The 144,179-nt window shown below is 37.0% G+C and overlaps 1 protein-coding gene across 1 annotated transcript; it reads left to right on the top strand.

Annotated features, from left to right (window-relative positions):
- The first annotated feature begins 46,096 nt into the window (after window positions 1-46,096).
- MTX2 (metaxin 2) lies at window positions 46,097-139,023 on the top strand. The gene is made up of 10 exons (XM_043997223.1): window positions 46,097-46,376; window positions 82,242-82,289; window positions 83,301-83,347; window positions 118,060-118,132; window positions 121,789-121,865; window positions 123,019-123,111; window positions 124,242-124,280; window positions 124,697-124,822; window positions 126,153-126,229; window positions 136,641-139,023. Exons 1-10 carry the CDS (start codon window positions 46,337-46,339, stop codon window positions 136,822-136,824), a joined length of 804 nt encoding a protein of 267 aa, XP_043853158.1. The 5' UTR covers window positions 46,097-46,336; the 3' UTR covers window positions 136,825-139,023.
- The last annotated feature ends 5,156 nt before the right edge of the window (window positions 139,024-144,179 follow it).

Genomic DNA, 144,179 nt, shown 5'->3' with positions numbered 1-144,179 from the left:
GTGGAGAATAGGGGCAACTAGGTAGTGGAGTGGGTAAAAGCACCAGCCCTGGATTCAGGAGGACCTGAGTTCAAATCTGACCCCAGACACTTGACACTAGCTGTGTGACTCTGGGCAAGTCACTTAACCCTCATTGCCCTGCCCAAAAAAGAAAAAAAAAAGAAAGAAAGGGAGTGGAAGACTACTTGACCCAAAGGATGGAAGGATGGGCTTGAAAACACTGTACCATTATAATCATGTACTTCCTTATTTCTCTAAAGAAATAGTAAACAAACCATTCCATTTCCCTTTCTGTATCACTTCAAGCAGTGATTGTCATTGACCTGAAAATGAAACTAGAAACTAACACTCTTAAACAATTCCAAACCTGGGAATCATAGCACATCTTTCACATGGCATAATGTAATTGCTAGCCTTAATGCTTTATAAGACATGAGTTGAACTGTCAGGCCTCCACTAGTCCCTTGGTCTGGCTTTGCATTCTTGGCACAGATCCTGAACTAAATATAGCAAGTCTTGCTCCTTGAACCAGGGTAATTTCTAATCCCTGGGTTGAATGAACAAGCCATTCCAGACAAGATTTAATTCACAAATGCATTTAGGTAGACATTAGGTATATCTAACAGTGCACTATCAAGTGAAAACATGCCATCAGCATTAGCTCAGCTAGCTGAGAAGAAGTCTGCATTAGGCCAACAATCTTACCACTGGATAGAGACTGCTGGGGATTGAGTAAACATAATTGTTAATCGAAAATTTTAAAAATAGAGTATTAAAGATATATTCTCCTACTGATACTTGCGTATAATTCCCCTAAGTGTTAATGGAAGCTCAGTGAGTGCTTCAGAAGGAGAACATGCATTCATTTTAGCTTTTTCAAATGTCTGTCTTCCATTTCATAGAAAAGGGAACAGAAAAAAAACAGAAAAGAAAAAAAAACCTCAAATATTTCAATACTTTTTACTTCTGGGGAGACAGACTACATACCTTACACATCCCAATTCACTAGGCCATAGCCACAGCTTTGAGATGGAGGAATTCTCTGGAATCACAGGGCTAACTCCTCTCTTTTTCTTTCTAAAGTAGATTAATGGCGCTTCATGCAGTTTACTACCCGAAGGACAAGCTTTAAAAATTAGGAGCCTCTACTTTCCATGAATGTTAAAAGAGTTTGCTGTACATTTGTTGTGGCTAAAGTGTCTTGGGATCCTTAGCTAGGTGGAAAATTGAGAACTGACTTTATTCTCATGAAGGTATTTACACATTAGACACCTGGAAAATGTCAGTGTCTTGATTTTAATTATTTTTTTTTATTCATCTAAATTTCAACAATGAAGTTTGCATTTCCAATTTCTTTATTCAGCATGTCAGTTTGTAGGGTAGCTGAAAGTTACTATCAGCACAATATGGAAACCAATGGGAAATTTAACATAACTATTTCTGCAACCACTTCTAATACTTATAATGGTTGGATGAGGCCACTTTGGCAGGAGACCTATAAGCCAGATCTAGAAATTCGTACATTTTTGTCAACTCCCTGACTCTACAATAACCATTTAATGTAGCCAAGACTAAATAAACGACAGTTTAACAATTTGTTTGGTATGTGACTGAATAAGACCTTCTCATGTTTCCATTATTAAAAAGAAAGAAAGTAAGTAAGAAAGAAGGAAAGAAAGAAAGAAAGAAAGAAAGAAAGAAAGAAAGAAAGAAAGAAAGAAAGAAAGAAAGAAAGAAAACCGAGGCAGACAAATGGCTCTTTTTCAAGAGTTCTGGTTAAAAAAAATCTCAGTCAGAGGGGGGATGTGTCCTTTGGCTTCGAGGGTTAGAGCAGGCTTTTTGAACTGCAGAATGCTAAAAGAGCCAGCTGCAAAATCAGCCACATTGAGACAGAGTTAGACTTCCCAGAGATGGGGCAATTACACAAACCATCTGGACAGAGCTCTGAGGCTCCAGGGGCACACTCATCTTACAACATTTAAACCACCTCATGTTTCAAGCAGTAAGTAGGACTTAGTAGTAGGGAATGCCTCACTAACAGGTGGGGGTAGAGGCAGTTCAAATAAGTAGCTCTCTTCAAACACATTACATGTGCGTGCACGCGCATATACACACACACAGAAAACTACTTGACCTGAAATGAAATGAATGGAGCTAAGTGGGTCACTTACTTTCTCCAGGGATAAATTTCAGTTTTCTGAGCTAGATGTGGAGACACTAAATGTTTCTAGATTCTGTGTAAGAAATTTATTGCAATGGGTGACCCAAATGGTACCTGAGGCAGTTATTCATAGGATCAAAGGATATAATATAGGGCTTGTCCTAAGAGATCATTTAGTCAGTTCTTCCCTTCCCCCACCTCCCATTTTATAGATGAGGACCTGAGAAGTGAAGAGACTTGGCCAAGGTCACCTAGGTAGGAGGCAGCAGTGTAGTGGGTGACAAATTGCTAGTCCTTCCTAATCATCTTTTTAATTTTGTTTCTCCTCTCTCTTCTTTTTTTCTCCTCCAGTTATAATTTCTCACTCTCCTATTCCCTTTCTTTTCCACTCTTCCTCCCTCCCTCCCCTGCCCCCTTCCCATGCATGCCTTAGGACTTTCAAAAATATCCAGTCCATTTGGCACTGTCAAATGGTTCGACATCAGCAACTGATACAATTTTATCAGTGGAAATGACATTAAAGAAACATTACCATCTGCTTTGCTGCTGCACCCCAATGGCCATGGGACCTTGCCATCTGACTGAAGTTGAAACTTTAAAAATATGTTGTCTCCCCCATTAGAATACTAGAATGAGGACTGTCTTTTCTGTTTTTAAGCCCAGTGCTTAGCACTCTTCATTCATTCATTCATTCATCATTCATTCATTCATTCATTCATTCTTTTTTTAGTCAGTCCGGTTCACAAAGATATTACACCTAGAAGGTGAAAAGTCACACTGAGACAAAATTGGACTTCCCAGAGCTGGAGCGATTGCAGTTTTTACCGCAAAATCATATGTATAGGTTACAAGAACTAACTGAATAGTTACAGAGTGTTCCTTTCTTTCCCCTTCTTCTTTGCTGCTCTTTATCTCCCTTCCCTTGGCAATTGCCCACCCTCAGCCCTACCTACCCCATTTGTTATAAAGGGTTTTCCACAGCCCAAAGATTCAAAAACATTTTGATCAGTAGCTAAAGTCACAATAGTATATTTGATTATTCATGCAAAGCAAGGGCCTATTTTGGGGGTGGAAAATTCCTTAATTCCTGTGTCCTTGTATTACTATCAGAAAAAAGGGTCCAGAGGAAACAAGAGACCCAAACTACCCTATTTCTGCCAGGAGGAGGTAAAGAAGACTTTAGAGAGCCACAGCTATCCCTAACAGAGAGTGCAGGAGCCCTGTGGGCAGCTGCCATGCTTGCTATCAGAAATATTTCCGGAGAACCCAAGTACTGATTCATCTGGATTATCCTTGCCTTAGCACATAGCTTAGCCCTTCTATTGATACCTGATACTAGAACATTGCTGATTCCTATGGAGAAGAAATAATTCTATGATCTGACCTCTTGTTGGAGGTCAGCTGAAGATCAACAACTTGCTGGAGGAAAAAAAAGATCTTTTACATTGTGTGTCTTCCAAACCTTTTAAATGAAAGTATCACAGTGGACCATTTCATAACCAACACTAACAGAGATTTAGTGGTTGTCCCTCATACAGTTTTGTCTACAGAAATTTCAGTTTGCCTATAATGAGATGTTGGGCTAACAGAAACACGTGGTTTGGAGTTTAGTGATGTAGCATAGCAGTCCATAGCCAGTCCATTAGACAGACTTGGGAAACCTTGAATTTAGGGGAAATATACCTGAATTTTCTACTGCAAGAATCATTAGCAATATGACAGCGACTTTTCAGTGTATGCAAGGGGAGACATGAACAAGTGTTGCATGGGTAGGCATGAAAAGGTTTTGATTAGCTTTGTTTTTTTTTTTTTTTTTTTTAGTGAGGCAATTGGGGTTAAGTGACTTGCCCAGGGTCACACAGCTAGTAAGTGTTATGTGTCTGAGGCCAGATTTGAACTCAGGTACTACTGACTCCAGGGCCGGTGCTCTATCCACTGCACCACCTAGCTGCCCCTTGATTAGCTTTGTTGAAGGAGGTACCCACATGAATATGATCACAGATCCATTACCTGGGGATTTTGCTGCCTGCTAAGTTTGACACCTCTGGAGTCCTAGAGCTTACATTAAAACTAGAGGGAAATTAACCACTGTATCTCACTTACAGCTATGAATTAAAATATAAAGGACTTGAAATTGTAAAGCATGTATAAACAAAAGTTGAGAACTATCTTTACATGTAACGGAAAAAATAAAATATCTCATAAAAAAAATATAAAGGACTGCTATAATGATAACAATACAGGCAGAATAGCTTTCTGTGATTTCTCTCCTCCCCTAGGTAGTGTTCTTTCTGTGTCTTTTTCCCTGTGTCTGTGTCTGTCTCTGTGATGTCTGTGTCTCTCCTCTTTTTATTTACCATTGATGCACAAGTTGTTATTCTCCATCCCCTCTCTCATCCAGTGGAATTAAAGCTTGGATATGACTGAACAACAACAGCAAAGGGAAGATTTGAACCCAGATTTTCCAACCTTTAAATCTAATCTTCTGTCCCCTATCTTACACTGCTTCCTAACTAAATTGGCATTTAACCAAGGTGCAGATGTAAAATAATGCTTGCTGAATTTTCCAACAGAGCATCTGCATCCTGCTTCTTGGAAGGAAGGGATTCATTTCTACATGAGTGGAGGTTGGTCAGAGTTGAACAGGATTTGGCAAACCTCACACATATCCCACTCCAAGAGGGTTAGCTTGGCTGCTTGCCCAGAAAGTATTTATGATTTTTGATGATCATTGGTGAGATGTGTTTCATTCAAATCCTTTTTTTTTTAATTACTTAAGTATCTCTAGGTATACATGTTTTTACAAAGCTGGCCCAGCTTGTTCCAATGAGCCAGAATCAATTAGTACAAATGGGAGCCCTCAACCTATCAAGAGATTCACAAGGAGAATCAAACCACTTTAGGCATTCTTTATTTTTGAATTAAAGTACTTTTGAAAACAGTATTCTCCAGTTAATTTATCTCATGATCAGGCTTTAAAAAACTCAAGGAGTGTTTAAAGGGAGCAGTCTTATCTTGTGCTTCGATTTCCTTGGTTTTTATGATAAATTATGTTTATAAGTAAATCTTGAGTTTGGTTGAAGGTTGTGTTCTCTTACCTTGCTATGGTCAAGGATATATACAACTAAGGAGGTCAGCATTAGTAAGTGGACACAATGATAGTAGATTTAGGGAATATTATGTGCAAGGTTTTCTTTCTCTTTATTTTCTGCCTGTGTGGTGGGTTTTTTTTTTTTTTGCTTTGTTTTTGCAGGGCAGTGAGGCTTAGGTGACTTGCCTAGGGTCACATAGCTAGTAAGTGTCAAGTATCTGAGGTTGGATTTGAACTCAGGTCCTCCTGAATCCAGGGCTGGAGCTTTTATCCACTGTGCCACCTAGTGGCCCCCTCTGCCTATGTTTTTGAAACAGGCATTTTCCCTTGCCTGTCCCCCATGTCTAGAATGCTCCCTTTCCTCATCTCTCCCTCCTGACTTCCTTCAAGTTCCAGTTAAAATTCTATCTTCTACAGGAAGCCTTTCCCTCTTAATTCTAGTGCCTTTCCTCAGTTGATTATTTTTCTGTTCATCCAGTCTTTAGCTTGTTGGTACATGGGATTGTTTTTTTTCTTCAAGTTATCTTCCCCATTAGATTGGGAGCTCCTTGAGGTCAGGGATTATATTTTCTTTCTTTGTATTCCCAGAGTTTAGCACAGTGCCTGGCACATAGTAGGTACTTAATAAATGTTTATTGATTGACTGAGGAAAAAACCCTTCTCTCTGCCTTGGTTTCCTCATCTTTTAAGTGGAGATAATAATAGGATATACCTCCCAGTATCGTTGGGAGGATAAAATGTGATAATATTTATAAAGTGCTTTGTAAACCTAAAGCAACATATAAATGGAAGCTATTATTATCTTTACAATAATAGTAATCATTTGATCAATCTGTACCTTTATAATTTCAATATATTTTCTACTTACCATTTCAGCTAGCATGGGGCAAACAATCCTTTGCCCCAAGGAGAAAACACTGGTTGGGTTGGAGGCTTCATATTTCTACACTTCCTCTCTCAAAGGGAATATCTTGTTCCAGGAACCATAAGGAGGTGATTTGCCCTCAGTCAAACAGCTAGTAAGTGTCTGAGGCTGGATTTGAACTCAGGTCTTCCTGATTCCAGGCTCAGCGGTCTATACACTGCACCACCTAATTGCCTTCTCTTATGAGAATTATAGTTGAACCTCAATTTATGTTGCTGAAATGTCCTATGTAACTTTAAACTGTCTCATTGGAAGTATAAAATTTGAGTATTTTCTTGGTCATAAGTGCCCAGATGTACACAAAGTTTACAGAAATACTTCTGGTCTGTGGAGACAAAGGGAGAAGCAGCATGAGGAAGTGGATGAGGGGGTGAGCAAAAGGTGTGGAGAAGGAAACGAGAGTTACCCTTGTCCATTCCTTCCCCTTTGGGAGTCTATATAAGAAGCTGTTCCTTTCTAAAAGTGATACTCAAGAGGGAAAGGAGAGAGACCCAAGCTTTTTACCACCCCCATCATTCTACCCTGGAAAGCCTGAAACAACAAAATGAAGTGACTGAATCCTAAAGTAGGAAAGAAGCATCTGTATCTATTAAAATATTTCCCCCTCGTTTTCTACCAATTAGTGATTGATTTGTATTAATAAGCTTCTTATACAAAATACAAATACCCTCCAGAAGTGCCAAATTTCTTGGGTATATTGGTAGCCACTAAGTTTATTGAGTAGGTGAAGGAGAGAAGTCATGACATGATAAGACCTTCACTTTAGGAAAATCCGTTTGGAAGCTGAACAAAGGATGGTCTGGAGTGCGCCAAGACTTGAGGTAGGAAGACCAACTAGAGACTATTGTATTGGACCAGGCATGAGGTGATGAAGGTCTACACCAGGGTGATGGCAGTGTCAGAAGTGGGAGGGTGACATATATGAAAGATGCTGTGAGGGTAGAATTGACAGGACTTGGCAACAGATTGGATATATGGGGTGAGTAAGAGTGAAGAGTGGAGGATGATACCAGTGTTATGAACCATGACTGAGTGACTGGAAGGATGGCAGTACCCTCAACAGTTGTAAGGAAGTTGAGGAGATGGGAGGTTATGAGGGCAAAGATATGAGTTCAGTTTTAGACATGATGACTTTAAGATGTCTAAGGAACATCCAGTTTGATATGACCAATATGTAATTGGAGAATGGAGGTCAAGGGAGGTTAGGACTGGATGAAAGATCTGAGACGATCTTCATTGGATCCATGGAAACTAATGAGATACTCATGATCACTAATGAGATGATATAGAGAGAAAAGAGCAGAGGCCCAAGACAGAATTTTGGGGGGACATTCAACAATTATGGGGCAAGGCTTGGATGAAGATCCAGCCAAAGAGACTGAGGAGTGGTTAGATAGGTAGGAAGAGAATCAGGATAAAGTAGTGTCACCAAAATCTAGAGAAAAGAAAGTATCAAGGAGAAGGTGATGGACAATGTCCACCTTAGAAAGGCCATTAGATTTTGCAATTAAGAGATTGTTGATGACTTTGGAAAGAACAGTTTCAGTTATACAGTATGTCTGGAAGTCAGGCTACAGAGAGTTTAAAGGAGAGTGAAAGGAGAGGAAGAAAACAGCTATTATAGACAGTCTTCTTGACTGTCAAGAAACCTTTTTCTCTCTTCCTGACTCCTCTACAACTTTCCCTGAGGAGATGATCTCCTAATGAAAAAACTGAAATTGTCTGCTATAAGTTCCCTCATATCCACCCCTACGTACCTCCAAGACTCTCCACATCTTCATCAAAGCCTTAACTAGGAATTCTGGCATATAGGTAAGGTATGAGCACTTTAATGTATAGTTGAGGTAGGCGCCAGCCTACAGATATCATGAGAATTGAGGAGATTAAGAAGTTAGGAGGACAAGATATTCAAGGGGAGCAGAGTTGGTGGGAAAAGAAGATTGGGAATCTATCTGGACATCTGTAGCCACTTAGGTGGGAGCATAGCAGTGGCTAACAACCACGATTTGATGAGAAGAAAAAAGGCTCCAAAGGTCCATGGATAGATATGAGGATATGGACAGGATGGAGTGAACTTTAAAATTCCTTAGTGATGACAGAAAGAGGGAGTGAAAGTTGCAATGGGGAAAAGGGGGGAATGTGTTAATTCCTCCTCGTTGTCCCATTTGTCAAGGAATGAGAGAGGGAACATCCAGGTTTGGAGAGAATGCCAAAAGATGTGGTGTCTCTAGGAGGAGTTTGATAAATGTTAAATGAAGAAATCTAGGCTGAAGGGGAGTGAGCAACAAAATGTTGGGTTGTAATGAGGGGAGGGAGGAATGGATTAAGAATGCTGGTGCTTGGTTCAGAACTGTCTGTTATTCCATGATAGTTCCAGTGCTTATCTTAACCCATTTCTTCCTCCTTTGGGCTGTGATCAGAGGGTGAGGTGACCATCCATTCCAGTATCCTCACCCTTTCTCCCTCCCCCCTCCCTCTTTGTCTTTTCTCCTTCTCTCTCCTTCCCTCCCTCCCCCACCTCCCCATATGTATTTTTAATCTCTATCTACTGGACTGGCTCCTTTCCTGCTACATGCTCAGCTCTATAGCATTAAAACCTTTCCCCTTCAGTCTGCCAACCTCTTAAGCTCTCACACTATATTCTTCCTCCTTTTTCATTGCTCAGCTCCTAGAAAGAGTAGTCTACACTCACTGCATCTACTTTTTCTATTTATTCATATCTCAACCCTTTGCAATTTGATTTGTATGCCCACCAACTGTATTGAAATGGCTCTCTCAAAGATCACCAGAGATCTATTGTCAAATCTGATGACCTTTTCCCAGTTCTCATCCTCCTCTACTTCTCTGTAGTATTTGACACTATTAATTAGCCCTTCTCTCATGATACATTTTCCACCTTTGACTTTCATGATGCAAATATTCTTCCTAGTCATTCTCTCACCCATTTGGCCTTTTTTTCTATCTCTACTGATTTCTCTCTATTTCCCCGCTAAGTGAGACTATCCCCCAAATTTGCTTATCCTTCTCTCAATGCATTTTCTAATCTTGACAAGACCCACTCCCAATGCTTCCCTAATCATTTCTGTGCAGATGAATGAATGAATCTACAAGCAATTATTCCACAACTACTTAAATGTGGCAGAAAGTATACTAGGTATTGGGCATACAAAGACAAAAATGAAACAGTTTCTGTTCTATAAGAAGAGCTTACACTCCTAAATCTATATATCTAATCTCATCTTTCTTTTAACCTCCAGGTCTATATTCCAACTTCTTGTCAAACATCTACATCTGATTGTCCTGTAGGGATCATAAATTCAATATATCCTCAACTGAGCTCATCGTTTTCCTCCTATCTTCCCTATTTCTATTGACAACACTACTATCCTTGAATCTTCTCTCTCTCAGTTAATTCTGCCTGTACAGTATCTCTAGCATGTGTCCTTTCCTCTCCATTCACATTGCAACCATCTTATTTCTTACCTTTGTCACCTCTTTCCCAGAGTATTGTCACTGCTTCCTAACTAGGCTCCCTGTTCCCAGCTTCTTTCCTCTCTAATTCATCATTCTCACAGTTGCCAAATTAATCTACTTGATACACACGTCTGACCACATCACTTTCCTGCTCATAGACTGTCAGTGATTTTTCCTTTCCTGGTTTTTTAGTTAGACAGCTAGGTACCACAGTGGATAAAAGACTAGACCTGGGGTCAGGATGAACCTGAGTTCAAATCCTGCTTTAGGCAGTTATTAGCAGTAGCATGATCCTAGGAAAATCACTTAACCTCTGTTTGTCTCATCTGTGAAATGAAGATAATAATAGTACTTGCCTCTCAGGGTAGTTTAAAGGATAAAATGTGATGATATTTGTAAAGTGATTTGCACACCTTAAAGGTCTATATAAATGTCTTGAAAGTCTGTGTTAGGAAATAATGGTACAGATCAGCTATAGGGAGGAAAGCTGTTTGATGATCTGGACTGCAAGTACTAGAATTTGCTAAGCTTTTTCTGGATCTCTCAAGGGGCCTAGCGCAATAGAAACAGTTGTAAGCATTGCCTTCATGATGCCTGATCATCCCAGAAGTTTCTGGTGCAGCTTTCTTTTATTCTTCAGTTATGCTTGTCTTAGATCTGTGGTAAATTGTGAGCATGACCTTATCATCCAGCTCCTTTAAAAACATTATAGTGCTACTTAGAAGTTGAATTGTGGGAACTGGCAGGAGAGCTAGAAATGAAAGCCAAACTAGCATAGCACTTAGTGGGAGATGCTTTAGATAAATCAAAGGCTTAGCAGAGTTAAAACACACATTGGCCAAAAAAAAGAAAAAAAAGAAAAGAATGAAAAGGAAAGAAAAAGGAGAAACATTAATATCTGCAGCTGTTATGATGTTTAAATCCTATTATTACAAGGGAGGAATTAGCTGGAACAGTATACTTTTATTCCTTAAGGGAATCTATTACACCAGGGCTAGCTATTATGGAAAGGATAGAGGAAAGAGATTATTATATCAAAAAATCAGTTAGATTTTTGTTTTGTGAACATTCTTCTGTCCCTCTTTTAAAAGGTTTCTTAGTAGACCAGAGAGTTGCATGTCATGAACTACTATATTATTAAAAATTATACTTGCCCTTAAAAAAAGAATTATGGGGCATAATAAATAATTACTAAATAAGTTACTCATTTCTCTTGCCCTATCCACCCTTCCTTCCACCACCTTTGGTAATCATCTAGATTAGAACTGTTTTAGAAATTCAGAGGCCTAGGAACTATTCACTGAGAAGGAACCCCATTTATCTATGTATGTGTATACATATAGATGTATTTTTGATTTATAGATATACATATATGTTTATATATAAGCATATACAAGTATATATCTAAATATAAGTATATGCAAATGTATGTCTCTGCATATATGTATATATATGTTTATATATCATGATATTCATATTATATATATTATAGACATATTATACAGTTATCTCTTTTATATTGTGGGGGTTAGGGGCATGGTACCCTAACCCCCTTCCCTTGTGATTTGGAAAATATTCATAAAATTTTTTGGCACTCCTGTTAAACCAGAGAAATCTGAATTTTTTTCTTTTTATTTTAAAGGGCATTTACAGTATTTTATTGTAAAATATGTGTTAACTATTTGGTCATAGGCTCTGTGTTGTCTTCTGGCCTCTGAGTGTCATCTGCTGCTTCTGCAAAACTTTTGCCAAATTTCCATTTAATTTCTTATCCTGACTGGGGATACATCAAAACTTTGATAGGGAAGTCTTGATGTGGAAGGGATAACTGTATAGATATAATATATATTCCCTCAGAAGGAACAAAATGGTTAGTCTTCGTGTGCCTTTTTATATTCTCAATTCTTCAAGTGATTCAATTAGTATAGGACACAATTGAATTTTTCAAGGAATTGTCATTTTGGTGGAGGCTGCTGTGTGGGGTTGGGCTTCAAGTTAGTAAGCTGTAGACTTAAATCCTACCTTTGACATTTACTGTAAGTTGACTAAGCTCTTTCTGATTCAGACAATTCACTTTGATCAAAGAAGGGGGCTCAAAGGTTATCTAATGCAGCCCTTTTTATTTTACATATGGAGAAACTCCCACTCATTGGTTAAGGTCCTACTCCGGACCTTAGTAATCTAAATGAGAGGAGTCTTGCTTCTCCACCTGTGGTTAGAGGGCATTTCCTACACTGTTGTAAACTCCCAACTCTTTCAAAAGTTTTCCACGAAGTAATTAGCTTCAATGTACTTCACTTGCTTCTAGAGGTAAAGGGTAAACTGTGTGGCATAGTCATAAGGTGACTGAAGCACTAAATAAAAATGCATACAAAAAATTAGGCTGGCCAATAGCAGGACCAAAATAAAGCAAATCACATTTATCATTTTAATTTATTGTACTTTACATTTTCAGTCTTTAGAATAGGAGTTCTTAACCTTTTTGTGTGTCATGGTCACCTCTGGCAGTCTGGTGAAGCCTATGGAATTCTTATCAGAATAATATTTTTAAAAGGCATAAACTAAAATAGATAGGACTCCAAAGGAAACCAAAGGTTAGAGAAAATAAAGATGTCTTTTCCGCCCAATTCAAGTTCACAGCCTCCCTGAACTCTAAACACAGACTCTGAGTTAAGAGCCCTTTCTCTGGGGAAAAATCCACTGCCCTGTTGGTTGGGATATCTCTCTGTGGAAGATAGTCCTGAGATTCCAAATGGATTGCCATGGTTACTGCATGTTTCTAGGCAACTGTGATGGATCTGTACATGAATTAAGCAATTAAAAGATGATGCTCCTAAAGCAGGCACATGGTTAGCAGGTGCTGGTGATGACTTTACATGCAAAACTGATAGTACAGGAAATTCTTAGTCAAAAATAATAGCACTAAATGAAGTTGAGAGTCCCCCACCCCCATAAAACATACACATTCACAGAGAAATTGACTACCCTGTCCACTTACCATGGCACTTACTACTACTTAGGCAATGGTTTTTTGAAACACTTCATGTGTGGGGCTGCCTGGCACCATATGTATAGTTGTGGCTTGGAAGGACTAGTATAGAGCCTGTTAAGGATGGTTTTGGAGAAAAGTTTTGTTATGATGAATTCTATGAAAATAGCAAGGTAAACTATATCCACCAACATGGGAGTCATAAGGTGATTATTATTCCAATAATAAAGTTTTATTTCATAGTACATGTCATGGGGGAAATGGGTGGTCATGGGGGTTCTTAGGTATTCCTCTTTAAAGAATTACACCCTCTTGCACAAAAATCCAATTATAATAAAATGATCTTTTATTAAGGTGCTAGAGAAAGTAGGGGAGATATTTTCAGAGACATGGTTCTCTGAGATAACTATCTCCTCGAATAGGAGAAAGGCCATAGCTTTTATACATGGTAGATGGGGTGATCACCTGAGCCCTTATTGGGTGTGGGTTGGGAGAATTCAGGTGAGGGGCAGTTGTTCTGATTTCTGTAGCTATCTCTGCCCCCTTGCTGCCACTCAGGCAGTAGCCACACCTAATAGGTTTATCTCTCTTGCTTCCCCAAGGTATGTTTGTCCTTCAGCTTCTCAAGGAGAGTTACCTGGACCCCTTTCCTTTAGTTTAGCTAGTCAATTTAAACTTTAATAGTCCCAAATTCCCAACTTCATAATAGTATATGTGTACAAGTACTAAGTGTGGGAGTCTTTTGATGGAGGGATACATTCAATTAAATGTCAAATGATGTTATGGTAAAAATGAAAATTTTAAGTTACTTTTACTTCTGCTTACTTTTTACTTCTTATTGTTCAGTTGTTTCAGTTGTGTCTTATTCTTAGTGACCCCTATTTATTTTCTTGGCAAAGCTACTGGAGTGGTTTGCCATTGCCTTCTTCAGCTCTTTTTACAGATGAGGAAACTGAGGCAAACAGGGCGCAGGGTTGCACAACTAGTTAGTGTTTGAGGTCAGATTTTACTTCAGAAGCTGAATTTTCCTGACTCCAGGGCTGGCACTCTATTCAGTTTGTGGTGTGATAGAAAGAGGAGTGGATTTGGAGCCAGGGGTCATGAATTCAAATGCTGATTCTCCTGCTTACTAGCTGTGTGGCATTGGGCAAGTCATTTCATTAGGCACCAATTTCTTCATCTATAACATGAAATGGTTGGATTAGATGGTCTATTAGTACCCTTTTAAAGCTAAATCCTGTGATCTTAAAGTAATAGTGACTCAATAGCTCTTCAGGAAAAAAGCGCCTAAAGAATTTCTAGATTTAACCCCCCAAAGGATATTTAAATATAGGTAAATTAAAACCTATACTTTTTAGTCACCCAATCAATCAACAAGTATTTTAATGCCTACTATAATCCAAGCACTGTGCTAATGCTTGGGGAAAAATGAAAGAAAATAATCAATCGATCAATAGTGTGAGATTAAAATTGGATATTAGATCATAAATCTACCCTACTTAACCTTTCTCTTAATTTATCTCCCAGACTAGTAAATGGAAGAAGCTTCTGGTTTTCTAGATAGAGCTTTTATTGTATGGTAGTCACAAGGTGATGTTGATTAGAAGGATAGGAAAGTAGAAATACAATACAAATCATCTTAAGTCTAGGCTTAGTCTATATTCTGTATAAAACTCACCAAAACTGAAGGCCACCTTTTGGGGAGAGAGACCGAGTCAAGCGCGTGCTGTTAACCGAGAGCCAGGCCGAGTCAAACTCCAGTCCGCGTCTGTCTGTGCAGCGCAGCCAGGAGACCAGCGGAACAGGAAAAAGCCCCACTTCCATTCTCTCCTTACCTTTTAAGCTCGCACCCTGGAAGTTGAGTGCTCAGCAGGCAATCTGGCATGTATCGCAGGCGGACTGGCGTGCATAGCTCATGCTGTTGGTCTCCTCCCCAAAAGGGTGGTCCTAAAAAAAACTGGCATCTCTCCATTATCTAACCAACTGTTAAAACTTTTTACCACATTCCCCCCTTTTGTTCCTCAAGAATAGGCATTGATTATGTGCCCACTATATACAAGTCAGTAAGCAATAGTTTAGGTGCTTTTTGTAATAGAACCGTAGGCACTGTTTTAAAGAGCTTGGCATTACAAATAAGTCACCCCTTATTGTCTTTTTAATTTAAGGATTGCATCATAGAGTTGTAGATTTAGAGCTGGGGGGCACTTTAGAGACTATCTAGTCCTACCTCATCATTTCATAGCTAAGGAAACTCGGGCACTGAAAAGTTAAATGATTTTCCCAAGGTCACAGCTAGTCAGTAGCAAAAAAAAAAAAAAAAAAAAAAAAGATTCAAACTGATGTTCTCTGACTCCAAATCTAACATTCTTTCCATTGTACCATTCTGCCTTCTCATGAACAAGAATGAATGAATGTTGAAAGACCTCAGGAAGTTCTCTCTCTCTCCCGTCTCTCTCTCCTCCTCCTCCTCTCTCTCTGTATATAATGTATTCATATAAATATATATGTAAAACACTTGCATGGTTAAAACAATCGCTTGATTCTTTGTCAATGGAGTTATTATGAGAAGCAGAAATAGGACCTTGAATTTGAGTCAACTGCTACTAAATAATATTTCTACACTTGGCTACTCGGATCAGAAGAATTGAAATTCCAACTCAAAAAGACATTATATTTTTGCCAAGAGAGCCTTTCTTGCCGTTGTTGCAAATCTGAACCAGTTCTTCCCCCAGTGCTTTTCACTCCCTGCAGTAACAATACATTTACTAAAATCGTGCTCTCCTATTCTAAGAGTTATATGCCTAACAATGTGCTTAAGTTGTTTCCCGGTGGTGACTTAGGTACCTGGGGAAAATAGTTCCCCAAGTGCAGAAAAACTAGAGGAACTTCTATGAATTGCTATCACTTTTAGGCTCCATTGGTTTTCCTCCAGAGCATCAAGGTGGTTATTATCAGTAGCAGCTAAAGGCAAGCATATGATAATGATTCATAACACAGCAGGTGTTAGTACTTAGTCCCCTGCACATCTGCAATAGCTCTAGGCCAAGAGAAATGTTCAGCCAAATCCAGAACTGGGAATCCCCAAGCATTTGTAAAGAAGCGATCAAGGACAACACATTCACGAGACAACTGTTCCTCTGTTTGAATAACCAGCAGCTGTAAATGCTAATGAAACAAAGAAAATCTAATCTAGACAGTCCTACATAGCTTGTAGACCTGGGGGTATGTTATTATTCCTTTTGCTTCTTTTGTTTGCCAACTTTGTCCATGGCTAAAGTAAAAATTCCTTTTCTTTAGTCCAACTTCAGCTGCTAGGGTGAACTAATGACCAGAATGAAAGATGGATCCCGTCTGCAGGAGGGTTTACTTTGTAGATAATGAACTTGTAACTTGAGTTATGATCATCTCGTATGCTTGTCTCATATTTAGAAATAATATTGCTAATTGAAGGAAATCAAATAAAATGGATATTTATGTCATAGACAATTTCCGTTGTAAAAATGTGGTGTTTAACGAACAAGATGAAGAGGAGTCTTGAAACTATGGCTAGTAGAAAGAGTAAATGGAAGAAAATAATAGGATCATAGTATTTATAGCTAAAAAGCTTCTTAGAGTTAATCTAGCCCAAACTCCTGATTTTACAGATGGGGAAACTGAAGTCCTAAGAAAAGTGAGTAATCTTCCAATCGAATCCAATATAATTCAATTCGATGGAAAAAAAACACACATTCAAATCTAGCCTCAGACACTTACTGGCTGTGTGACCCTGGGCAAGTAACTTGACCCTGATAGCCTCCAAACAAAAAGCACAATATTTGGAATCAGACTTAAGTATGAACCTGCTTCTGCTACTTATAACTTATGTGACCTTAAGCAAGTCACCTCAGTCCTTAGGGATCTGGTTTTCTTTAGTACAGTGGATAGACTATTGGCTCTAAAATCAAAGGACGAATCTAACTTTAGAAGTTACAAGTCAGGGGCAGCTAGGTGGCACAGTGTATAGAGCATTGGCCCTGGAGTCAGGAGGACCTGAGTTCAAATCCAACCTCAGACACTTACTAGCTGTGTGACCCTGGGCAACTCACTTAACCACAATTGCCTAAAAACAAAACAAAACAAAAAAAGAAGTTACAAGTCAATCTCTCTGGGTCTCAACTGGAAGCTACATGTTGCAAAGAAAAGAGTGCTAAATTAGGAATCAGAGAACCTGGGTTGGAATCCCAGCTCTGTTACTTAATAACTGTGTGATCTCGGACAAGTTATTTTATCTTGGGGAGAGCCTCAGTTTCTTTCTCTGTAAAATGAGGAAGTTGAGCTATATCTGTGATTCTGCAAAATCTACAATCCCTTGAATTCAAATATTTATTTTCTGATGAACTGTGGGAAGGATATAAAGGCAAATGAAAAGCATACATAGAGACCGGGAATCATAGTTGTCAGAACTAAAAGGGACCCTGGAGACTATCTCGTCTAATCTAACCTAACCCATGGAGATCTTCTCAATAACACCTACATCAATGGTCATCCATTATTTACTTAAAAACCTTGAATGTGGGGGAACCCTACTACCTTTTGGGGCAGTCCACTGCTGATTTGAATGCGTTACTGTTTTCAACTGGGAAACAAAAGGCACCTGTCCACACTGGAGGATCTTCAGTGAAAGAGGGACTGCTGAACGTGGACTTCTCCAGAACCAGAGTTAATAAGGGAGTGTAAGTAAGTACTTTTCTGAATGGAAAATTATCTAAAAACCAGGCCTTGACCTTAAGGAGTTGGAAAGCAAGGGGAAGAGAAGACAATGCATAAATTATGAGTGCAAGGTAGGATGTGGTAAGGGACACCAATAATACAAAGTGCCATGGGAGTTCCGAGGAAGGAGAACTCACATTTGGTTGGTGGGATCAGGATAAGATCTATGGAAGAGGCAACATTGTACTGGGCTTTGTATCATCATCTAGTCAATGGATAAGTGAAAACTTATTAAAATGTATTTTAGAGATAATAGACTTCACTTTAAATTGCTGAAAACTCTACGGTTTTCACCAAGGCAGAAATATTTGTTTATTTGTTTATTTTATTTTATTTTTTTTGCTGGGCAATGGGGGTTAAGTAACTTGCCCAGGGTCACACAGCTAGTAAGTCAAGTGTCTGAGGCCGGATTTGAACTCAGGTACTCCTGAATCCAAGGCCGGTGCTTTATCCACTGCGCCACCTAGCCGCCCCTACCAAGGCAGAAATAGATGATAGAGAAAAAAAAATAATTAACCCACGCTTTTTTTTTTTTTGTGGGGCAATGGGGGTTAAGTGACTTGCCCAGGGTCACACAGGTAGTAAGTGTCTGAGGCCGGATTTGAACTCAGGTACTCCTGAATCCAGGGCCGGTGCTTTATCCACTGTGCCACCTAGTTTAATCCGTTGGGGGAAATTCTTGCACATTTCTCTGTGTCATATAGCCCTTTTAACTGTAATTCAGGCATATGATAGAAAAATAGATTATCATACTAATCTTGTTTTTTCTTTCATTACACTAAAACTTTGCATTATTCTGTTGATAATAGTGCCCTAAGGAAAATCTGTCTAAACAATGTCCATTTGAAGGGGCTAAAGAAACAATGATAAATAGGCCATCAATTCATTTTCATTTTAATGTATCTTCTTTATTAGGGCATGGAATCTAGTCACACTTTCAAAGGATCAATAAAAAATATATAAATAACTATTTTATTAGTTATATGCGAAGTTGTATATGACAAAAAAGCTGTGATTAAATACAACACAATGAATATGATTATTGTTTCAAAATAGAACAACATTAGCTACATTCACTAATACTTTAACCATTATAATATGCCAAGATAGACCGCCTCATTTTCCAATAATAGTTCCTTCCAAAGTAATTGCAAAGAGCACACCTGCATATTTTTGTTTACCATGAAATATACAACACCCTCCCACTGCAGTGTCCTCCCCCTCCTCACCCCATCCCACCAGAGTAAATTGCTTAAGCTATCTGAATTTCAGTTTACTAATCTGTAAAATGCAGTATTTAGTATTTATACTACCAACCATCCAGACTTCCTCTGTAAAGTTCATTGTAAATTGTAAAGCACATTAGAAAAGTGAGCTATGGACCTAGGGGCCAACAGTGTATATATGTATCTCTTTTCTCTCACCCTTTGGAAAGCATTCTTTCATTTTTTGAGCTGACCCAGACTACTCCCTGAGGAATCTTTGGGCTGACAATGGTGTTGATGGTCTCCAGAGGAAAAATCTCTCCTCAAAGGAAGGAATTATTACAAGGCAAGACAGAACTTGCAGGTGTCCAAGATCTATCTAAAATAGTATATTTTCACATTTTGATATTATCTATCTCTTTGAGATCATGAATACCAAGTCTATTTAATAAATCACTTTTAAAATTCGACATTCAATTATCTTCCAAGATAAACAAACACTCACTAGAGACCCAGTCTATGATAGAAGAGATCTGGTTTTCCTGGAGATCTGACCCGTCATTCTTATTCTTTCTTTTCAGGTTAGGCTCATCACCCCCATTTTCCAACACCTACATACTTTTACTGATGTTATGATGTGATTAAAAGATCTCAGCATGATCTATCTCAGCAGGAGTTCGAGTCATATCAGAATTCTTTATTTTCTTTAATTTGTCCTCATTGACTATTTTCTTCTTATATTATCTTTTTTCCCTTCATCTTGCTCTCGACGGCTCAGCAGATTTATAGCTCTTTCTCTTTTTTCCCCCAATGGCTCATAGCATATTATGACAAGTCAGAACTAGGATATTCTTTGGGGAATTTTTGAAAACTTCAGCTACAATTGGTGATTGCTATTTTTCATGACATTTACTCATAGATGTACTGCTCAAAAGATTAAGCAAGATATCTTACTTGCCCAGTGGGTTTATAATGGAAGAAAAATTGACAGATGACACACCAAAACATAGGAAGAGGACGAACAATTCAGGGTGTAGAGCCACAAACAGTCAAAATCATATTCTTTACATATATAAAGATGTGTTGCCCAAATCTTATGTATCCAGGCTCTTTATATTTTAATGTTTTTCTAGCTCCTTTGCAGTAAACCTAAAGAGTGCTCAATGTTTTGTTTTGTTTTGTTTTTTTTCTGATCCTAAATTATATTTGAAAGTAAAATAACAATGCCCTCCATTTTTAAGTCTATATTTTTCAAATACATTTGCTTTACTCGAGCTTCACAACAATCCTGTGAGACAAGTATGTCATATTTTTTTAAACCCCATTTAACAGAAGAAAAAACTGAGGCACATGGAAGCAACTGTAAAGATCATACAATTTATTAGTGGCAGAGCAAGAACAATCCTGTGCTCAGCGATTGGGATCATTCACTTCTGTTAACATTACAAAGCTGAAAGCTCTCTTTGAATTCTGTTAGATATTCCACTGTATGGTGCTATGTCACCTTCCTTGGTGTGTGGGAAGGGAGGGCAGATTATCAATGTTACATCAATATTACATAAAATTCTAAAACAAACTGAAAATTATTAAACTGTAGTGTTTCCAACTTTTAATACCATTTAAGACCTGGACCCACATCAAGCAACATACATTGCATGTTGAACATCAATATCACCAAGTTCAAATGAATATCAGTCAATCATTGAAATGAATATTTATTTATTGAAGGTCTATTACATGCTCAGCACTGTGCTAGAATCCACTTGGAAAGCACAAGCTGTATTAGATATGGTCCCTGCCTTTTATGCCATTAAAATTGAGTTAGTAAAATAAAACTGAGATATATATGGAACAATAGAAGACCATAAGTAATTAAGTGCTAAATTGTGTGATGCAAATATAAGAAGGAGTTTAGAGGATCAAGTACGGCTGCAAGTTAGGGAAACTGGTCACTGGACTAAGGTCACGCATTTAAAATATCAATAATTAATTTTTGTAGATAGTCGAAGAACGATGGTGTTCTTATTATTCCCCCCCCACACACTTTTTTTTAATCCTCTAGCACTGTAACTACAAAGCTTGAAGTGAGACACACAGAAATGATGGTCATTTTAAAACTTGTTCATTTTGTATATTTTGTTTATGGCCATGATTTTTTAAAAAAAATCTGTTCACCAATCCTCTGGTTATGAGACGTGTGCAAAGCTGGGAAAGTCTTTGGGCAGCAAATACCTTTCCAGCTTAGTAGAACCTGCCAGAATTTTCATTCTGTTAGCATAATCTCGGAGAACCTTGGATAGAAATACAAAAAAACCCCTGGCTTAAATACATAAGAATAACAGCCATTCCTTGACAGATAAATGCTCAAGGGACATAAATAAGAAGTTCTCAAAAGAAAAAATTCAAATGATGAATAGCCATGCAAAAAAGTTCTAAACAACTAATAATTAGAGAAATGCAAATTAACACAATTTGAAGCTTTACTTCACAATTATCAGGGTCTCAAAGATAAAAAGGAATAATGACAATTGTTGGAGAGGCTGGAGGAAGACAAACATTGGTACACTGTTGATAGAGCTGTGAAATGGTCCAACCATTCTGGAAAAACTTTGGAACTATGCCCACAAGGTCACTAAACTGTACATGCCCAGCAAAACCAACACCAAGTCTAAGCCTATTTACCCCAAGGATAAAAGAGGGAAAAGAAACACATGTACAAATGTATTCATTACAGGTTTTGGTTTGTTTTTAGCAAAGAATTGGAAACTAAGGAGTGCCCATCAATTGGTTGATGGTCAAACAAATGATAGTTTATGAATGTAATGGAATACTATTGTGCCGTAAGAAATGCTGAAAAGTACAATTTCAGAAGAACCTTGGGAAGGAAAGAAAGTAAAATAGAGGGAAGAGGAGAAGATGCAGGTCCATTGTCAGAAAGAAAGGGCAGAGATGGATAGCTCCAATGCCATTGCAGTTGGGTCAACAGGAGTCCCCTTGTTCTAAGTGGACAAAGACAGCTGAGAATCAAGTGCAGAAATTAATCTTGAGGTGGCTGAGCTACTGTCTGAACTGTATCCACAACCTCAAAAAGTACACAAGGCAGAGCAACCTCTGCAGGAAATCTGGAGCCAAATTCAGATCCTTCTCCATTTCCTATCTCCTAAGAGAACTAAGAGAAGAGGAGAGAAGGTTTTGAGATCTGACTTGATGAGAGAGGACTCATCACCTTCAAAGGCAACCCATTCCACTTTGAAATACCTAATAGCTGAGATATGTATTTTTATGGCAAGTCTAAATTTCCTCTATTCAATTTCAACTCATTGCCCCTGTATCTTTTGTGGACAAGCAGAACCAATCTTAGTTCTTTTCCATATGACAGTCCTTGAAATACTTGAAAAGAATTACTACATTTCCTCAAAATCTTCACTTCTTGCTAAACATTCCAAGTTCCTACAGCTGATCTTTGTACATGGTTCTAAGATAGTCTCATCATCTTATTGTCCTCTTATCAACATGCTCTAGGAAGTCAATGTACTTTTTAATTCATTAAGCATTTATTAAATGCCTACTATGTGCCAGGCAGTGATAAATTGGGCATACATTGAAAGCCCCCCCCCACCCAAATCCAGTCCTTGCACTTGTATGATATGGAAGCCTTTATTAAGCACCTATTTCATTCCAAAGCACTGAATGAGGCACTCTGTCACAAAGACAAAGACAAAAGGGAATAAAAAAACAAAAATGAGGCAGTACTTGCCCTTAAGGAGATTATATTCTATTAGGGGAGATTAATATGCACACATAATTACATACAAAATTTTGACAACACAAATCAAGCAATTTTTATTGTTGTTGTTGTGGGGAGGCACTAGCAATTGGAAAGAGTAGGAAAAGGTATGGAAGGTGGCATTTGAGCTGAATTTTGAAAGAAACAAAGGATTCTAAGAGGCAGAGGTAAAGATGGAACATATTCCAGAGCAGACGATGCACTGGATTCATGGACTAATACCATACCTATTCCAAGATAGCATATCACTAATAGATCTTAGCCATCAGAGCAGTCTTATCTTGTTCCTGTGCAATTAATGTTTTGCACCCAAGTTTGGAACTTTACATTTAGACCTATTAAATTTCATCTGAGTCTGCAGTGATTTTCTCTTCAGTCTTTGGGCATTTATTGGATGTAATATATTTTTCTTTCTTTCTTTCATTTTTTGTGTGAGGCAATTGGGGTTAAGTGACTTGCCCAGGGTCACACAGCTAGTAAGTGTTAAGTATCTGAGGCAGGATTTGAACTCAGGTACTCCTGAATCCAGAGCCGGTGCTCTATCTACTGCACTACCTAGCTACCCCTGTAATGTATTTTTCAATGAACCTTATTAGGGGAATAAGGTCAATTGGTTTTAGGACATAGGAAAATAATACTTATAGTTATGTTCTGAGAGGGAAATAGCAAGTTCAACATCTTGGAGACTGAGTAGTGGCTTGTGCCAAGATAACACTACTGTTTGGCTAGTGTGGAGTTCAAATAGAAAACAGAAGAGTTGAGACCATTGAGAAACAATAAGGTCAAGGGGTTCAGTGAATTTAGATCTGAAAATAATGGTTAGAGATGGTGAAGAGTAGGACAAAATAATCTCTGAAGGAGGAACTGAGTTCCAGTAGGTGGTAGGCAATGGGGAGAAATTGTGGTACTGACAGATGGCATGGACATCAAATGGAGTGAATAGGGATTCAATAGTCCAAAGTATCCCTGGGTGGGGGAAGCTAGGTGGTGCAGTGGATAGAGCACCAGCCCTGGAGTCAGGAGGACCTGAGTTCAAATTTGGCCTCAGACACTTGATACTTACTAGTTGGGTGATCTTGGGCAAGTCACTTAACCCTCATTGCCCATCTAAAAACAAAAGAAAACAAAAGTATCCCTGGGAAATGAAGAGAAGGCAAACACCTCTTTCTTTATCATTGAGCATGGAGGAGTGGAAAAAAGTAATGTCTATATGGGAGAGAACATCAAGGTACAAAACTACTCTTTTAGCATTGAGGAAAATGTTCTTAACAAAGTACTTAGCTTTTTCCTGTGGTTTAAGCTAAAATATAAATGGGATATGAATTTTATTTTTCAGATAATTGATTCATTTCTGCAATTTTTATATCTACAGAGGATACAATTGTACTTTCTAAAAAAATAATGTTATTGTGTGCAAACACATGGAAAGTCATGATCTGATTAATAAACATTTATTATGCATGTATAATGTGTCAGACACCATTATTGACATTGGGGAAATGAAGACAACAATGAGGTATTCCTTCCTCTCAAGGAGCTGACATTCTATTCAAGAAAGAACCTTATAATAAGGATAATATATATATATCCATATTATATATACACTATCCATATTATAATGATATCATATATACATACATATATACACATATCTATCATCTATCTATCATCCAGCTATCTATCTAGTGTAAAGTGTGTTCAGGCAAGACTAGTACCTCTGGTGTGAGGGCTGCTTTCCACCTTTCCACCTGATTCACCTAACTCACTAATGTTTCCAAGAAACTGTAGCATGATCAATGGTCACACCCCAGTAAACCATTTAGGCAGATGGGTTAAACCAGGCTAAGGATAACCAAGGGATCTCAAGCCTGATGGTGAATTAGTGGGGTGCCTAATCCAAGCAGGTGAAGACTTCTCCTGGTGGAATGGGACAATGAGAACAATTTGTTCTAATGGCCATGAAGGCAGCTGAATTGGGTATTCTCAAGTGCTTAGAATTTGGTTAGACATTGAGGACTCCAAGTGCAGGCATGGCCAGAAGAGTAGGTATAGCAGAATAGTATCATAAAAGTCACTGCTCACAGAAACAATATGTAGTACAATAGGAATTAGGTACAGACTCTCAGTGACGATTTATAAAATGCCAAGGATCAGCTTGAACTCATCCTTGTTCTAACCAAAACATGTTTTGGAAACTGGATATATGCCTCCTATTGTAAAGAAAACTTCAAAAGAGTAAACTGGACCACTGCAGAAACCTCAGAGTAATGTCTTGAGAATACTTCAAATATTTCCAAAACACATCAGTATAAAACATCTGCACTAGAAATTAACGATGCCAATTGTATTGCCAGAAAAGGCAAAGTTTAATATTCCCAGATGTTATTGTATAAGATCTCTGATACATCATCTAAATAGTATATGCACACTTTAACATTATGGTATTTTTCAAAATGTGAATTTATTCCCTGTAGATATAAAAACAACAGAACTGAATCAATAATCTAAAAAGTAAAATTTATTTCCCATTACATTTTAGCTTAAACAATGGGAGAAAAAAAGCTAATTCCTTTGTTAAAGACATTTTCCCCTATTGCATAATCTTTTTTTTTTTTTTCAAAAAATACCTAATGTTCTTATAACAAACTTTGGACTTGGTGTTGATGACTCCTAGGTCAGCTACCATAACTAAACCTATGTTAGTGTGTACACTAATTTAAATATCCTTAAGCACTATATGTTTTGAAGTATTCTGTTGTTGCACAACAGCATCATACTTGTTTTTGTCACTGATCTAATTCCATATACTAAATATACATTTTATCCAGAATGTTCAAACAAGGGATGGGAGTCATCACTGATTTCCCAGCATCAGAGAAGCGATGTTTACATGATAGAAATTCTTTGGATAGCACAGGAACTCTTCAGAGAATTTAACTGCATTTTAAAGGCCTAATTGGAGTATCCTTTTGCTTTTGAAACAGTTCAAAGCAAGTCATGGAAGTCAGTTTCAGTCTTAATGATTTCTCTCACTTTGCTGCATTTAGAGGTAGGGTACTTCAGAGAGAATAACAAAGGGTGCTGCTATACAAAACAATTGTAGCAAGCCCTAAAGAATAGGTGTAATTGGTTTTGTTATGGAATAATTCTGAACTTTAGGATTAGAAACATAAATGGAGAAGTATCAAGTAAGGATTTCATAGGATCATAGATCAAGGAAGGGACTTCAGAGACCAAACAAGCATCTATTAAGCATTTACTCTATGCCAGACATAGTGCTAAGCTCTAGGAATGAAAAGAAAGGCAAAAGGGAATTCCTATCTCGGAGGATGTAACAATCTAATGGGAGAGACAACAAGCAAACAAATATGTACAAACAAGCTACTGACAGGGAAAATGGGGGAAAAAAAACAGAAGGAAAGCACTAGAAGTAAGAGGGATTGAGAAAGGCTCCCTATTAGGAGGTAGGATTGTAGGTGGGACTTGAAGGAAGCTGACTAGTCTAACTTCATATTACCTATGTATGGTGGAACTGAGGCCCAGGGAGGTTACTGGACTTGACTAAGATCACACAGGTAGTGTCAGAGGTGGGATTTAAAACCAGGTTCTCTTCAGAACCACGGATCTTCCATTATTGTATTTCCCATTTGTTCAGTCATTTCACTCATGTCCAACTCTTTGTGACCCCGTTTGGGGTTTTCTTGGCAAAGATACAAGTTGGAGAGACAAGGTATCTCTCTCTCTCATCTATCTATCTCCATTTCCATATCTATCTATCTACCTATCTATCTATCTATCTATCTATCTATCTATCTATCTATCTATCTATCTATCTATCTATCTATCTCTATGTGTATATATTGTCCATTGATTGCTGATTGATTGAATCATTACTTGAAGGTTACAATACAAAACTACCCTGCTTTATTCATTTAGTGGACAAATATTTGGGAACAATGAGGCAGCTAGGTGGTGCAGTAGATAGAGCACTGGTCCTGGAGTCAAGAGGACCTGACACTTATTAGCTGTGTGACCCTGGGCAAGTTACATAATCCTGATTGCTTGAAATATCCATGACCATATATCTAGTCGCCCTGATGTATATCTTCCCACTGGACCCAGAAAGCTCTGGAGGAGAGTGAGGCTGGTGACTTTGCCATCTATCCCTCCCTCATTTAAATCCAATCCCCTGCAAGTCATAACATCACCTCCTGATGTCATGATCCTATTTAAGAATGAAGGACAAAGAACAACATGTATGTGTGTATGTGTGTATGTTTGTATGTGTATAGTGTGTATGTATGTATGTATGTGTATATTTACATACACACACATTGTAAAACAAGGTAGAATATAGTAATTGCCAACTGAGTGTTGTTAAAGGAACATGCAATTGCTATAGGAGTTCAGAGGTTTGTTGAAGGTTAGGGTACATGGAGAAGACTTGTTAGAAGAAGTAAGGCTTAAGATAGTTATTTTTTTAAATGTGAGGAAGGTATTTCTGACTTAGTAAGTGATAGAAATGGCATGATCAAAGGTGAGAAGGCAACAATAATCAAGATGTGTTTGAGGTAGAGTCATTTTTGTTGGAACAAATCAATAGAAAGGTATTAATTAGCATTAAACATGGATTGTTGCCAAAACATGTTTAGCAGAGTTATTGTTCTGTAATGGGAGTCTGTCTGGTCCATGTCCAGACCACCTGAGACGACATCTGTCCACATGGAGGAAGGTAGGGTGCTGCTTCTGGAAGAATTTTGATGACATGCCAAGGAAGTCTCTTAGAGAGACTGGAACATGCATAATGACTGGTTCTGGCTGTCTGACCCACAAGGTGGAAGGGAAGCTCTTTGATCAGCATTGGAGGCATTGATAAAGGCCTTTAAGCTTTGGTGATTTCCTTTCTGTCTCTTTTTTACCTCAATGTATTCAGCTTCATTCTAATTTTGTGATGGCTTGAAGGAAAGGGTCATGGGAATATCCTCTGAGACCACGTAGCCTACTAAAAAATGAAGGGCTTTCTTGGCCTTTTCATTATTTTTTCCCCTTTCTAAGTGTGGGGAGTAGAGTCTATGACCTTCAGAGTTTCAAAGACTAGGAGAGTAAGCCTCAGGAATCCAGGCTGAGTGTTCAGCAAGTGCAGCATGAATACCTCAAGGAGCAAGGAATGATCTTTGGAAGTGATCTTTGACTTTCCAGCCCACCAGAAAGATTTTCCCAAAGATTTGTTACTGTATCTTTGAAGTAAATATTCCTTTGTTAAAGTCAGTAGGTGTTAAGTGGTTAAGCGGAACTGGGGTGCTACTTACTGTTCCCCCAAAAATGATGAGAATAAAGCTTGTGGGGGAATCAAGTTGATGAGAATAATGAAAGATACCTACAAACCCCTCAGACTACCTAGAACTCTGAGGAATGATGAAGTGGTTAGACCCCTGAGAGCAATCATGTTACATTAGCTAATACACTGTATAGTTTTATTTCTTTGCCTATCTGTAGTACATCATGCTAGTCAACTGCTTACAATTTTTGTATTCATTCTAGGCACAAGCTTAATAGCTAGTATATTTCATAATCCAACCATGAGAATGTTATAAATCTGTCATTTAATATTCGTAGTGTCTACCATGTGCAAGGTGTTAGGCTAGATACTGTAGGGGATATAAAGAAGTATAAGACATGTTTTGTACTCTCAGGAAAGGTATTTTAATGCGGTGGGAGGCATTGTACTTGGAGTTGGAAGACCTGAGTTGGAGTACTGTCTCTGCCATTTCCTGAATGGTCTTAGTTAAACCATTTAGTCTCTGGGAATTACAGTTTTCTCATACATACAAGAAGGGACTGCTACTATAGTATATTATCATATGGCCACACCATTTTTGTGGGCTAATTTAGGAATCTAAGTACTGTTTACAAAATTGTTTCTATGGAAAAATTTGTTCTGAGTTTCAAACAAAAATCTTACAAATAATCTTTAGTACAGGATGACTTGAAGCCTGGGAGGCTCATAACCAGTCACATATACATAATAGAGGCAGGAACTGGGGGAGAAAACAGTGGCAATGACTTATCCTGGATACAACTGACATTTTTCATTCTTGTCTTCCTCCTTCTCTTTCATTAATTTGTGGTGTTAAGGAAAACTGACCTCAGACCCAAATAGTCCTTGGCAAGTGATTTTTAAGGATTGCCAGTAGTCAACTAGGAAATAACAGAAGCTTAAGGGAAATTCCTTACCCTGAGTAATAAAGTGGCTTGGGACAGAGAGATGATACTTGTGGTGAAGAGCAGGAAATACCTTCAGAGATAGAATGTAGAGATATTCATATTATCTGGAAAAAAGTAAAATAATTAAATATATTAACTTATACAATAAACCTTATACCTTTTTACATGCTTAACATGTTCACATGTTATGTTATAATGTCCTTTTCCTACAACCACTTTTCACATGATTTAGCATTGAGCTTATAAGATTTTAACACATATACTTTAATTTTCTTCCTAAAACCATCTTTATCATATTGTAAGAATACATTTAATGAACAGTTTATTTTTCCAAGTATAGCCTTGATTCCGGTCCACAGATATTCAATGGAGCTTAAGTCAAGTGAGTTTGCAGAGCATAGAAGTAGGCTTATTTTCATTTCTTAGATAAATTTGTTAACCTTTCATAATGTGTAGTATGATGCATAGTTTTGCTGTAGTAGTCCACCTCCATTTGGGAATTTCTTTTCTTCCCAAACAATTCTGCTTCTCAGTATGTCAATATTTATCAAAGTTCATTATTCCCTTGATGGGGATAAGACTTCCAGGTCTACTAGAAATAAATATATTTGAGGGATGGGGTGGGGTGGAGTGGATGTTTAACAGTCTGGTGAAAATGCCAAGATTTTCCAGCTTTACTTGTTCTCTTTCTGACAATGATTTTGGTATAGCCTGGAATGAAAATGTCAATTTCATAAGTAAAATTGACCTTTTACCAATATTGTTAATCAGATATTTGCATTTTCTTGTCCATTTCAATTGTTTTTTCTTCATAGCAATCATTAGAAGCTGTTTTTCTACTGGTCTCTCTATTCTCTCAACTTCAAGAAGCAAAGTGTCAATTGAAGCCTATATGTGGCTATTGCTTTCATTCAATGAAACTTTATCAAAATTGTTGCTTGCCTAAGTAATTCACATTCTGCTTTAATATGCCTATGGGCTCTACATAGACAGCCACCTCTGTGTCTAAAAACTATCCCCATGGATGGTATGCACAGGTCTATGAGAGAAATGTTCTAGTGCTAATTTTCTTACTATGCTATTTCACTAAATACCTTTGCTCTGAATTAATTATATTTTCTGAGTGACTAGCAAAATGAAACACATTGATGAGAGTTCCTAAAATATGGTGTAGAGTGGACACAGACCCATAGAATACCTTGAATATAGGGTAAATTTTGGGAGGAGGGTTCACTAGTCTGTCAAAGTATCTCAAGGTACTGCATTAGGAATATAATTTGTTTGTAAATTAGGTCTTAACAACACATAGTATACATATAGTAAATGTCAAATGAATGTAATGCTAATACAATAAGAATTATGGGAGTTCAGAGGAGAGAGATAATTTCTTGCTAAAGTTATGAGGGAATGTTGTAGGAGATAGAATTTGAACTGGGCTTTGACTGATTTGTATGAGTAGAATAGATAAAAGACAGTATGGTTAGAAGGAGTACATTTCACATGGTGGGGATGGTATGAGCAATGATCGGACTAGGTGCATTTGGAGGATAATTTCATAGGATTTGTGCTGAGAAATGTTCAAAATATTGGGGAGGGGGTATCTGGGGAATCCTGGGAAATGAGCATGCTCTTATATGATGGAAATAGTGTTTTAGAAAGATTAATCTGTTGCTAACCCACCGATATGAAATATATTAAGGACTTAATTAGTGCTGTTGACTGACTAATGTTCTACTATGATGTCTCATAAAAGTACAGAAGTGACCCTGGTATCTTATTATTATCTTAAAGGCTCTGCTAAGGGAGGGTAGGTTCTTGGCAGGCTTACCAAATTGAAGACGTTTTGAGTATGGGCCTTACAACACTCTGTATGTCTCCTGTATGACCCTAAGTCCAGAGAGATCCATTACCAGATGGTTGGCTGCCAAATGATGACTTTTTGTCCACAGCAATTCATGAAGACTGTCTAATAAAGCATAGAGAGGGGTCGTGGACTGTGTTAGTGCAAGGAGTACCAATCTTCTTCTTTTCTTTTCCTTTCTCTGGTTGAAGCTATTGTAGATAGAGTGGGGGACATAGCAGGGTAGAAGGCAAGATAATTGGAGTGGATGGATTAAAAAAAAATAAAATAATAGGGGGCAACTAGGTGGCGCAGAGGATAGAGCACTGACCCTGGATTCAGGAGGACCTGAGTTCAAATTCGGCTTCAGACCCTTGACACTTACTAGCTGTGAGACCCTGGGCAAGTCACTTAACCCCAATTGCCTCACCAAAAAAAATAATAATAAAGGAAGCACCTTTCAAGTAGTGATTTTTTTTCTCTTTAAGTACTTGTCTTTTTAAATTTTAAGATGTTGACTTTTCTGATTGTAAGAATTTTTTAATCTAAGTCAAAATAAATATATTATGGAACAAGGAATGCTTTATATCTACCAGCATCAGTTCATCCCATCACTTGTGAGATCCCAGTTTAATACACAGATTTAATTTATAATTGGAATAGAAGCAGGATGCTTAGGAAATGTTATTGGCTGTTATTTCCTTGTGTAAAGAGCTGAAGCCTTAGTGAATCAACTTAGTATAATCACTACTGTCATTTCCTCACTATCCAGATACTTGGGCATAACTTTCTACAATCTGGATTCCATCTCTATCACCCTGTTGGACGTGTCCTCTTGAATGATTTCCTCCTAAATTACCCAGTCCAAAAGCCTTTTCTTAGTTCTCCTCCTCTGCAACATTTGACAATGTTAACTAAATGCTTTTGGAAAATTTCTCTGACCTGTCACATTCTAATGTCATGGTTACCCTACTTTTCTGACTATTCCTCTGTCTCTTAAATGTGAATGTTCTTTGAAGACTGTACCCTTGGCCCTCTCTTTTTCTTTCTCTACACTTTCTTTTTGAAATCTTATCCCCTTTCATGGCTTTAATATTTTTCTCTGTGTGAAAGATTCCCAAATCTAGAGGTCTATTTGTGACAGCTTTATTGAGTTCAAATCCTAAATTTCCCAATTCCAACTAAGTATTTACTCTTGTCTATATCCCTCTATTCCATGAAATTCAATGTGTCTAAAGTCAACCTTTTCAACTCTTGACCACTTCCCAAACCATAACTACCTTCTAACTCTTCATTTTCTATGGGTAGTTCCTCACCATCCCAGACTTGAAATGAAGTCATCCTTGACTCTTGTCTGTTATATCCAATCAATTACTAAATCCTATGATTCTTCTTCCATAATGTCTCATTTCTATCCTTTCCATTTCCATGGCTATCACTTTAGAGTTTAGATTCCTCACATCTGCCCTATTACTCCTGAGACTGGTTAATACAATAAGCATTCATTAAATGTCTACTAGGTGGAAGGCATTGTGTTAGGTGCTAGAAAGAGAAAAGCAAAAAAAAAAAAAAAAGATATAGTTCCTGCCCTCAAAAAGATTACATTCCACTAAGGGCGGATATCTAACATATCAACAGATAAGTAAATCAAGGTATTTTGAAGGGAAAACACTACTTGTGCACTAATCACAAGAGAGATCAGAATTATATGGCCTATATGGAAATAATTTAGAACACAAATATGATGCAAATGTAATGACAGTAATTCTTTACTATGCATTAACATCCCTCTAAAATGGTACTTTTATGCTTATTAACAAAGACCCTTTGTAGCATTGGCAGAATTTTGAAATTTTGAGCTTTACTATCACAGGCACAGGTGGACACTCAGAAGAAAAAGACCTACTGGCCCAGGTTTATATAATATATTTCAGCTGCTCATTAAAGCAGGGGCACTAAGAAGGAAATAACAAAAATAGTAGTGTCTATTTTTACTGTACAGGATCTCAACTATTAGCATTTATTTTCAAAATATAGGGCATTGCACATAATATAGCTCACAGACAACAAGTGAAGAGAAGATACTGGACAGGGGTACTACTTCACCTTTGAATTTTGCATTTTTAGATCTGTTGCTCTGCATTTTAATGCAGCCTGTGATTTCCTTGAACAATACACACTCTTTTTTTTTTTTTAATTTTTATTTTCTTTAGTGAGGCAATTGGGGTTAAGTGGCTTTCCCAGGGTCACACAGCTTAGTGTTAAGTGTCTGAGGCCGGATTTGAACTCAGGTCCTCCTGACTCCAGGGCCAGTGCTCTATCCACTGTACCACCTAGCTTCCTCAATACACACTCTTTTAAAAAAATTAATAAACATTTTTATTTAAAGTTTTGAGTTCCAAATTACATCCCTCCTTTCCTCTCTCCTCTCCCCACTCCTGGAAGTGGTAAGCATTTATATATAGGTTATACATGTGCAATTATGTAAAGCATTACCATATTAGTCATTTTGTATAAGAAAACTTGAATAACAAAAAAATGAAAGTAAGTAAAAAATAGCATGCTTCAGTCTATGTTCAATCAACACCAGTTCTTTTTCTGGAGGTGGATAGTATGCTTCCTTTGGAATTGTCTTGGATCCTTGCATTGCTGAGAATAATTGTCATTCACAGTTTTTCATTGAACAATGTGCTGTCAGGGGCAGCTAGGTGGCACAGTGGATAGAGCACCAGCCCTGGAGTCAGGAGTACCTGAGTTCAAATCCAGCCTCAGACACTTAACACTTACTAGTTGTGTGACCCTGGGCAAGTCACTTAACCCCAATTGCCTCACTAAAAAAACAACAATGTGCTGTCACTGTGCTCATTGTTCTCCTGGTTCTACTCACTTCACTATACATTAGTTCATATAAGTCCTTCCAAGCCTTTCTGACATAGTCCTTCTTGTCATTTCTTGTAGCACAATACTATTACAATTATATACCACCACTTGTTTAGCCATTCCTCAATTGATGGATATTCCTTTGTATTCCAATTCCCAGCCACCACAAAAAGGAGCTGCTATAAATATTTTTGTTCAAATAGGTTTTTTCCTTTTTTTCAGGATGTCTTTGTGATATAAAACTAGAATATACTCTCTCTTTTACTACAAGACCTGGCAGTGTTGCTAAGCTTAAAATGTTTTCCATTATGTCATTCTTTTTCTGAATGCTTTATAAATTTGATGATGAAAAACAACATGAGGGGTATTAAAGAAAGTTTAAAGAATATATTTGTAATTTATCATAGGAATAATTAAAAAGCTGTCATATTATTTTTGGTATGTTATTATATATGAATACATTTTTAAAAGTTCCATTTTATAGATAGTAGCTAGTATTATGAGGGTCAGGGTTGTATAGTGAACAGAGCCTCTTAATCAGGAAGACCAGAATGGGTTCAAATATCACTCCTGACACATAAGGACTGTGTGATGGTAGGTAAGTCACTTAACCTCTCATGACCCCTGGCAATTCTCTAAGATACTAAGATGCTAAAGAATTGTTGATCTGCTTTGGTAAAGGATATTTTCACAGTGAGTTCCCTATACCAATTAAATCTTAGGTCTAGACCAAAAAAAAAAAATTAGTAAATCCCTATTATTATAATTTTAAAATTTCAAGAAACTTACACAGGATTTTGTTCTAACTTATTTATATTTTTAAAAATCCTCTGAAAACAAAAAAAACAGGAAATTTTTGTTACTCAATTTCTGTTTCCATGGTCTCGTCTATAAAATGAGAACAATGATACCTATCCTGTTTTTACTTTACTGAGTTGTTGTGAGGATGAAATGTAATAATGTATAGAAAAGTACTCTGAAAGTCACAAAATTCCATAGAATTGTAAGACTTCATTATATGCCTCCCTTATTTCCCCCTCCCTCCCCACCTTCACTCCAGCTCAGGAGATTTTATGTGCAAGAGTCAAATTCCCTCATCACTGATAAATCTATTGAGAGCCTCTTTTATGCTTTTTCAACTTTGATAAATGGGAATAGAAAACTAGATTTGTTTTTTAATTGAATTTTATTATTATGAATTTAACAGTTTGCACATCAATAATTAACTGATGGCAAAGTATACCAGCAGTATCACAAATACAACTTTAAAGAGAAATTAATGCTCTTCTTTAAAATTTTATATTCTGGATTAGGTCCTTTTACTGAAAACACAGCTAAATAAGAGTTCCTGGTCATATCTGTTAGCTGAATCACTAGAATGGAGAAAATTTGGTCTTTCCAAAATGATCTAAGAGGGAAAAAGTAGGAACCTGTTGTAATTCAAATTTTTTTTGTTTTTATTTTTGTTTTTGTTTTTTTTAGAAGAGTATGGTATGCTCTGTTGGTGTTACCTTTTATTCCCACCCTTCTTCACTGGATTCAGGGAAGTAGAATCACCAGAGCCATATGGATTCACTTTGTTTTCCTGGCTGACAGTTCTTTTGCTTCCCACAGAGGCAAATTTAGGCTGGAAAGAATATATAATGTGGGAGGTCTTTATTACTAAAAATTAAATAAAATAAAATGCAGATGTCCAGAGAATGCCTACAAACAAGCCGTCTCTGTAATAAATAGCCAACCAGAGTAAATATATTTGTGTATCTGTATGAGACTGGCTGGAAGATTTAAAACTGAAGATCTGTTTAAGATCACCATAATTAAGAAAAACACAAAAAAACAAACCACTGGAATTTTTAAGAGTAAAGTTCTAAAACAGAAGTGCTGGAGAATCTATAAGGTATAAATGTGATAGACAAGAAAGACAATCACAAAATTGCATTTCAAGTACAGTACTAATGTTACAAATATACGACAATTCATCTGGCATTAATAACTTTATGGTTGTGGTAACAGAATCCACTGCCAACTTATGCTACTCATTTTCTGTGCAAAATTGTTCTTACACACAAGCATTTTCATGCCTTCAATTTAGATTTTGTATTATTATATTCATTGACTGGAAAATCACAACTATCATGATAAATATTTACAACCTTCTTAAATAAAATATAGGATAAGATCATATGATCATAGGGTTTAAAATATTAAAAGTGTTTTAGATAGCCTCTATTGTAGCTGCATTACATTTTCTGTAAGCCTGAAGATCATTTTGATAAATTGTGTTTTATTTTTTCTAGTGCCTATAAGAGATAATCTTGAAAGAAGATACTAAAGGTTTGTTAACATGACCAAATTAATTATAATATGGTCAATTAAGGCTTTTTTGGTCAGTATAAATCATAGGTTTGGAACTGTAAGGGACCTTAGAGATCATTTAGTCCAGTGTTGTCAAACTCAAATAAAAATGATCCCTGAGAGCTGCATATTGACTTGGAAAACCACAAGTTAACATTATCTATGTTGTTAAACTTTTATTTATTTTGTTAAATATTTCCTGATTACATTATAATCTGTTTCTGACTGCACTCAGGAGTTTTGCAGGCTGAATGGGGCCTCTGATTAGTCTGGCCTCTTCATTTAACACATGAAAATATTGGAGTTTGAGGTTAAGTAACCTTGCCCAAGGTCACATAAATAACAAGCAACAATACCCAGATAGTAACCTTTGTCCCCACACTTCAAACCCAGTGCTTTTTTTCTCCTCTTTCTTACTACCTTCCAATGGATCTAATATCTCATTGATGTGGGCATTTCCTTTATGCAGATCAAAACAGATCCCTGGCTTCTCATCCTGTTTGGCCCAGCTGGCACATTCTATGGTGCTTACCATATGCACCAAAATGTAAAGGTTCATCTTCACCAAACCTGTTCTTCTTCCAAATATCTCCATTTCTGTTTTACCAGCATCCTGACATTGCCTTGTTCAAGAATATAAGCTATCCATTGCTTGCAGGATAAAGCACAGACTCCTCTAATAGGTATTTAAAACCCCTTACCATCTGCCTCCAGGTTTTTTTTCAGATGGTTCACAGAACTCCCCTTCACAAATTCAAAATTCCATTTGTTGGTCTCTGAAGTGGATCTTCCAAATAGGGTCTCTTAGCTAAGCTCAGGTGTCACCTGCTATAGGAAGTCTGTGATTTCCCCACGTTATTATCAGTTCATTCTGTTTACAAGTTGAATCTCCTAAGAGAAAGAAGGACGCATGCAAGGAAGGAAGGAAAGAGGGAAGGAAGGAAGGAAAGAAGGAAGGAAGGAAGGAAAAAAGAAGGAAAGGAGGAAGGGAGGTAAGGGGGAAGGAAGGGAGAGAAAAAAGGAAAGAAGGAAGGAATAAGCATTTATTAAGTGTTTACTGTGTGCTGGTATTGGGGACACAAATACAAACAAAAATAAAAATAGTTCCTGCCCTCAAGGAGCTTACATTTTAATGGATAAAAGGAAAAAGTGAATGTACCTGGCAGCAGAGGGCATGATTTTGAAGCCCAAAGGGGCAGAAACAGGGCTAGGAGGGGTATGAAGGCTGGCTGGCCTGGACTCCTTCACAAAATAGAGTATCCTGGAGAAACTCACCAATGTGAGAAGGAGAAGGATATTCCCTGGTGAGGAGGCCTAAGGGATAGTAGGATGATCTAAGGTGAGGAGTCTCTAGGTGCTAAGAGAAGTTCTAGTATAAGACATCAGTACAGGCATGAGTTTGAGGTTCAGAATGTCAAGAACATGACCAGGAGGAAAATATAATAGAATGTTCATCCTTGAGATTAAGGACTGTTATTTACTTTTTGGACTTTGTATCCCTAGCACCTGCAAGTAGAAGGCATTAAAATGCTTGTTGACTTGGCTTGAATTTTGCTACCCCTTTTAACGGAGAAATTTTTACTTGATCCTGGCTATATAGGTATATAAAATATGTATACAAAGCTTTTTACTTTTGCCAAGTTTTTCGCAACCCCCACATTCAGTTACAAGACCCTATATAGGGTCATGACTCACAGTTTAAGAAGTTTTGGACTACAAAGCCACAAATACTCTAAGGTTTGATGCCTATTTAAAATAGTTTTTAAAAATGTGAAGTTTTATAAATAGCAATTTTTTCATTTACCTTATATTATTAATATCCTCCCTTCTCAGAGGTGGTCTCAGAGAGCGGCACATTTTATTGTGCATAATTAACACTCAATATATCATTGTTGAATTGAATTCCCGGATTCCAATGACTGGGGAAAGAGCCTTTCAACTACATTTGAGATACCACTAATAGTAGATGTTGTTGTTCAGCATTTCAGTCATGTGCAAATCCTTATGACCCCATTTTGGGTTTTCTTGGCAAAGATATTGGAATGGCTTGCCATTTCCTTATCCAGATTATTTTACAAATGAGGAAAATGAAGTAAATAAGGTTGTGACTTGCCAGGGTCATATAGCTAGTAAGTATCTGAAGCTAGGTTTGAACTTAGGTCAGTCCCAGAACTCTATCCATTGTGCCACCTACCTGTCCCATCATTAGGTAACTATTGTATTTATGACTAATACAGAAACCTCGACTGAATTCTCCTTTTAATATTTCATTATGATATGGAGGTAATTCTGGATTTTCCAAGGCTATGCCAGTGGAGTGTAATCTCTAGCTTCTCAGACCAAGTTGGAAAGGCTTCACATATAAGCCTGGTAATAACCTATGTAGCTGCTGCATGAAGAGATTAGTTTTAGGGGCTCATCATCTGAAATTTAGCCAAAGAATGACAGATTTTTCTTTTGGGGGGAAATGGCAGCTGCTGAAACTTTCTTCTAAGTAAAGCATAGAAAGGCCATGATCTGAATCAGTGGAAGGAGGAACCATATTTATTAAATAATTGATGAAATAATATATCCTTCAAGGATTAAGCAAGTATAGAAATCATATTATTTACAGGAATTGTAATTTCATCTGAATCTAGTATGGCTGGCTGTATTATTTCATTCATCTACTGCTTCCTATTTCCAAAAATGGAATTAACCCAAGAATGGGTGAACCTTACCTTATACATTCTTATCTTGCACCAGTGTTGCTAGAAATGGCAATCATGAAGTATAATAAAAATATAAATGGTATATTTCTATTTAATAACTATATGATCAATCCTCTATTTGTGGACTCTCCCTTTTCTTATTAAAAGGATGGATCTATTTTGTAATGGAAGAAAAATATACAAAGCCTAGAAACCAAAAATTAACTGTTCTGTATGTCCTTTCAGTTGCATTTTAGTTATTATGGACAACATCTGGTATACTTTTTGAATGTTTCTTTAGTTCTTAAAAAAGGGAAGACATAACAAGATAAGATAACCTCTTACAAGTTTATTTTCTGGACAATGGTGTCCAGAACTAATAAATACCTTATATTAAAAGCACATAATCTAGGGGCAGCTAGGTGGCGCAATGGATAGAACACCGGCCCTGGAGTCAGGAGTACCTGAGTTCAAATCCGGCCTCAGACACTTAACACTTACTAGCTGTGTGACCCTAGGCAAGTCACTTAACCCCAATTGCCTCACTAAAAAAAAAAAAAAAAGCACATAATCTGTTATTAAATGGCAAAAAAGAAATCCAGTAATAAAGCTGGAAATTTGTTAATTGGTCAATAACTATTTAAGTGCCTACTATGTGCCAAGCACTGTGATAAATAGTGAAAAAAAGGTACCCCCCCCCAATCTCTGCTCTCAAGGAGTTTATAATCTAATAGTGGAGACAACCTGCAAACAACTATATGCAATCAGAATATATACAGGAAAAATTGGAGATAGTCAACAGAGGGAAGGCACTAAGGTTAAGGAGATGAGGAAAGGTTATTTTTTTTTAATATAATGTTGGGTTTTAGCTGGAACTTGAAGGAAGCCAAGAGTCAGAAATGAGGAGGGAGATAATTCCAGGCACAGAGGATAGCCAGTGAAAATGCCCAGAGTCAGGAGATGCAGTTCCTAGTGTGAGGGACAACAAAGAGGTCAGTGTCACTAGATCAAAGAGTACACTAGGGAGTTAAGTGCAAGAAGATTGGAAAGATAAGTGGAAGCCAGGTTACAAAGGACTTCAAATGCCAGAGGGTTTTATCTCTGACCCTGAAGGTGAGAAGGAGCATCTGGAGTTTCTTGAATGGGCAGATGTTAGTATGACTCTTCATTTTCATAAAAGTAATATAATTCCTAATTGTGCAGAAAACTAATAAAGAGTGTAAGCATTTATATAACTGAAGTATTCTTCTATTCCTAGTTAGTAGTGGTGTTAGGAGGATGAATCTAGATTCTTTCTGATATTCCTATGTCATACTGGAAGGGATCTAATAAGCTATCTAGTCTAATTCCTTCATTTCATAGGTAAGGAAAATGACAGCCAGAGAGATTATTTGATCAGGTTCATAGAGTTAGTCAAAAATAGTAACATGATTTGAACCAAGTTTTCAAACCACAAAGTCAATATCCTTTTCACTGCACTACACTGTGGCCATATTGTAGTCTATAAAAAAAAAAAGTGTTACCTTTGTGACCTTGGGTAAGTTACTTAACCTTTCATTATTTCAACATCTTTATCTGTTAAATGAAGGGATAGACAATATGCAACTTCCTTTTCAACTTTAAATCTTATGTATTCATATGAACCTACTTCCTTTATTGAGTTCTTATTAGGTCAAAATCACTTGGCTACTTTGAAATATAATAAGCTTTTAAGATAAGCTACATGCCAAAACAGCAAAATTTATTTGCCCAGAAAAGTTTTGTGCAAATTTTATGTCATGTGTTCTGCCTAACTGTAAGTTATATGAAGGCAAGAGACAAATATGCCTTGTCTAGACATGCTTAACTGTTTCTGTTCTTCCTTCATTTTTGAAGAGGAACAAGGACATCACGATATGAAGGATGATGTCTTGACTTGCTCATAAATTAGATTTAAGTGAAGCAGAAAGTTAGCCTCACTCTCTATTCCAGAGTCATTTAAGTCCAGTGGTAAGACAAAAGTCAAGACAACCAGTGAAGGTCCAAGATACAGAAAATGAACTTGGTGTCTTCCATGTCTGACCAAATTCTAAGCGCTCAGCAATGCCTGCTTTGGTAGCCTTCGTGTCTTTTTGGAACCAATTTTTCTCATCTACCCATTTCGACAGGTGAAGTCTTCACATATTTTGGGTAGACATCACCCTAACTCACTGATGGGTTTGAGGTCTGTGGTTTACCCTCAACCTAGTTTGACCAGTCTGCTGAGACAGTTTTACTCAAGTGTTGCCTCTCTGCATGCTGTTTGCCCTTTTTTCCCTGAAGAAGACCAATGACATTGTCAGGTGATATCTTGACTTTCTTGTCAATCAGATTTAAGTAGAGATTTGCAAAATCAATAGCCTTACTATCTCCTCCAGTGGCAAGACATAGCTGGATATGGTATGCTAAGGGACTCATCTACTATTCCTATTCTTGCATTAGATTTATTAAGAAGAAAATTTTATGACACTTTCATTTAACTGTTAATAATTTCTTTCAATAGAATCAAACCCCTAAGTTATAAAAAAAAAAAAGAAAAAAAAGGTGAAAGTTGGGTGACAGGTGGACACAGAAGGTGGATGAGCAAGCTTGGCAAGCCCACTTCAAGGGGAAGGCTCTAGCATTAGTATGCCAGAGGTGCTAGTCCTGCCTGAGTGCCCCATACACCCATTGCTGAGTAAATTAATCTCCTTGAAAGACTTCAGCTCTCCTGGCTCTGAAATTGACGTTAAGTAATTCAAGAAGCATCAAGTAGATATCTGATCAATAGGGGCAAGACAAATAGTTTGTTGTTTTGTTCTGAAGTTAACATAATTGGGTAAGAAGGTCTACCAGGGAGAACCAATGGAGATCTAGTCCTACCTGTGAGAAGTGTGAACTTGTCAGAATAAGTAGCTGTCCCATTTCCTCACATTTACCTAATGGGAAAAGTGAGATGGAGCTTTTGCTGCATTTGATTAGAAGTACCAAAACAAATCTCCCCCCTCTTTGAGGGAGGGAAAAAAAGACAGTGGGGAGAAGAGGCAGTATATATTCCTGGTCTGTAAGTGGTCTATCTAGGTCGGAAAAATATATTTTTCAAAGTCATCACAGCGTTATTGGCTCTGACTTTTCCAATTCCATTAGATTCATCAAGCATCTCCCACCTCCACGTCCCAAAAATGTTACTTTTTTAAAAAATTATAAAAGTATTTTATTATTTTCCAGTTACATGTAGAGATAGTTTTCAACATTTGTTTTTATAAGATTTCTAATATCAAATTTTACTCACTCCCTCCCCTCCCTCCCCTTCCTCACCCCCTCCCCCAAGACAGCAGGTAATCTGACATAGGTTATATATATATATATATATACAATAACATTAAACATATTTCTGCATTAGTCATGTTATAAGAGAAGAATCAGAGCAAAAAGGAAAAACCTTAAAAAAGAAAAACAACAGCACCAAAAACAAAAGAAATGGTATGGTCCAATCTGCATCCATATTCCACAGTTCTTTTTTTCCCCTGGATTTGGAGAGCCTTTTCCATCATGAGTCCTTTGGAACTTTCTTGTACTGTTGTATTGGTGAGAAGAATCAAGTCTCTCACTGTTGATCAACACATAATGTTGATGATACTGTGTACAGTGTTTTTCTGGTTCTGCTCATCTCACTCATCATCAGTTCATACAAGTCCTTCCAGGTTTCTCTGAACACCTCCTGCTCATCGTTTCTTACAGCACAATAGAATTCCATTACATTCATATACCACAACTTGTTCAGCCATTCCCCAATTGATGGGCATCCCCTCAATTTCCAATTCCTTGGGGCAGCTAGATGGCGCAGTGGATCAAGCACCGGCCCTGGAGTCAGGAGGACCTGAGTTCAAATCCAGCCTCAGACACTTAATACTTACTAGCTGTGTGACCCTGGGCAAGTCACTTAACCCCAATTGCCTCACTAAAAAAAAAAAAAAAAAAAAAAAAACTTCCAATTCCTTGCCACCACAAAAAGAGCAGCTATAAATATTTTTGTACATGTGGGTCCTTTTCCCTTTTTTATGATCTCTTTGGGAAAAAGACCCAAAAGTGGTATTGCTGGGTCAAAGGGTATGCACAGCTTTATAGCCCTTTGGGCATAGTTCCAAACTGCTCTCCAGAATGGTTGGATCAGTTCACAACTCCACCAACAATGCATTAGTGTTCCAATTTTTCCACAGCTTCTCCAACATTTATTATTTTCCTTTTTTGTCATATTATCCAATCTGATAGGTGTCAGGTGGTACCTCAGAGTTGTTTTAATTTGCATTTCTCTAATCAATAGTGATTTAGAGCACAAAATGTTACTTTTCATTCAATCCCTTGAGCACATTACCCCTCTATCAGGGTAAGCTTCCTTTATTATGGTCCTTTGGGGTCATGGTGCATTAATGAATTGATCAAAAATCTCAAGTCTTTTAAAGCTGTTTTTCTTTACAGTGTTGTTCAGCAAGCATTTATTCCACATCCACTTTGTGCCAAGCATTATGCTAGGTGCTAAGAACAAAAAGACAAAATGGAAATGGTTCCTGAACTCGAGGAACTGACATTCTATTGGGGATGTGGGGGAAAAACAAGGAATGCCTAGATAAGAATATTTAAAATATAGCACACAAAGTGATTAAGGAGGGGGAGCACCAACAACAGGAGAAATTACCAAAGGATTCTTGTTGGAGGTGGAACTTCAGCCAATCTTTGAGGGGAATGAGAGATTTTAATAGGTAGAGGTAAGGAGATACTAAAGGAAGATCAATTAACCCCCAGGTACTTACTAAATAGCGACTATGTGCCAGAATTGTCCTAGGGTTACAAAGTAAAAAATAAAACAATCCCTGTCTTCAAGGCCAAATTAAGTCAAGAAGCATTTATTAAGCACTTATGTGCCAGGCATTGTGCTAAGGTCTGGGGATAGAAAATCCTAACTCCCAAGGAGCTCATTATCTAATGGGAGAGACAACATAAAAAACCAACCATGTACAAGTAACATATACATGGAATGAATTGGAAATAATCTCAGAGTGAAGGCATTAGAATTAAGGGGGATTGGGAAAGGCCTTTTACAGAAATCAACAAGTGAAGGAAGCCAGGAAATTCAGGAGGCAGAAATGAAGGGGCAGAGTATTCTAGGCAAGGTGGGGAGGAGGGAGGAACAACCAGTGAAAATGCATGGAATCCAGAGACTATTTTATCCAAGGAATGGGAAGGAGACCAGGGCCACTGAATAAGAATATGCAAAAGAATAAAATGCAAGAAGATTGGAAAGATAGGAAGGGGCCAGGTTATTAAGAGCTTTAAAAGCCACAGGATTTTGCATTTGAACCTGAAAGTAACAGGGAGCCACTGGAGTGAGTTTATTTATTTATTTAAAATAGCATTTTATTTTTTCCAATTATATGTAAAGACAATTTTAAACATGCATTTTTTTTTTTTTAGTGAGGCAATTGGGGTTAAGTGACTTGCCCAGGGTCACACAGCTAGTAAGTGTTAAGTGTCTGAGGCCGAATTTGAACTCAGGTACTCCTGACTCCAGGGCCCGTGCTCTATCCACTGCACAACCTAGCTGCCCCTTAAACATGCATTTTTACAAAATTTTGAATTCCAAATTTTCTTCCTTCCCTCTTTTCTTCCTAAAATGGTAAACAATTTGATATAGGTTATATATGTGCAATCATGGAAAACATATTCTCATATTAGTCATGTTGTGAAAGAAACAGACCAAAAGAAAAAAAAACACGAAAAAATAAAGTGAAAATAGTATGCTTTAGTCTGCAACAATAGCATTTTCCATCATGAGTCCTTTGTAATTGTCTTGGATCATTGTGCTGAGAAGAGCTAAGTCATTCATAGTTGATCATCACACAATGTTGCTGTTACTAGTACTCTTGGTTCTGCTCATTTCACTTTCCATTAATTCATGAAAGTCTTTTCAGGTTTTTCTGAAATCTTCCTGCTCATCATTTATTATTGCACAATAGTGTTCCATTATATTTATATACTACAAATTGTTTAGCTGTTCTCCAATTGATGGGTAGCCCCTCAATTTCCATTATTTTGCTACTACAAAAAGAGCTGCTATAAGTATTTTCATGCATAGAGGTCCTTTCCCCTTTTTTATGATCTCTTTGGGGTACAGACCTAGTAGTGGTATTGCTGTATCAAAGGGTATGCAGTTTGGTTGCCCTTCTAGGTTAGTTCCAGATTGCTTTCCAGCATGGTTGGATCAGTTTATAACTCTACCAACAGTGCATCAGTGTCCCAATTTTCTCACATCATCTCCAACATTCATCATTTTCCTTTTGTCATATTAGCCCATTCGATAGGTGTGCAGTGGTACCTCAGAGTTGTTTTAATGTGCACTTCTCTAATCAAAAGTGATTTTAGAGCATTTCTTCATATTAAAGTATAGATAGCTTTAATTTCTTCATCTGAAAACTGCTTGTTCATATCCTTCCACCATTTAGTAATTGGGAAATGACTTGTATTCTTATAAAACTGACTGCGTTCTCAATGTATTTGAGAAATGAGGCCTTTATCAAAACCACTTGCTGTAAAGATTGTTTCCTGGTTTTCTGCTTTCCTTTTAATTTTGGTTATGTTGGTTTTGTTTGTACAAAACCTTTTATATTTAATATAATCAACATTATCTATTGTACATTTTGTAAAGCTCTCTATCTTTTGTTTGGTCATACATTCTTCCCTTCTCCATAGATCTGCTCTCTTTATTTGCTTAGGGTATGACCCTTTATGTATAAATCATGTACCCATTTTGGCTTTATCTTGGTATACAGTGTAAGATGTTGGTCTATAACTAGTTTTTCTGCCATACTGTTTTCCAGGTGTCCCAGTAGTTTTTGTGAAGTAGTGAGTATGGTCAGCTACTGGAGCTTAGTGAGTGGGTGCATATGACACGGTCAGTCCTGTGCATTAGGAGAGGGGAGGGACTGGAAGTTAGGAGAGCAACTAGAATGGGAACGGAAGAGAACACACATTTAAGTAGTGCCAGTTCTGTGCCAGGCCCCGTGTTAAACGTTTTACAAATATCATCTCATTCGATCCTCACAACGACTCTCCCATGTAAGGGGTTATTATCATTCCCCATTTTACAGATAAGGAGACTGAGGCAGACACAGGTGAAGTGACTTGCCCAGAGTAATACAACTAATAAACGACGGAGGGTTGGATTTGAACTCGGATCTTCCTGACTTTAGACCCAGCGCTGTAGCCACCGTGCCATTGCTATTGCAATAGTCTGGGCCTGAGGTGAGGAGGACCAGAACCAGGGTGGTTGCAGTGTCAGAGGAAAGAAAAGGGCCCGCAGGAGAATGTTCCGATGCCAATTGTCGAAGCCAGTTTGACAGGAACCTCCACCAACATTTATTAAGCGCCTACTATTTGCCAGGCCCTGTGCTAAGCACAGGCAAACAATAACAAAACCCGTCTTGGGAAGCTCAAGTCTAGGGGAAAGGCTGGAAAGGAAGCCTAGAGCCGGGCTGTGGGAGAGGCACCGTCCCCCACGCCCCCGAGCTCGCCTTTCACAGAATGGGGGGGCAGAAAAGGCCCTCGGCGGTCATGTGGGCCAGGCCGCTCCTTTTACAGAAGGGGAAACTGAGGAGAAGAAGGGATTGGCGGTGGCCCGGGAGGGGGAGGGGCCGGCTCGGTGCGGCGCGGCGGGGCGGGAAGTCGTGCCCGGCTGCCCGGCAGCGCGGCTGTCACTTCGCAGGAAGTTCCTGTCGGCCTCGGCCTGTAACCTTGGGCCACTTCCCCGGCAGGGGCTGAGCGGAGGGAGGGGGCGGAGAGCGTTCCGGAAGCGCCGTGCTCCGTTCCTGCCGCGCCGCCGTCCCAGTCCCGGGAGCAGGCGCAGGTCGCGGCCCAGAAGCGCAGGCTGCAGCAGCGGCGGGAGGCGAGGCCTACGCGGGCCGCACCGCCAGCATGTCCCTGGTGGCCGAAGCGTTGGTCTCCCAGGTCGCAGGTAGCGCGCGCCCTTCCGACCCGGGGCCGCGGGAGGGGGCGGGGCCACGCTTGGGGCGAGGGACCGGGGCCTGCTCCGGCCCCCCGCGGGGTCCAGGGGGTCGAATGGAGGAGCCGCTACCTGGCTTGGGCTGGGGAGGGAGGGAGACCTGGAAGGCCAGGCCTCTGCGGGGGGCCAAGAGGCGGGGGAGTTTCTATGGGACTGTGGGCATCGCTCTACCCCAGCCACGTTACACGTGACTGGGGACTTGGGGGGTTGGTCTGCGAGCGGTGGGCATCCAGGGTCACAGGTGGTGCTCATCCTCCGCCCCCACGGCACAGTGACCGCTGCCCTTTGACCCCGACTTGGAACGTTCGCCCGCCGGTGGCGTTCTCCCCTTGGCTCGGTTTGAGGCTGTGCTATTAGTATAGTTACTGGTCTGGGGGCTGTGGAGGGGGAGGGAGGAGTTTGTATGGCGAACTGTTCTTATCGCGATATTGACCTTGAATCAAGTAGAGGAACTAAAGCATGGATCCTAGGAGCCTTAGAGGTCATCAGACGTCATCCAGCTCAACTTACTCCGATGTGGAAACAGATGAGGAAACGCCGTCCTGGAGAGGTTGGGTGATTTGTCCAGGATAATTTAGGCAGGATTTGAATTCGGGTTCCCAAACTCCAAAACTGCCTCCAATTAGGTCTTTTCGACGAACCCTCAGCATTGGATTTTTCTACAAATTAAGTAGCCTCTTGTAGATATTGATTATTGCCCGGCAAAGAAAATTGACATTTAAACGAAAAAAAAAAACCCCAAAACTATGAAAGTATCAAATGCCTAACAATGGAATAGGGAGTGAAGAAAATCTAAATGATTTTCTTGAAGGCAGAAGCCTTTTCTATAATTTTTTTTAGTCTTTTCTATAAGTTCGCGTCCCACACAATGCTTTTGCACATAGTTCAAGCCATATAAATGTTAGTGGAATTGATTTGAATACGCACTTAGAGTTAAGGAGAGCTTCGGAGAGATTGTTAGCAAGTATGCAAAAAAGAAAATGAAGTGCTTTGACTCTTTAAGTAGGTATTCATTTAAAATTTTTTAAATGTTCTTTTTTTGAATTCCAAACCCTCCCTCCCTCCAGCCTCTCTCCCATCCATTAATGAGGCAAGCAATATGATACCCATCATACTTATGAAGTCGTGCAAAATCTATTTCCATATGTTGCATGTTGCAGAAAAAAGCAAGAAAAATAAAGTGAAAAAAATATGCTTTAATGACTCAAAGTGAAATCCATTTTCTCTGGAGTCCTTCGGAATTGTGGTGGATCACTGTATTGATAAGAGTAGCTAAGTCTTTCACAGTTGATCACTGTTACAATATTGCTGTTACTGGGTACAATATTTGCCTGGTTCTGCACACTTCACTTTACATCAGTTTGTATAAGTCTTTAAATGGGTATTCATTTTAAAATCAGAAAGTTAAGTTTAAACACCAGTGTTTATTCTCCAAAGTGTTTTTCAGTTTGTTCTATGCATGTGACCAGTGTTATTTTTACTTTGTCTTTATGGCTTTTTGCTTTTTTGTTTTGCTGTGATAGAGATTTTTCTTTTTGTAGTATTTACAGGAAACAAAACAATTATGTAATTTTTCAATAAAGCAGGGATCCATAAACTTTTCCTTCTTTACATAAACATCAAATTAAAATTTTTCCATTCTGGAAGTCACTTTTTAAGATTATCAGAGTCCACTTGCTGTATTCCAAGAGACAAGAAAAATTGCTACTATTAACCTATTAACTCCCACTATTGCTTATATTTTGTATACCAACCAGCAAAGAGTGGCAGTCAGGTCTAATAGGTGGAAAAATCTCTGTTCAAAGATTGCTTTCGACACATACCAGCACTAAGACCATAAACAACTTACTTAAGTGATACCCCAAGCAACTCTTTAGTTTACAATAATGACCAACCATAAAAAAGGCACCCCCCCAAAAAAAAACCCAACCCCCCAAAACCCAAAAAAACAGTCCACTATAGTATACGTTCCAAAATATGATTTAAAAAAATTTGTGATCTACTCATTTGAGAGTTTTCTTTCACTAATTTGCATACTTTGGACCCTTTTAACCTTTGATTATTTATTTCCCTATTTATATTGTCTTATTCATTGTACTTGAAGAAATGAAATTATTTTAAAAAAATAGTGGTGAAAATAGTAAGAATTGATCTCCAACTCAGGGCTTCTGGTGGACCTATCTATGTGCTATTGCTGAAGACCAGAGTCCAAATAGTAACATTCATAGCCATAACAAAAAGATATTTTGTGGGAGGTGTGGTTAAATCACTCCATGATGTCACTTTCTAAAGCTTATGGTTACATTCCCAAATGTTTCCACCATTCTTTAATCATGAGTCTTTTCTTTTTCCAGATCAGAGAGTTAAAAATTTTGAAGTGTGTTCAGTGCTTTGCTAACTTTTTTTTTTTCTGGCAATTAGTTTGCTTCATTTTTCTCTATTTCTTTAGTTTACACTGATTTAATCAATTCATTTTTCTCTATTTCTTTAGTTTACACTGATTTAATCAGTCAGCAGGTATTTTTTAGGTGTCCATTATGTGCCAAATTTTGTATTAGCCTTTGGGGATCTGATGACAGAAATGAAACTGTACCCACCCTCAACAAGCTTACATTCTATCATCTGGGAAGACAGCACTTACACACAAAATATCATATGTACAGAAACATATATACACACACAGATAATACACAAAACGAACATGTTCATACAAGCAAGATAGCATTAGTAGAGGGGGATTAGAGAAGCCCTCATGTAGGAGGTGGCATTTCAACTGAGCTTTGAAAGAAGCAAGAAATTCTAAAAAGTAGAGGTGAAGGAAGAGTGAATTCTAGGCATTGGGGACAGCCTGTGGAAAGGCACAGAGAGAGGTAAAAGGTGGCTCATCCTTTGTGGAACAAGAACAGTTTGTCTGGATTGTAGACTGAAGAGGAGTAATATATATAGCAAGACAGGAAAGGTAATTTGGAGCTGGATTGTGAAGGGCTTTAAATGCCAAAACATATTGCAGATCTGAATGCTTTTGGAAAGTCATTTTGGTGATTTTGAGAAAGTAAGATCATTTAGGAGGCTGTTTGTTACTACATGCAAGAGGTAGTGAAGGCCTTTGAGGGGGGTGCCCATGTGACCCAGAGAAAAGGGCAATTCACTCACAAGTCATGGTATCACTCCATAATGTCATTGGTCCTTTTTGAAATGAAGGACAAACAACAACAGTCTGCTTGAGGATTCCTGGGAGAACATTGACGTAAATTGTTGATAATGAGACCATATGAATGAGTTGTCCTCTAAACATGAGGAGGAAAGATACATCTCTGACATCACAGATCCAATGAAATATCCAGTACTAAGAATGATAGGATTTTAGAGTTGGCAGACCCTAGATAGAGATTGTGGACCTTCAGCATCTAGTTCTACTCTCTCATTTTACAATGAGAAAATTCAAGCTTAGGGTAGCTAAGTCCAAATTTGCTGCTTTTCATTTTAGGAGATCAGTGCATTTTTTGTAACAGTCTGAACTGATGATGTACAAGTCATCAAACACAGCTTGCTATAGTCAAAGTATTGTGATAGACACTGGGTATTAAAAGATGAGTAGAACAGATCTTGCTGATTTTTGTCTTTATATGAAAGCTTACTTTATACTTGTTCAAGGCAGGTTCCCAAGTAAGGGATCAGAATTATTTTTTATGGTCATCTGACTTAGTGGCAACAGTCAGTAAACATTTATTAAGTTTCTGTGATGTGCCAAGCACTGTGCTAAGCATTGGGGATATAAAGAAAGGCAAAAGACAGTCGCTGCTCTCAGGAGCTCATTCTTTTGACTTTATTGTTTTTTGGTATCTCAGGAGTCACTTCCACTTGCCTAGTTCTAATTTTTAAAGAATTATTTTCTTCAATGAACTTTTGTGCCTCTTTTCCCATTTGGCCAATTCTGCTTTTTAAGGAGTTCTTTTAATCAGTGACATTTTGTACCCCCCTTTTTTAGGTGTTATTTTCTTGAGTATTTTTTGTGCAACTTTTACTATTTTCTTTTCATAAATTTCTTTACCTGAATTTTCCTCTTCTACTCTTGTTTGATTTTGAAAATCATTTTTGAGCTCTTCTAGAAATTCCTGTTGGGTTTGTGTCCAATTCACATTTTTCTTATGGTCTTTACTTCAGTGGTTTTGACTTAAATTTTTGTTTTTGAGTTTATGTCTTGATTTTATATAGCACTTACCATGTGCTCAGTGTTTTATAATTATCTCATTTGATCCTTACAACAACTCTGGGAGAAGTAGATATTATTATCTCTATAGATGAGGAAACTGAGGCAAACCAGGGGTTAAGTGACAGTGTCCAGGGTCACACAGCTAGGAAGAATCTGAGGGTTTATTTGAACCCATTTCTTTCTGACTCCAAGCTGGGTACGCTGTACTTTCTAGGTTATCCATCTAGGCTATCATTCTCTTGCCCCGTTTTGTGTACTACATTCTCCTGGCAGTTTATTACTTTCATCTGGTTCTTCCCCTAGTAGTGAATTTGACAAGACTCAACTGTTCTGTGCTAATTTGAGTGTTTTTTCTATGCACAGTAACTGAAATTATGTAAATAAAGTTTACAATGTGAAATTCCAGGTTACATATATATGTATACTTTGATAAATCCTAGATATATTGTTCTTTATTATAAAAAATGCTTTGTTTTCTGTAAAAGAGAATAAGTTGGGTTCAAATCGTAGATACTCAGATGTGTCCGATGAAATGGATGCCAGGCAGGAAGAAATCTGGCTGTTGAAGCCTTTCCCCAACCCTATCTGGGTTTCTGCCTTTTGTCTATTGACCCACTGGCCACTGTGTGGCTCCTTCAATGTTGTTACACCTTTGCCACTACTTCTTGGCAAGAGAGTTGATTTCTTTCCTTTGTAGTTTGTTTCTTTGTACTTTGCATGTAAGTCCTGTCAAACATTGCCAGTCTTGACAACTACCCTGTTAAGTAGGTACATGCCAGAATTTAGGCTACCATTAAGCCTCAGGATCAGTTTTTGTTCATTTTGGCAAGTAAGGGCTGGAGGATGTGATTAATTAAGCCTTTTTTTTTGTTTTTTGTTTTTTTTTTGCGGGGCAATGGAGGTTAAGTGATTTGCCCAGGGTCACACAGCTAGTAAGTGTTAAGTGTCTGAGGCTGGATTTGAACTCAGGTACTCCTGAATCCAAGGCCGGTGCTTTATCCACTGCGCCACCTAGCCGCCCCTTAAGCCTTTTTGATTCTTAGGTTAGTTTGAGTTTTAGTCTTTTTCTTTCTTTTTTTTTTTCCTTTTTAGTGAGGCAATTGGGGTTAAGTGACTTGCCCAGGGTCACACAGCCAGTAAGTGTTAAGTGTCTGAGGCCGGATTTGAACTCAGGTACTCCTGACTCCAGGGCTGGTGCTCTATCCACTGCGCCACCTAGCTGCCCCTAGTCTTTTTCTTTAAAAAAAATGTTTAAACTTAATCATCACAAGCAAAATATTCAAATCTCACAGAACTAAAAGCCATTGTACATAAAGCTGTAAATTCTAAATACCGTTTGTTTTGAGTATATATGAACTTTAACAAAGAACATCACATTTGCTTCCCTAACCTCTTTTAATCTCTTCACCTTTTTTTTGTGGGGGAAGTGGGGTTGGGCATAATGTGTAGATAATGATGCTGTATTTTACATAGACAGCTAGGTGGTACAGTGGATAGAGCACTGGGCTTGGAACCAGGAATACCTGAGTTCAAATTCTGCCTTAGACACTAGCAGTATGACCCTGAACAAGTCACTTAAACTCTATTTGTCTTAATCCAAATGGAAAATTACTCCAGTGTCTTTGCCAAGAAAACCTCATGGATGGTATGGTCCCAGGGCTTACAGAGAGTTTGATAGGACTGAACTACAAAACATTTCACACAAATGTAGTCAGTTTCATTGTCTTTACAAATTTTTTATATTGTCATTCCCTATAGTATAATACTTTTTTATTATGTTAGTATATCAAAATTTCTTCAGTCATTCCCCAATCGTTCGACCTACTGATTATAATTTTTTTCTATTAAGAATAAAGCTGCTATGGTTATTTTTGTTTAACTAGGTTGCTTTCCCCCTTCATCAAGTCAAAGTGCTTTCTCCAAAGTTATCAGTGTACTCTTAGTTGTCAAGTCTAACATCCTTTTCTCTGACCTCATCCTTCTTGACCCTATATATTACCTTGATACTCAGTTCTTTCTAGGTTTTTTATGACACTCTTCTCCTGGTTCTCTTTCTGTTTGATCACTCCTTTTCGGTCTCCTTTGCTGGATCTTCATCCAGGTCCTTCATCAGCTTCTATGCCTTCAGTCCCTATGCTAATGACTCTCAGATCTACTTATGGAACCCTAATCTCACTGTTAGCTTCCAGTGTCACATCTCCAGCTGCTAATATTAGGCATCTTGACCTGGATGTCTAGTAGATAGCTTAAACTCCGCATGACCAAAACTAAACTCATTATCTTTCAACCCACAAGAATGGTAGGAAAGTTTGGAAGTGAGTATTCTCCCATTTCCCCCCAGGCTCACAACCTAGGTATCATTATCGATTCCCCCTTATTTCTTATCCCCTCCGTTATCTAATCTGTTGCCAAGGCTTGTCTCTTTCACCTTTGTAACAATTCCCAAATTCCCCCGCCCCCCCCAATCCCTTTTCCCCCTGAGGCCCTTATCTCATTCCTGGACTGTGCAAGCCTCCTGGTGGGTCTGCCTGCCACAAATCTCTCCCAACTCCTGTCAATCCTCCACTCGATTTGTTCAAAGTGATTTTCTTAACCTGCAAGTCTGACCATGTCACCCCTTTACTCAATAAATGCCAGTACCTTCCTATCAGCTTCAGGATCAACTACAAAATCCTATGGTCTTCAAAGCCCCCTCCTACTTTTCCACTGTTCTAATACCTTACCGCCCACCACATACTGTTCTATCCAGTGACACTGGCCTCCTGACTGTTCTACAAACAAAATACTACATCTCTGCACTCCAGGCATTTTTTTTCTGGTGGTTTGCTCACCCATGCCTGGATTAATTTCTTTGCTCATCTCTGCCACCTGGTTTCTCTGGCTTTCCTCAAATAAATCCCAGCTAAAATCCTCCCTTATACAGAAGCCTTTCCTCCCAATCCTTTGTAATTCTGTTGCCTTCTCTTTGCTGATTATTTTCTATTTATCAAACACAAAGCTTGTTTGTACATATTTCTTTGCATGTTTTGTCTCCATTTGATTGTGAGCTCTTTGAGGGCTGGGATTGTATTGTCTTTCTTTGGATCCCTATTGTTTAGCAATTGTTTCTGTTTTGACCAGAAACCCTGAAGCTCTCCTCTCCCCCCCCTCCCCGATTCATTCATTCATTCATTCATTCATTCATTCATTCATTCATTCATTCATTCATTCATTTTCTTTTTTTTTTTTTAAGTGAGGTAATTGGGGTTGTGACTTGCCCAGGGTCACACAGCTAGTAAGTGTTAAGTGTCTGAGGCTGGATTTGAACTCAGGTACTCCTGACTCCAGGGCTGGTGCTCTATCCACTGTGCCACCTAGCTGCTCCCATTCATTCATTTTCTTTTTGGCTAGGTAAAATAAGCCTTTCTTTGTCTCATTTCTTACCTAGCCTTAATCACTGAATGGGTATTGCCTCTGGCAAACTGAGACCTGTGAAAGATCTTAGCTTAAAAGACCAAGACCAAGATCTCCCATTTCATCTGGGGCCATCTCCAGTTGTCCTGATCCCTATCTTGCCACTAGACCCAAAGGAGAGTGTGAGGCTGGTGACTTTGCACAGTCCTCCCTCACTTAATCCAATTCAGAGCAAGTCATGACATCACCTCCCTATGCCATGGTCTTCTTCAAGAATGAAGGACAGGGGGCAGCTAGGTGGCACAGTGGATAGAGCACCAGCCCTGGAGTCAGGAGTACCTGAGTTCAAATCAGGCCTCAGATACTTAACACTTACTAGTTGTGTGACCCTGGGCAAGTCACTTAACCCCAATTGCCTCACTAAAAAAACAAAAAACAAAAAACAAAAACAACAACAACAAAAAAGAATGAAGGACAAACAAGAAGTGTGCCTGGCACATAATAAACACTTTAATAAATGCTTATTAGCTGACTGGCCTTTAACTATTATGTTATATCATATTAATATTATATTCCTAGCAATGGGGTCACCTGGGTCAAAAGGTATGAATATCTTTATAACTCTTACACTATATTTCCATTTGCTTTCCAAATTTTTGTACCAGTTTACTGTTAGCTGATGTAACAGTTCCATCATAGAACTGTGCCTTCATCACCATTTACTTTTCTTTTCTTTTTTTTTTTTTGAGGCAGTTGGGGGTTAAGTGACTTGCCCAGTGTCACACAGCCAGTAAGTGTTAAGTGTCTGAGGCCGGATTTGAACTCAGGTACTCCTGACTCCAGGGCCCCGTGCTCTATCCACTGCTCCATCTAGCTGCCCCACACCATTTACTTTTATAATTTAAAACTATATTTGTCAATTTGATGGAAATAAGGTGACACCTAGCTTGTTTTTATGTGAATTTCTCTTATTATTAGAGAATTTGAATAATATTCAAGCATATATTGATAATTTACATTTCTTTGAGAAATGTCGGCTCATAAATTTTGACCATTTATCCATGGCCCCATTCTCTTCTTCCTTTACTGCCACCTCTGGATTATATTTCTTGTTATTTCACAATGACTTGCTGCATTTTGATCATAATGTTTAATCTTTTTATGCCACAGTTTCTTCATTTTAATAATGTTGGTAATAGTTTCAGACATACAAAATAAAATTATCTATCATGTTAGAGCTTGAGGAGACCTTGGAGAGCATTTAGTGCAGCCTTGTTTTAAGATACAAATACAGGCTGAGAGAAATTAGGTAGCCTACAAGGCATACTTATCAGGTTAATGTCAGAGCCAGGATTAAAATTTCCAGCATTTCTCCTCCTGTGTGCACTGTTGTTTGCCTTAACAGATTGAAAATAGAAGGTATGGGAGTTTTCCTGTATTCTTTATCATATCTTGAACATGTAGTTGATTAACACTCCGTTTCTAGCTGTGGGCACTAGCTTTTGTAGTACAATCTCAGAAAGTGGTTTTGAAATTGTATTTTGTAGAGCCATATAATCTCTTGAAAGAAAATGTAATCAAAGGAAGCGTGGTGTTTTTGTTGATTTCTGCCATAGAGTTAGGCCACACCTTTACTAATTTCATTAGTAATTGAAGGATTGGATGTGGAAAAGAGTTTAGAAGGTCTGTTAAGCTAAAAATCATGGAAAAGTATTGATCTAAGATGAAAATTTGGTGAGGGTAGTAGTAGGACCTAAACTCACAGGTGTTTTTTTGAAGAGTAATAATATGATTGTAAAGGACATTGCAACAATATAACACTACCTGAATACTTAAATCACAGTAATATTTTTGTCAAGTTATTGGAAAGAATACTTAAAAACTTGTAAGATTCAGTTTACTCTTGAAAACAAACCCTTCCCCCCAATTCTTCTGAGAGTTCTTTAGAATTACGGAAAATATTCTTTTCAGAGTTAGGGAGCCAGCAGCTAGAAATTGGAGAACTTTTATTTAGTACATTCATCTATAGTATTCATTGTCATACTTAGTTATGAGCCTTACCTGGTGGGGTGTATGTGGGGGATAGGGGGGAGGTTTGCATATAGTGATAAAGAGAAATGAGCAAGTCATGACAAATTAAAAATATGTGTCAGTGCTATTTTAGGCCCTTTACAGACTAACAGCAGTGACGATCAGCCTGGTTGCTTTTAATACTTAAAAGAACTTTTTCCACCTTTGGATTTTGAAAGACAAAATTTGCTACATTTTACAAAAAGTTGATGAGTTGCTCGTTGATAAGTCACTTGTAAAAAGACTTGTTAACGTGTAAAGTTCTCTGGTCTTGAAATAGTCAATAGTTAAGCCAGTGTTAATTTTTGATTTTGTAACTCTGATATTTCTTACTGTAGCAATAGCTTTTTTTTTTTTAAAGTATTTCTTTAGCTTAGAGTAAGCCTATCTGTTAATTAGCGCACCATAACATTTCTTTTTTCCTTCTTTTTGAGGACTTGCTTTCCTGAGGCTTAGCTGTCTGCTAAAACACTTAAATCAATACATTTTATATATTATAATGAAAGCTGAAAAAAGGAACACCACTATATTCTTATACATTTAAACCATTTTGGAAACATTTATATCTTTATAAGCAGTTGTCAGATGGACTAACCATTTTGAAGAGACACTGAAAATTCAGACTCATGCATCATTAAAAGACAAGGAATTATATAATAGGCAACCAAATCCAAACATTTATGTGTAGTGGAGAAGCATTTGCTCTGCCAGTAAAAGAAATGCATGCTTTAATTTTTTATCGCTTTTCAAATGAACCTCTACTCTAGTTTTGAACACTTTTCTTACTTTTGTATGCTCTAGGAATGAATCGTGGTTTTGAACTTTTTAACATCAGTAATAAAAATGAAATGTGATTGGTTAGTAATAAAGCAGGCTCTTTTCATAAAAACAATCATTTTGTCATGGCAATTTCCATTAACTGTAACTGCGTTAGCAAAATAGAAACCATAAAATGCATTTCATTGGGCTTGTATACTTAGCTATGTTTTTGTGCTGATGATATATTTTTATTTTGAAGCATTTTTTTGTAAGCCAAAGAAATTTTGTCATGAAGTCATGACTCCAAACCTCTGTGTGGATTTTCATTTGCTTTTTAAGAAACAGACATCTTGTTTATATATTTATCCAGATCTGTGAATTCTCCTTAGACTTTACAATTGGATTTTCCCACAGATGCCATATTTCAAGATTTGGTTGAGCTTAGAGCACTGGCTTTAAGTACTTTATGTGAGTTGTTGTATAAGTGAATTATGTTAGTAATTAAACATTGAATGGACGACAGAACTTCAATGGGTTTCATCTCTCTAAAATGATATTGGCAGATGAGTCTTTAAAAATTTGACCCATAGCTGATTTTTTTTCTTTTGAATATGCAGTAGAAAGAGAATATTTTTGGGCTTAGTAATTTTGCATGTGGTTTTCATCGTCTTATGCGTTACAAATGTTATGAAGTATATTACATAAATAAAACTTAATCTTAAAATAAAACTGATGTTTATTTTTCTATTAGATTCTTAGAATAGTATTATTATTACAGTTTTTCCTATTGCAGTGCTTCAGAAGTGGAATTTCTGATTTTAGTTATTGAGAGAGAACTGGAAACAAGCATTTGACATTAGCCCCAGTGTAAGCTGGTATTTGATCTTCAGCTATGATGAATCCATGCTATAGATTGTCCCTGACAGATTGTCCCGAGCTGGCTTCTCCTTGATCTGGGCCATGTGTCTGAGCTTGCTTCCTATACCATCAATATAGGTTCAAGGAATAAAAGTAATTAAAAAATTTAGCCTAAACAAAGAATATTTACAAGAGGGATCTGATAGCCAAAGAAACCTGCATTCCTTAGTTAGATAAATAGAAATTCCCCCCCCCCCCCAATCTTATTTGTGGTTTTAGAATATCTCAATTCAGTTCAAGAAACATTTATTTATACTTCTTCATGCTGGGCACTGTACTAGGTGCTGGAGTTACAAAGATAAATAGTCTCTGCCCTGGAGGAACTTACCTTGTGGGGAGAACAATTGGGGGAGGGATACAGCTATTATACAAGCATAGGCAAAGTAGTGAGTGAATTAGGACAGCAAGTGGTTAATTGTGATTTCCATGTTCCTTTGGTTGTTCACTGACACTTGGGGGAGTAGGTCACCTCTTTTTCCAATTTTAGAGAATTGCACCCAATTTGAAAAGTCCCTAATCTTTTATCCAATTAGAGATCAGGTTACCTAATGTGGCATCCTGGTTAAATGCTTTCTTTTAATTATTTGGCATTACTTGATCATTTTTAACGTATAAAAGTCAGTCTTGCCCTGTTTGGGGGGTCTAATGCTAAAGCTGAGGAAGACTACTGGTCCTGATTTGTTGGGCAGTTGGCATGCATTGCTTAATAAATCCATATGATTGGAAACTCTGATCTTTTTCTCCTTGGTCTTTTCACCCACCACAGTAGCCTGAAGGGTGAAAATGCTAATGACTGGAGGTGCAGCTAGATGAGGGAGGGCTCTTGTTGGAGGTGATTGATACCTGTGCTTTGAAGGAAGCTGGGGATTCTAAGCAATGTACATAGTGTTGTGAAGTGGAAAAGAACACGGAATTGGAATTGGAAGACCAAGGTTCAAGTCCCAGCTGTGACTTTTAATCTTGGGTGATCTTAGGCAAGTCCTTTCCTCAAGTTCCCTTACTTAGAAAATGAGAGGGTTGGACTAGAAGGCTGCTGGTCCCTTACAGCCATAAATCTATGATGCTGTGACAAAAGAACAGAATTTCTAACATGCCGGATCATCTGTGCAAAGAGACAGATAAGAGGTGCGATCTACAGGAAACAGCTCAACAGATCGGTTTGACTGGAGTGGAGAACGTGAAAATGGAAAGTAGTAAGAACCAAGGCTAGGCGGGTGTTAGATTGTGGAGGGCTTTGAATGCCGGGTCAAGGAATTTGTGCTCTGTGTTCTGTTTGTTTTGTTTTGTTTTGTGGGGCAGTGGAGGTTGAGTAACTTGCCCAAAGTTGTACTCTGTATTCTGAGGTGAAGAGGGAGACATGGGAGTTTTTTGAGTAAAAGATGATATGCTGAGATTCATGTCTTAGTAGTATCAGTCTGGCACTAGTGAAGATGGATAGGAGAGATGGGAATCCTAGAGTCTGGAAGGCCAAGTAAAGTGCTACCAAGCGGTCCAGGCCAGAGGTAACGAGGTAATAACTAGGGTAGAAAGTCTGCTAGTAGAGAGGAGGAGGGTTTGAGCTGTGTTGTGGAGGTCAAATTGACAAGACTTAATGATTGAATATAGGGTTTGAGTCAAGAGTGATGTAAAGTTATGAGCCTGGGCATTGGAGAGATTGTGGCGCCATCAGTGGAAATGAGGAGGCATGGAGGAAGGGTTCAGCTAGTTCTGTTCTGGATATGTTGTATTTGAAAAGCCTATGGGACCTTCAGGTGAAGATATACAGCAGGCAGCTGTTAGTCATTTGGAATTGAGGGGATTAGGGCTGGTTAGGCAGCAAGGTGCCTGTGTGAATAGAGCACTGGGCCTAGAGTTATGAAGACCTGAGATCAAATCCAACTTCAGACATTAGTTGCGTGACCTTGGGCAAGTCAGTTGTAAAATGGGGATAATAACAGCATTTACTTTGAAGGTGTAAGGAATTAGTTGTGATTTGGGGTTTTCATAACCCTATCTTTGCTTTATTATGGTCAGACTCTTTCCAGCATTTTATGAGAAAATGCCATGTCACAATAATGATAACAGAGAGAATAAATTTACAGTCACTAGAGCTATGATTATACTACCATAGTAAGGCTCAAATTTAGTTACAATGCTTCCAGCAATACTAGACATGTGCTCAGTGAGGAAAACAGGTTCTTCCATCCCATTATTCCAAAAATTTCTTAATGTGTGGATGAGGAGAAATCCTGTAAAACTATGATGAAACACTGAATAGGTCACTCACTTGAGCCAAGACATTATGTGGTCCCAAAATATTCTTTTTTTTTTTTTTTGGTGAGGCAATCAGGGTTAAGTGACTTGTCTAGGGTCACACAGCTAGTAAGTGCTAAGTGTCTGAGGCCAGATTTGAACTCAGGTCCTCCTGAATCCAGGGCTGGTGCTCTATCCACCGCGCCACCTAGCTGTCCCCCAAAATATTCTAACGAGAAAAAACAAGGGGAAAGCAAAATATTCAGTCATGGTGCAGTTTAAAATGGACTGGCTCTTCTCTGACCAGCAAGAGGCTTTCAGAAACTTTAAAAGTTAAGGGAGGGGGTGGCTAGGTGGCACAGTGGATAAAGCACCGGCCCTGGATTCAGGAGGACCTGAGTTCAAATCCGGCCTCAGACACTTGACACTAGCTGTGTGAACCTGGGCAAGTCACTTAACCCCTATTGCCCTGCAAAAAAAAAAAAGTTAAGGGAGGCACTGGGGGGGGGGTAGTTAAAGAGATTCACCAGGTTAGTTAACTCCTAGCTACTAGGTTAGTTAACTCTTAGCTGGCTCGCCAAGCTGTAAGGGCCAAATTTAGTATGGGAAGAGTTAATTGGGCAGCTTGCCTTAATATTGGGGTAAGAAAAGAAACAGCCTCTTTCAAAAACACAAAACACAGGTTTATTAATGGTAACAAGTTTAAAACACAAGTGAGATTAATAGAACTAGAAACAATGTATAAATCTCTGGGGTAAAAAGGCCCCAGGCACCTGAACCTGCCTCCAGCCCAGCCAGCTCTAAAGAGCTAGCTCTGCTTAAAAAAACCCTACAAACTCACCAATATCTGAAATCTGTAGCTATTAGCTGCAGTCTCTTCTGTTTTGGTCTGAAGATCAAAAACCCCAGCAGCTTCTCAAACTGTCCCTTCCTTCCCTGTTTTCCTCAGAACCCTCTCTAACCGCTTCTTTACCTGTAACCAACTGAATCTAACTGACTCCCCCAAAGGAAGGGGAGGGGCAGTTCTTAGCCATGCTGAGTCTCCAATTGGCTCAGCATACCCACATGGGCTGTCCCCATTATAATCTGGCCAGACCCTCGGGGGTGTGGGAGAGCTATTAGTTACTTAGTTTCTTTCTTTTTTTTTTTTTTTTTTTGGTTTTTGGTTTTTGGTTTTTTGCGGGGCAATGGGGGTTAAGTGACTTGCCCAGGGTCACACAGCTAGTGTTAAGTGTTTGAGGCTGGATTTGAACTCAGGTACTCCTGAATCCAGGGCCGGTGCTTTATCCACTGAGCTATCTAGCTGCCCCAGTTACTTAGTTTCAATAAATGTTCCCTGTGGTCAGAGTTCCTCTTGTTTGTTCTATTATCTCCCAAAGTACACACCCATCCTCTCAGGCTTTTAAACTTACATTTTTTCAGTCTAATCATAATAAAGCAAAGATAGGGTTATGAAAACCCCAAATCACAAGTGATTCTTTACATTGGGTTGTTATGATCAAATGAGATAATATTTGTAAAGCACTTAGCACAGTGCCTGGCACATAGTAGCTGCTAAATAAACACTTATTTCCTTCCCCTCTCTGGATGTAATAGATTTGGGAGCCATATGCATAGAAATGATAATAGAATTCTTGGGACCTGGTTAGATTACTAAGTGAGGATTGGAGAAGAGAAGAGGACACGGGATAGATCCTTGGCCGTATAGTTACACTTGGTTGGTGGGAAGGGGGTGATGATTCAGTAAGGGAGACTTGAGGAGCAGACAGGAGGAAAACTAAGAGGAAGCCATGTCCCTTGAAGCTAGGACAGGGGAAACTGCTTAGGATGAGGAGAAGGTGATGACTCAAGCTTCAAAGAGGTGAAATATAAAACTGAGACTGAAAAAAGGACATTGAATTAGGTAGTTAAGAGATTATTGGTAACCTTGGTGGAGAGCACTTTAATTTGAATGGTGTGATCAGAAACCAAATTACAAGGGATTGAGAAGTGAATGGTAAGAAAGGAAATGGAGCTAGTAGAGGCAGGCAACCTTTTCTAGAGTCTTCACTAATTTTTTTTTTATGATTCTTTGTTATTATATCTTCCCTAGTCAGTAGCTTAGCTGCATATCTTGAAAAATTAAAAAAAAATGTATTTGTTTCCATAGCAACCATCAGATCATCTGATATAGACTTCCATTTTTTTTCTGATAGAAGTATTTTATTTTTTTCCAGTTACATGTAAAAGTAGTTCTCAATATTTGTTTATACAAGCTTTCCAATTTCAGATTTTTCTCCCTCCTTCCCCTCCCTCCCCCTCCCCTAGACAGCAGGTAATCTGATATAGGTTATATATATACATGATAACATTAAACATATTTCTGCATTAGTCATGTTATAAGAGAAGAATCAGAGCAATGAGGAAAAACCTCAAAATATAAAAACAACAGCACCAAAAGCAAAAGAAATAGTATGGTTCAATCAGCATATCTACTCCACAGTTCTTTTTTTTTTTTTTCCCTGGATTTGGAAGCATCATGGGTCCCCTGGAACTCTTCTGTACCATTGCATTTGTGAGAAGAATCTAGTCCATCACAGTAGATCAACTCACAATGTTGATGATACTGTGTACAATGTTCTTCTGGTTCTGCTCATCTCACTCATCATCAGTTCATGCAAGTCCTTCTAGGTTTTTCTGAACTCCTCCTGCTCATTGTTTCTTACAGTACAATAGAATTCTAGACTTCCATTTTTTAAAGAGATCCCACTCCTTTTCCAACTACTGCTGCTTAAAAATACTCTCTGGGCAATTTAAGGGATTTTCAAGGATAAATTTTGAATATAACTGATTTTTTTTACCTTAACTGCTGTTTTAGAACCTCATCCCGTGAAATGAGACTATTGTTAATTTCTGGAAACAACCAGTTAAGGAGTATTTATGAAATGTCCACTATTATGTGTCAGGCACTTGGCTGGAATTCTGTATGCAAAGAGAAAAAAAAGTCTTTTGGAGGGGGGGGGGGGATTTCCCATATATCTCTTGGGGAAAATCCTGTATATGTGCTCAGGTGTACAAGGGTAAAAATATTTTAATCAAAGTAAAGCACAAGATTGAGAAGACTTTATGCTAGAAGAAAAATAACCTGGTAGTTCTAATCCCACCTCTCCCCTCAGTGTTCTCTATGATAGAACCATAAGCCCTGAAGTGTTTTTAAATGATGGCCTGGGAGCACTACCATTATATGTTTAGCTTTGTTCCTTTTAATTTGACATTTATTTTGATTGTTCCATATAAGTTGTGAATGATTTTTACCTTTGGATGCATTCGTCATTTTGCCAATATTAAAACCGTCATTCCAGGAGTTTTTTCTTTTCCTTATTTTTCCCTTCATGTTCATTAATTTTCGCAGCTTGTTCCTTGGTGCTTAATTTACCAGAATGCTGTTTCTCTGACAAGTAGGATTCTACTTTCCTAATATTATTGAACACTGCTTCTGAAAAGAAAAGTTGAAAAATCTTGCTTAATGATGCTGAGCAAATTATTAATTCATTTTCCCCCACCTCGATATAAGAAAATGGGAATGATGTGAATGACAGGAGTGACCTGTTTGACCACATCTTAAAATTCATTCCACTCTGTCCCTTTAGAACCCTTGGTTCAAAGAATGCTGCTCTGGGGGATCTGTGGCGATTTTGCCGGGGTACTGTGGGCCTCTGTGCCCTGGGATGCTTTCGGCTCTAGGCAGTGTTTAGTTGTAATGAAAAGTCTTCTGTAATGCTTTCATGTGCAGCTTTGTCTGACCCTGCTGGAAGTATAGAAGGTGGAGTCAGGATTACATGTTCCTTCATAATGGATCATGATATTTCCTTCATGTACCCTAGCAGAGCTAAGTGGTTTACCCAGGTGGGGAGGAATAATCATAGGTTTCCTCAGGCATCAAGATGTGCTTTGGAGTATTTGGGGTCTGGGAGAGAAAATGGTCCTGCATCATATCCTTGATCTAAGAGGCAATACAGGCTCCTCCCATGTCAGACAGTCAGTAAACATTTATTAAGTGCCTGTATGTGCCAAATGCAGTGCTAGGCTGCAGATATGAAAAAGACAGTCCCTGCCCTCAAAGGAACTTACAATGTAATGAGCACAGCTGAGAGAGAAGGCGAAGGAGTGCAGCCCAAAGGCTGCTGCAGGCGGGAAAGGAGGAGGTGACTCTCTTGGTGTAGCCCTTTTTAAATGGTTGCTCTGGGAGAAGTTCCTTTCTCTGCTCTGCCCTCCATCCCCCTAATCAGAGGGGCCGAGGATATTGAGGGTTTTGATGTATGAGTGCTAAGGCTTGTGTAACCTTGCACAGTGCGTTTTCTTGATGATGAGGTTCTTGTCTTCCATCCCTTTTCTCCTAGGATACAGGGATATGGAATTATTTGGGTAGCATACTTATAGAATCATCTCAGTTGCTAAGAGGATCTAGTTGTGGTTGTGGTTATTTTGGGTATGTGACTCAGTAAGATAGAGTATTGTGCTAAGGAGACCATTGTTGGAATCTGTTACCTGTGGAGCCTCCCTAGCTAGCTTCTCTCTATTCAGGTTTTTGTGAGAGGTTGTTATTCGAACTTAAGTCAGCTGTGGGTTTTTTTTGTTTGTTTGTTCGTTTGTTTTGTGGGGCAATGAGGCTTAAGTGACTTGCCCAGGGTCACACAGCTAGTAAGTGTCAAGTGTCTGAGGCTGGGTTTGAACTCAGGTCCTCCTGAATCCAGGGCTGGTGCTTTATCCACTGCGCCACCTACCTGCCCCAAGTCAGCTGTTTTTACAAATGCTTGCTTTTGACTTTAAGGAAAATCAGCCCAGACTAGGGCAAATTTGTGCCCAATGCTGGTAAAACAACTCAAAACATGGAGAGGCATCCCGGAATAGTGGAAAGAACACCAGACTTGGAGCCAGAAGCCCTGTTTGTGCACAATGCTTTTGGTGCTTGCTAGCTATGTGATGATGGGCAAATCACTTACCCTCTCTGAGCTTGTTTTCTCACCTGTAAAATGGACACAGCACAAGGTTGTGAAAAGGAAGATGCTTTGTCAATCATAGCATTATTTTATTCTATTCTTTGCATATGAAAGATTGCACTTTTTCTTTAAGGTCTTTGATTTTGTCAGTAGGTATGCCTCCTGCCATAACAATGCCTACCCACCTTAGTAGTGGGTCTTAATATGAGTTGCTCTGCCCCCACCACAATTAATCATTTAGTGAGTGGTAGGCTGATAGGTGATGAACCTTTTTGCATTTATTAGGTTGGTTCTCTTCGAACACACTCATGATTTGTTTTGTGACCTTTACCTGAAGCCTTTTCTGGTTTGTAAGATATAGCATAACAATGAAAATTCAGTTACCTCTGTGCTACAATGAGCTATCAGCATAGGGCTTTAGTGGAAATAGAATAGTAAATACACCCTTTAAAAAATTGGGAGTTGTAGCCATAATGGGGCCTATCTTGTATCTACTAATTCTAAGTAATCTTCTACTACTGTCTTGTGTTTTTCTGGGGAAATAGATTTTAAAAAATGATAAATTGCTTTCATAATAATGTAGTACACAGCTAAATAAAGACATTTTGAGGAAATGACAATCATACTACCAGTAAACTGAAAGCTCTTTCTTTAATTGGTTCTTATTCTAGTCTGAATCATTGTTGTTGACACTAAGAATTTGTTTTCTTGACCCTTGTTAACCTAAAGAACCTGGTCAGTTTTATGTAATTGATTTCTGAGTACCATTTTAAAATTGATCTCTGTTTTCACATAGGTATGTTGAATTGGCTGGTGTTCAGGCCTCATAATTACCAACTTAATTATACTTTCCTTATTGATTACTTCTAACGGAAAAACTATCTTTTAACTACTTTGGTTCCAAAATAAATGCAGTTTCAGTTCATTAATCAAGAATTATTTTTGAATAACATAAAATTGCAACACAATATTAATCTCTAAGGAACATTTTAAAACATGGTTTTAGGCCACATTCATAACCACCAAGTAGAGCAAAAGTAGAACAATTTTCCTGACAGATTAACTTGTAGCCAACCTCTTCTCTTCTAACTTGTCCACATTTTCAGATTCTTCAGAGGTAAGTGGATGACAGACAAGTGAAAAAGCTTAGGCATTTCTCATTGTGAATGGCATTTGTGTCTCTTTTCTGTTATCAGTTGTTGGCTTTAACTTACATAACATCCCCCAAAAATGTTTTGTGCTGTTTTGAAGAAGATAGTAACCCTTCTTTTCGACCCTGCTGTCCCCTCAAGCTATTATCTTATTTCTCTCTTCCCTTTTTCATTGCCAGATTCCTAGAAAAGAACATCTGCAGTCACTACTTCTACTTCCTCACCACCTATTGCCTTTTTAAAAAAACAAATATTTCATGACCCTCATCTCTTTTTAAACATGAGTACCACTATCCATTGACACTCCCTCAGTAGAACTCTCCATTAACAAATAAATAGTTAAACCAAAGAAGTCAACACTTTTACCATGTTTGAAAATATGTACCTTATTGAATATCTATAGTTCATTACTTTTTTCTTTTTTTTTTCTTTTTTCCTGTTTTTGTGGGGCAATGAGGGTTAAGTGACTTGCCCCGGGTCACACAGCTAGTAAGTGTCAAGTATCTGAGGCCAGATTTGAACTCAAATCCTCCTGAATCCAAGGCCAGTGCTTTATCCACTACACCACCTAGCTGCCCTAGTTCATTACTTCTCTGCCAGAAAGCAGGAGGTCCATCCTGTCAGTCCTTTGAAATCTTGATTAATTGCTACATTCATCAGTGTTTTGAAGGCCTCTGCTGTTGCTTTTCTTTATATGGGGGAAATCATACAAATTATTCTCCTGATTCTGCTTACTTTGCTTTTTATCAGTTCACACAAGTCTTGTATCTTTGTGTTCTTCATATTTTTCAGGCCCAGTACATTTAATCATATTTGTATACCACAGTTTCTTTAACCATTTCCTAGTTAAAGGGCACCCACTTTCCTTCTAGTTTGCTACTAAGAAAGTGCTGTTCTAAGTATTTTTGTATAATTGTATCTTGAACTTCATTAAGGGTATATGACTAGTAGTGGTATTGTTAGGTCACACAGAATTTGAGAGTTGGAAGGCACCACAGTGGTTATGTAGCTCAATCCATACACAAAAGGAGCCCTCCACTATAATATGCCCTACAAATGATCATCAAGCTTCTGCTTTAAAATCCCCAAGAAGCAACACTACTACTGGGGAATACCCCACGTAGATAAAGGAAAGAGGAGAAGAACTCATATTACAAAAAATATTCTTTTTGTGGCAGCAAAGAATTTGAACCTGAGGGGATGCCCATCAATTGGGAAATGGCTGAATTAAGTTGTGGGATATGGATGATGGAATACTATTGTGCTATATAAGAACTGATCAATGGCTTAATTTCACAAAAACCTGAGAAGACCTGTATGCATTGACACAAAGCAAAGTGAACAGAACCTGGAGAACAATCTACAGAGAAACAGCAATATTTTAAAGATCATCACCTTTGAAAGACTTAGTAAATGAGCAAAACAATGACAACTACAATTCCAAAGGATTCATGATGCTGTCCACTTCCAGGTAGAGAATTAGAGAATTAGAATGCAGACTGAAGCACGTTTATTCCTTTTTTCTTGCCAGATACCAAGCTAGGGATACAAAGATAAAGGATGAAATTATCAATACTCTTAAGGAACTTACATTCTAAGGGGGAAGATAAGTACACATATATAAGCATATACAGAATAAGTACAATGTAATTATACGTAACATAGTTAGGGAGAGCATTAGCCATTGGGATCAGGAAGAGTTGGTGCTTGCTCTACATTTTGAAGAAAGAGAGAGTGAGGCATAGTTGAAAAAGGAATTCATTTCAGTGTTTCACACATGACATGGAGATGAATTGCAGTATGTGAAGAACAGAGAGAAGGCCGGTTTAGCAGAATCAAAGAGTTCAGGAATGGGGAGTGGTGTACAATGAACCATGTGTTGGCACTTGGTTGTGAAGGACTTTAAAAACTGTGCTGGAGGGGCAGCTAGGTGGCGCAGTGGATAGAGCACTGGCCCTGGATTCAGGAGGACCTGAGTTCTAATCCAGCCTCAGACACTTGATACTTACTAGCTGTGTGACCCTAGGCAAGTCACTTGACCCCAGTTGCCTCACCAAAAAATAAAATAAAGTTGATAGGTATTTATTTTAAAAAAACACCCTATGCTGGAGGCAATAAGAGCCACTGTGAGGAAACTCCTTGAGTCTGACAGAAGTCTTAGTTAAGGGTCTCTAAGCAGCAGGTAGAGGTGATACACTTTCCCAGCCATTCAGGGTTAGGTTCAAACAATATAATAATGTTTTCTCCCAATTTCCACAATTAAATAAAGTTTTCTCATAGGATAGAATTTGAACTAGACCCAGAATTGAATAGAAAGGGAACTCAGCTAGCTCCAGAATTGAGTCACAAGATGGAGTCACTGTGGTTCACTTAAGTCCCACAATTAACCACTTGCTATTCTCATCCCCTTCATTCCCTCAGCTGACAACTAGAAACTGGTCAAAGATGGTCCTCCACACTTCAGATACTGTCTAGCATTTCTAGGTATCTCTTTGGTTGAAGGGTTGCAACCATTGACAAAATAACCTCTGCTTCCTGAAGAGCAGGAAATTGAAGCCACTGTGACTACATAGTCCACTTATCCTTTCACCTGGGTCAGGTTCCTACTGCCCAGGAAGCTGGAGTGCGGGTGGAGGAGGGGGTCTTCATTCTTTTTCCTCATTTACTTGTTATTTTGTCAGAAATAGCTGGCTGGAGATGTTGGTGAATTGTAACTAGAAAAACACTGAGCTGTTTGCCATGGGTCCAAGAGGTTGGCATTTATTGGCATCCTGGAAGAGAGTGCATTCTATTTGTAACCTTTACTGGCCTTTCTTTAGTTGAAGAAACACCAGTGATGATTCTGTGTGTATCTGAAGTATGATTGCCAGATAGTGATAATATAAGACTTTAAAAATACACAGAAGTTATTTTTAAGGGAAAAATTCATCTTTTAATCAAGAATATTCACTTTGAATTTTAGAACTTTGTTTAGCATTGTCATATGTAGTTTGTGTCTTTGCAGCATACTAAATTTGGTATTTTTATATTGAATGCTTAAGCACTCAAAAATGCTAGCTATGATTGATTAAGTCTCTATCTAACCTCAGTTTTAAAAGTCTGGAAATTTTAGAACTTGTACTAAATCTTAATTTCATGCCCTGTTTTAGAGCTTCATAGCTTGTGTCCACTTTCTTTTCCTGCTTTTACTTAAAACTCCCACTTAATGTCAAATTATTTCCTTTCTGAAGTCTGGTAATAACATGTTCTTTGTATAAAGAATTGCCAGACATTCTTTTAATACTGTGGGCCTTTTTATTACTTTATGTTAATATTATTTGAGTTTATTGGCAAAAAGTCCTGCAAATTTAGCAGCTACACAGATTTCTTATCCTTTTTAGTTTGAACTCTCTAAGTAGGCTTGGTAAGCTGATGGAGATGACATCTCTGGGCCTTTGGAATCTAGTTGCCTAAGGATAAACTGGATTTGACTTCATTAGTGCACAAATGATAGGTTTGTGTAGAGTTATTATAACATTAATCAATTTGATGGATTAGAACTATGACAGAACTGAAGCAGCGTGTAATATTAGTGCCTATTATTCTACAAATTATGTCTTCACCTACATTCGTATGCCAGAAGAGTCATGTTATATATTAAAAATGTTGTGCTTTTTAAAAAAAAATCTTTTCATGAAGGGCATCTTTACATTGGCCTTTCCCTTGCCCTGTTAGATTAGATAGTCAGAATATGGGCCTTTGGAATCATGACTTGTTTATGAGGTCATAGACTTTCAGAGCTGTTTGTTTCAGAATTGAATGGGATAAAGCATCTGTCATAGGAATGACTTATTACTGAACTTGATTTCCAAATGTCTTCTCTAGGCATGTAGAAATATTTAAGGGACCCTAAGTGATATCAATGTATACCTATGTCAAACTAGCAGATTGTTACTTGCCCAAATCTTTGGAGGTAGAAATAATTTATAGTAGATTAGTAGTAAGGACAATTCATTTGAAAAGGGGGGAAAATGGGAAATAATTTTGCATTGTTCTTCAGGGCTTGGGGGGATGTGTATTCATATTATATCTATTGATCTTCTTTTATACAAGTGTATCTACCAACTCACTGTTTTAACTTGAAAAAGTCACTTTTCCAATGAGTCTCAGTTTTGCCATCTGTAAAATTGGGGAGGGAGATGGATTAGAGGATTCTGAAGGTCCCTATTAGCTCAAGAATTATGGCCAAAGTCTACAATTGGCCAGTGTCAAAATTAGCACAATTGCATTCTGAGAAAGGATTGTTGTGGACTGGAAATATTTTACTTTTCTTACTGTAATAGGAGTCTTCTCTTAACACAGATTAAGTAGCTGAGTGAGGGCACAGATGCAACTTTGGGTATTAAAAGAGATAAATTCTGTGCTAATGGAGCAGTGTGTGTGTGTGTGTGTGTGTGTGTGTGTGTGTGTGTGAGAGAGAGAGAGAGAGAGAGAGAGAGACTTGGATGTGAATTATCAGTTATCTACTGTTTCAGTATTTACAGCTATGCTTCCCTTATTATGTAGATAATAGTATATTTTCATCTTTGCAAGATGTAAAACATCTTTGTATAAATCCACTTTCCACCATCGTAATAAATCCACCAAAATAAATCACTTTATAAAATGGGTCATCCATTAGTGTATGGTTTTTCACACCTGTCCTTCACAAATCCATGTTTGATTTTTCACTTTCTTCTTCCACTACAGCTCACTCCAAGCAGCTGTATTCATGGCACTTTTTATAATTTTGGAGAGAGGTTCTTTGAAAAGCATTAGAACATTCATTTATGTCAAATTTGACTCATATTTTAAATCATCTAAACACCTTCCTAGTGTTAAATTCATAAATGTTAAATTGTATTAAATTCTTAACTTTACAAGGCATTCCAAGTTTAATCTCAAGGATAAAATCACCTCATTAATGAAGGCTGCAAGTAAAGAAAACCAAGCAGCCCATAAGAAAGCCAGGGCCAAACCTGGCAAATTTGGAAGTAGGTGAAGTTTCTTTTAGGTAATTTATTGGTTTTTTGTTTTTTGTTTTTGGCGGGGCAATAAGGGTTAAGTGACTTGCTCAGGGTCACACAGCTAATGTCAAGTGTCTGAGGCCGAATTTGAACTCAGGTCCTCCTGAATCCAGGGCTGGTGCTTTTATCCACTGCGCCACTTAGCTGCCCATTTTAGGTAATTTATAACATGTTTTGCTCCATGCACACACTCAGTGCAGGGTTGCTGCCTATCTTCTCTTGTCCCATTTAATAGATAGGGTAAGTGGTAGCTTCATTCTGTGGCAGTGATAGCCTATCATTATCATAATCATAGAAAGCATATATATGCCAAATTTTAGAGGTGGAAGAGACCTCAGAGGTCATCCAGTCCTACCAAAAAAGGAATTTCTACCATAATATCCTTGATAAATGGTCATTAGCACAGTGACAATGGGGCTAGTACTGATTTCCACAACCTCCCCTTCCCCCAGTTGTCCCTAAATATTTGTGAATTACCTTTAAATAGACTTTGTGTGTATACTTACGTACAAATATATGTATGACTATAATTTAGAAAACTAATAATTTGTTAAGAGTGTTCAGTGACTACAACCTTGATGTTTTCTGACACTCCTCATTTACTCTGCAGGCTTAATTTCCTTATATCTGTAATATAGAGATTTACTTGCTTTTAAAGGTGACAGGAATTTGATGTGCCTCTTAGTAATACATAGGAAGCTAATTTTTTACCTTTTAAAGGTAATTTATCTCAAGCTACATGAGCATAAAATAATTTCTTTGGCATGCAAATAATATTTTGTTAGTGTAATATGCTCCCTCGCAGGCTTGTTGCCAAGGTATCTTGTTGCCCAGAGTTGTAGGAGAAAGTTTTCAAAGCAGTTTATTTCTGACTCAGAATTTTGAGACAGTTGTTTCTGAGTTTTGAATGTGATAAGCTATAGTATATTGGGGAGATCTGGAATTCATAACTGTTGTATGATTATAAGATAAATAAAGTATCTGATCACAGAAAAAAGATGAAAATGTAACTACTAAATCATAAACCAGGGTGATTTAAAGAGATGATCTAGACCCTGAACCTAAAAAGAGATTGAAAGAAGTGAAAACACAGATTTCAGAACTACATCTCAATCAATAACTTATCAGTCTCAATCATTTATTAAGCATTTATAGTTTTTAATTATTTAATAAACATTAAGCACTTACTAAGTTTGAAGCTATAAGTGATAGAACAGATTTGAAGAAGAAAATTAGAAAAGTCACTCAGCAGATCAAATAGCTTTCACTTTCATAGTTAGAGCTATGCTTCCCTTATTTTGTAAATAATAGTTTAAATTTATTTTCATTATTGGCTGAGATATATTGCCTAGGGAGGTGTTAGTTAAGTATAGCATCCATCAACTACTTTGAAGTGGAAGCATCTATTAACAAGGAAGTTAGATTTGCAAAGGAACTTTTTATGGACAGTTTCTAAGACAAAGGGCACTGAAGTTTAGAGTTCCAAGTCTTATTCCAGCATTTGCTTTAATATGAGTACATATGATATTATTTTGTTTGTCTAATTGTTAAGTAAATGGTTATGTTTAAGATCATAAGGTGTCAGCATTGTGAATACTTGTTTTTATAATTAGAAATGCATTGGTGGGGTCTTAAGAGCCAGAGTATTGAGAGGGCTGAAGGAACTGGCAATGTTTAACCTGGAGAAAAGTGGGATAAGGGAAGGCTGTGATAGCTGACTATAAATATTTAAAGGACTGTCTTGTGGCAGAGGATTAGAATTGTTTTCTTTGGTCCCAGAATGTGATTTCTAAAAGCTGAAGAGAGGCAAATTTAGTCCTGCCATATGGAAAAACTTAGAGCTGTTTGAAAGCGGAATGTGAGTTCTCATATCATATGAGTTCTTCAGGCAGAGGCTGGATGCATGGCTTACTTGTCCAATAATGTTCAGTTGTGTTGTTGGAGGTAATTCTTGCTAAGGTATAGCTTGGCGTAACTTCCAAATTTATATTTCTGTATTTGGATTTCTGACTGCTAATGATACTAATCAAAAATTACTTGTTAGTCTATCTTTTTTATGCAATTTAGATGGTTTCTTGGTTTTCAGTTTTTGAATATCTCTTTATCTGGTGGTCTTTAACCACTGATCTAGAATACCAAGACAGCATTTACATGTACGTTGTTGTTTCTGTGTTTGAATCTTTGTAGCAGAGATACTTTGTTGTAATTGGTGCAGAGCTGGGCAACCTGAATTCAAAACCAATCTCTGATATAAACTGGTTGTGTGACCCTGGACAAATCACTTAACTTATTAGTGCCCCAGTAAACTTTTAAGACTAGAAGAGAACAGTTGCTGATCTGCATTGATAGAAGAAATTTCCTCAGTAGGAATTCTCCATACTAATGAAATTACAGGTCTGGTTCCTTTTCCTCCCCCTTCACCCTTCCAAAATAAAAAAACTCAAAACTACTCCCAATACCTACCATTATGCCTTGCATATAGTAGGTGGTTAAAAAGTGTTTGTTGAGTTGCATTGAATCTGGGATAGTTTCCCAGGCAGTACAGGAAGAAAAGAAAGAAGGTGGGCTTGGGAACTCAAATCCTTTTTGAGGCCAAACAGAACAAGTCTAATCCTTCTAACCCCAAAGCCCTGAAAATCCTTACAGAAAACAGTTGTGTTCACTCTGAGTCTTCTCTTCATGGGGCTAAACAGCTGTTCGTTATAGACTTAAAGGCTCTTCACCTTCTTGCCTTTTCAATGCTTTCCAATTTATCAGTGTTCCTCTTATAATAAATAATAGTACTAAACAGTACTACACACATAGTCTAAGGACTGTTATCCTCATATTCCTTAATGCAGCCCAAAATAGTAGCCTTTTCGGTTGCCATGTCACCTTGTTTGTTTTTTTGTTTTTGTTTTTGTTTTTGTTTTTTTGTGAGGCAGTTGGGGTTAAGTGACTTGCCCAGGGTCACACAGCTAGTAAGTGTCAAGTGTCTGAAGTCAGATTTGAACTCAGGTCCTCCTGACTCCAGGGGCAGTACTCTATCCACTGTGCCACCTAGCTGCCCCTTGCCATGTCACCTTGTTGATTCATATTAACCTTTTTAAAATCCCCCAGTCTTGTTCAGACAAACTGTTGCCTTTCATTTCCTACCCTTCCTTAACCTTGTGGAGTTGATTCATTGAAACTAAGTATAAAACTTTTCATTTATCTTTGTTGAATTTCATCTTAATGGTTTCAGCTCAATGGTCTAGCCTGTCAAGATCTTTTTTCCCCAATCTCTACTGATAGTTTTTGTTTTTATATTACTTACATTTCTCAGCCTATTCCATACAGACAGCCATCTCTTAAAACAAACAGTAAAAAAGAGAAAATAAAAAGTTTGGTAAAATTAACCAACATATCAGTCATGTCTCTCATTATATAGTGTTTTATACCTGTTGCCTATCACCTCCACAAAGAAAGAAAATACATACAGTCTCATTTCTTCTTTGGGGCTCAGCTTGGTCCTCATAATTTCATAACATTCAGCTTCAGTTCCTTTGTTGTTGTTATTTGTATAGTTGTAGTCATTGTGTACAGTTTCTCCATTTCTTCTTACTTTAGTTTCCATGTTTTTCTATCCATCATTTTCATAATTTTTTACAGGGCAGTAACATTCCACTACATGCATGTAGCATAGTTTGTTTATCCATCCCTTGCTTGATGGATATTTACTTTGTTTTTAGTTCGTTGCCTGTAAAGATTTTTTAAAAAAATCCTGTTGCATACTAACTATATTAGTTATTCCTCTCAGCTTTGTGTTCCCTGCAGATTTGGTGAGAATGCTTTCAATGCCATTATCCACGTCATTGATAAATGTGGTGAACAGCACAGGACTAAGCGCAAATCTTAGGATGTAAGCTCTTTGACATCAGGGACTGTTTCGTTTGATCCTTGCTACCTTTCATAGTATAAATGCTGGCTGATTAATAGATTATAATTGAGAATTGGAATAGAGTACAGAATTGAATGTACTTTGATTGGTTTCTCACTCTGAAGAATGAAATTGCTAGTAAGAAAATTCAAGAATTTATTAGCTCTTCTGCTTTTGGATAGTACTCTAACAGATGCCTGGATAACTGTAGGCCCCTATCAATGGAGAATCCAGTGGCAGTCTCTTAAAGTTGACATTGAACAATTAAGAATTCTGATTTGTCTGATCATTCGGTTGGTTTCAAATTCATCCGGTTTTATTGTCATCTTGCCCACGTTTCTTCTTCTTTTCCATGAGAGTCACATGACATACTTTCTCAAATATTTTGCTGAAATCTGGGTAAAAGTCTTATCTTCAGAATTCCCTTGGGTCTGCTAGTTAAGGAATCCTGTCAGAAAAGGAAATAGAGTTAGTATGGCAGGAACTGTTCATGAGGAAACCAAGCTGGCTCTTTGTAATGATCATTTCTTTTCCGGATGTTCACTGTCTCTATAATGAACAGTTGCAGGATATTCTTATAACTTTCAAACTTTTCACTGGCTTATAGTTTGGGTCTGTTGGTTCCTCACTGGCTAGAAGTTTTGGTAGACTGCTACTGGAATCAGCCACTTTTAGTGCTTTTTGGGAGACTGCAGATTCAGTGACTAAACTATGCAAGACTCTTGGTTTGGGATTGTTGCCCTTGGTATTCCACTGTAGGCTTCATTTTGGGCTTGGGTCTAAAACTTAGGCCCTACTCTGCACCTGGAATCAGAGCCACATGCCTACTGCTTGCTTCTGAACATGTTCCTTGCTCTGTATAGAATAAGAGTCCATGATTTCTATCACTCCTCTCTGCCACCCCTAGGTAAAGGTTCCCTCCTCAATCTCCCCTGCATCAGTTACCTGGAACTGGGCAGTGGACAGCAGAGCTGCTGGATGGCACTCTTTCCTGTACTCTGTGCTAATTCAGGGATTCCCCTGGGGTGCTTCTTTCCCTGACGTCCAGTCTCACCTCTTTTTGTATTTCATGCTTCTGACCAGACCTTGTCTTTAGCATCTGCTGCAGACTTCTCTGTTTCCCTAAGCCAATCTGGGCCAGAGAAATGACTCACTGTGTGACTTTTTCTCAGATTTCCCAATCAAGATTTGGTGTGGTGGGCTTTCTGGATCTCTGCGGAGAAGATTTGGTAGGGGATCTTGGCCATGGTTCTTCTTGCTCCTCTGTCCTCTTAATTCTGCCTCTGCTTTCTCTGCATTGTCAGTTATCATCTGTCACCCCAGTCAGTGCTCCTGTGCCTTGGTCTATGCTTACCTTTCTCCTACTATAATCCTAAAATCCCTGTTTGCTGTTAGCCTCAGCTCATTCTGAGATTTAGCACATCTGATACTACTTTTTATAGCCCTTATATCCATCTGTCTGATATTACTTTTACTGAACTGCATCATTCCTTTATAGTCATCATCCATTACTTACCCTTGATCTTCTCTTCATAACCTTTATAAAATCCAAGTTGCCTAGTGAGTTCCTTGTGCATCCATATCATTCTCATCAGAAAACTCCAGGTTTTCTTTTTCATTGTGTAAAGAATTAATTGCTATTTCAGATTTTTATGCCTTGGCCTGCACTGGCCTGGGGCTCCGCAAACCGCCAGGTGCTCCACCCACTGGTTGTAGCTGTAGCCATGGCACTGGCACCTCATGTCATTACCACTCGCAGACGCCTACATGGGCCTGGCAAAATTATGATCGGAAGCCTAGTGAGGGCCGTCATGTGACTGTCAGAGCGGTCAGACAATTGGTTGGGGGCTGTGTGGGGTTTCGGGGAACAGGGAGAAGTTGCCATTCTAGCTGGAAGCTGGAAGGCGACAGGAGCAGGGCTGTGTATTCTCAGCTGATTCCTGGTCGGTGGTATTTTTTTCAGGTTGTATAATTTCCCTTTCCCCATTTTATTTCCTTTCCCTTGATCCTACTGATCCTGTTTGTGTTTGTTTGTGTTTTTTTTAAGTTCGTTCTTGTTAAAATAAATCTTGTTCTGTTTTGAGGGAGGCTGCCGGTCTCCTTCCTTGCCCCAATATTGCAGCGAGCCGCTTAGCTAACACTCCCCAATTAAAAATTGGTCCCACACGGGGCAGCTAGGTGGCTCAGTGGATAGAGCACCGGCTCTGGAATCAGGAGTACCTCAGTTCAAAGCCAGCCTCAGACACTTACTGGCCTCAGACACACTGGGCAAGACACACTGGGCAAGACACAAAGCCGGCCTCAGACACACTGGGCAAGTCACTTAACCCCAATTGCCTCACTAAATTAAAAGACAAAACAAAACAAAACAAAAAAAAAAGTAAAAAAAAAAAAATTGGTCCCCACAATTGGCATTGCTTCCCTTCGTGTCTTCAGAATTTCATTCCTGGGAAATTTTCCATTCTTCCTGGGTTGCCTTTCTATATCAAACTTTTTTGTTGTTATTGTTTGTCCTTTGTTCTCAAATAGGACCATGACATCAGGAGGTGATCTCACGACTTGCACTAAATTGGATTTAAGTGAGGAAGGGCTGTGCAGAGTCATGAGCCTCACTCTTTCCTCCAGAGCCATCTGGGTCCAACAGCAAGATAAACATCAGGATGACTGAAGATGGCCCTGGATGTTTGAGGCAGTCTGGGTTAAGTGATTTGCCCAGGGTCATACAACTAGTACATGTCATACAACTAGTAAGTGTCAAGTGCCTGAGACTGTATTTGAACTCGGGTTCTTCTGACTCCAGGGCTAGTGCTCTATCCACTGGGCACCTAGCTTTAGTCTATGAAATCCTACCTAGCTTCCTCTGAATTCTTTACAGTTTGCTTTCACAAAATCTAGAATACTCACCAAACTGTGCTCAATTTTTCTCTTTTGTCTGATGTAAACCTTTGGAAGTAGTGGTTCCTTCATTTCTGACCCAGCAATGAATTCCTTTTGTAAGTAAGAATCAGTTCTGGAATAGAATTTTAAAAAAATTTTAAAAATCTCACAAGCCTCAGTATTTAAATATATGAAAAAACAAAGGATTACGTACAAAACTGAACTATTAGAGATTCCTTTTTCAGAAGTTTTATAACAAAATTGCTTTGTTACTATATTCTCCTAAACTTTGTTTTCTGATTAGTATTAAAAAATTATTGACTTTCTTAATAAATATCTCCCTTTTTATTTTTTCTATCTTTTGGAGGATTTGAAGACAATGAAATAATACTAATGAAAGATGAGGACATTTGTTTTCATGAATGTTTTTGAGATGCATTTTTCAAGTGAAAGATTTTCTAATGAAATATCCATGCAGATAATATGATGGTTATTGTCATTGGACTAACCTTGTCACTTTTCTGTTCACAGACTTTCAGTGGCTTTTCTGTCTTTTATGGAACAAAAATCAGACTCTTTAGCCTGGAATTTAAGGCCCTTCATCATTTTCTTTTCAGCCTCATCCCCCATGACTATTATCTTACAGAGATCAGCTTGCTGGGATGCATAGGATAGCCCTGGAATCATAACTGTCCAGGCTCAAGTTCTGCCTTGGACTCATGGTAGATATGTGACCCTGGGCCAATCACCACCTAATCTCGGTGTCCCAGGCAACTGTCTAAGACTTGAGCTTGTACAACAGGTACTGAGCTATATTGATAAGAATTTCCTCACTGATAGTTCCATGTGCCAGTGAAATTGAAGGTCTAGATTAAAAAAAAAAAAAAGAGGCAAAAATACAACCCCATGAAGTAACCAGGACACATTTTACGAATAATGGGACTGAGTTTCAGGGAAGTTAAATGACTTGTGGTAGGTCATACAACTTGGATTTTTATGGAGCTGAGACTCACTCAAAGTCCAGGATCCTAATTAAGCCAAACCAAAACTAAGCTTTTAGTAATTTCCCCAAAGGCCCCATTGGTGACCTTATATAAATGTATAAATGTATCTGATATAAATGTAATCTTTTATCATCAAAAAGTTACTCTATTCCCTGACATCTAATAACCATTGTAACCACTGCTGGGCATTGTACACTCTCCTTTACTAAGAGAAATCTCTCTGTTCTGCCCCCATACAGATGCATCCTGGGTTCAGTCCAGGGGGTGCTTGGCCTGATAAGAGAAGTAAGGCTTTTTCTTCCACTCTTTTTTTTTACCCACCCCAGCTCTGGGGCCTTTGGGAAAATTAATTTTTGGCTTATGTCTAATGCCTCCTCCAAAAGGGGAAATAGAAAGTTAATAGTATACAATAGGAATCCGGTATAAGTCAGCTATTTATTTCCTCTATATAAGAGAAATGCTAAACACAAAGGCTCTCTAACAGGCACCCATTAACAGAGTCTTAAAACAGAAACAGTATCTGTTCCCCGGAGATTTCAGCTTCAGAATATGAAGCAGTCTGTGGGACTGCTAAATAGGCATTTTATATTTCAGTACCTAGGACTCACAGCAACCACCACCACCTCAGTGGCACACTGTCCACATAACATGCTCCAGGTCCGTGTCTTCTCCCAAGTTGGACTTGAGTTGCTCCACCTATCAGTTGCTCTGCTTTCTGATGCAGAAGCTGTCCTGGCCGCCAGACAGGTTCGGTGAGGGACCCAGCACCTCTGATCTTTCATACTCAGAAGATTGCCTGTCTCAGTGGACCCATCTATTTCAGTCCTTATGTTTGGACAGCACTAGTTAGGAAAGAAAGCAAACAGAAGCAGGGATACAGGGGCCTTAAGATCAGGCTCAGGCTTACCTAAGCCTTCACATGTGCATTAGCTCTCATGTGCTCACAGTTTGTTATTTCTCCCAACGTTGAGGGGGAAGACACCAGTTCTCCTCCCATTTCGAAGAATCCTGGCATAATCAATCTTCAGACAAGGACATGTTGTATCTGTCTTCAGCAGGATAAAAATTCCTTCAAAATAAGGATTTTGTTTTTTTTCTTTTGAGGGATATCTATTACTTGGCATCTGCCATGTACATAGTAGGTGATTAATATATATATTAGTTGAATTGAATCAATCAGCAAGCATTTATTAAGCACCTACTATGTTCTAGGTAAAACGTGGACCACTAGAGACATAAGTGAAGTAAGCCTATGTCTTCAAAGAACATTCAGCATGTACATAACATGCATGTATAGAAGAAACATACAAAGCAGGCACAGAATAACCTTGCAGGGAAGGGGCTAGTGGCTGGGTGGGTGGGATGAGGGGAGGACTAGGAAAGGCTTTCTGGAGCAGGTAGAACTTGAGCTGAATATTGAAGTCCAGCAATGCTGACATGTTGGAGATGAAGTGGGAGAGCATTTGAGGCATGGAGACTAGTCAGGGCAAAGGCATGGAGAGGGCCAATGCACTTGTGTACACAGTAGCAAGCACGCTAGGAATCCAGTGAGTGGAGTGCAGTGGTGTGTGAGGACCCTGGAAAAGGTAGTAAGGGGTGAGGTGGTGAAAAGTGTTAAATGCCAAACCGGAGTTTATATTTGATCCTAGATGTTAATGGTGAGCTGGTGGGGTTTACTGGGTAGTAAAGGTGCCAGTGAGGCCATAGCATGAAAACAATTCAGAATTATTGCATTCTGGTTAATCGAAGTTTTGGTGATTTAAAACAAATTATAATGGACCTGAAAACATTTAGTTTGAAGAATTTTATCTTCAGGGTTTTTACATAAGAATTTTTATGAGTGGGCTGTGAAATGAGTATCATCTTTAAAAATTACCGTATTTATGATGTTTGTATGTCTAAGTATATGAAGTAAAATAGTAGCTGCTATAAATATTTGGGATAATATTTGGGATAACATTTGGGCTACTATCCTATGCATATAAGTAGAAGCAGCATGGTGGTGTAGATAGAGATCAGGCCTCAGGAGCTCCAGTCCAGTGTCTGATGTGTGCTGGCTATGTGACCCCTGGCAGTCACTTCAATTCTCTCAGTGTCTCCTCCCCCCCCCCCCCCCCCCCCCCCGCAACACCTATGCAGAACAACATATTACTATTATTTGAGTTTATTTTACACTTGGCCTAGAGTTAGTTATTTTCTAAATTTACCCCCAAATCCCCATAGCAGCACAATAATGTTATATATATATTTAAAATCTGGAACCGTATCCAAGTAAATCTAATGTGTGATTTTTTTTTAACTAGAGGGGTTTACTTTTGTCATAAATCTTGATTGGGTTTTTAAGAATGACTCCTATAGATGTAATATTTCTCAAGACAAATCAATCAGACTTGCGTAACAAAAATCAGAATTTGGTGGTATGTTGTTAAGACTAGCACATGAATAATAAGAAACTGCTTGTTAATATGCATTTAAAGTATTATAGCCATAGACCTTCACTCTTGCTAGAAGTGGTAATTTTTGCTATAGTTGTTATAATTAGAAATGAGAATTAAAAAACATCTGTTAGTATCTTAATGGCAGTATCAACAAATAATTTATAATATCTAATTCATTGCTTATCATGGTTGTGCCCGTTTTTCTGGATTCAGTTTGCTTTTAATGTTATAAATTGGCTGTAGCAAGTTAACAGAAAAGAGGTTAAAGGAATAAGACTAAGGTTTAATTGAGGCTTAAAATTATCTTTACCAGCTATGTTTTACTTTGTGGTTACATGTTGCTTCATCATACTGCTTTGCTTGTCTTAGCTTGTTTTTGTGAGCTGGGAGGGCAAATGGAATGTTCTAGAATATTATAAAAGGACTCTTCTTTATTTCAATATAATACTGGCTAGGGACTATGGGAAAAATATGTAACATGATAAGATGCATTTGTACTTTTCATGTAGATCTAATGTTTGAAAGAAACAACAGTGATTTTTATGAGTATGGTAGTATTCATGTAAACCTTTACATTAATTTTACATTTTACATTACATTTTACAAATTTACATTAATTTTTGAGGACAAGATAAAACCTTTCTTTTCATGCATTTCCCCTACCTTTCAGCCTTATGCATCCCACCTTATCAGCTGGAATGCAATGTAATGAAAGTTTGCCATATTTAAGGTAACCTTGGCAACTGCTTCTAACTTATAGACAAATACCCATTCATTGATTTGGTTTGGAGACTATTTTTTTCCCTGTGTGTATAATTCCAACTTATTTTTTTCCTACAGCTACAGAACCTTGGCCTGAAGATGCTACACTTTATCAGCAGCTGAAAGGTGGGTGCTATATTTCTGCAAGTAATAATGACTTCCTATTAAAATATGCTTAAAAGAAACCTCATTCAGTACTATTAACAGCAAAGAGAAACAGAATATTAAGTGGGGGACTCCCTTATATTTGTCTTAAGAGCAAGTTTTAGCTAAACTTGCATTTGCCAATATAAACCAAGTATTCATGGCCTATAAGGTCCTTGGTTTATTATTGACTCATTATATTGGCTGCTGTAGGCAGTGTAAAATGATGTGGTTGCAGGCACCGTTGGCAGATTTACTGCACCAATAGCTGAGGCAGCAGATTTTTGAAGTCTTGTGGTAAAGTGGGCTCTCAGTAAAAAGGAACTGTTAAAATGTATAGGCTAGGATGGTTCAGGCTCCCTTTAGCAGCTCTTCATATATCATCAGATCACATTATGGACCCCATTTGGGGCTCAGCAGCCTGCTACAGTTGTCAGAAGACTGCAAAGTAATGAAGACTAATAGGCAGCGGCCCTAGTCTTCTAAGCATGGAATTTTTATTGCAGCGAACTTGTCATCTTTCTTTTGTGTGACAGACCTAGACACACTGTGCAATATTAACTGCAAGCTGGTTTTATAGGATTCTGAATGCTTTTACTTTTAACTAGAGGAGTTGTGAGCAGATACTATTTTATTTAATTTTGATTGAGTACAAAGGAATTATCCTAGAAAATTTAAAATAAATATTTTTGAAGGAATAATTTTTAATTATGTATATGTTATGTGCATATATAGATATATCTGATAAGATGAGACAAATGATAAAGCAATTCTGGAAGAAAGATCTTGTTACATTTTACATTCATACATAGGTAATATAGCCAAAACCCATCATCTCATAATAGCACTCCTGTAATTACACAATGACGTTGGTGTGTAATTTTTTTTCTTACAACAGAAGGCTAAAATTCATTTTTATAAAAAATGACTGTATATTTTACCAGTTTAGAAACCACAGTTTTGAATGGACATCCTTTCATTTTTTTCCTACAGGGGAACAAATTTTGCTTTCTGATAATGCTTCTTCTCTTGCTGTTCAGGTAAATAAATATTTGTTTTAAATGGAGATGTTACATTTCTCTTGAAGATATATGTCATTTTAAGTTGGAATGAATTTTTTTCTTTTCAAGTACTCTAGCACCACATATTTGAAAATTTCCAACATAATTTGTTGTAATTATAAAAGACTGCCTTATTGGTGCAGTTCTGTTAAGTAAAATTTTAATATTTATTTAGGAAATGTTTGTCAAGTTAACATTTTGACCTTCATGATCATTTTTAGTACATATTTAAGAACATCCTATTTTTAACCCCCAGTTTTTCTTTTCATGTCTAGATTGGTAAGTGACAGTAATAAAGGGAGAGTACATAGTATATTCATATTTTCTTATAGTAATATTTACAAAGACTAAAATGTGTGGCTAGTAGTTTAGACATCTTTAGTTTTAGACATCTTCCTGTTCATTCTGTCTTTAATCCATCTTGAAACATCTTGAAGAAACTTTATTCATTTGTAACTGTTCCTTATGTACACATTGATTACAGATTGATGGATATCAGGATTATATTGGAAAAGATCACTGGCTGTGTAGTCCTCAGACTGTACTTTTGAAAAAGATAATAACTCTGAAATTGTATACTTTTACAAAAAACTTTTTAGGGGAAGAATGAGTTTCACAATATAGGTTAATACAAATTACACTATTTTATTTTTAGGTTCGGTCCCATTTGCTTGGATTAAGTAATTTTAAATGATCAAGGAAAAATATTTTCAAAAAGTAAAGATGATTAACAAGCTAACATGAAAATACGAGAAATTTAAGATGGAAGGAAGCATTCTTTAGAGAATGAAAAGTACAAAGTTATTGGGCATACATGTATGAGTATGAAAAATTATGTAATAATTCTTTAATTAAAAAAGACATTACATTCTTTTAAGAACTCAAAGTATACCTTCGAGTTTTTATTGTTTTATGTAATGATATGTTAATTAATGTATTTCTTTTGCATATGTAATTTTTTGGATGAGTGGAATTTCTCAGTTGGCTGTTTGTAATGTATTCTCATTTAAAATCATGCTTTATATTCCATCATCCTAACAGACAAGATTTCAGTTACAATTTAGAGAATCTTCATAAAGTCCACATATGCTTCTACTGAGACTTTTATAACTTTGTTTCTATCACATTTATAACCTATTTTAGCTCATACTTGACACCAGAAAGTTGTTGATTAGTGTAACATTATACTTTCCGCTTTTCATATTTAAAAAGAAAGAATATTTTAGCTGAAGTGTAATATCTTGGAAAACACTGCAGTGCATTTTATCAAGGTATTTTATGTTGAGATAAATGAATGTTTATGTTTATTTAGAAAAGTCCAAAAATGGCAGTGTCCACCCATATTGTTATATGTTTTAAATAATCCTTTGAAATGGAGAGAAATAAGCGTTTGTGCTGAATGGTTGATCATTTGATTTTGGTTTTGACCTTATCCAGCCATTCATATCTTTCTACTTTTCATTCATTTGAGCACTGGGCCTGCTCCTTTAAAAAAAAAAAAATCAGTTCAGTTTTGATTTAAAACCAAACAAGAAAAAAGGCTACTTTTTAAATGTAGAATTTTACTTAACTATTTTACCATTTTAATTTTGTTATCCTACACGTGTCACTTAGATGATAAATTAACTAGAATATATTAAAAATTCTTGGTTTTCTTCAATATTCTTTGGCTTGACAGCTGATAGTAGCCATGACTATAAATGTGACTTTTGCAGATATCTGATTTAAACTTTATGGAGTAATTTTCTTCTGTAGAGTAGAACAGGATTGGTTAGAATGAGTAAAGCAACTCACTTGTGATGTGCAAAACTGATCAAAACAATATGACAGGTATCCATAAAATGCCTGATTATTTTCTAAAAGATAACAAATTATCAAGCATCAAATGTTTTAATAGTTGGCCAGTTTAACCATCAGGAAATTTAAATTCTACTTACCACATAGACTTGGTGTTTATTCTACCTGTAAGATTGAAGTGGTCAGATCTTTAATGATTAAAGTAATTGTTATGATTTCTGTTTAAAGGGAACTTAGTATCTTTCCTATCGTGTTCTTCCTATATAATACTTCATCTCTGCTTGCCTGACACTGGTGTGACTAAGAAATAATCCTTGTGTATTGATTCCAGTAGCTGTGTATTTAGTACCTTAGAGTTTGTTGGTTCCTTTGGTCAGTGGAGGGGAAGTAGAGGGGGAGAAAGGAGAAGAAAGAAAAAGAGGAAGGGAGGGAAGGAAAGAGAGACACATATACTAGATCCATTTATGGTACATTGCTGCCATTTTTTTTTCTGGCTTCCAGCTCACTTTGGAGAAAATATTTTTGATAATGACAATGAAGTAGACCCATTTTTTTTTTTTAAGTACTGAGCCTGCTGCCAAAAGACCTGGCTTTCAAGTTATGTCTCAGAACTTATATCAGCTGTGTGACTGTGGACAAGTAATTTCTTCTCTCTGAACTTCAGTTCTGTAAAGTAGTTCCAATGAAACTGATATTATCTGCCAAAGGTTGTCAAAATGCATGGTGTTATTATTAGTTTAAAAATAATTTTTGATTAACCTCAGCCTGTTGATTTAGAAAGATGTATAAATAAATAGCGTTTAAAGGTTTACTTGAGTAAATTGAAATTCTTTAAGGTGTCTGCTCTCTAGACTCAGGAAACTTTTTTCTTTTTTAAAGTATTAAGTTTCACAAATGCCAGGAGCTCTTTTGGTTGAAAAATGGACATAACTGAGTTACATGTTTCTTCCTTATTCTCCTCATGTTGTTATAGAAGTATGTAGTGAGATAGCGCAAAAGTGGCAGCCAGAGGGACAGGGTGTTTCTGTTTATGGAAAAAATGTCTTTCCTAGCCTCCAGTTTATTCATTCATATATATTCACCAACATGAAAATCGATGCTACACTAATTTTTCTTAGGCTGTAAGAAGCCTTTGGATATTTATCCAACAGTTAGTGAACAATAATTTTTGACTCTAGAAAATGCTGTTACTGTTTATGTTTATTTGTGGCACTGAAAAGTATTTAGTATAATATCCTTCATTTTTCTCATCTGTCAAATAGGCATAATACTGACTTTACCTGCCTCAAAGGACTGTTATGAGGCTCAGATTAAATCATAGGTAGGAAAACTCTTTGAAAATATGAAAAATACTGGAAAAATGAAGTTAGTATTACTTAGGTTTTAAGTAAATAACTTTCATTGAATAGAAAAAAATTGTCTGTGTGCCTTACAGATCATGGTGAAATGAAAACGTCATGTTTTAAGATAATATTTTATTATTATTAATTGTTTAAAACTGAATATCCATTTAAACAAATCCTGAAGACTAGTACTCAAAAGGATTTGAACATAGAATGTATGAGAATTGTTCAAAATGTCTGACCTTTAAAAAACCCAACAGTCTGGTAAAGATGTTTTAAAATTTTGTATTGCTCATTACTGGAATACCGCTTGGAGGGAGAGACTTTCTTTTGTCAGTTTAAGTTCAGACAGGAAAAAAGCTAATGCCTCACTTAGTTTCCCTTTCTTTTCTACATCCTGGAAAAAAATATTCTGTCTCCTAAAAGGAAAGGGAGATGTCAACAAGAACTAACTCTTTACCTTATATTAGTCAGTTGAATTGTCTAAAAAAAAGTCAGCAATTTTATAGGCCCTATTAATGCAGGGCCACGAACGTGAACATGTCAGACCTGCCGATAAAGAAATAGCTGAGTCTTGCTTTTTTCCTTTCAGCAAAATGTGCCTTTTTGTTGACACATTAATTGGTGGTAAAATGGTTGTATTCTAATGGTTCACCATTATTGGTTGCTTTTATTTTAATCACTCGTCATTTCTTAACTAATACTCAGTGGTGAGATTGACAGTTCTTAGGCAAGCCAAACAGACTCTCATTATCAGTTCTAGAATTGTCCTGATTCCTATCATTGCACATGTAGATGAGGGGGAAAAAAGAAACATTTTGGAAAAGAAGTTTGTAGAAATCAATAATAATTTTTGCAAAAATGATTTACAATATCTATTTATCAATCCTATAAACTTATGCCATGACATTCAAAAGAACCCAGAAGACAACCGAAAAGTTCTGGGGGGGAGATTTTCAGGTTTTCTGATATCATTGGTCAGGTACTTTTCTACTTTAAATAAAACTATACATAGGAATTGCAGAGGTGTGTATATATAACAACGAAGGGTAGAAGTTGGCCTGACATCACTCATTAATGTAAATTAATATATTTAATAGTAGGATCTAGTAACATACCAGTACATTAAAACATTAATAAAATTTAACATAACTTTCTGAAAGTAAAAAGGAACTACTTGTCTTTTGGGTGAAATTATTTTTTTTCTCCCGAGTTACCCATTATTTCCCTGATTCTTCTCTTCCTCAACCTCTTCCCACAAACTCCCTAATTGCCTCTTAAAGAGAAGAAACTGAGTCAAGCATATTAAATCTTTAAATATATTCATCCTCCAATTGGTTGTATGTTGGGGAGGGGATAGGAATAGAAGAACTAAAGAGGTTTCAAGGAAAATTGGAATAGAATAGGGGGTTTTACAGACTCCTTTGAATTTCAGTGTTATATGAGAGCCCCCCAATAGAGGCTTTCTTTTTGTTTTCACAATTCAAATTCCTAAGCTGAAGTAGTGTTTATTCTATCATCTCTGCATACCTGATTTAACAAAGCAGTTTGTAATTTAGCCTTGGGCTGTTTTATATGTATAAAATGTGAACTTTGTGAAAAGTGACAGAGCCTTTGTGCTTATGATTGGTTATGTGCAGAATCTAATTTAACAGATATTTCTCTTTTTCCTTTGATAGTTACCATGTGTGAACAAAGCAACTTAAAATTTACATATCACATCCTAAGGTGTCACTGAAATTTAAAACTAAACACTTTCCCCAAAGACTTCATAATACAAATAGATAATTATTTCTGTGGTAAAATAGATTTGGTCAAGAATTTTTACAGACTTTTAAGTTAGCATTACCAGCTGTATACTTTTTGTTTATAAAGTAAACAGTAAGCCAAATTTTAATTTGTTGTAGTAAAAAGAACAATAAAGACACAGTAGTGAAATGAAAAAATGACAGCCCATTTTTTAAACAGAAAAAGGCTAGAATTCTTCATTATTAGATATACAGTATCAACATAATCGATCTAGCAGCATTACATTTGAGCTGAAAATACACTTAAATTCCAGGCCATACAGCTACCACATGTGAGTGAAACATCTTTCATATAGTTCTAAGATGAAATTACCCCTGAATGAATAGCATCTTCATTTATCTTCAAAACCTCCTCTGTGCTACCAGCGAATCTACTCCTTCAACATTCTACAACAAGAATTACATTATACCATTATAACAGGGTTCTTCTGCAGTGGGAAATAGATTGGCTTGGAAAATGAACCTGGCTTTGCTATAAATTACATTCACAGGTACAAAGGAATTTGTTATTTTGTTTAAAATAGCCACAAATATAATTAAGGTCTTAATTTATGTTAAACTACAAATGTGGCCATTACCATAACTGGATTAGGAACTTAATCTGTCACTTCAAGAATGATACCTAACACTTTTCATTTGTAACCTTAGACACATTATTTCAATTACAAGGTCTGCAGCTGTTTGATATAAAAAATGAATTATTTTGTAGATAGATTTGTTCATGGTTTTTAATTTTAAAGCATGTCTCTTCAATAAGGTGGAGAATAATTCTTTAGTTGTCTTCACAGATTTTCCTTTGTGTCCTGGTGAAACAGAATATGAATGAAAACACAAAACCATTTTTACTTTATGCTTCCACAGTAGCATTTTTTATGCTTTAAAATATTCCATAGTGAGTTATTACACAAAATATTTCAGAGTTAATTATGAAATGAATAGAATGTCTGTCTCCAAAGACAGAAATTTGAGGTCTGCTGTCTAAGGATAATTTTTATGGAGTTACTGTGAGAATTGTGGGTAGTTTTTATAATCGGAAATTTAAATTCATTTGAAAACTATGATAACCCTCTAAAATTCAAAACTATAAATCATTACAACTATCTGACATTAAGATGAAATATGTTAATCTTTTAAAAATTAGAATTGTTTTGCATTATATTTGCAGGTAATACTGATAGCTTAAGTGTAAATAAAGAATATTGTCATGACTTTTTTTGAACAAATAATGTTGGGTGGTGAATTGGAAAGAGGGAAAGGGAAAGTAGAACAACTTATTGTTAAATTTTTCCATTTTAAGAGCTACTCTTAGTGTATCAAAGCTAAATATGGAAAAAGACCTAGTGTAGTTTCCCTTTAAATGACAATAGCATTTCTTTTTATAATTCCAGAATCTGGTATTTATCTTTAAGTTTAAAGTTAATGATACTTATCCAGTTAGCACAGTAATGACTAGACTAGTCTTGGTTAAATAGTTTTCTCATTTCTGTAGTAACCCCTGAGTAACAAGACTTAACGTGTTTTGTTCATATCTGTATTGGGAGATTAGTAAAAAACAATAGTGCTATGTAATTTCCACTCTTTTGTGTTTATGTTCACATGTTTCGGAACTTACGTTCCATTTTAGAAATTATAACTTAATTTTAGTTTTTTATCTCTGACTTTTGTAGGAAACCTATATTAATTCCCTTATTCTTGGATTGCTCTTGTTGCTGTGCCCTTGATTTGAATCAGACCTACAAGTTGAATTGTGCCCACAACTAATAAAAATTGAACCTTGCCTTTCAGATGTAATTTCCAGGTGAAAGTTGTGTTAAGAAAGGGAATCCTGCTCTGTGATATGGTGTCTCTTTGTGATCCCTAGTAACATTTCTGTCTGTAGATTTTCTCTTTTAAAGATTTCTCCTACCTTTCGAATGGCCTTTTCTGCTTATTTCTTCCCAGCTGTTGTTTCCTAAGTTTAATCTTTATTGCTTTTTAATAATATTTATTATTCTCATTACATATTTTTTAACCCCATGATGCTTTGTTACCTCTGAATTGTAGCAGGTGCTCTGGTTTTTAGCATAACATCTATAAACCAATTAACTGCTAATCTTTATGATGGCTTTCCTTCTGTTCTACCCACCTAGACACTTTTGCTTTTATCTTTAGTCTTTATTTACAATTAATTAGTTCCTTTGTATTTACTTTGTGGGTTAAAAATTTTTTTTTTAAAGTAAAATACAAAGCCCTGGTTGTTTCCCATTATTCTTTAAAAGCAGTGAATGTTTTCTAGCCTGGTTTATGGCAAATATTCACTTTTTACTTGTCTATTATTTCCCAGATGGTTTTTTACTTTTAGTGCATTATTTTTATTAGATATTGAGAGTGTATTTAGAATAACTTGTAAGATTGATTTAAGAGACTTAAGAGCAAATACTAATTCTTTAGTAATCTATTCCTTTCAAGAAGATATCATGGTAGTAAAATAAATATAATTAAGTTTCTTTATGGGTATCTCAGCTTACGTTGTTTTTCTTTCTAGACTGGTGGCTCATTTTAAGGCTAATACAGAGGGCAGGAATTCTCAACATATGTACATAAAAAACTAGTGTGGTCTTGTATTCAATACACAGAAGCCTGATTCTTAATGCTATGTTGAGCTATGTGAGGTCACCGAACTTTGTGGTTGAGGAATTACAGTTACTCATGATAGTGCATGTACAATGTGAAAAAATGGCATGAGATATACTAATAATAACAGCTTGATCTATATAAATCGTGGCAGTTTGCAAAGTGCTTTACATACACATCCTCTGAGCCCCACAACAATTCTGTGAGGTTGACTCTATATAAGTGTTGTTATCCCAACCTTACAGCAATGAAGGCTCTGAGAAGTTGACTTGTCCCTGGTTACACAGGTTGTGAGTGTTGAGGTTATATTTAAACTCAGCTTATTCTTCTAATTATTCTACCATAACAAAGCTATCAATGTAGCATGTCCCTAATGTTGTCTAGGCACTGTGCTTCAGTTAAATCTAACAAAGAAAACCTAAGCAACTAACAGCTTCCTTCTCTTGTTGGCATCTAGGTAGCCTAAATTTCTTCCCTTCAGCTAGGGTTCTGCCCTTCTATCATTTTGAGAATTTTTATTTTATTTATTATTACTGTTGAGCCTTGATGAAGCCACAATAGATGTTTGATATTTGAATTATTCCTCATAGGTAAAATTTTTATTGCTGTTGTGGACCTTATTCTCTCACTCCTGTCAGAAACCTGCTTGCCTATTGATTCTTTTTTGTTAAAGACATGACCAGGCATTTGTTTTTATTTCACTAGTTTTTTTCTACAATTTTATTTCTTGAATGCTATCCATTTATTTGTTTTCCCTGGAAACCGAATAGCTCTTGCTTGCCAGACCTGCTTAGTATTTGTGATCATTTTAGTCTCATTTTACTATGTACACAATGCTTTTTTTTTTTTTAAGTGAGGCAATTGGGGTTAAGTGACTTGCCCAGGGTTACACAGCCAGTAAGTGTTAAGTGTCTGAGGCCAGATTTGAACTCAGGTACTCCTGATTCCAGGGCTGGTGCTCTATCCACTGTGCCACCTAGCTGCCCCACACAATGCTTTTTTAATGTAGCTGCAATTCCTATTCTCCCATCCACCCCTCTACCCCACTTAACCCTCCCCCCCCTTCTCTTCTCCCTCTTTTGTATTTACTAAATCTGAATACATATTTCATTCATGGTGCAAGTATCTAAATAGCTTTGATGCCAGGGAATTGTGGCCACTGTTTTAGAGAACAGAAAGTTCCACTAGTTAGCAGTGGCTAGCTTTTTTCACTTAATGACTTTTCTTTAAATGTACTTTTAACATGGTAGGGTCTTCTCATTGATTGTAGCTGGGATGCAATGAGAAAAAAATTGCATTAATTTTTAAGTTCTCCCTAAACTCCTTCAAAGGTTGAATTAGGAAGCCCAGGAAATCCAAGGGACAGGACACTCCTTGAGTGCTTTTTTGTTCTGAAATCTTTTTTTTTTGGTGAGGCAATTGGGGTTAAGTGACTTGCCCAGGGTCACACAGCTAGTAAGTGTCAAGTGGCTGAGGCTGGATTTGAACTCAGGTCCTCCTGAATCCAGGGCCAGTGCTCTATCCACTGCGCCACCTAGCTGCTCCTGTTCTGAAATCTTAATACCACCTCCGTGTGTGTGTGTGTGTGTGTGTGTGTGTGTGTGTGTGTGTACAATATATAGGTATATATATGCACATCCATACATATACATGCATGCATGCATACCTACATATACACCTATGCCTTAAAAGTATCTGTTGTAATCTTCCATTTCCTAGTGTCTGGCAATTTAGTTACTCAGGAGAGCCTAGCAAGTTGGATAACAGCTACAATAAAGTGTACAACAATGCTCCCTTTCCTTGATTCTTCTTTTTCAGTAAATAATATTGTAGTATTGTTTGTACATAGAGAGATTTAAAATTATGAAATGATTGAAGCCAAGGTGAAGTTTTTTTGTTTTTCTTTTAAAATGATGTTTTGGTGGGGAGAGGAAAAGGAAATGTACTCATTACAGGCTTAAAGTCACATGTTACTCAAATGTGGGAGTTTGGACCAGATGACCTCTGAGATCCTTTCTAATTCTAGATTTATGATCTTATGAAAAATATTATGGACAACTACATTTACCTGTAAAATTACCCTGATTTGTATCTTAAAATGGCAAGCCTAGTTTATACAAACTGTTGAGCTTTAAATAATGTGGCATCCTTCAATTTTGCTAGTTTATGAGAAATTTAAGTAGAAGAAAACATCTCATTGGTTAATTTTATTAGCTCTTGTTGCTGCATCTGAAATTAAAAAGCAGAAATGTGAGTGAGAAAATGAGTACATTTAGACATATTTGGGGCTTAATGTTGGAAAGCTAATATCAACTGTTGTACAGTATGGTACAGTTGTAGATGGTTGATCCTGAAATGGAGTCTACGATGCCTCCCAGTAAATCCTGCAATAAGATGTCAAGGTCTTTGTATGGCTGACTCTCAGTTGCTTCAGAATCTTCAGTCTTTGGCAGCATATAAGAAATTGGTCGATGTTTGGATATAGTTGCCCCAAATTATGAAATAAACCAATGTGAAAGAGTTTTAAGATACTTGTCTCAATCCTTCCAAACCTTTTAGTCCCATATCCTTCTTTCTCTTCTTAGAGTTTGCCACATTGATCACTCCTTTCATCTTAAATTTTCCTTCTCTGATGACTCCTTGCTTCCTACAAACATGCCCAGGTTTTCTCCCTCCTTAAAAAGCCTGCACTTGACTGCCATCACCTTAGGCTTCTCTTTCTTTGTCTCTGTCTTTTGCTCCTGTTCCCCCACTCACTCTCCACCCCATTGCTAATAATCTCTCTTTTTAAAATTAATTAATTAATTAAATTTTAAAAATTTTCCCCTCCATTCCCACCCCCTACCTACAAGAACTCAATTCAAAATAAGTTATACATGAGTAGTCATGGAAAAATTCCCATATTAGCTAGTTGTGAGAGAAAACAGTCAAAAAACCCAAAACTTCAGATTAAGGAATTTTCAAAGAGGAAATGAAAAAAAATTTTTTTAATGTGTTTCCATCTGTTTTCAGATACTATCAGTTCTTTCTCTGCAGATGGGCTGCAATCTTCATAAGTCCCTCAGTGTTACATTGGATCATTGCCTTGCTGAAAACAACCACATGCTTCCCAGCAGATCATCCCCCACTATTGCTGTTATTTTGTATACAGTACATTTCACTCTGCTTCAGCTCATGTAGGTCTCTCCAGGTTTTCCCAATAGCATCCTGTTCATCACAACCTCTATCTAGTACCTTAAACTTGACAGAGAATTTTCTTCACAAAAGCCCAGCAAAGTAGGTACCATACATTTTGCCATTATAATCAATCATCATAACTATTTCCCTCCATCCCACTCCCTTCCCATGACATTTACTCTATCTTCTTTTTACCTATTCCTCCTCAGAGGTACCTTACTTCTGACTATCCTCTCCCTCGCTCTGCACTCCCTTTTTTCACCCTTCCTTCCTTGTTCTCTTCCCCTCCTATTTTACTGCAGGGTTAAATAGATTGCTCCTCCCAATTGGGTATGAAAGCTATTCCCTCCATAAGCCCACTCCAATGAGATCAGGGTCCCTGAGCTAATTCTGTGTTCTAAATTTTTCTTCCTCCCTCCCTCCTCAACCCTCCCTATGAGATCAAGCAATTCAATATGTCATACTGGTGCAGTAATGCAGAACATCTTCATCTTCCTTGAAAGTGTTTTGTTTTTTACTGCTCTCTCCCCCAATCTGCCCTTTCCTCCTTCCCTTCTCCCTCCCCACCTTATCTCCCCCCCCCCCCCAGGGCAAGAGTATATTACTATACCTACTTGAGTATGTATGTTAGTCCTTCTTTGAGCCAATTCTGATGATATTAAGGTTCACTCATTCCCTAACTCCTTCCCCCTCTTCTGCTCTCCTTCATAAGTTTTCTTCTTGTTTCCTTCCTGTGAAATACCTCTCCCCAGACCATCTCTCCCCTTCTCCCTCCCCCAGTTTATTCCTCCTACACCTCAACCTTATTTTAATGATGTCATCATGGATTAGCTAGGTGGCACAGTGGACAAAGCACCAGCCCTGGACCCAGGAGGCCCCCCAAGCTCAAATCCAGCCCCAGACATGACACTCCTCCCCGTCTGCCCTACAAAGAACAAAACATAAATGCTTTACAGATATCATCCCTTCATATTCAGTTCAGCACTGTCTTCTGTGAATTTCTTGTGAAGAATTTTTTTGTTTTGTTTTGTTTTGTTTTTTGGTGAGGCAACCAGGGCCAAGTGACTTGCCCAGGGTCACACAGCCATCAATTGTCAAGTGTCCAAGGTCACACCTGAACCCAGGTTCTCCTGAGTCCAGGGCCAGCGCTCCATCCACTGCACCACCCACCTGCCCCTGAATTTCTTACTGAGATAGTTCTTATGATTTCAAAGTATTATCTTCCCATGTAGGAATGTAAACAGTTTGATCTTTTAATATCCCTCATGAAGTCTTTTTCCTGTTTACCTTTTTATGTTTCTCCAGGATCTTGTATTTGAAAGTCAAATTTTCTATTCAATTCAGGTCTTTTCATCACAAATGCCTGAAAGTCCTCTTTCTCATTGAAATCCCATTTTTGCCTCTGAAAAATTATACTCAGTTTTGCTGGATACGTGATTTTTGGCTGAAGTCCCAGTTCCTTTGCCCTCTGGAATATCATATTCCATGCCCTTCAGTCCTTTAATGTAGAAGCTGCTAGATCTTGCTTTATCCTTATTGGAGCTCCACAGTATTTGAATTCTTTTTTCCTAGCTGCTTGCAGTATTTTCTCCTTGACCTGGGAGTTCTGGAATTTGGCCATAATATTCCTGGAGGTTTTCCTTTTGGAATCTCTTTCAGGAGGTGATTGGTAGATTCTTTTAATTTCTATTTTAGCTTCTGCTTCTAGAATATCAGGGCAATTTTCCCTCACAATCTCTTGGAGGATGGTGTCTAAGCTTTTGTGTTGGTCATGGTTTTCAGGTAGTCCAATGATTTTCAAATTATCTCTCCTAGATTTATTTTCTAGGTCAGCTGTTTTTCCAAGAAGATATTTCACACTGCCCTCTATTTTTTCATTCAATTGGATTTGCTTTACTGTGTCTTGGTTTCTCATAAAGTCACTAGCTTCCATTTGTTCAATCCTAATTCTTAGGCAGTTATTTTCATCAGACAGTTTTTTAATCTCCTTTTCCATTTGGCTTTCCAAACTGTTGACTTTTTCCTCATGACTTTCCTGCATCATTCTCATTTCCCTTTCCATTCTTTCCTCCTTTTCTCTACATCTTCTTTCTATTTCTCCTACTTTCTCTTCAAAGTCCCTTTTGAGAACTTCCATGGCCTGAGACCAGTTCATATTTTTCTTGGAAGCTTTGGATGTTGGAGCTTTGACCCTGTCATCATCTTCTTCTTCTGAGGTTGTATTGTGGTCTACCTTACTCCCAAAGAAGTTTTCGATGGTCTTCTGCTTTCTCTGCCTACTCATCCTGGCTTACTATTTCTTGGCTTTTAACTCCTTCTTAAAGTGTGGCACTGCTTCCAGGACACACTGTTCAAGCTGCAGCATGGCCTGGAGGATGGTTGGGCTTCTTCTCAGCCTGTGTGGCCTCACTTTCATTTGATTTTAAACTCTCCACTGGAGGGTGGGGCTGCTTCTCAGCTCTACTCCTGTTCTCAGCTTCAGAGTATCCCAGGTGTTTTGGGTTGAGGGGGGCAGGCTTTAATCTCACCTGGCCTGTTCTCAGGTCCAGAGATAACCTCAGGCCTGTTTACTAAGAAACCAACTAGCAAAGCTTTCTGTGGTGTGATTCTCAGCTTCTGATGAGACTGCTCTCCTGTTCCCCTCCCCCACCTGGGTCTCCTGCCGCTCAGGATTTCTTCCTGGTTGCCCACTGGGGTTGGACAGTCGAATCCTTCCCCCCAATCCATTGGTACCCCTGCACTTACCCCCCGCCCCCCCCAGGCCAGCTGCTCAGTCCGACCGCTAGCGGTTCTAGAAGACGCAGGTGCTGCAGCCGATTCAGAGGCACTGGGGCAAATTCCTCTGGCGGGTGTCTGGTGTGTCAGCCCAATTGTGGGGTTAGGCTTTATTCGTGGCCCAGCATGGCCCCCTGACATCTATCTATAGATGGAGAAAACACTCAGCCCATATTTTTGTGTGTTTTTCTGCCCCAAGGGTTCTTTTATTGCTATTTTTGGGGTTATTGTATCAAGAGCCCTGTGAGCTTAATGTCTTTCCTCTGACATCTTGGCTCCGCCCCAACAATCTCTTAATCTATCCCACTTCTTGTATATAGGTGTCAGTAAGGTTATTGACTGGATGCTGCCAACTTTTCTCTTTAAACTCTGTCCTGTGGTGATCTCATTAACTCTCCTATTCTCTCTTTAGATTAAACAATTCAACAAGTATTTATTGAGTGTCTACTATGTGTCTGGCACTGTGTTAGGCCCTGGGCATACAAATGCAAAAATGAAACAAACTGCTTAAATGTGGTTTATATTCTGTTGGGAAGAAATGACTTCTATATAGACAGATATATGAAAATACATAGAAATTAAGTACATAGTGGTTTCTGGATGGTGGGAGCATTAACAAATGGAAGGAATCAGGAAAGGTCTCTTGTGGGAAGTAGAACCAGAGCTGTGCCTTCCAGAAAGCTAGGGATTCTGCAAGTCAAAAGATGACATGGGGAGAGCATGACTGTCATGGAGGAGAAAGGCACTGGCTTAGCAGATGTACTGTAGTATACTTGTAATAGTAAATAGGTCAGTTGGCTGCTTTGTAACATAGACAAGTGAGTACTTTGAAATAAACCTAGAAAAATGGATCAAGCTGTAAATGACAGAAGAGTTTTGTGTTTTGTTTCCAATGTCCATCTCTACTCCTTACCCTTAATATCTTTTCCAAACTCCAGTCCCTCATCTATAATTTCTATCTTTCTGATTGTGGATCTCTCCATAGGCATCTCCAACCCAGTATATCCAAAATGGGATTCTTCATCTTTCTCCCTGGTGTCTTTGTTCTGTTAATTGCTTCCTATTTATCCACATTTGTTTGCTTGTCTCCCCTATAATATTTTAAGCTCCTCAAGGGTTGGGGCTGTCTTTTGCCCTTCTTTGTATTCCCGATGCTTAGCACAGTGTCTGGCACTGGAGCTTCATAAATGCTTCTTGACTGACTGATTGACCCTAAATTTCTCTTTTTACATTTCATTGAGAGTACCACTGTTCCTCAATTAATCCACTAGACGCATTTGATTTCTGCATTCTGGAGCTCCTGTATTTGATCATAACCTCCTGTCCTTCCTGTTTCCTGTGCCTACCTCACTTTAACCTGCTCTCTGTCTTCATCAAAACTGTCCCTCCCTGCTTTTCCAGGCCATCATCACTATTCTGACTCTACTTTTCTCCCTTCATAATTTCTACCCTTTAGTTTGCTTGTCTAATTTTACACTGTTCTTGATCCTATAATACCTTGCCCCTGTACTGTCTTTACTCATCTCTTTATAGATCCCAAACTTGTATTGCTCCCATCATTGGCTTTCTTCTCTCCAGTTTGTGGGCAATTGCTGAATGAGCCTGGAGGTCACACAATTGCTCTGATAGGGTCTACTACAAATTTATTACCCAATTTTAACTGCATCCTCCCTGCTTTGTGCCATTTTTTTTAATTCTTTCCTGATCACTTCTTAGAATAGCTTCTTAGAATAGACCTTCTCTTCTCTTCTCAAACTACCTATGCCAACATCTTCCTTCTCTGTAGAGGATTTTGCCTCATATATCACTTAAAAAAATGAAGCCATTCAACTGAAACACTCTTGCCTTTCCAGTTCTACACTTCAGATCATATTAGCATCATCTCTTTTCTTTCCTCCTTTGCTTTAGTCTCAGGGATGAAATTGCCCTTCTTCTTGCCAATTCCATCTTCTCTTTTTGTGCTCTTGATTCCTATTCTTCCCATCTTCTCCAGAAATTTGCCCCTTTGTTCCCTATCCTTAATTTCTCAGCTTCTGCTTATGTCTTTCTCACTGGCTTCTTCCTGGAGTTGTAGCCAGACTCCCATGAAGACTCATCCACTCATTGTCTCTACTTTTTTCTACCCCATTGACTTCTCAAAAGCTTGGAATCTGGCTTTTGTTCCCACCACTTGACTGAAACTGCTCTTTTTCAAGGTCACGAATGATTTCTTTTTTAGAAAAGGCAATGGTCTTTTCATAGCCGACATCCTTTTTTGGATACTCTTTCCTCGTTGATTTCATGAGGTTGCTTTGTCATAGCTCACGTCTTGGGCTAATCTCAGTTTTCTTCACAGGATCAACATCCATGAATCACTCTCTATGCATGTGTGTTCCCTAGGACTTTGTTCTGCACTTTGTCCTTTTCTTTCTATGACTTCTTTGTTTTGATGAATCATCAGCTCCTGTTGATTCAAGTATCATCTCTTGGGGCCAGCTAGGTGCCACAGTGGATAAAGCAGCGGCCCTGGATTCAGGAGGACCTGAGATCAAATCCGGCCTCAGACACTTGACAATTACTAGCTGTGTGACCTTGGACAAGTCACTTAACCCCCATTGCCCCGCAAAAAACCAAAAAAACCAAAAACCAAGTATCATCTCTTTGCAGATGACTCCCAAATCTGTCTTCCCTCATTAGAATTTAAGTTCCTTGAGGGTAGGGCTTCTCTTTCTACTTTATTTGTATTCCTAGCACTTAGTGAGTGCTTCTCTTTCTCTCTCTCCCTCCCTCCTCCTATCCTTCTCATCATCCCCCTTCACCCCCAAATCCTTTCACTCTACTCCTTTTAGCTATTCTATTCTCTCTTTCTGATAAACTATAAGTAAGTGTTTCCACTGTAGAAAGATAGCATGGTATATTTTCATGAGTGGGGAATGGATTGCCTGAAGACATCTTCTAAAGGGAAAAATAACCTGACTCTTGAAATTTAGTTCTTTATTAAAGTACCTTAAAGAAAAAATAAGTTACAAACACAAGGCCCAAGATGATTTATTGTCACTTTTCTGGGTTTTGCCCTTGGCCTCTGTGTTTTCCAACTCTTGGCTTTCAGGTTCGTTGCTGTCATCTTTACTGAAAGCTCTTCTAGTTTTTTCAGCAATGTTGTCAGCATTACTATTTTTGCCTTGTCTTTCTTTTCTATCTTTCTGTCTCATTTCTACATTGTTCAAATTTTGTCTTAAACTTAGGGACTTTTTTTTTTTGCATTGGAATCAAATTACCGTCAGTTTAGGCTGAGGACTGTCATCCACCCAGACCCCGTTACTTCTTGTGTTAGACTACATTGCCATCAACCATAATATCTAGTGATTTGCACAGATCTGAAGAGGTTTATTTTTTCTTTCTCCTTATGTTTAAACATATTCTTAATTTTACATTTTCATTTTCAAGGAGTTCTTCAAGGATCCCATTGTGGGTCATGGTTTGAGGCATCAGCATTCTCAGTGGGGGTGTCATGTTCCTCATGAATTTCCTTGGCAGCTGATGGCAGCACTTAGTCTATGCCTCATCTGGTGCTGCAGTTTACTGCCTCTGTGAAGACCTAATCCCATTGCCATAGACACAGTCTTGGTCCCTTATCTTTGTAGCTTCTTCATCTCTTTATTGAACTCCAGTCCTACATTTCCAGTTGCCTGCTGGTCATCTCTACCTGGATGTTCCAAAGGCATCTTAAAGTCAACATGTCCAAAATTGAACTTCTTATCTTTTCTCCTAAACTTACTCCTCTTTCTAACTTTACTGTTTCTGTTGCAAATCATAGCAATATTGCCCAGCAAAATTCAGTCAAACAATTGCTATAGAAAGCTTTCTTGTTGTGTGGTACTCAGAGTCATAGGAGGTCCTGCATTCACACTGAATCCTGGCAGTCAGCTCTCACAATAACTTCCTACTAAGTATGTAGCTCAAGCAATTGCTACTGGTTTCATAGTCAGCACATATGCACATAACTCATGCATAGAAAGCATTGGGCAGGACTCTTTCTACCCCATTCACATTTACTAGTCATGAAGAAGAAGGCTTCATTGTCAATATGAACGATAATTGTAGTTGTCAAAAAGCTTGGGAGCCCTTCAGTTTGCTACCAGTTTCTCATCCTGCCTCCGTAAGCACGTATGAATTACTTTTCAAGGGGTCAAATCTGATACAATAGCTCTAAATTACAGTTGGAAGATAAAAATTAGTGATCACTTGCAATAAGATCAAATTGTGGTGTCTATAAATACCACTTGGTTGAGAGCAAGCAGGAAATGATATTTGAGTCAAATTTGCTAACACTTTATATTTTTTTAAAAGCTATAAGCAATGTTAGAAGATTGAATTAGAAGAAAATATGTGAGAATCCTGAATTGTTACCCAAACCATTTATAAATTAAAAACCTCGATCCTCCAAACATTCCTGTATAGGTCACTAGCACTATTTTAATTTTTTTCCCTGGGTAATTAGTAATCAATTTATTAGTTAGGCTAGCTGATGATTAAGTGGTTTCTCTCTGTAACCAAAGACACGGAGATCATGGAGATCACTGAATATTTAAATACCTTTGGTATTTAAGGTGCCCCTGACAGGTGAAATCAACCCTGATTAGTGAAGAATTGGTGAGGGGGTGGACTTTCAAACTAGCAGGATCTTTAACAGGAAAATAGTGACATAAATGGTATGGCAACAATTGGGGGATGTCTAAGCTGTTATGTATTTAAATAATGGAATATGACTAGTACTAACAATTATAACAGCTAACGCTTACATAGCCCTTTAACATTTGCAAAGTACTTAAATAAAACATTACCTCATTTGACCCTCACTTTGAAATAAGTGCTTTTGTTGCCCCCATTTTACAGTCGAGGAAATGTGAGGCTGATGCACGTGAAGTGACCTGCCAGATCACACAGCTAGCAAGGGCCTGACCCTTGTGACCAAGTCCAGTATACTATCAGTTACACTATGAAATAGTGTTTCCAGGTTTTAATATTTTTAAAAAGCATAAGATATGGAAAGACTGATATGAAATGATGCCCGAATGAAAAATACAGACCCAAAAGAAAAGCATGCATGTTGATTTCAACTATTTAATGACATTTCAAACAGGGACAGTTCACAAATCGGGCACTATTTATATACCATGTTTGTATTATGCACATTAAACTGTTTCTTTCATCAGTTGGCAAATTTTTTTTTAAAAGTACAGTGATATGGCATTTGCAGTCACTTTATTTTATTTTGCTTAATGGTAGGGTCTGGACTTTTGTTTGCACTGTTTTAGTTAATGATTGGTCATGCTTGGTAAAAACACTTAAATAAATGGGGTGATTGTGAAAATTCAGAAAATGATTGACCATGTGCCCATGTTCATAAAGAAACAAGAAATGGAATCATTCTCCCATAATAAATGACAAAAAAGCTATGAACAGGGACTTCTTAAAAAAATGAAAACTATTAACAACCATATGAAAGATTGTTCTAAAGTACTAGTAATAAGAGATGCAAACCTAAACATCTCTGAGATTTTATTTCATAAGTAAATTGACCAAGACATCACCATTTCCAAAGGGAAAGTTTAACAGATTTAGATCAGTTGTTATAACAAGGAAACCAGAGAAACTTAAAAACTACCTTGGTATTTGCTTGATCTCTTTGCCACCTGGAAACAGCAGCCAAAACAATACCAGTTTAGAATATATGGAGAATGGTAGAAGAATATAAATAGTATTTTCTCACAAAACACATATAATATGACAATTTACAAAGAAGTCAATAGATAGGCACATGATGGGTATTAGGAGGGCGCAGCATATTAACAACAGAATTGTGCATGAGGAATGCAAAGTAAATGATATCATAAGAGAAGTATATGAGCAGAAAATGAGATACACTGGTCACAGAATGAGGGATAAGCAATGTGTACTCAAAGGATCCAGTCAGTGTCAGGAGATGAGGAAGGCCCCCAGTGTGATGAATAGATGACTGGTAGAGGATCTATAGGAACATAAGGACAGGAATTATACAGGATGAGATAGAGATGAATTTTGCTGGGACTTTGGTCACTTCTTCCATTGGAAGAAGTACAGCTACATTGATGAGAGCACATGTCATCGGAGCAGTGAATTCCTTCCTTAGGAAACAAATACCACAGTGGATAAGCATTTAGTTCCAAACCTGGACTGGCCAATATGTTTCATTAATCTATTTTTCTGTTTGTTTTTTAAAATCTAATATGAGGGGGCAGCTAGATGGTGCAGTGGTAAAGCACCGGCCCTGGATTCAGGAGTACCTGAGTTCAAATCCGGCCTCAGACACTTGACACTTACTAGCTGGCAAGTCACTTAACCCTCATTGCTCTGCCCCCCCCCCCCCAATCTAATATGAGATAGTTTAAATCATGATTACTTTATAGTACAATTTAACCTTCTTGTGCCTCAGTTTTTTCATATGTAAAATGAACAAGTTGGAGTCCCTTCCAACTATAAATCTATGATTTTATGATGCTGTATATCTACAGCTATATTTGTATATCTATGAAGGAAGAGGGAATGGCACTATTAGATTGGATTGGCAGACCTCATAGGTGATGATTGATAGATAGATAGATATCTGTATATGTATATATTGACCCATTGTTTTTCCATATAAATTTTATTGTTATTTTGATCTACTTTTATCTTTAATTTTGTTTCCTCTTATGATTGTTTTGTTTTTCATAGATTATTTTGTTAATTAAAAAAAGTTCATCTCATTGTATTATTTTTCTGTTTCATTAAAATAAGCATTTAGGGGGCAGCTAGGTGGCGCAGTGGATAGAGCACCGACCCTGGATTCAGGAGGACCTGAGTTCAAATCCGGCCTTAGACACTTGACACTAACTAGCTATATGACCCTGGGCAAGTCACTTAACCCCTAATGCCCCGCAAAATTAAATAAATGAATGAATGAATGAATGAATAAGCATTTAGGAATACATTTGCTTTTGATTACCGCTTTAACTACATGTCATAATTTTACTAAGTTGTATTTCTCTTTTCTTTTCTTTTTTGTGGGTCAATGAGGGTTAAGCAACTTGCCCAGGGTCACACAGCTAGTGAGAATCAAGTGTTTGAGGCTGTGCAGCTAATGGTTGCCAAGAAAAGGGGCTTGTAGGCCCTGTTTTATATCCTAGTCCCTAGCGCAAATGGACCCTCCCCCTTTTCATCATTGGTCCAATTACTCAAGGGTTACAATCTACACGCAAAAACTAGCTAATCAGAACGCAGCATTCCCATCCCTCTTCCTTATGTGGGCATAACTCAGGAGTGGACCTTATTCTTATATGGATACAACTCTGGCGGACCTTGTTGAGAACATGGCTCCTTGAACCATGTGATTTTGTTAGCCTGAGGGGGAGGAGGGAATCTGAGACCTTTGTGCCACAAACCGGTCAGGAGGGGTCTGATTGACCTTTATATCCACATTGAGAGGAGACAACTACCCATTTTCTCACATACCATATGCAAGGAACTACTGCTAAGTACTGGGTCTCTCTCAGTTCTAGCTTTCTTTGTTTTCAACAGAACAAAAGTTCAAGGCCTTAATATTTTTATCCTTTTGTTAAATTTGTCCAGTTCTGATAGAGGAGAAAATCTGTTTATATTTTTAATAAGATTTTAGATTTGAATAATTTAATAAGCTCTAGGCTTTTTACCTATGTCTTTTTTGTTTCAGTTTTCTTTTCCTTAGATGATATTTCACTTTATGCATATATAGTTAATCCCCTACTTTCATGGGGGATAATTATGTTCTTAGAAAATTGTTCAAAAGTAAAAAATGCAAATGTTGATGCATTGGACCTATGGGGACATAGGGGGTTAGATTCCCATGGCCATGAAAAATTGTTCACCATATAATTCTTTATAACGAAATCTTAATTCTGATAATATGCATTTTTCCTTACACAGTAACCACAAAATAACCCATAAAATACAGTACACAAAATAAAATTGGTAACATGCAAAAACATTTCCTTGTTAGTAATTCCCTAAACTTCTGTGATCTCTTGTGCTAACATCTCAGTAAAAAATAAACAATGATTTTAGGCAGTATTCACTTTTTTTGTGTGTGTGTGAGGCAATTGGGGTTAAGTGACTTGCTAGGGTCACACAGCTAGTAAGTGTTAAGTGTCTGAGTCCGGATTTGAACTCAGGTCCTCCTGACTCCAGGGCTGGTGCTCTATCCACTGCGCCACCTAACTGCCCCATGTATTCACTTTTTATAACACAAGAGATCTATTGTACTATAAATACTGTACAGCAATTAAAATTCTTAAAATGAAAACATTTTTAACCAGAATCTTACCTTCTGCTGTTTCAGATGGAGGTGTGAATGTGGTGTTCTGTATAGTATACTATGTAAGCCTCTCTACTTTGGCTGCTTTCTGAACACCAGGGGAGGGTTTGCTGGGACTTTAGTCAGTGCTCTCAGATGTAGGGACTGGTGAGGTCTTGACATCACCTCTGACTCTTTCTTTTATGGCTGGTGGATGTTCTTGGAGATCATGAAGGACTCACTACCTTGAAATAATCTGTCAACAACATCTGCTTTGTGACCAGTTGAGATCCTTAAGGGTCTTGACATATGGGAGTATAGCATAGGTGAGTTGATGTTTACCCTTGAGGCTGTAATGGATGGTGGAATCAGCAATCTTGGTGTCTCTAGCCAGCTAGTCAGATATGTCAAGCCACCCTTCAAGCTTAGAAACCAAGTGGCACAATCCTGGTAGCTTGTTTGTTATCATTCTCTTCACTCTCCTAAAGACCTTCTTGAGTCATTAAATCTAATTCCTTATTCCTCAGCAAATTTGCTCATGCCACCTCTCTTTTTTCTACTATGCATAGCCACAAATGTGTTCAGTTGCCAATGTGAAAGTAAAAATGAAGTTATTAATAAAATCATGTGACTGAAGATACTAAAGAGAAATGTGTGAATGTTCAGAATTAGACTATATTTTATAATATTTCATTATCTCTAGTGACTTTAAATATGATAATAATTTCCTGATTTAACTCTTATAATGTTTTATATTTTTACTTCTACTTTGTCTGAAATCATGATTCAGATTACAGTTAGCTGAGGCATTATTTTCTCTGGCCTCTTATTTTGAATCTGTAGGTAGTCTTAATGTTTTAGATATGTTTTCTGTAGACAGAATATTATTGCATTTCTCTAACCCATCTCCACCCAAGTGAGTTCAGCCATTTATAAGCCATTTGTATTTTGGGATATAATTGTTAAACTTGGGTTTTCCTCTACTGTATTATATAACTTGGTACATTCATTATTTTACCAACATTGTATTTAATCCCTCTTATTTCACTGTTATCATTCCAAAGTTAGACTTTGTTTAATCACATTTTTTCTCTCCTCTTCTTCTTCTTACACTCTCTTCTTTCTTTTACTTCCTCCATTAATAAATCAATATCTTACCCCCCTCCCTCTCTCTTTTTCTCTCCCAGTTTTAACCTAAGATAAACTTTTCAAGGACTTCTTTCTCCTCTTCCTTCAGATAGATGAGTGTGATTTAAAGATTGCTTTTTCTACCCCCTTCAGCCCCTCTTGGCTCTTCATTAGACTGGACATATCTGTGACATCTGGGGCAGCTAGTTGGTACAGTGGATAAGAGTGCTGGGCCAGGAGTCAAGAAGACTCATTCCTGAGTTCACATCTGACCTCAGATTCTTCTTAGTTTTGTGAACCTGGGCAAGTCACTTAACCCTGTTTGCCTCAGTTTCCTCATCTTTAAAAGAACCCAGAGAAGGAAACGGCAAACCATACCAGTATCTTTGCCAAGAAAACCCCAAATGGAGTCACAAAGAGTTGGACGTGACCATTCTTTTAAAAAATCTTGATAAAGGCCTCATTTCTCAAATTTATAGAAAACTGAGTCAAATGTATACCAGATATGGTTGTTCTTTGTCCTTCATTCTCTCTCTCTCTCTCTCTCTCTCTCTCTCTCTCTCTTTTATTTTTTTTTTTTTTTTGGCGAGGCAGTGAGGGTTAAGTGACTTTCCCAGGGTCACATAGCTAGTAAGTGTTTGAGGCTGGATTTGAACTCAGGTCCTCCTGAATCCAGGGCCTGGTGCTTTATCCACTGTGCCACCTAGCTACCCCCTTCAAATGTATAAAAATAGAAGTAATTCCTCAATTAATAAATGGTCAAAGGATATGGACAGGCAGTTTTCAGACAAAGAAGTCAAAGCTATCTATAATCATAGGAAAAAATGCTCTAGATCATTATTGATCAGAGAAATGTAAATTAAAACAACTCTGAGGTATCACCTCACACCCATCACAGTGGCAAATATGACAAAAAAAAGGGAAATACTGGTTGTTGGAGGGGATGTGGGGAAGCTGGGTTGCTAATCTACTGTTGGTAGAGTTGTGAAAAGTTCTAACCATTCTGGAGAGCAGTTTGGAACTATGCCTAAAGATTTGTGCATGCCCTTTGATCCAGCGAAACCACTGCTAGGTTTATATCCCAAAGACATCCCCCCAAAGAGAAAAAGACCTATCTGTACAAGAACATTTATAGCAGTTCTTTTTGTGGTAGCTTTTTGTTGTTGTTGTTGTTGATTTCATCACATTCTCCTTGGAGGTCTATTACCCTTAAGTAATTTCTTTGCATCTTTTCTTAAAGGTCAGAAGAGAATTCACATGTTCTCCTAAAGTGATTGCTTTTTGCTTCTTTCCTGGGAAATTTAAAGTTAACAAACATTTATTTTCTTTCATCTCCTATTGTCTCCTCCATTGGAAAAAAAAGAAATAAAGAAAAACAAATCCTCAAACATAGATGCACAGTCAAGCAAAACAAGTTTCCAGATTGGCCATGTTCAAAAAATGTATGACTCATTTTGCATTTGAATCTCTATCAGGAGGTGGGCATTATGCTTCCTCACTGATCTTCATTAGGTACTATTTTCAGTCATCCCAATGACATAATGGTCTTTATTTCTATTGTGGTTTTTTGGGGTGGTAAACTCATTAAAGATACCCATTCTCTTTGGTGAAATTTTCTGACATGAAGATTTTCAAGATAAGAAACTTATAGTATCCCTTGAGATTTTAAGTTCTTAGTGTTCAGGATCATGTTTTAGATACATTTTCATAATCCCCACAGTACCTTGAACACAATAGGTATTCAAGTGTATCGAATGGATATTTATAGAGCACAATTGTTTTACTTACTACTTCTGCCTTATCGTACCTATCATGTCCTCACATAAATATGCTACTTGAACCGTTCAAATAATGATACTGCCATTTAAAAAACATTCGTCATAGTTTTCCTTTATCCATATTTCTACTTAGTAATGCTCATTCTTTTTTAATCCATCTATAATTTACCTTGAGATCTGTCATTGTTCAACATGATAAACAGATCCAGTCAGTACCCAAATAGACAATCTTGTGTTTGCTGTTTTCATTTTTGTGTAACACCTAGACCACTGATTTACCCTACCTAGTTTTTTCCCTGTTTCGGATCCCATAGTATCCTCTTTAAAATGCAGGCTGTCCATCTCTTGGTCATCATACTTGTTTGTGTGATGTGTCCGGCATTTCATTACATGATAAATTGCTTCTAGTACTGCTGCCATCTCTACCTTTTATGGAGCTTGTAATTTGTCAGGTGATCATGCAGGAAAATTCTGGACATTGTTGTATCCATTGTCCAATGATTGCCTGAGAAATAGACTTCTGCTTGTCACTGTGGACTAACATTTCAATACATGGATTGCCATGGACAGCCCTGAAGGATAGAACATTTTTACCACTAGATGTGATTGAAATTGGTTTAGGACATTTTATAATTTTCTTTCTTTCTTTCTTTCTTTCTTTCTTTCTTTCTTTCTTTCTTTCTTTCTTTCTTTCTTTCTTTCTTTCTTTCTTTCTTTCTTTCTTTCTTCCTTCCTTCCTTCCTTCCTTCCTTCCTTCCTTCCTTCCTTCCTTCCTTCCTTCCTTCCTTCCTTCCTTCCTTCCTTCCTTCCTTCCTTCCTTCCTTCCTTCCTTCCTTCCTTCCTTCCTTCCTTCCTTCCTTCCTTCCTTCCTTCCTTCCTTCCCTCCCTCCCTCCTTCCCTCCTTCCCTCCTTCCCTCCCTTCGTCCCTCCCTACCTTCAGAAAAGGGTTTTTTATTTTTTTATTTTTGGTGAGGCAATTGGGGTTAAGTGACTTGCCCAGGGTCACACAGCTAGTAAGTGTCAAGTGTCTGAGGCTGAATTTGAACGAAAAGGGTTTTTAAAATGTATTTTGTTTTTTACACCACCTTACTTTTCTCCAGTATCCCTCCTCCTTCCCTTCCCAGAGAGCCATCCTATATCAGCATGACTGATTTATACATTTAAAAAATCTGAAAATACATTCAGCATGTAATACTTGTAGACTTCCCACCTTTGCAAAGGGGTGGAATAGAAGTGTCTCATATCTCTTCTTTCAAGCCAAGTTTGTTCTTTATAATTTTGCAATGTTCACCTTTGGTTTCATTTGTGTATATGTGTATGTGTGTGTTGGTTCTTTCCATTTACATTGTTGTAGTCGTTGTTGCATGGCTGCATACAGTTATCTTTCTCCATATCATGACTCCCCATCATGGTTTTGATATATTGCATAAGAAACTAAATGGGAATTTTGGGGGAGTTTTGCAGACACTGTAGATAGCGCACAGTGGCCAGCAGACAACACAGAAAAAGTTTAGAAACTCAGAAATGCACCAAATATATGTGTTGTATAATATCAACATATTTTATCTTTTAATACCATAATAATTCTGACTTCTTCTCTGGTACAAAGGGAGGGCCAAAACATTTTACATGGATTTTCTAGATTGTAGAGGCACCATACCTCTAGTCCCAAAGATGTGGAAGGGATAACGATATTGTTTTCTTTTTTTTTTTTAACGATATTGTTTTCTTGACTCTTATTTACTTCAGTGTGTATTGATTCATGTAGATAGTTTGTTTTCTATCCAAGCTATTATCCTGTCCAATTTGGTGATTGAGATGGACTTACGTACTTCCTTGGTCCCTGAGCCCTATTTTTGTTTTTTTTTTTGAGGCAATTGGGGTTAAGTGACTTGCCTAGGGTCACACAACTAGTAAGTGTTAAGTGTCTGAGGCCGCACTTGAATTCAGGTCCTCCTGACTCCAGGGCCAGTGCTCTGAGCCCTATATTTTTATTATGCCAAGTGTAACCATGAACAATTACAATAGTGTGAGAATTTTATATGCTGGCAATTAGACAGTAAATGAAAGAATCCTCAGATTAGTTGCTATTTATCCCATTTTGAATTAAAGCATCATGGTCTTTCATAAAATCATCAGATATTGATTGAGCACCCACAGGATGCCATAGTACCTACTCTATTAGTGCAAGTTGTTTTCATTCTATTTAGCCTAATCACTTTTAGATGTCAGCTTTTTCTTTGAGGAGGTCTGATTTTAGCAGTGATTGACATTGGTATGGAACATTATGCTACTAGGGTGTGCCAAATCCTTGATCACAATTATTTCATCTTGTCAGTCATTTAGTTTGCATTAAAGTGCCCATCCAAAGTATGGGAACAAGTTGAGTGATCTTAATCATTTATCATAATTAAAATCTATGCTGGCCCAATTTGGGTTCAGGTACATATAAAAAATAAATGACTATTTCTGTGGTCAAAGATGGATAAATAGCCTTATAATTGGCATACCATTTATGTCATTGAAAAGATGGTAATCTTGATGATGGTCCTGCTATTATATTACACTTTCCTTTCGAAGGGAAGTTCCTTTCTAAAAATCTTGGAAGTGTTATTTGAGTGGATTGTTCAGTATTCAGAATTATAGAATTAATTTTTATTTGAGAACTTCATTTTGCTCACTTAAAAACCCTATAGTGGGGCAGCTAGGTGGCGCAGTGGATAAAGCACCGGTCCTGGAGTCAGGAGTACCTGAGTTCAAATCTGGCCTGAGACACTTAACACTTACTAGCTGTGTGACCCTGGGCAAGTCACTTAACCCTCATTGCCCTAAAAAGAAAAAAAAAAGTTTAAAAAACAAAAACAAAAAACCCTATAGTGAAGTTTACAGTGATAAATAGACAACTTTCTCCAAGAATTCAATGGAAGTGACTCTTAGTGGAACCTCTAAGCCTGATAACCATGACCTTCTTTACCACCACCACTACTGATAACTAACATTTATATAATGTTTACTATGTGCCAGACATTGTACTAATAAACACTTTACAATGACTACTTTGTGTGATCCTCACAACAGCATTGGGAGGTAGGTGCTTTTATTCCCATTTTACAGATGAGGAAATTGAGGCAAATAGAGGTTTTGAGTGACGTGCCCAGGGTCACATTGCTACTAAGTGTTTGAGGTTGGATTTGAACTCAGGTCTTCTTGATTTCAGGCTCAGACTATCTATCCACTGTGTCATCTATAGCTGCCCCTGTCACTTAGCTAATTCTTATTGAAATCCTACTTTTATGTGTCTCTTTTCCTTACTCCCTTCATAAAAGCCCTACTCTCATGTTTTGCTGTGGCGTAATGCCAAGTCTGTGGAATATTATGCCAGGCCCTGCCAAGTTGGAAAGGCCCAGTTTGAAGAGGTGCATCACCAAAAGGTTGAAACTAGCAACCCCGCCACCATACCCCACCCTTTTTGCTTGTTTGTTTTTTAGTTATAGCAACCCAAGTAATGCTCTACTAAATTGTAGAGAGGTTGTGGTCTATATTGGTGATGATACCTGAACATAGTTAAAATCAGGGATCCTTGAAGCAACTTACAGTAATGGTGTGCAGGTGTATCTTAGAGGTATTGCAGATTTGTTTCCAGACCACTGCAATAAATCGAATATCGCAATAAATTGAGTCACGTAAATTTTTGGTTTCCCAGGTCATATAAAAGTTACGTTTACATTGTGCTTGTAGTTTGTTAAGTGTGCAGTGGTATTATGTCTAAGAAAACCTAATTTGTTGCTAAAAAATGCTAATCATCATCTGAGCCTTCAACAGTCCTGATCTTTTTGCCAAGTCACAGGTATGAACACTGCCTCCCCTCCCATACCATATGAAGGTTAACAAAAGTTTTAAATAGAAAATTCTATTTGTGGTGCTACTATCATTTATTTATTTATTTTTGGGTGGGACAATGAGGGTTAAGTGACTTTCCCAGGGTTACACAGCTAGTAAGTGTCAAGTGGCTGAGGCCAGATTTGAACTCAGGTCCTCCTGAATCCAGGGCTGGTGTTTTATCCACTGTGCCACCTAGCTGCCCCTGTGGTGCTGCTGTTATTAAAAAAAATATTCTGATAAATTTGTTTAGCTTTTTAAATTCTGTAGGTCAGAAATGCTCTTCTGAATCAAAAGATAAGGAAGACATACACAGCATAAATTTTAACTTATTCTAACTAAAATGATTGTTTGTGGTGTCCTATTGTAAGAAGTGTAGGGTTTTAAAATTGGCCAAAATCAAATACCAGTTGCTTTTTTTTTTTAATGTTAAGGTATTTTATTTTTTCCGTTGCATGTAAAGATAGTTCTCAACTTTTGTTTATACAAGCTTTACAATTTCAGATTTTTCTCCCTCCCTCCCCTCCCTCCCTCCTCCCCTAGACAGCAGGTAATCTGATATAGGTTATGTCTATATATCTCTATACATATAGATATAGATATAGATATATACACACACATATATATATACACATAATAACATTAATCCTATTTCTGCATTAATCCTGTTACAAGAGAAAAAATCAGAGCAGTGATGCAAAACCTCAAAATAGAAAAAAAAAACAACAGCACCCAAAACAAAAGAAATAATATGGTTCAATCAGCATCTATACTCCACAGTTCTTTCTTTCTTTTTTTTTTTCTTGGATTTGGAGATCCTCTTCTATCATGAGTTCCCTGGAACTCTTCTGTACCATTGCATTGGTGAGAAGAATATAGTCCATCACAGTAGGTCAACACTCAATGTTGATGATACTGTGTACAATGTTCTTCTGGTTCTGCTCATCTCACTCATCATCAGCTCACATAAGACCCTCCAGGTTTCTCTGAACTCTTCCTGCTCATCATTTCTTACAGCACAATAGTATTCCATTGCATTCATATACCACAACTTGTCCAGCCATTCCCCAATTGATGGGCACCCCCTCAACTTCCAGTTCCTTGCTACCACATAAAGAGCAGCTATAAATATTTTTGTACATGTGGATCCCTTTCCCCCTTCCATGATTTCTTTGGGCAAAAGACCTAAAAGTGGAATTGCTGGGTCAAAGGGTATGCACAGCTTTATTGCCCTTTGGGCATAATTCCAAATTGCTCTCCAGAATGGTTGGATCAGCTCACAGCTCTCCACCAACAATGCATTAGTGTTCCAATTTTCCCACAGCTTCTCCAACATTTATTATCTTCCTTTTTTGTCATTTTAGCCAATCTGATAGGTGTCAGGTGGTACCTCAGAGTTGTTTTAATTTGCATCTCTCTAATCATTAGAGATTTAGAGCATTTTTTCATATGGGAATAGATAGCTTTGTTTTCTTCATCAGAAAACTGCCTGTTCATATCCTTTGACCATTTCTCAATTGGGGAATGACTTGGATTCTTATAAATTTGATTTAATTCCCTATATATTTTAGAGATGAGGCCTTTATCAGAAGCACTGGCCTCAAAAATTGTTTCCCAGTTTTCTGCCTCCCTTCCAATTTTGGATGCATTGCTTCTGTTTGTACAAAAATTTTTTAATTTAATATAATCAAAATCATCCATTTTGCATTTTATAATATACTCTATCTCTTGTTTGGTCAAAAACTGTTCACCTTTCCAAAGATCTGATAGGTACACTATTCCTTTCTCTCCTAATTTACCTATGGTATCACCTCTTATGTCTAAATCATGTATCCATTTTGACCTTATTTTAGTATAAGGTGTAAGATGTTGGTCTGTGCCTAATTTCTGCCATACTATCTTCCAGTTTTCCCAGCAGTTTTTGTCAAATACTGAGTTCCTATCCCAGAAGCTGGAGTCTTTGGGTTTATACCAGTTGCTTTTTTAAAAAAGGAAAGTAAACTAGGGATTAAGTGGTCTAGACTTAAGCATCTTATTTGTTGTGAAATGTTGTATTTCTGATTTTTGATTGGTTCATTGCTACTATGCATAATAATCCCAACAAGAAGATAATCTCTTTACAGTTTTACCAACTATAGAACTTGTTAACTAATGGACAACTGAAATCTCATAGTGACCTTTGAAAAATGTTTTCAAAATTGTGGTAAAATAATGGGATTTGGCAGATGCCCAGGGGCCCCACCTGAAGATTGATTTGGAGTTGATTGAATTGGGTGAGACTGAGAAACTGACTGAGAACCTACTTAAGAATGATTAAATCAAGACCACACCTGGCTGGCCCTGAGTAGGGTGTTGTTCTCAGAGGCTGTGGACTACACCATCAACAGGAGACCACCTTCAACCAATCAGCTTGAAGGATCTCCCCTTTTGGGGAGGGAGACAGGATGTAGGAAATTGAAGCTGGCTTGTTGGATTGCTCTCTTTTTGTCCAGAATTTTGGCATGGTGGCGGCAGGGGCAGAACAGAGTACAACTGTACTAACTACAGATCTGCTCCATGTGTTCTCTATAGAAGCGTGGCTGGCTAAATAAAGGTGGCTTTCTCAACTTCTCTCTCTTCACTAACTTCTAATATACTTTAATAAATCCTTAAAAGCCTAAACTCTTGCTGAATTTATCAATAAATCTTAGCCAGTTTCCCTCAAAAAACTGGGGGGGTGGTTAGGACCCACATTTAGATTTTATACATCACAAAATTAATCATCACCTTAGTTAATTGTAAACATTTTGTTAAAATTAAAAAGGTTTATACTAAAATTGAAAATTTTAAATTATTTATGCTGTTTTTAAAATGTCTAGTTAATTTGAACAAAATAATTTTTTAAAAAATGGTTTGATCCCATGTTTCATTCTGGTCTCTTCTGTCTACATAAATATTTATTTCTGTTATTTATTTTTGTCATTGTCACTATATATATTACTCTGATTCTGCTTTCTTCAGTCTACTTTATGTCATTGGTCCTCTTTGAGAATGAAGGACAAACAGCAAATCTTTGGATATTTGGATATTGATATTTAACATTTCTTATGACATGAGAATAATAGGATTATATCCATTTAGTAGAATTTATTCAATTATTGTGACCTTGGGCAAATCATTTAACCTCTATGGGACGCAGTTTTCTAAATTGTGAAATGAAGGAATTAAACTGGATAACCTTGAAGGTCCCTTCCAGCTCCAACTCTATGATATATACACACATATATATATGTGTGTGTATATATATGTATATGTATATGTATACACACACACACACACACACATATATATATATATATATACACACACACATATTTTTTTTCTTTCAAAAATTACTAGGGTGTAGTCAGGATTGGAATTTTAGTGTATCAGAAAATTTATGTAATCATGAACATTTTATTTTTGTGACTCTTGCTATATGTTGCCATATTACATTCCAAAGTTTGTACTAGTTCACAGTTCTACCAGCAGTAGAACCATGCCTCAATCTCCACAGTTTTGCTAACATTGAACTTTATAGTTTAAATTTTCTTTGCCAATAGATATATTGTGGCATATCAAAATTTTCAAAATTTGGTTTTCTCTATTTTAAAAGAATTTGAAAAAAATGTTTTGATGGTTACTGATTATTTGTGTTCCATCTTCAAGAACAGTTCGTTCATGTCCTTTGACCATTTATCCATTGGGGATTAGACCTTACATTTATAAATTTGGGTTAATTGCTTATTGATTCTTAATGTCAATTTTTATCAGATATATTTATACTTCCATTAAACTCCTATTCTTATGCCTCACTGTGGTATGGAGGTGATCCTGGATTCTTGAAGGTTATGCCAACAGAGCACAAATTCTTATGGGTCATACAAAATTTGAAAAGCTTTGAGTAGAGCCCAGTAATTGTCTATGCAGAGAGACTCATCGGCAAGTTGTCTGTGGGGGTAATGAATTTTTCCGACATGGCATTCACAGAGACCGTCTTCCACAAATACACAGGTAATTAGTTACATCAGAGCCAGCACTGGTAGAAGGCCTTAAGCTTAGGATCAAAAGTTTTAGTTTGATCTAGAGTTAAGAGGCACTATTAAAGTTGACTGACTTTAATAATTTAAAAATGTATTTGAATTCACACCTGTGATATGTAAGTCATTAGTAGCACACTCCCAAGGAATTAGAGAAAATGACCCTTGGCTTCCCTCCAACATCTTCTACCAGACCATTTCTTTCTAGTCTCGTCTTTAGGCAAGTCATTTAACCTCGGTCTGCCTCAGCTCCCTCATCTGTAAGCTGGGGATAACAACAACATCCCCCTCCCAGGGCTGTTGTGAGGACAAAAGGAGACCGAAATCACCATGCCAAACCTCTATGGAGAAGTGGGTAGCGTGTTTCATCATCCGTCCTCTAAAACTAGTCACTCATTTCATCAATGAACATTTCTTTAAGTTGTTTTTCTTTCTAATACATAAATTTTTCTCCCAACTCTATTCACGTTACTCTCCATCAGTTCATACAAGTCTTCCAGTGTTTCTCTGAACCCTCCATTACATTTGCATACTATAATTTGTTTAGCCATTTCCTGGTATACGGACAACCCCTTAGTTTCCAATTCTCTGTTTCTATAAAAATAGCTGCTTTAAATAATGTTGTACCTACGGGACCTTATCTCCTATCTTTGATTTTCTTGGAACAGTTCCCATTTAGTGACTTTTGAGCCTAGCCCCAGGTTGTTTTTCAGACTAGCAGAATCAATGCATAATTACACAAACTAGTGTAGTTACACAGTTACACAATACATAGTTACAGAAATTAGTGGGCCTATTCTCTCAATCCCCCAACAATTGTTTTTCTTTTTTGGAGGGGGGTTATCCTTCCCCATCTGATGGATGTGAAGTCAAGCCTCAGAGTTGCTTTAATTTGCATTTCTCTAATAATTGGTAACTTGGAGCATTTTTTCATATATATTTTAATAGCTTGGATTTCTTTCTTTGAAAACTGCTCAGGAAACTCCAAAACCCTGTGTTTCAGAACAGTTACTTATGTGCTTTAATAGAGGGAGATTCCTCACGGAGAGGGTCCTATACTAATGAAATAACAGGTTGGGATAAAAAGAAGCAATAAATTAATGTGTTGTTTTACCTTAGTTTATATTTGATTGTTAATTATAACATTTTTCTTCAGCCTAGAGATTTTAGATTTGAAATTATAGGTAGCAATTGAAAACTTGAAAGAATGAGCTTCAGAAAACAAAAGTATTTTAAAGGATGAAAAGAAGAGGGACTTCTGTGTTTGATAACTGAAGAGAAGTCATGTATTATGGACCGGGGACAGACAAAAACATTAGGAAAAGAGAACTGAGTAGATTGCACTGGACAAGGAGGACTGATAGATAAGCGAGGGCTGTGAAAAGCTGTGAAAGAAGGCCCTTGGCCTCAGCAAGGAAGATGCTACTGACCTTCAACATTTTAAGGTGAACTAGCTGGTAAAGAAAGCAGATTTTAAAGGATTATGTTAGAGCAGCTGAAGTTGCAGAAATCAGCAGCATTTTGGGAAGATCATTAAGAGTGGGTACTGGGGAGCAAGAGAAAATGAAAACTAATCACAATTCCAGGGGAAGAAGAGAGAACTAAACAGGAACAATTAAAATATCAATTGATTTTTAAAAGTCAGAATAGATTTGTAAGGTTTTATATTTGCATTCTTAAGGATGTGCAAATGCTTTATCTTATCCATTGGTATCTGACTAGCAATATTGACTATTAATAGTAAGTTGGTATTTTGCTTGTGTTTGGAAAACAGGTGCTTCACAGCAAAGTTGTGTTGCTGGATCTTTTCATATCATTTTGCCAGTGCTTACATAAATTATAGTGATTTTTTTTTAATAAAATGTATACATTTTATTTTCTTGCGATAAAAATGGTATTTAATATACTACTGGCTTGAACTGTTACTGTTCTACTAGCAGTTTGTTTTGGGAAATCCTAATGAATGACAATTCTCATTGCTTTACTCTGCATCTCCTGGTTTCCAGGCCTTTTTGCAAATGTGCGAGCTCCCCATCAAAGTGGTTTGTAGAGCAAATGCTGAATACATGTCCCCATCTGGTAAGTGATATGCTCTTTTAGCTGTACTAAATAAACCACTAACGTGTTAATAATATTCTTGTTACATCCAGACATAAAAACAGAACATCCTTTTAATGCCCTAGTATTTTTTGGACTATACTGCAGCTTGCTAGTATTTGGAATTATAAAATCAACCTTGTTTAAATTCAAGAATCTTACTTAGGATGGTAATGCCTGCTCATTTAAGTGAAGACCATTTTTAGAATGTTATGGAAAGTGATATCAAAAATGAGTTGTTATGGGAATGTATAACCTAGTATTTCTTTTTTCCTTTTTTTTTTTTGGTAACCTAGAATTTCTATCCCTAAATTCTTTAAATCTTCCTTGTCATCTTACATTTAGCCCTTACACAGAGTTCTTTTCATCTTCAGAACATTTTGTAAATCTTAATCTATTCAAGACTTAATCTATTCAGTTCTACTATTTTACAGATGGAAGAACATCAATAAGTAGGATAACTAAAATGACTTGCCATAGATCTACACAAATCACCAATTGAAAACTCATGGCTTCTAGTCCCATCTTTCTTATTTCTTTGAATGCTGAGAGTACTTTTTTAGATAAAGTCTAAAGGATGCTATTATATTAACATTGCTGCTTTTCTGATATTTTCATGTCTATTGTCATTTCTGAGATGTAAAATGACAAATATAAAAGTAATATTTATCGTTCATAATGCCATTACACAGCATGTGCTAAACAATTTTAGTTCATTTAATAAAAAAATATGGTCTAGTATAGTGCTATGTGCTCTCCAAAATTAATGAATTCCAAATGCATTTGACACGATTATTATAATGTTGGTTTTGATATGGCAATAATTATACCTAGGTAGAAATATCTCTCATGAATGCATCAGTTGGTAATAACCAACTGATGCAAATATGCTGCAGTGCTTTTTGGGGGAAACAGTATCTTGTCATTATAGAGATAACTGAATGAAGTATAGCGTTAAATGTGATTTCTATCCCAAGTGTAGCAATAAAATAAATAAAATGAGAATGAGAACTATTCTTTTGCCTTCTTCCCACTTCAACATTCTACTTGAATACCAGCTACATTTGTAGACTTATGTCTACTTGTAAGATTCCCCCATTTTAAAGTGGAACTTCCATGTTTTTATTTCCTGAACTACACAAAGCATCAACAATAATTTTTGTGATAAAATCTCCCAGATATCTTTAAGAAAACATTTTATCGAGCACATTATTGCATAAAAACAACAGTAATAAATGCTTTTGCATACTTCTGGTGGTTTAAGGTTTACAAAACAATTTCCTCACAGTCTTACAAAGTTGATCAGGCAATATTATTATTTCCATTTTGCAAATGAGGAAACAGAGCCTTTGAGAGAATAAGTGACCACCTTCTCATGGTCACATAGCGAGTATGATCATGAGGCAGGATTTGAATCCAGATTTCCTGACTTAAGATCCAACATTCAAGGTAATAATTTCTCATGCATTTTTATTATTTTTTTCCATGATGAAAGGTATTGCAGTAGGGGTGAGGCAAAGAGCATTGTGTCTGTGACTTTATCTGTAAATGGTCCTTTGAGCACAAATTCCAGTTGACCTTTCCAGGACAGCTAACGTTTTAAAGATGATAACATAGGATCTCATAAAAGACTATTGTACTCGTAGGTAAAATTAAAATCTTAAGGAGAAAAAAAGTCTTGAGAAGCCATCTAGTCCATCCCCCTGTTCCTAAAGAAGGCTATACTTTATCTTGAACTATCTGTCCCTTTTTTTTAAAAAAGACAATTCATTAAAAAAATTTTTTGAGTTCTAAGTTTTTGTCCTTTCTTCCCTTACCCCTCCCTAAAGTGGTAAGCAATTTGATATAGATTATATATGTGCAATCAGAACATCTGTCCTTTTAAAGATTTTTAAGAGAGAAGATTCTTCAAACCTCCTTGGTGTCTTCATCTTGTTAACTTTGTGCAGAAATGGAGGGAACGTTAAATAGAAACCAAGGCGAGACCAGCTCTTATTTTACATCCTGTGAAAAGCATGAAACCCAGAGTTTTCTTTTGTGAAGAAAATAATTCAGACAGTGCCACATGATTGGTGCCAGACAACGACAGCCTCAGTGTGCAGATGTCAGATACCTGCAAAATAATCAGGCGATAGCTTTGTTTCCAATTCTAAACAAAGCTGGTGGTGTAAAAGTAATGTTGTACTTCATCTCTCCAGCATATCCTTAGTCATAATTATTGATCCAAATTGTTTTTGAGTCAGGGATAAAAAATTAAATTTTATTTTAAAATTAAGCACACTGGGAAATTACTTTCAGTTTAGCCTGTTCATAGAACCCTTTCATTCATAAATTATTTTCATTCATGAGTCAGAGAAAGATGTGGAGTATTAATAGCTTAAATTGGTATAGTCGTTTTCAAGTAAGACATGATAAGTTTAAGAAAGAAGAGGCAACTTGGTATTAAGTAGAAATGAGATTTTTTTTTTCCTAATAAGATTTATAAAACCAGGAGCAGGAATACTAAACCACTTCCTTTCACTGGCCACAGTGGAAGTATGTTCCAAATAAATCTATTGAGTTGTAGTTCAAAAAGGCCTGCATTTCTTTTGTAATGCATTTTATGCTATGGATGCAGATGAGGCTTTTGTTGGTGCAGTTCACCTCATCCATTACCCTTAGGCTGACTGTGAGCCAGAGAAGAGCAAATCTATTGAAAGGGAGCATGAAGGAGCCTGCTGTTAATGTGAACTCTGTTTGAACTAGGTCTGACAGCAGGTTTCATCCATTGGCCTTTGAGGCAGCCTTTTTTTTTTCATTTTTGGTAAATATTTTGCTCATATAAATTCTAATACTCTTATTTTGGGTTGATATGCATTGAAAGAAAGTAGTAAATGTTTGATGTGCTGGTCAGTTTTTAAAAATCCATAGCAACTCTTTCTCTTCCCCTCACCCGCCACCCCCACATTGGCAGAACATATTCTATTATTCAGTTCACAGATTAATAGACTTTGACAAAAGTGACTACGAGACATAATAATAGAGTATTAAAAATAAATGATACTAAATATCCTTGGTACATGTTTCAGTGATTTAAAATCAGTAAGAATTTTTAAATGGAAGGTTTTTAAAATGTCTTAAATCATATCATAAATAATACTATCAGAACATGACTGTATTCTGGTGGGATTTATTGCCAATATAGTATATTATCTTTTTCTTTTTCCTTTTTTTTTTTTTTTTGAGATTGCCTCGTACTTCTGAATACATGCTTTCCCCAGTGATTTGAAGTAGTCTCAATTTCTTAGATTATAATAATTTGCCAAATTGCCTAGGAAGAGGAAGAGAAGATGACAATAACAACAAGTAGCATTTATATAGTGTTTTAAGACTTGCAAAGCACTCTACATGTATTGTCTCATTTGATCCTCACAAAAGCACTGGGAGAGAAAACTCTTTACTATATGTGGATGTCAACCTTCAGAGGTAGATGCAGTTTGTTCTTTTTCTTTCAAAATTGCAGCCTTTATCAAAAATTGATAAATCAGTATCAATTTTTATAGAATTCAGAATTTGCCATTTAAACAAATCTGTATATTAATGTACTTTTTTCATATAAATTTTAATTTACCCCAAAAGTATTTTTTTTTCTTCAACAGGTAAAGTACCTTTTATTCATGTGGGAAATCAAGTAGTATCAGAACTTGGTCCTATAGTCCAATTCGTAAAAGCCAAGGTAATAAAAAAGATATTAAATGCATTTGATCACAGTTACTGTTAAATAAGTCATTCATCATTCTTTAGCATGTCTTAACATTTACATTGATTTTAACCTAGTTTTATGAAATGTCAATATAAACTAGTGGGAAAATTTTTCTAAAGTATTAATTTTTTTCCCATACCATAAATTATTGGCAAATGGTAGTTTGGTAAATATTTTTCTAACTTACCATAGTTTATGAAAGCTTCAGTCATAAAAAAGTATTGAAATATTACAAAATGTCAAAATTTGCTAACTAGGAGGGTTAATCTATCTATTCTGGTTATTTCACCTTAAATTTACTCAATTTTGACTGTAAGCTGTATGCATGTTTGCTGTTGGTTGGCTCCCAGTTCCATAAGAATACAGCTCTAACACATCTTTGTATCATACTTTTATTTCTTGGCAACAGGTATGGTACTTTTAGAAAAGATGCATTGTATGCTTAAGCCTTAAAATTATAGCTAATAAAAGCCTTTGCTTCTTGCATTCTTGTCCTTGTAAAAGCATCATTTGTGCATTAAGCAGTATGTATTTATATTTAGTGCTTTGACTTCCATTTGTAAGTACACTGAGCTGCCTAATAGGTGAAATCATCCTTTAACAAAGTTTGCTTTCTTTATTTCAGTTGCTAAATCCTTTGGATGGTAAGCTGAGGGAGACCTACTTATAGTGAATTCTAGCTTATAATGAAGAGTATTATTAACAAGTTTCCCAAGTGTTAATCTAAGGATTCAGTAACCATTATGATTTTGTTTTGTTGGGGGGGAGGGGTGGAAGTAAATGAATAATGAAAAATTGCATTGTAGATAGATTTGACATTTTGGCAAATGTAAGCTAATATAGTATTTAAGTGACTTTGCAATATCCAACTAAAAGGTACATACATTCCTGTGATGGAAGAGTATCTGAAACTAATTTGCATAGTTGTGTATCAGTGAATATGAGGTTTTATGCATTGTGTCATATTAAAGATTTTATGTACTTTAGAAAGTATTTTGGGAGATTAATGTAATTGTAACTATGTTAAGACATGATGTTAAGACAAGCTAATAGGAAAATAACTGGAAGTTTTAGTATCGTTTGATACAGTATAATGCTTTAACATTTTTTTTTTAATTCCCTTTAGGGCCATTCTCTTAGTGACGGGTTGGATGAAGTCCAAAAAGCAGAAATGAAAGCCTACATGGAATTAGTCAATAATATGCTGTTGACAGCAGAGGTATAATAAACAATTTTATTTTCCTGTAAAAAAGTAATATCTAGTTTGTTTTATTTTAAATTAAGTGATGAAAACAGGTCAGGCAGGTTTTGAAAAATTAGGTCATTTAAAATGCCTTTTAGTTTACCATTATTACTACTAATAGAAATAGTAATAATGCCTCACATTTATGTAGTTACATAAAATTTGCAGAGTGTTTGGCTCATAAAAAGTCTTTAAGTCATTCCTCTATGTGAAACTGTACTTGAAAAGTTGATGAATGTATTTTTACATGTGTTACAACATCCCAAGTGTGATGTAATAATAATAACAACAATGGCATTTATGCAGTCCTTTATAAATATTATCTCACTTTATCCCGACACCAACCATGGCAGACAGGTGCTCTTGTTATCATCATTTTACAGATGAAGAAACTGAGACAAACAGAGGTTCCAAGGTCACACAGTGAGTGTTCAAATTCAGGTTTTCCTGACCTTTGGACCAGTGTTCTATCCACTACTTAAGTCAGTTGTTGTCTGGAGGTCTATGTTATACTAGGGCAGACCAGTACAGTATATAGGCAAGACACTTGGATCCTCTCCAGCTCCACAAATACCTTATTTCTTATCTTTGTTTGAATTTCTCTATTTTTAAAGAAATAATGTTATTCAGTTTGCTATTAAAAATACAATTTCTATGAAAAAAAATTTTGTGTAGGATAGTAGAGTACTGTGGAAGACTCACTGGATATAGTTAAAGGATTTGGGTTCAAATCCTTACCTGTGTCACCTTCCATGTTATTTAACTTCTTCTCATCAGTAAGATGAGGAGGTTGAAGTAGATAACCTCTGAGGCCCCTTTCATGTCTGAACCTCTTTCTCTTTTATCTTGTACAGAGATTCTTTGAGGCTTTCTTAAATGACAAATATAAAGCAGTTTAAACTCCTTAGAGATGTGCTTTATGAATAAGAAATAGTTTTTATAAAGTATCACCATTGGTTGTTTAGAAATGTAAGCCAGAAGAAAAGCCCCACAGATGTAGCTTATAAAAAGTTGGCTTATAAAAATTACAATTGTAAGAAATAATTTTGTTCATTTCGTTTTTCCTTGGTGTTCTAAAGTTGTAGTGAATGTTCTTTTGTTCCTAGTTGTATCTTCAGTGGTGTGATGAAGCTACAGTAGGGGAGGTGAGTGGTTCTGCAACATTTATCTTAATTAAAATTTAATGAGAAAACACTTTTGCTCACAATTGCAAGTCCCTGCTCATAAATGAAACATTGTGGTTTATACCATTAGTGATACAGTTTTTCACTTACTTTAATTTTGCTTGCATATACATTTTAAGGAAGCTATGTGTCATTGTTTGATATAACTGGTTGTAAAGTACATAAAAGTTTATATATTTTTAAAGGGAATGGTTTAAAACTTTAATTTTTTTAAGATGGTAGTATTTGTTGTTTTCCCATTCCTGCCAAAATGTTCAGTGTATACAAATAGGATCAGCTCTCAAAATGCACAGTATTCCCAGCATTTCCTTTTAGAAAATAGCTTTTGTTTCTAGAAGTAAAATATTATTTCCCTTTAAAAATTATTTCTGACTTAGATCACTCATTCTCGATATGGATTTCCTTATCCTTGGCCTCTGAACCACATCTTGGCTTATCAAAAACAATGGGAAGTCAAACGCAAGATGAAAGCCATTGGATGGGGTAACAAGACTCTGGATCAGGTCAGTCCAATAAATACCAAAGTGGAAATTTCTAGTTTTCATGTATTTTTAAGAATCCTCAATGATACCATGATTCTTTATTGTATTTAAAACACCAAAGCATTGTAAAACCAGGAAATCATTTCCCATCATGTCTTTATTCCTTAATACAGTCAGTGTAGTTTTAAGCTATCTTGGGACATCTATATGTTAAGCTTTAATAGCTTAAAACTGTGCTTAGACTTTTGGGACATCCTATATGTAGTTTGACTTAGTCATACAACTTTGAACGTATCTTTCCCCTTCCCTTTGATTTAATATATAGAAAAGTAAGTAGTATTTTGAAATACTCCAAGACAATATGATGTTTTCAGTCTTTGTGTTGGTAAATCAGTTTTGTCTTTACCCATAGTTACCTTTAACCCTGTCCAGCAGTATCAGAAGTAGCTGTTTGTGACAAGGAATGAGGATGAAGCAAAGAAAATTTATCAAAATGCTAATGGAAAAACAATTCAGACATGTTAAACTGATGGTGAACTAAAAGTGTTATATGAGATGGGAAAAGGCTCAAGACTGTACACAGAATAATATAAGTATGCTGGTCTATGAATAAATACTACTATTGTTTAATCTGTTATGAAGGTATTTGGAAAAAATAGCATTTACCTGAAGATAATATTTCTGAAATTTTGGATTTCAGTGTGTGTGGCATTTAAAGGTAGCCATCTCTCAGATTTTCTCCTAGGGCTCTCCATATTATTAAACTGCTACTTCTGTGTTAGAGATACGGATGGACTGGGCTTCGGGGGCCTTAACAGAGCTGTGATTTCATTAGTGTAAATGCCTCCCTCTGCACTGACATCAATTATAACCTCTCTACACATTAGTAGTTGGGTTCATTTAGTTGATTTGTCTGAAAGATTGACATCCTGATGGCAGACCTTTTGGAGATAAGCCTCTTCTGACTTAACCAGGGTAATCTTGCTCTGTTGCTTGACCCATACTTAAAAGTCTTTGCAGCTTGGTTGGACCAGCTGAAGCTTATAGAGCTTTTGAGGAACCCAAATCACCTCTTTGCATAGGAGGATTTGGAATATAGTTTGGCTTAAATTTGATATGTAGACAGACAGACAGACAGACACACACACACACACACACACACACATATATATGTTTTGCATGCATGCTTTCCATAAATATATATTTTATATTTATATTTACATTTCTGTTGCTTCTCATTCAGAATTTCACTATAGAATATGATATGAATGAAGTTTGAAAGATAAATTTCATTGCTTTGGTAATGAAAGTATTTTTTTCTTTTTCCTGTTTTTTAAAAAAAATATTATAGGTCTTAGAAGATGTAGACCAGTGCTGTCAAGCTCTTTCTCAAAGACTAGGAACACAACCATATTTCTTCAATAAACAGTAAGTATTTTTTAAAATTTCATGTGACCATGCTTAAAGTGAAGTTGGCATGATTAGTAGAAATTTATATTGCCACCTATATGTATGGAATATATAAAATAAAATTCTTTAATTTCTTTTAAAATAAGCTGCAAATGAGAACAATTGTAGGTGGACATAGGAAATATATTAATTTAAAGCTTATTATAATGCACTGGCACTTTTATTTGTACAGAGCTTAAAGTATTCAGGTGAGTTTTTCTGGAAGGAATAACAGTAGTGGCAAAGACAAATGCTTTGGAGAGAGCATAGCGTGGGGCATTTGGGATGATGAAAGGCCTTCAAATCATATCAAATGAAGACTTGTTGAAGGAACTAGTGATTTAGCATAGAGAAGAAAATACTTGGGGAAGGAGGGGGATATAAGATCAAATCCCATCTATGATGCTTTTTGCTTGTGTAATGTTGGGGCAAGTCACCCTTCCTGGGCCCCAGTTTCCTCATGTGAAAAATAAGGGAGTTGCACTAGCTGGCCTCTGAGTTGAGGTCCCTTACACCTTTTAGACACTTTAGATATTTTTTAGTCTAGCCACCCCCCTGAGGCCCAGAAAGATTTAAATGACTATTCTAAGGTCATTCAGGTAGGAAGAACTAGATCTAGGGTCTGAACCCAGGTCCCCTGACTCCAAAACTTTAACTCTTTCTCTTAATATCACTTCTCCACCCCACCCTTCAGCCTTACCCCTGCTTCCCATATCATAACTACCTTCACATATTTGAAAATAGGTTTGTCATGGAAAAGAAATTCCTCTTCCTCTGCTTAGCATTAGAGAACACCACTAGGAGCACTGGGTGGAGGTTGTATAGGTTTTAATTTGATATAAAAAGAAACTTCCCAACAATTAGTGTTATCTAGAAATGGAGCAGACCCCTTTATTCTCCCCTCTGGAGAGGTCTTCAAGTCAAGGCCAAAATGACTTCTTGTTGACTACATTGTAGAGGGAATTCTTGGTCAATCAGGTTGAACTCGTGGGTTTCTGAGGTCTTCTCCAACAGTGAGATTCTGTTAGTGTCTTTTATTTAACAGCATTTCTATGTTGTTAAGTAACAAATAACGAGATATAGTATCTATGAGAAGTATGTTATAGAATTTTTTAAAAAATTGTTGATTATAAGTAAAATTAAAATGTTCTGACATAGGGGGCAGCTAGATGGCGCAGTGGATAGAGCACTGGCCCTGGATTCAGGAGTACTTGAGTTCAAATCCAGCCTCAGACACTTAACACTTACTAGCTGTGTGACCCTGGGCAAGTCACTTAACCCCAATTGCCCCTTAAAAAAAAACCAAACAAAAAAAAAATGTTCTGACATAACATGTTATAATTTATCCTTGATATAAATGTAGCTTGGGGGTCAGCTAGGTGGCACAGTGGATAGAGCACCGGCCCTGGATTCAGGAGGACCTGAGTTCATATCCAGCCTCAGACACTTGATACTTACTAGCTGTGTTACCCTGGGCAAGTCACTTAGCCCTCATTGCCCCGCAAAAAAGAAAAGAAAAAAAAAGAAATGATATAAATGTAGCTTGATCAGTTAGCTGAATAAAATATATAACACTGAAATGAATCGAGTTTTGTGAAAAAATGTACTTCTAAGAAGAAATTGCTATTTGCTTTTCTCCCACCATCTGGTAAAGCACAATGATGCTTTTCTGTATAGCGTGGTACCTCAGGACTAAAAAGAGACAGAATTTCACATTGACTTTTTAGGTGATGAATTACACACACACACACACACACACACACACACACACACACACGCACACGCACACGCACACGCACACGCACACGCACACACACACACACGCACACAAACATGTCTCCATGTATTTATGTAAATTGGAAATGTGATGTTGTCATCAAAGTTTTTTTAAGTTAATGAAAGTGTTTATACAGCAAAGAAATGAAGATAAAGGATGCTAAACTTAAAAATATAGAAGTTACGAATTTCATGTTTTACTATAAAAGGATTTTTACATCTATACTTTTTTTGGCAAAGAATCACTTTCTAATATAGATAAAAATATAATTTTCTCCTTTCCCCATATGAATTACAGTTTTAAAATATGTCATTATATAATGGAGAAATCTGCCACATATTTTTATGATCAAGTTTGTCTAAATTGAGTTAGTATTCATAAACCCAGGGGTTTATTTTAAAATTCTAATTCACTTGATTTTCTTTCTCTTATTTTTCATAGCTTTACTCTTTGATCATTAATGACATTTTTGAAAGTTGCATTTTCATGTGTATTTCAAACATTTATTTGGGAGACTATTAGTCTAAATGGCTACATGGACAGCTTTTAAATATTTAAAATATATAACCTGAAGCACAAGCAAAACAAGTTATGTGTTAGAAATATTAAAATGCAATTTAGGGCCTATTGATCTTTGAAGCAGAAAGGTTCACAGAGTTCAAATTAAGAAAGCCTGATAGGTAAAACCTACAGTTATGCATGTGGTTCTAGGGAAGAAATCACTGTTCTTTGATTTTTCCTATGCAATTCTTAGCTTAGTCCTCCACACAAAGGAAATGTATCCAAATGTTGCTACTCTGTAGTTCCTTTTCTTACTAATTTAGGAATTCTTAAGAGTTGAAAGACCCAGAAGGGGTGTATTTTACTGTTTGAAGTGCATCATTCTTTTTAAGGGTTGTTTTTGTTATGCACAGCATCCTGGTGGGAGGTATAGAGAACCATCCCAAGAAGTTTGATCCTTAGATCTCAAAGGCAAATAGGTTGATGATTAGAGATCACTTGGCTGGTGATTTAAGGAAAATATCAAAATATCTATTTCATCATAATAGTATACAATTATAATTAAATTCTTAATGACAGCTTTGGATTCAGAATTCAGAACAGGTATAAAAAAGCAAGACCTACTTTTAAAGAGTTAAAGGACTTTTGATTGACATAAAAATGAATTACTTTCAGGAGCATCAGAATAATTGTGCTTTAGACCAAGTTTAGACAAGCATATCCTCTTTCTATCTACCATAAATTGTGGCTAAAATCTGGTAAAGAAAGTGGGACTTGTACATAGTATGTTTAAGATGCCTAATAATCATACTGTATAGGTAAACTTCATTAAAAATAAGTGGTTTTATCTTTTTACTCGCTTAAACTAGAATTTCTTTTAAAGCATTAGTTCCTTTTGTGGAAAACATGGTTAGTTTAGTTGGCTAGATTACCAGATGAAGTTTGAGTTGTCAGTGAATTCTGAATTATAATCCTACTTCTGTGATTCACTGTGGACCATATGATAGATGACCATTTTTATGCATTACTTTTTTTCCTCTGTAAAATAAAAATAAGTTTATCCCTCATGTTAGCTATTGTGAGTAAAAGCCAATGAAGCAAGGTTATTTGGACTGACCCTTGTATCTTAGCTATCTCTCATTCCCTTATTTAATCTTATCACTTCAAATGTTAGGATAATCCAGGAGTTGGTATGAATATTTCCTCATTAGTGCTAAAAATTTCAACATATCTCTCAGTCAATTAAGCTTAGATCTCCCATCCCAATCAGTCAAATATTATTTACTTAATAAACTAGAGAAAACTTATTCCTCAATATTTTTTCTAATTTTTTTTGGGGGGGGTGAGACAATTGGGGTTAAGTGACTTGCTCAGGGTCACACAGCTAGTAAATGTTAAGTGTCTGAAGTTGGATTTGAACTCAGGTCCCCCTGAATCCAGGGCTGATGCTCTATCCACTGTGCCACCTAGCTTCCCCATTTTCCAATACATTTACTCAGATCTATATATTAGGTTCCTTTTCTCTTATGATTAAACAAATACTAAAGTTATTCACTGTACAGTTTGTTAACAGTGAAATTAAGGGAAAAATAAAGACATAAGTAATTATTTGCAATATTTTAGTTGTAAGATCATAGCCAGTTACCTCAGGCCCCCATCATAACAGCAAGTGACCACTACTGACACCATAGGCCTGTACCATTTAGTTCATTCAAGATAATGAAGTCTATTCACAAGATAAAGGTTACAATCATTTCATAAAGAAAAAAAGCTATTTCCATCTTTTTTTCTTTTTTTAGTTTATTTATAACCCAAATTGGAAAAGTATCTTATCATCTCCTCTCAAACTATCATTCATATAGTCTCTCTTCTTATTCCTTATAAAATTATCTTTATAATATTTCTTCATAAAGTAGCAGTTAAGATAATAAGCATTAAAAATGAATGCAAGGGGCAGCTAGGTGGCGCAGTGGATAGAGCACTGGCCCTGAAGTCAGGAGTACCTGAGTTCAAATCTGGCCTCAGACACTTAACACTTACTAGCTTTGTGACCCTGGGCAAGTCACTTAACCCCAATTGCCTCACTAAAAAAAAAAAAAAGAATGCAGCAAAAATTAGAAGGAAAACAGGAAGCTGGGGGAAAATGTTATAGCAAGTTTCTCTGATAAAGGCCTCATTTCTCAAATTTATAAAAATAAATCATTCCCTAATTGTTAAATGGTCAAAAGATATGAACAAGCAGTTTTTAGATGAAGAAATCAAAGCTATCAATAGTCATGTGAAAAAAAATGCTCCAAATCACTAATCATTAGAGAGATGCAAATTAAAACAACCCTGAGCTACCATCTTACACCTATCAGATCAGCTAATAGGACAGAGAAAGAAAATGACAACTGTTGGAGGGGAATGTATGAAAATCGGGATGCTAATGCACTTTTCATGGCATTCTGAAATGGTCCAGCTAGTCTGGAGAACGATTTAGAATTATGCCCAAAGGGCTATAAAACTGTACATACCCTTTGACTCAGCAATACCACCACGAGGTCTGTATCCCAAAGAGATCAAAGCAGCTTTTTGTGGTGGCAAAGAATTGGAAACTGAGAGGATACTCATTAGTTGGAGAATGGCTGAGTGGTATATGATGTGAAGGAATATTATCATGCTGAAAGAAATGATGAAGGGATGGTTTTAGAAACACATAGGAAGACTTAAAATGAACTGATGTAAAGTGAAGAGAGCAGAATGAGGAGATCAGTGTACACAGTAACAGCAATATTATGGTGATAATCAACTATAAAAAACTTAGCTAATCTGATCAATATAATGATCCACAGTGCAATTCCAAAATGACTCATGATGAAAAATGCTATCCTCCTCCAGAGAGAGAATTGATGAATACTGAGTGTAGGTTGAAGTATCTTTTTCTTTTTTTTTTTTTTCAACATGGATAATGTTTTTATATGACTTCATACGTATAATGAGTCTCATTTCTTGCCTTCTAAATGGGTAGGGGAGGGAGTGGAAGGTGGGAAAGAATTTGGAAATGTAAATAAAAATTTTTTTTAAATGGTAAAGATAGTTCTAACAAGAAATATGTTTCTCTTCACCTTTGTTCTCCATGACTTCTTCATAGATCAAAGTTAAATTCACATTAATTTTCCCTGATTCCATAGGGAAAAACATCCTATGGAATAACAGTTAAAACTAGAACCGTTTAACCTTTTTTTTCCTCCCTCCCCCCCTCCCCGGGGCAATGAGAGTTAAGTGACTTGCCCAGGGTCATACAGCTAGTAAGTGTCAAGTGTCTGAGGCCAGATTTGAACTTGGGTCCTACTGAATCCAGGGCCAGTGCTTTATCCACTGTGCCACCCACCTGCCCCCCTCCTTTTTTCCTTCTTAAGGAAACCAACAGTTTTATAGCATTTGTAGGAAAGACTTTTTTTTTTCTTTTCTTTTCTTTTTTTGGCAGGGCAATGAGGGTTAAGTGACTTGCACAGGGTAGGAAAGACTTTTGAAACAGTTCCATCAATGGTTTTCCCCAATTTAGAAAAGGAAAGAAATGACTAAAGAAACTCCTGCTATTGTTGTAGCTGGGAAAGAGAGGAGTCTTGCAGAACAGTGGAAAAGGAAGGAAAAGGGAAAGAATAAATATCAGCAATTTTTTTGGTCACCAAGTAATGACAATTTCTGGCCATAGCAACTTGTGAAGACTAGCTGCTAAGCTAAGGAGTGGTCTATACACTTGGTTGAGGAGAAAGGAAAGAAGCAGTGTACCAAACATGTCCAAAGCAGTACCAAGAATGGAAAGAACCTAGATAAGTCAAAGAGACTGTTGTGAAGTATTGGAGTAATAGAAGATGTAGCAATTCTAAAGAACATAAGCTGAATTGTAAAAGCATACCAGAAAGTATTCAGGGTTTATATGTGATCTAGATACTGGGAATTTGACTGGGGCATAGTGATAACATGTTTGGGAAATGAGTAGATAGTACAAGGCTCATACTGTCAGGAAAAGGAAAAAAAAAGAATCAGGGAAGTTCAGGAAAGAGACCTTTTGGCCAAAAGAAAGGGAGAAGAATGTTGAGAACTGTGTTTGAGAAATTTTAAAAGGAGGCTTATATTTTTACATTGTAGTTTAAATTTTGATATTTAAAGCAGCCAGTTAGAACTGATGATGATAAGGGAGAGAGAAGATACACATCAGTAGCTATAATGCAAATAAAAAATGTAAGTACTATGAGAGTTCAAGGTTTGAAGAGATCATGTCTGTTTCGGTGATCTGGAAAAACTTCCTGGAAGAGATGGCATTTGAATCAGGCTTCGAATGATATTAGACTTCAGCAGGTGGAAATGGGGAAGATGAAGGGCATTCCATCCATGGAAAAGGTGGACAAAGTCATAAAAGCAAGGACCATGTGGCACAGTAGACAGCAGTAGGCCCGGAATCAGGAAAACTTGAGTTCAAATCCAGCTTGACACTTATTGCATGACTGGTCCTTTAACCTCAGTTTCCTCAATTATAAAATGAAATTAATAACAGTACTTACCTCGAAGGGTTGTTGGGAGGATCCAATGAGATAATATTTGTGAAGTACTTAGCACAGTATCTGACCCTTAGTAAGTGCTATATAAATGCTATTCTCTTAGTCTTGTTTGGCTGGAATGTAGGGTATGTGAAAATGAGTACCTAAAGATAAGTATGGAAAGGTAGCTTGGAACAAACATATTTGGATGTCATTTCAGAATCTTTTTGGTAAATTATCCAAGTATAAATGAGGTAGTTGAAAGATTTTAAAATTCTTAGAAAGTGATTGCTATATGCATCCAAGTTTTAGTCAACAAATGTTCTTTGGCAAGCAGAAGAGCTTTCTTGTGTTTTTCCTTTAACTTTGTGGTGTAGAGAAGATAGAAGATAATGAGAAAGGACAATAGCAGGGTGATGAATTGATTAAATGATGAAAGACAGAATTTGAATGGAAATGTACATTTTACAAAAGATGAAAATTGGAATACATTGTGTGTATGAAGCACTTTCTGAAATTAAACATTTGCAGAAATTCCTTAATGTTCTGGGGTAAAATATGATTACAATATGGTATACTATTGTATGTAAAGCCAAGAGATGCAAATAAAATTGGCCTCAGTTTGTTTTAATAAACTGTGTTCTTCCTACTTAAATGTTTTAAAGTAACTTTCCACAAAGTTGCCAAAAATATATAGCATCAGATCAATTTTTATATGTCATGTTCATACATAATTCAGCATCTTTGGGGTTACATAGATAAATCCTTGGAGCAAATTATATTTTGGACATTTCAGATATATTTCCAGATCTCTCTAATTTGAAAATACTTCATTTTTTTGGTCATAATCTTCATTGATTTTGTATGGTACCCAGTACCTGGGGTGCTTTCTATCTGAAGTGAAGGAAGTTGGGTTCATATTCCCTTGGGTTTGAATCTATAAAGCAAAATGCTAAAGTAATATTTGGGGAGATAGGAAAGTCAGTGTTTGAGATACTTCCCTCTATTTTCCCAGTCTTTTCTCCTATGCTTTTGTTTTCTGTGTTGTCTTGGTTCTTTTCAAGGGTTATCCTCTGTTGCATCTGCACCTTATAATCTCTCTTTGTTGCCCACAGAAAAAATTGTTGCCTTAGTTAGGATAGGATAGGAATTGGACCTTTGATTTCATTGTTTTAGGGAATTCCCAGGTGAGGAAACTCCCTTTACCAATGTGTCTTCTCTGCAACTTGTATCTCAGAATATTGCCTAGAACACTTGAGATTAAATGACTTGCTCTGGGTTACAGTCAGGATGTGTCAAAGGTGGGACTTTGACCATTGTCTTCCTGGCTCCCTGTGCTCTGGCATGAGGGCTAACTTAATGAAAGAGGCCAGTTGTGAACTCATGATCTCAGCTTTCCTTTCAAGCAAGCCTGCATATTTGATTCTTGTTGCCGAATGAAGTTGGCACAGATAGAATGTTGGGAAAATGTATGAAGATAGAGGGGCCTATACCCTACTGGTGGTTCAGTGATGTATCATCCTTGTACACAAGGGATGACACATTTCTTTGCTACTCAGAATTAGGAGCTTTATATAAAGGAATCGTAGAACAAACATTTCTAAAGCAACTATTTTATGCAAAGGATATGGCATACAAAGTAAATTTAGTTAACAGTCTCCAAGAATTCTATAGTCGAGGAGAGGAGAATAAGACACCAGCTGATAGCTGTGATATACAATACTACATTACATAAATGCATTAGAGAGTTATAAAACCAAGTACTTTATGAAGTCTTGAGGGCAAAATTTGTTACCAAGCAAGAATATGAGGCAACATGTCTAGGATGGGTTGGTGTTTGAACTAATAGTGGGAAAGGTTTTGATATTGGGTTATTGAGTTGATTAAATGATGAAAAGACTTGAGGAAAATGTGCATTTTAAGGGTGAGGAAGAGATCTCTAAAAGAAATGATGCTAAAAGTGTTGAGGAAAGAAAGTTGGAATAAAGTTCTTAAAAGTGATACAGCCAGAATAATACAGGGCTTTAAAAATTTTTTAGGGTTACGTATTACACCTAGATTTTATTAATATAATACAATATAACACAACTCTATATGTATGTATATATCTCTATCCATCCATCCATCCATCCATCTGTATTTAGTTGATGAACATTCAGCCTAAATTTATTTTCTAACTTCAGGATAGTATACACAAAACAAATGAAAGAACTGATTAATCTTTTTAAAACATGCTACAAAGCAAAATAAAGTAAAATGCTCTCCGGTTTTCTTGTGGCTTAATTTAAGACCTGCTTCCCCATCTCTGTGATCATTTTTAAGTTTGTAGATGATTTTGTGTAAGAAAGTTTTCAAAGCTAAATAAATCTGCTATTATAAAGTATTAATATCATGAAAAACAAATATTCATACTTTTTTACATTGTAGTTTAAAATAGCCAAGGGGCAGTTTTCTGATGAAGAAACCAAAGCTATCTATTTCCATATGAAAAAATGCTCTAAATCTCTAATGATTAGAGAGATGCAAATTAAAACAACTCTGAGGTACCACCTGACACCTATCAAATTGGCTAAAATGACAAAAAAAGAAGATAATAAATGTTGGAGAAGCTGTGGGAAAATTGGAACACTAATTCATTGTTGGTGGAGAGCTGTGAGCTGATCCAACCATTCTGGAGAGCAATTTGGAATTATGCCCAAAGGGCAATAAAGCTGTGCATACCCTTTGACCCAGCAATTCCACTTTTAGGTCTTTTTCCCAAAGAAATCATGGAAAGGGGAAAGGGACCCACATGTACAAAAATATTTATAGCTGTTCTTTATGTGGTAGCAAGTAATTGGAAGTTGAGGGGGTGCCCATCAATTGGGGAATGGCTGGACAAGTTGTGGTATATGAATACAATGGAATACTATTGTGCTGTAAGAAATGATGAGCAGGAGTTCAGAAAAACCTGGAGGGTCCTATGTGAGCTGATGATGAGTGAGATGAGCAGAACCAGAAGAACATTGTACACAGTATCATCAACATTGAGTGTTGACCTACTGTGATGGACTATATTCTTCTCACCAATGCAGTGGTAGAGAAGAGGTCCAGGGAACTCATGATAGAAGAGGATCTCCAAATCCAAGAAAAAAAAAAAAAGAACTGTGGAGTATAGATGCTGATTGAACCATACTATTTCTTTTGTTTTGGGTGCTGTTTTTTTTTTTCTATTTTGAGGTTTTGCATTACTGCCCTGATTTTTTCTCTTATAACAGGATTAATGCAGAAATAGGATTAATGTTATTATGGATATATATATATGTGTGTGTGTGTGTATATATATATGTATATGTATATAGATATATAGATATAACCTATATCAGATTACCTGCTGTCTAGGGGAGGGGGGAGGGAGGGGAGGGAGGGAGAAAAATCTGAAATTGTAAAGCTTGTATAAACAAAAGTTGAGAACTATCTTTACATGTAACGGAAAAAATAAAATACCTTATATGTAAAAATAAAATAAAATAAAATAAAATAGCCAAGGGGAATATGGTAAGACTAATGTTAAGTCATATTTTGTCAGCACTTCCCTTCTTTTTTTTAGGCCAACTGAACTTGATGCCCTGGTTTTTGGCCATCTCTTCACAATCCTTACCACTCAGTTGACCAATGATGAGCTCTCTGAAAAGGTGAAAAATTACAGCAACCTCACTGCTTTTTGTAGAAGAATTGAACAGAACTACTTTGAAGAAAATGGAAAAGGACGCATCCCCCTCAGGTTGGCCTAGAGAGTTGTCGAATTAGCTACTTCAGGGAAATGTCTAACTTAAATTAGGTTAAACTTCATGATTGTAATAGTATAAGAATTTAAAAAATGAACACAACTTTTAGAAGCCTCCTGTTGTATAATAGTTCCTTTATATGTATTTTGTAGCTAATGTACACACTAAACAATTCTGAATTACTCTGTTGTATTATGTATGTTTATTTCCTTGAAACATGTATGCACATAAAAATAAAGCTTTAACAGTGATACAAGTTTCTCCCCACCCCAGTTGTTCTGTCAGCTTTATGCATGTGAATTGAAGAAGTGTTTTTAGTTCTTCCCAGGGCAAAGACAAAAAGCCAAGACAACGAAGGTGATCTTGCTAGTTAGATGGTAAAATTAGCCATGGGAAAAAATGGTCATTTTAGAATTGAATAAATATACACTTTAGAAAATTTGCCTATTTACAAGATGATTAGATAATATACTAATTTGACATTTTAAGAAGTAATTCTTGTCTGAAATCAATTGGATGAAAAGATATACTTCCAAAAGCAGTTAAAGTACATTTCATAAAGGGATAGCTCTGCCTTGTGACGCTTAGATCAAAGAACCATAGCTTTAGAGCTAGAAGGGACCTCATATTTTTTTAAGAATTTTTCTTAATGATTTTTCCCCTTAAAATTACTAATCACAAAAGGAGTAATGTGACTGTAAGAGACCATTAAGTATGTGCAACCTAGGGAATAATCAGGAAAGTAGTCTTTTATATTTTTCTGTTTTAAGTTTTTGCTTTCTGTTTTAGTTTTTTCTTTTCCTAAATAAACAAAATACTATAATGCATTAGGTGGCAACAGTTTTCTTTCCCCCAGTGGAAAACATTCTCTCTATTGATGGCAAATGTTATCGTATAAATATTTTCAGAAAGTTTTATTTTTACTATGCACTCTCGGTATGTACTGTGGCTCCACTTTGTTTTATTCTCTCTCAATTTTTTTTTTTTTTTTGGTGGGGCAGTGGGTGTTAAGTGACTTACCCAGGGTCACACAGCTAGCAAGTGTCAAGTGTCTGAGGTCAGATTTGAACTCAGGTTCTCCTGAATCCAGGGCTGGTGCTTTATCCACTGTGCCACCTAGCTGCACCTGCTTTGCTTTATTCTTACTTCTCCCTAATCTCCCCCTCCCCCAAATCACATGCTTTGAAATCTTTATTTAGATTCTAATGCCATTTTGTTTAGTCTTTGTTTTCTTTTTGAGTCTTTACTTTTAAAAGTTTTTAATCCTCAGTTACTTAGGTTTAGGCTGACTTTTTTTAAAGACCTGTTTTATCTTAATTCTTTTTTATATCATCCTTATTCTTAAAGGACTTTTTGAATTTCACCATGTTATTGATTTGATAATCATTTCTTCTTATACATACTTTTATACTTTTGATATTGTTCCTGGATCATTCAGTACATGGATTCTATGCTTTTTCTTGATGTTTTTGGATGAAAAGTCACCTATATAGCACAAGATTCATTTTTATCGTTACCATTACAATTTGCTCTCTTCTTTCTCTTAAGATAAAGGGCTTTAGGAGACAGTAGCTGTTTATTCTAAGCTGAGATTTCTGCTCTTATTTAAGACTTACTATCTATGGATCACTTTAGGTCTTGTTGCTGTCCTCTGTCAAGGTGAATCAGCATCAAGGCAAAATGCATTAGAAAATGGAAACCTTGACATCCCATTATGGTGATTCAGTTTCCTGCCTTTACCTTTTAAATTGGAGCATTTAAAGCCAAGTCACAGTAGCTAAAAATTATCACTGAAAAGTCAGCGCTGCTTGTTCCCATTCTGCTTGCTGACAAAAAAAGCTAGATGTGTATTTGGTTTTTTTTTTTCCTCTGCCAAATGTTTGAGGTTACTCTGAACACTCTAAAAGTAGCATACTGCCCTATTTTGTGAATTTTAATGTGTAATTTTACAGAGTGGTTCATTAGGATACTGAGTAGAACAATAAGGAAAAGAATTATTATAGTCAACAGATATTATACATGCAGTGTTAATGTATTTTGGATTTCTTATTAGAATGAAACCATATTTGTAAAGAGATTAGTACCCAGTGTCTGGTACATAATAGATGCTTAAAAATTCTTTCCTTCCTTCCTTCCTTCCTTCCTTCCTTCCTTCCTTCCTTCCTTCCTTCCTTCCTTCCTTCCTTCCTTCCTTCCTTCCTTCCTTCCTTCCTTCCTTCCTTCCTTCCTTCCTTCCTTCCTTCCTTCCTCCCTCCCTCCCTCCCTCCCTCCCTCCCTCCCTCCCTCCCTCCCTCCCTCCCTCCCTTCCTTCCTTCCTTCCTTCCTTCCTTCCTTCCTTCCTTCCTTCCTTCCTTCCTTCCTTCCTTCCTTCCTTCCTTCCTTCCTTCCTTCCCCCCTGCCTCCCTCCTGTTTGATTTAATACAGATTATTTCTATGAAGTTTTTTTCCTTTAAAAGACTTACCTGGTGGTCTTTTGATTGCTTTAAACTTTTGGGGAGCAGATTTTTTTTTAAGACCATAGTTTTTGAGTTGAGCAATACCTTAGAAGTCATCCACTTAGCTTCTTCATTTTGCAGATGAGGAAACTTGGCAATGGGAATGCTTTGTATCAAATTCATTTATAACTTTTTGTTCCTGATAATGTTGATTTACTGATGGTTAATGGACTATTTCTTAGGATGGTAAGCACCTACTATGTGTTGGAAAACAGTTAATAAGTGGCTGTTTATAGGAATTCTTCAAGTTTATTCAATACTAGTAGAATGCTTTTGAATAGAATTTTAAATTGTTTTTAAGCATAATATTTTAAATTAGCAGATGAGTTCATATTCAGTTTTGTGTTTTGGTGTCTGACTTTTCATATATGTGTTTGTAAATTATATGGATTCTCAAATAAAAGGAAATGTTTAATAATATTTTGGAATTATATAAATCTCATGCCCATACTGTTTAAATTCCTGAATGTTTGGATCATTCTTCACATAGACTTTATGTTAACTTGACATTTGACCCTGTATACTCTTAGTCATTTAGTCTGGAGCCCTGTCCATATAATGCTTTCTTGTAATACTTTCTAAGGTGTTGACTAAAGCTGTAATGTAATTGGATGAAAATCATTATGTCTTTTAGTCTGAAGTATCTTGTGTAACTGTTTATTTTCCTTCTGAATGTAGTTTTTACTTTTGTTCTTTTTTTTTTTTTTTCTGTGATTAACTAACTAGTGCCAATCAAAATCAAAAAGTCTATTCTGTTAGGAGAAAATCTTCCAAAGAGCTGTGTGACTTGAGTTAGCAGAATTTTCCTATGCCCAGATCTCTAAATAAAATATGAATAATATTTGTTATCTAATTATTACCCAAGTGTGTGTGTATGTTTGTTTTTTTTGGAAGAATGATGTTTGGAAACTTCCATGGCTTTCTTGACGAGGATTGGTAGCCTTAAAAGTCACATTAATAGGAACAAGAGCAAACGTCTTTTTTGATAGCGTATTATTATTTATTGCCCAGATCTTTATCATGAATACCAAAAGTGAAAATATCAATATTGAAAATCAAAATAGCAACGTGAGCTTTTAAAACATCTGTAATGAGCGTTTGATATTGCTAATTACCTGCTTTTTATTTGAGCATTAACTGTCATTTTTGAGGTAAAAATAAATGATTAAGAATAAAATGCCTTTTATGTGATTCCTGAGGATTTTGTGCGTCGTTCATGCAATAATTTAAAAAATTTTTTGCCATCTGTTGGATATAGTTATCATCATTCTATAGGAGAAGTTTGAGCCTCTTTTTACAGGTTAGACCACAGGAATGCCTTGCTTAATGATTTTGGTTTTTACAGAAACCAGCTGCTGAGATAGATTGTCACTGATACAAAGGTTGTGCACATATTCCACCTGTTTTTAAACTCTTCATGTAGTCTGCCAGTGGCATTCCTGATTTGTTACAAGGTTTTGTAATGTTCACTTTCACCATGTTACAGAGTAACCTCAAAATGATTTTGTAAGTCTTGGAATGCCTTATAATGGGCATATCACTTGTGTTGTTTTTAGTGAAGCGTCTACACTATACAGATAGGTTAAACACTTTATAGGTTTAACACTCTCATAAGTAAACTTACACCTTCCTCTGGGTAGAAGGCAGTGTGCTTCACTGTGAAACTGTATATAGGATAAATTTTTATTTTCCTCTGCCAAATTTTACGTACAGGATGACTCCAAAGATTTAAATCTTAAGCCTGCACGAAGACTTTGGGATCCCTATATAGGATATACTGGTTGATTGAATATTTTGGTTGAATATTAAATAGCAAGTTACCATATATGTACATAAATATGTGTATATTTTAACTTGCTTCTATCCATCCACCTATCTATCTGTGAACACACACATATACACACACCTGCTAGATAACTGATATTTGTGTGTATGTGTATATACATACATGTACACATAACCATATCTAAAGAAATGCCAGAATGGGGGCAGCTAGGTGGCGAAGTGGATAGAGTACGGGCCCTGGAGTAAGGAGGATCTGAGTTCAAATGTGGCCTCAGACATTTAACACTTACTAGCTGTGTGACCCTGGGCAAGTCACTTAACCCCAATTGCCTCACCAAAAAAAAGAAAGAAAGAAATGCCAGCTATGTCTGTCCATTTGTCAGTCTATCTATCCACATACACAATTACATCCGATGATTGGCAGTGTGGTATAATGTTTGATTTGCTGCTCTTGGAATCAGAAAGACCTAGTTTCATATCCCACTTCTAACAATAACTTTGTGTGACCATAGATAAGTCATCCTAACTGCTCTAAGCTTCATTTTGCTATCTATAAAATGATAGGGTTTCTCTCTAAGGTCCCATCTAGATTTAAATCTCTGATCCTATGATTTGAGGGAATCGCTTAACAAATTATGGCCTATAAATATTTTTGTTCTGTAGGAAAACACAAATACCAGGAATTCAGAGAAACAAACATTTGGCCAAGTTAATGCACAGCAATCAGAACCAGAAAGAGTAGACAATGACTTGCAATAGTGAAAATGAAAGTAATACTCTAAAGTGGCCAAACTGGTTAAGTGCAGTGGATTGTAACGATTGGAATGACGCCACCTGCTGGATACTTACTGTAGAAGAGTTCTGCCCATGAAGCGAAGGTCTTTGAGGGCAAGACCAGGAGTCAGGAAGTGACACAGGCTAGTGGGAGGAGGAAGGAAGAGACTGGCGCTCAGTCTCGCGCGCTTTTTCCTCTGGACTCTGGTGGAGAAGGGAGCTAGAAATGTGCTCTCCCTTTAATAGATAGGAATCTAGGCCTTTCTCTCTCTCTTTACCAAATTCTTATTCTCCTTAATAAATGCTTAAAAGTCTAACTCTTGCTAAAGCTTATAATTTATTGGCGACCACTCATTAGATATTTTAGACAGACTAGCTAGAATTTTAGCCCTTAACAGGATCTTGGTTCTAGAGGACAGATGACGAAGCACATGTTTCTCCTCAGTAGAGAGATGGGAGATTAACAATGTAGAATGTTGTGTATATGCAGACACAGTGATAGGTTTTGTGTCATTTGGGCTTTGCTTCACTTGATTACAGTGGAGGATTTTATTGGTTGGCAGAGAAGACATTGGCAGAAAATTACAATGAATGATAAAGATGTAAAGTGGTATTACATTTAAGCAAGAATTGTTATACATATGAATTTAATTAATAGGCATGCTCTATTTTGAAACATTCAAGCAATTATAGCAAAAACTATTGACTCCAATTAGCAGAAAGCTAGAAAACTTATTTGCTTTCTTCCTTAACGAGACAAGGAAACTTTTTTTTTCAATAGAGTGATTGTACTTAAGTGTTTTTTAAAACTTTTGATAAGCATAGGGAATGACTACTGTATTAGTTTAAAGAGTGGGATATTTATTTGTTCTGGCTATTAAGACTTAAAGACTCAGCTTTTGGTTTTGATTAAGCAGACTTCTCATACAGTACAGTAAGGTCATTGCCATGACAAAACATTTAGCTGTATATGCTTAATTATTTGAAATATGTTCTTCAAGATAGAATGTACATTTTAAAGTTGAGCTGACCAAAAGTTCATGTTATTTTTTTAAAGTACCAGTTTTATGTTGTTAAATTACTAGAGCTGGAAAAATTATACATTTTATGCAGGTTTCTTGAGTCATAAATAAGCCCTAATAGCTTGAAATTGTGCTAAGACTTTTGGGAGGCCCTGTATTTGCTTAATCTAGATTTTATTTCCCTAAAAACTTTCCAGGAATATATTTTAATGGTTTGTTAAAATGATGTTCAATCTGTAGTAAATGTAGTTATCAATACAGCAAAATCGAGTTTAATGAAATTATATGGATAGCTATAGCTGGCATTTTTATAAAACCAGAGAGAATTGAAAAGAGACACAAATAAAATGTTACAAATATTACTGTTCAGCTTTTTATTGGTGTGTGAGTTTGAAAAGACATTTTATCTCGCATTACCATCTGTGTATATCACTTATGTGCACGTGATTTGAAAATCTTATTTTATCCAATTTACAAACTACTAAGTTTCCTTGGTAGAGTAATCAAGTCTTGTGCTCATTGATATCTTTATACATTTTTTTCTACAAAGGACAGAACAATCAGAAAGTTGAAAATAATAGCCCTCAAGCTAGACTCTGAAATGCCAGGCAAGGTCTGAACAGGCATTAATGATATGGAGTCTGCTTTGGGTCTAATATATCTGAGTGTACCAAGGGGAGTTACATGATAATTAAGAAGCTTACTGAGAGTGAAGAGCCTGTCCCTCCTATTTAACTTGGGAAAGGATCTCTTTGTATCTTGGCATACTGGTCTAGAGATCAGTCATGTTAGAGTAGAATTGGTTGTCTAATATTTTAAAGTTGGTTTGTTTTGGGGTTTTTTTTGGTGAGGCAATTGGGTTTAAGTGACTTGCCCAGGGTCACACAGCTAATAAGTGTTAAGTGTCTGAGGTCAGATTTGAACTCAGGTCCTCATGAATCCAGGGCCAGTGTTTCATCCACTGCACCACCTAGCTGCCCCTTTAAAGTATTTTTGAAGGCAGGTTTCCTATTTATATGACTGCATAACTATTTTATTATCCTATAAAACTTTTTCTAGTTTAGTAGTTCTTAATTTTTTTTTTTTATTGACATGGATCCCTTTGGGAATCTGGTTTAACCTATGGACCCCTCCACAGAGCAGTATTTTTGAATGAATAAAAGCTATAACATTACAAAGGAAACCAATTATATTGAAATGAAGATGTAATTTTTTTCCCATTCAAGTTCATGGACCCTCGCAGTTCCTAGATTAAGAACCCCTGTTCTAGTTCCTGATGTCAGGA

This window comes from Dromiciops gliroides, chromosome 3 (assembly GCF_019393635.1).
Source record: "Dromiciops gliroides isolate mDroGli1 chromosome 3, mDroGli1.pri, whole genome shotgun sequence".
Taxonomy (NCBI): domain Eukaryota; kingdom Metazoa; phylum Chordata; class Mammalia; order Microbiotheria; family Microbiotheriidae; genus Dromiciops; species Dromiciops gliroides.
This window is presented reverse-complemented; position numbering and strand designations above follow the sequence as displayed.

Bases quoted from the DNA above. Each gene is read 5' to 3' on its own strand.
- MTX2 (XM_043997223.1), top strand. From the start codon at position 46,337: ATGTCCCTGGTGGCCGAAGCGTTGGTCTCCCAGGTCGCAG. The intron at 123,112-124,241 runs GTATAATAAACA...TTTTGTTCCTAG, and splicing joins ATATGCTGTTGACAGCAGAG to TTGTATCTTCAGTGGTGTGA. The intron at 124,823-126,152 runs GTCAGTCCAATA...AAAATATTATAG, and splicing joins GTAACAAGACTCTGGATCAG to GTCTTAGAAGATGTAGACCA.